Consider the following 144179-nt stretch of genomic DNA (forward strand, 5'->3'; position numbering starts at 1 on the left):
CTGACACCTTTATACAAGGCATCATCTCGGGTGTGGACCAATCAACTTCAAGGACAATGCATATCATCATCATCATTAGAGTTGTTTCTTTTTGTTTGCATTTTGACTGCTTGTGTTGTGGTTATTGCAAACATGATGCCTTGTATAAAGGTGTCAGTTTTTGTACCAGTTGAAAGGGTAAAAACCTATTACTATATTTTGCCACTGGTAAAGGTCTCATAGTGATTTAACACTTCTCAGTATATCAGGTAAATGGTACTGACTAGCTATACAACAAGAGAATAAGCGACTGTGTTAAATTAGGTCACTTTATGTAATCACCATACTGCAGCCTAAATGTACAGTGCTGCATATAACACGGAACTGTGGATGAGATACTTCTTCATCCTTGCTCTCAAGAACGTATTAAAGTTGCATGCGCATAAGTCTGGCTCGACTTATCCAACTACAAATAACATTCGCAATAATGCAAGTGGCAGGCTTCGTTGTTAACTAGGCACCATATTCAACAGCATTATAAAGGCATTTACAGCATTATAACGGCTATCCCAGCATAACAGCATTCCCAGTATTATAAGAACATAAACTAACTTACAGACAATGCTTCTTAAAGTCCCGCAATGAACAGATGCACCCGTTTCCACTGAGACGCTAATTGTGCCTCCATTTTGTACTGTAATGGCTGACACCCCCTCCTGGCCTCGTGGCTTAGAGACCCTTAACCTGGAACTTCCTGGTTATGTGACCAAACTTCGCACCATCATATCAAGAAGTCCCTGTATAAACACCCCCATATCTGGTGTGGGGCAGAACAAACTAGATGAACGTCAGTAGGTTTGTTGTGCTCAAATGAATAGTAGTTACCCTGCACGTTTACTTGCCAATATTAGGAGTTATGGACCAGGACTCGACAAAAACAATAACGGGTTCAATTCCACGCTCAACCCAATCCTCCAACCCACAGCAGCTCGACTCCGTGCTGTGACCCATGTTCAAGCACATACTGTACCGCAGAATCCCGTGCTCTTATACGTAATCAAAGCAAAGATGCGCCGCTATTTAGATTCATGTGAAATCTATTACAGTACTATGGAATCATTTTGATTGGATTTGAATCGTTTATAACCTTATTCGCCTGCAGCAATTACGGAATTGATGCTGCCCATTTGTTGTTTATTGTGTGCCATTGTTTTCCACTGGCTCCATTTATGGCTGATGCACGCATCGTTGCCTCCACGCTTTTGTGTTGCACCACAGCGCCAGTGACACTTTGGCAATGATTTCTCTCCACCTGCCGCGTGGTCTTTTGCGATCTGGCCGTCTCCGACTGATCTCCCTGTCCGAGACCCTGCACACCCATCATCCACCAAGTGCTTGGCCGAACCCCTGTGTTTTTTACCGGGCGCTGTAGGATGGTGTTAGACAGCCCCTGTAGTGTTTGAGTAGCATGAGCAAATCACAGCAGCTCTTTGTTTTGGACATCAATTGCACAATCCGATTGTACGTGCATTAACCACCAGAGGTGGGACAAAGTCATTGTTATGCAAGTCCAAGTCGAGTCGCAAGTCATCAAATTCATGACTCGAGTCTGACTCGAGTCCAAGTCACATGACTCGAGTCCACATCTCATAGGTGGGACAAAGTCATTGTTATGCAAGTCCAAGTCGAGTCGCAAGTCATCAAATTCATGACTCGAGTCTGACTCGAGTCCAAGTCACATGACTCGAGTCCACACCTCTGTTAACCACACCTACTCTTGTACTGCATTCTTTTCATATAAACATAGAAATGGACGTGAGAAATTGTTGTCTGTTAAAAAAAAAACAGGATCGTGTTTGTATGTTTTCATTTCCAGTGCCTGGAACGTATCTCGAACAACAATGGTGTCATTACTCTTGATTGTATTGGGTGCAGGCTATTTGGCTGGCAACACTTATTTCTTAAATAAGTTTCAACTCCAGTGAGGGATTGACTAAGTAAATCTAGATTGAAAACTCACTTCTTTAGAACTGTTTTTGTTTAGTTTGTCCTTTCCCCCACACCTTCGATTATCGCGGTTGGCTACGTACTGTTTGCCACTTTGAAGAGAGTCAAACAGGGTGTTCTTTCGAGTGGTCTGGTTGAAGTGTGGAGCAGTTAGTGCGCTACCAACCTGAAGGCTCATGGCCAACACCAGTGACGATCATCTGAACCGTACCTGGGCCTCTCCTAGGTCAACTTGGCCTCAAATGGTGTGCCGTGTCTACATCGCCACTAGGGAGACAAAGGCTGCCGGGCGTGGTGCTGGCCACCCACCCCCTCATGTGCCGTGCCGGCCTTCATACGTGCTACTTTCTAACAGCACTTGCTCCTCCAGTCTGTTAAGGGTAAACGGGGGATCTTTGTCTGGCCTCCACCATAGGTAGAAGGAATGTTCACCACGGGTTCGGGACTCTTAATAGTAGATAAATATCTTCCCTAAATTCGTTTGATAACATCTTCTCTACAAGGGAGTGGTGAGGCAGAACGATAAATTATGTATGCAGTCACCTGTGACACGCCATGGCATTACACAAAACAGGTTTATGCTATCTTTACAATGTGCCGTTTTCTGCATACGTTGTACAGGAAAACAAGGGTAACGTTGTAGATTTACAACTTCACCTGTTATGAATTCAATGTATTCAAAATTATTAGCTGTATATATGAAGTGACGCAGATAGGAGACCGTAATAACTGGAGGCACTTTTATACTGGTAGGAACGAAGTGAACCAGCCTACAATAGATTATATCGTCCGTCCGTCCATGTAGCAACATCGCCCCCTACTGCTAACACTTGGCAGGACCCTACAAAAACCTTTAGACTCAGTGACGCTTTCCTGGCTAAACAAGTGTAACATTCCCTTATAATTCCCTGAGATAGCTTTTAATTAAAACTTTTAAATTAAAATTTAACTCACAGCGGCCTAAAGCCTACAGCTAGGCCTAAAGCCTAGAACTAAAGCCTAGAACTAGGCCTCAAACTCTCCCTTTGTATCGTACCCCCGCGTGTGTGCAAGGGAGTTAATGTTTAACAATGTTAGATTCCCTGATGTTTTTAAATAGAAACATTTAAATTTAAAGCTTTTACATAAATAATAAAAACATTTAAATTAAAAATTAACTCACAGCGGCCTAAAGCCTACAGCTAGGCCTAAAGCCTAGAACTAGGCCTCAAACTCTCCCTTCGTATCGTACCCCCGCGTGTGTGAAAGGGAGTTAATGTTTAACAATGTTACATTCCCTGATGTTTTTAAATAGAAACACTTACATTTAAAGCTTTTACATAAATAATTAAAACATTTAAATTAAAAATTAACTCACAGCGGCCTAAAGCCTACAGCTAGGCCTAAAGCCTAGAACTAGGCCTCAAACTCTCCCTTCGTATCGTACCCCCGCGTGTGTGAAAGGGAGTTAATGTTTAACAATGTTACATTCCCTGATGTTTTTAAATAGAAACTCTTACATTTAAAGCTTTTACGTAAATAATTAAAACATTTAAATTAAAAATTAACTCACAGCGGCCTAAAGCCTACAGCTAGGCCTAAAGCCTAGAACTAGGCCTCAAACTCCCCCTTCGTATCGTCCGATTAGGTGTAGCAACATCGCCCCCTACTGCAAACACTTGGCAGGACCCTACAAAAACCTTTAGACTCAGCGGGGCTTTCCTGGCTAAACAAGTGTAAGAATACATTATGTTTATATTCTTTGGTTATTCGTTCCTACCAGCCCACCCTGCAGGGTGCTGTTTTAACAAGCACCATCGGGATAATATACACCCTATGTGGGTGCACACTATAATTAAGACCATCTATTGTCGGCGGCACTACTTAGAGCAGTTGGTAGGCTGTCTGACTAACGGCGCCTAGGGCTTCCCGATGGGCCCCTTCTGTGACCTGTCCCCGAGATGTCCCCCTCTCGTATATATCGTGACCTGCTGACGCGAGTACTGCCGTACACCGCAGTTAGCCTTTACCGCCAGCAGCCAGCGCTATACCACTACATATAGATGCACACCATAGCGTCGAGGGATAATTATCCAGTTATAAATATACATACATTACTTAAAGTATTGGAGATGCTGCCATGGTGTTATGGTTAGCTTATTGGACTTGCATTCCTGAGGTCGTCCATTCGATTCAATCTTCTGATATGGCAGTTGAAACAATGGGCACATTGCCTCTGTCCACTGATCAATATGCATCAGTACACTACAGTTGATCGGCAGGTCACGTGCGACGGGGAAAGTGTGGGTACTCCCACGTCTTCAGCAATGTTTGGCCCAGTGTGGAAGAGTTGGCCAAACAAACCCACTTGACAGGCTCTCGAGTGAAGGACCTTCTGCTGGCAACAGCAACACTAACACCTTTACCTTAAGAATTATCCACATCAGCTTGTGTCTCAAGAGTTCTGCGTGAGACTTCGAGCATTGCACGTATCACTCTCCCAACGTGAGAGGTTTGTTATACAGTGAACATAGCGGCTCTCCTCCAGCTTTCTCCACTTCTGTTCTCACACCACCATTAATCAATCTCACGCCACCCATTGGCTAAACTCCTCCCTTGACTTGAGAAGTCTCGATTGTAATGTAATAACTCTCATGTGTTCTGTACTACCAGGTGCTTATTTAATACGGAGTGCCCTAGAAATTGTCCAGTATCATCTCAGGTTATTCTGAGTAAAGTATCATGATAGTGTATTTGCAACCCCAAGTAATTTTAATTCCAGAATATCCAAGCAACACACACCGAGGTGTTCCCTGTTGCGTTGCTATACATTGTCTTCATCAGCAGCAGTCATGTCCATTCGGCTGCTGTATTTAAACCTCCCCAAGCCACCCCTAATATCTGAAAACGGATTTCATCACTCTATCTCCACGGTGGATGCCCTCTTGGTCACAGTCCGTTCCTTGGCTGCCACTTCATTATTATTGTTGACCATCGGCCATCATCAATTCTAGCGATACGTCCTGCCCAAGTGATGTCATTGACCTACGTATGCTCTCTAATCCGAGTGCTCCTGAATCTCAATGCAATTCCAAGAACTCTTTTTTTCTTTAGTTTTGTTAATATCATTGCTTCTGAACTACATGGTATTGAAATAATTTATTTTTTAAATGACTTCCAGGAGCATTGTGCTAATTTGTACACTATAATGCGGTCCCTGGGATATTTTCATCGCCTTCCTTTGGAGTGTACTGTACTTCGAGGTCAAGGCTCATTTCCTGGGATGATCGGGCTTTTGCCAGTGGAGTTCCCAGACTTTTGAACGCTTAGCCTTTGGTCATAAGACAATCAGAATCGTTCAAGCTATTTAAGTCTCTCTTTAAAAACTCACCTCTTTAAACTGGCCTTCGCCCCCTAGTTATGGCCGCTTACCCTGTTTATTTTTTTTTGCTTTCAAACACAGTGGTGCATTGGGAATCTACGGATGAAATGCGCCACAGTAAAAATGTAAATTATAATTATGGGAGTTCACACAAGGTGACCTTCGGGTCAGGGAATGTTTTCTTCACACAGGGCCAAGACACCCTGTCCTCACACCAGGCCTCCCCCTGTCGTCATCCTTCCCCTCTGTTCCTTCTCGAATCTCTCGAAGGTTGTCCAAGTTCTCCTGCTCCTTACCAATCCTGCCTCCCTCCTCCTGACGCACCCCCCTTAACCCGTGCTTCACTTTCCCAGTTGCTTTCCCCGTGCCCATCTCCCCCGTTGAGTCCCCACCCGCCCGGGTCATTGCCATGCCCCTCCACTCACAGCTACCCAGCCGGCAACACGGGCTTATTTATTCATGGCGTCCTTCGGCGACCCTCGCAATAGGTATGCTAAATAAATTAACGTTTGAGCAACAATTGAAATGTTGCAAAATAATAAAAAAACATATAACTGCCTGCTATATTCGTAATTACGTAAAATGTAATGTCATACCAGTTTTGTAAATGGATTTTCATTACAAAAACGGCCATTCTCTTTCCCTAACTTAAATGAGAATTGCCCAGGTTATGGCCAGGTATATTTCAATTTACATCTCCATGGTTGACTCCCAACACTGTATTATAGGTACTGTAGTTTGAGGGGAAATAGTGGCATAGTGGTTAGCGCACCGCACTATGAACCTAGTTCCCTAAATAGATTTCCGGCCGTGACTATCATCTAAACCAGTTCTGGTCCATTCTTCAGCCAGTATGGTGAAGTACCACCGCATTTTGAAAGGTGTGGGGAGACTTGTCTTGGATTGACATAGGACTAGACGCATAAACACGATTAACTTATTACTTCTAGGACAATGTATACGTTTGAATCTCTCATTTCATTTCCACAATATAAAAAGGCGCCGTGTCCAGTGCTCCTCTGCAGCAGAGAAGACATTCAATATTCACGGGCTCCCATCCAGTTAGCATGAAGGCGTTCACGTTATCAACCGTGCCTATCCGTGCGCGTGCGTTTGTGCACAATGCATCAATGAGTACACAGGAGTGAGCTACACGATTCCCCACGACTGCTCAACGCCCTGAGCAATCGGATACAGCCATTGTACAGTACTGTATCCATGAATGTATCAGCATTAAAAGGCGTATATGTTAACGGTCATGCAAGCCTGACTCCGGATGAGAGATTGCGTGTCGAAACCGGCCCGGAGTTATGTTTGTATTTAACAAATGTTGCAGAAATGATTATGCATTCCCAGAAGTCCTTATCAACCGCAGTAATGCTCTCTCAGCAATGATGTGTGATTGAATTAGTCACCGTGGTTTGGGAAATGTGCGTATAATTCAAGGACACTGTACAACAACACCACCACCACAGCGGTGTCCCCTTACCAATTTTTTCCTTGGCTGTGTCATAGCCACACCTGCGCTGCAGGTTGGTTTTACGATGGTAGCAACCACGTGGATGACTGGCTTTCCACCCCCCTCCTGCCCGCCCTTCTCTGCACGGAGGGCACACGCGGTCAGGAAGGGAAAAACTAGCCCTCGTCACACTCGCTGTGTGACACGGGAGGCGGGGGTGCAATTTAAGCTGCTCATGCCGAAGTGTTCCTCACTCAAGACGTCGTTGTTAGCCGGCGAGGTAAGCGGTCATTCGTTTCGGCTGTCTGTTGTTCTCTTTTTAACGGGACGCGTATTGCCCGACTACATTCGTCTGAAGTTACTGCATGGAAGTAATATTTTTTGGGGTACAACTTTTTCCAGCAGATGTGTATGGAACCCGTAAAATGTACTCGTGAATGACACTCTAGACGCCGTTTTAAGCACGAATGAAAGCAGAGAGGGCTAACACCCGTTGGTGGTGTATGTAGCAGTTATATTGTGTACAGCAGGGGTCCCCAACCCCCGGGCCGCGGACAGTTACCTGTCCGTGGCCTGTTAGGAACCGGGCCGATCAGCAGCAGGTGAGAGCGGTGAGTCCGCGCGTGTCCCACCCCAATGATTGTATTGACTACTTCCTTCCGCGCCTCTTTCCCGTACTGCGGCACTTGTCTCAGTCACAGTTTTGGTGAGCCCACAAGCTTTAACCCCTAGCCAAAATTAGTAAGAAACAAACGTCGCTGGAGAGCTTATTTGAAAAGGGGGAAAGACCCAATGATGACCCCCCCCCGTCCGTGAAAAAAATGTCTTCCACGAAACCGGTCCCTGGTGCCAAAAAGGTTGGGAACCTGTTTACAGTATTCGATTATTATACTGCCTTGGTATTATACATTACATAATTGTGCTGGTTTTTTTTTCAGCAAAGTGTGAATCTTCGAGTTGTGGATGCTATCTTTAAATGCTCCCAGTCTGCAATTGTGGTTTCTCGAACTATATTTCAAGGCAAAATAATGGGAGGACTAATATATGTAACTTATGCTTGGTTAGCCGGGAAAGTCTCACGTTATACATCATGATGCCGACTTGTAGCGCACGCAACAGATGCTCACGAATGCGCATTCGTGATGGATTTGACTCATAAGAGTTGCGCAGTATCAAATGCTCTTGTACAAGACAGAGAACGACTGAGTGTGCGAGGAGCATCAGGCAAGCGGGGAAATAAGTAGTCGTGTGGCGAGCCAACGGCAGCAATTGCCCAAGCTCTGCGGCTCTCTATATATATTTAGGTGTTATCGGCCAATTAATGAGTTTATTACACGTGGGAGGAAACCGGAACACCCGGAAAAAATCCATGCCTATTGAGGGGAAAACACTCTATCCCATACAGGTGGAACAGGTGGAGTCCACATTTTTCTGGACTGTCTTCTAATAGCATACCAGGGTTATTGCACCTCGACGCTCACGGGAAGAGAGTTTTGCATCATCGTTTGATCCACCAGCCCCTCGAATTCAAAGCGGGATTACTGGCATGCCCAATACCGCCCGGCAATTGGGAGCGATGTTGCAATGTGTGAACCAAATACTGTCGAGAAATATGCAAGGGCCGTGCAGTATTTTTTCTGCATTGGAAGTAAACTGCAGAACCCACAGGAAAACCATTGCATAACAGGGAGAAAAAATACAATCTCCATACAGAAAGGCATCCGAGTCGGGAATCGAACCCAGGCCCTTGTTTCTGTGTTTTCCCCAGTGCTGATGTTTGTCACTGCCAGATTGCCACCCTAATATATATCCCAATACTGTAAATGTGTCCTTACACTGTACTGTAATTATTAGGTTCCCATGGAAACGAATAAGACAATTAAATGTGGGTTATAAATAGTGGTGGCTCAGGGAGATTATGGCCATACATGTTATCAGCACTGAGCTCGCACCGCTAAGGTCCTGTGTTCAAATCTGGACAGTTACTTGTGATCAAACCACATCTCCAGTTGTAGGAAAATTCTAATTGCCGCTCATATCACGAGTGATCACACGCAATTTACAAACGCAGTAGTGTCAAAAATGCTCATTACGATGTGGTGACCCAAAGAAAGAATGAGCGGATCTTATTATTCCATCTCCATAGTGGTCATCCCCGTGTGGGTTCTTTCATTTGGCTGTTATTCAGTCACCAGTCTTGTCCATTGGCTATCATCCCCGCTCGTGAAGTGCCCTTAACCCGCATTCTTATTTTCAAAAGTTCAATGTCTAGAATAAGCATGTGTTATCTGATCCAAATGGTCCCCTATCTCAGTGTAATCACGATGATGCATTATCCCATGCTTCTGTTCAGATTTTGTTCCATTTGTTTTGTTTCCGTGTTTTTCTTTTCCATGTCACAGCAGGTAATATGCACTTTTATAATTTGACGTTACTCTTCAAAAACAAATATTTTTTCCCCCAAATGTACTCCATCCTGCTTTGCTTGATCTTCATATTTTTGATCCTACAATAATTGCCATATGGATGCATTCTCTTTTGTATTTTCCAGTTGTCTCCCACAAACAATTATTCTCTTTTTCAGCAAGCTTGTTGGATGAGACTTATTTTGGTGATGCGGTACTTTATTAATATTTAGCTCAGCTTGTAAGCCTTTTATTTTTACAAATTTCCTGTACTTCATTCCCGTCCGAGGTGACGAAACTGTCAGTGATCTGAAATGGTTAATACTCTCTCCAAGTATGCGTTCATGTCTCCAATACATTTTTTGGGAATATGTCTTCGAATGTCACTGTGAATATCCTTGCATGGTCCTTGTTACAATTTGTACACGGCTGTCAACTGCAATGCCTTATGTGTGACGGACACAATGAGGACTGTTCGTTCACATGTGATACACCAGATGATTTTATCGCGTCTCTTAACCAACGACATGCATATGCAAAGCACAACTCAGATACGGGTATTCGTATCTGCCATGGTTTAGGCCAGGGGTCGGCAACCTGCGGCTCCGGAGCCGCATGCGGCTCTTTTGAACCTTGACCGCGGCTCCGGGGCGGATGCTAGCGAGGGGAGGAGGCGCACTGTGACACCTGCTCTGGCGTTGCCGCTGCTGACAGGTCGCCGCTCCGCTCCACACTGCCCGCCCGGTGACAGGCAATAACGTTGCCGTTGCTTTGTCACATGTTTGGAAGAAGTAAAAACCTTCCTGGGCAGCAAAGAGCTCACCTTTGCTGAGCTGGAACAGCCAGAGTGGCTGGAAAAATTACATTTTATGGTAGACATGACAGCACATCTAAACACGCTAAATACAACCCTTCAGGGGAAAGGAGGCACAGCCCTGCACATGCTGGAGGAGGTTTTGGCATTCGAGCGCAAGTTGACAGTGTTTGTCAAAGATTTACAGAGAGGTACACTGTCTCACTTTCCCTCTTTGAGAGAGTTCAAACAAAGTCATGATACGATAAATTTGGAATATTTCAAGTCTGCAATCACCACAATGCAAAGTTCGTTTGGGAAACGATTCTGTGAGTTCAGAGAGGAAAAAACGACATTATCCTTCCCTGTCACTCCCCTGGCGATCGATCCATCCCTATTGAATATGACTGCATTTGCAGGTGTAAGTCAACCTGATCTTGAGATGGAACTGGCCGATATAGCTGACAAAGATATATGGGTGTCCAAGTTCAAATGCTTGACCGCTACTCTTGAGGATGTTGCCCGTCAGAAGGCCATTCTGGCTCAGAATCATAAATGGAGTGATATTGAAAACCTTCCCAAACAGGACAAACTTGTATTCGAAACATGGAATGCCATCCCCAACACTTATATAAACATGAAAAAGTATGCATTTGGAGTCCTGTCGATCTTCGGCTCCACATATGTATGTGAGCAGGTCTTCTCCAACATGAACTATATTAAAAACAAACATCGATCACGCCTCACAGATGACAGCTTGCAAGCCTGTGTGAAAATGAAGGTGACGTCTTACAGCCCTGATGTGCAGACACTGTGCACTGAGGTTCAGGAGCAAAAATCCCATTAACCAGGTAATTTAGCTATTAATTTGCAAAAATATATTTTACATTGTTAAGTGAAAAAGTCCTTTTTTTATTCAGATTGACAGCTGACTGCACGATCCTGTATATAGCAATAAGGTAAGAAACAATATATGCAGTGTTATATTTGTTTTAATAGTTGCAATGGTTTTGCGGCTCCCAGTTTATTTTTTCCTTCGGAAACGGGTCCAAGTGGCTCTTTATGTCTTAAAGGTTGCAGACCCCTGGTTTAGGCGGATGCGGTTTAGAAGGGACAATGCGCGTTCGTGGAAGCTCGAACCCAGCAATTGTTTACGTTCGGTCTTTCACAAGGTGTGTGTTTGCGAGTTCTTTTGAACTCCATTCAGCTCTCTTGTATTTCTGTACAGGAACTATCCATCTCTTTTTGTGACACGGGACACCACAATGCTATAGAAGCCAGCTGCACTTACAAATATGCAAAGCACACCTCACACACATGCAGTCAAATATAATGTACCCTCTTTCACCTCACCTTTCTCAACCCTGCTAGTGCTCACATTTTTGCGTGAAATTTACCAATTTGTATCCCTAGGAGCTACTAATTGAGCCAATTTGTCAATCTTTAAGCAACGGCATTCACCAGAATGGACGATCCTGGGATATTTCCAGTAAGCTATTCAATAACGTTCAAAACAACTCTGTCACAATGACACTGGCACACAATTGTTCCCTGTTGTTAACATCACAGTTCTATATATCTGCACTGTATCAATCAATAAGTTATATTTTATTGGCACCGCAACTATTTGTGCTTCTCCGCAACATTTCTCTCCACTGCCCGCTCTTCTCAAACAACTTCTACGTTATTCGTCTTTCATATGGCTGATATAGATGCAGAGCAACAACCACAATCTCAAATTCAGGTGGTCAAGCCAGATGTATGGATGTATGTTGAATTTCTTTCGCACCATATGTAGCCAACCGTGTTAATCCGAGGTGCGGGGGAAGGACAAACTAAACATAAAAAGCAGGTTCAAAGAAATCAGTTATAATAAGTAATATAACTGCGTCAATAGCGGAGTGTATCGCTGTAATGTCGCCTTCGTATTCGTGGATCGAGCATTGTATCGTTTATGTTGTATGGTCTGTTCTGGATGACCACAGTTGCACACTACTTGAAAGTTTTGAAATTTCCGTTTGTGCATCGGTTATCCTTATCTGCCATTGTTTATGCGGATGCGGTATTAGGGTGCACCTTCGTGGAAGATGGAACCCAGAAATTGTCTGTGATGGGTCTTTCACAAGGTGTTTGTTTGCGAGTTTTTTTTTTACTCCATTCAGGTATCTTGGATTTCTGTACAGAAACTATCTGCCTCTGTTTGTGTCACGGGGCACTACAATGTGATAGAAGCCAGCTGCACTTACAAAACATTTCCATCAAAAATTTCCATCAAGGTGTCTCACGAAATGTTTGGAGGAATCGGCTGATATACTGTAATCTGTAAATTTTAACGCGGAATATTATTTATCGCTCAAAAAATGTAAAATTTAATATGCAAAAACTCGCAGCTTCTAGGATTATTAGTGACAATAAACTGTCAACTTTGAACGTTTATTGTAATCTACCATAGTCTCTGTCTGACAGGCGCTGAATTAATGACTATAAAGTTACCATACATTGACTCCCTATGCTTTGGTCTTTCAGATTTCTACTATATTAAAGCTATTTAAAATTGGATCTATGTGATTGGTTGCATGACTCAGGAGGAAAATGTTAAAAAGAATGAACAATGATTCTGAGTTTTAATCCTGGTGGCGACTCATGATTAGGCTTTGAAATCTATTGAAAGCTAGTTGTCGGGGTCCAATTTTGTGAAATAAGAATGCTACCTTGGTGTAATGGTTAGCACTCAGATTTTCAAATTCAGAGGTGAAAGTGTATCTATAATACAAACCTTTATAAAGCTTGGTTAAACAGCAGAACTCTTACTAAGTACTTAATGTGGGCTGTATAGAAACAATTACAAAATGTGTAATGTGACCAGCACCTCGCCTGGCTTCTTTGTCTATGGAGAAGTAGTGTATAAACTGCACAGCGGATCCATTTCACGTTTGATCTGCCAAAATAGGCTCGTGCCAAGAGTAGATATCAATTGCATTTGATGTTCGCAATTGAACCAGGGTCAGTAATAATGCACCAATGGGCTCCTCCACGCGCAGAAACGATGATAAAGATCTCCCGTTGAGTATTAAGTAAGTGCTGTTTAGTACATACTCACTACTCTATTGCCAGCAAAAGACACCAGCAGGTGTTGTGATGAGCATCACAACTTGCTGTCTGTTGTCTCTATCCCCAATGCTGAAGTTCGCACACTGCACTTGATTGGATGTGAATCATAGACACTGAATGAAACCGACGAAACTAGGAATAAGTAATGGTGGATGCTGTGCTGAATGCCAAGTGCTTCATATTTCCTCGAAAGAGAAAAATACCGATTCTGTGTTCGTGGAGTTGGAAACGTTAGGCTGATTTTGAGAGGAAAAAAAATAAACAGAGCTACTTTCCTAGCAAGAATGGGGTTGCAACAATCCCACAAAGGAGGATTACAAAACAGTGTTGACAACAGCATACATGTCAACCTTATTGGTCACCGCATGCCCCTCATAAATTTCGACGTTCATCCTACAAAGTTCCATCACAAGGGAGAAACACAAACAAGAGGCGAAACATTTTTTGTTGCCCGTATTGAAACGGCTGTACGTCGTACGGACCTGAAAACTCAATTTCCCTGTACAATAATACGGGTAAACCGCATGGGTTGAGAGGTATGCAAAAGACACAAGACGGCTAGATTGTAGAATCGAGTTATCCCTGTGCTGTAAAGGTGATGCAATTGCTCTGATGCCGGATTTAAGTTAACCTTGCAGCTATTGAAGAGATGCTACATGCGGTATGACAACCCTTGGCCTCCTACAACACCGACACAAAAGGACTTGCAGTCTGCGCAGAGCACTGCAGACAAATGACATGCAACCATGGGAGATGTATTTATTGGCTTTGACGAACCCTTCATGTACGTCAATCCCAAAGGGTTCACATCGGTGAGACCCCGACAGCAAATGTTGGGAGAGAACCCCCCCCCCACTCCCAAGAAACTGCGGCACAGGAATATTTTACAGTCACGCTGGCAAGTTGTGATTGTACTTTTGGAAAAAAAGAGGTGGGGGGGGGGATTTACTAAATTAGTGCACGTAGCTCAGATGTCTGCAACCTGCGGCTCCGGAGCCACATGCTGGCTCTTTGACTTCACGCCTTGTGGCTCTTTGGCTGCCCCTTTGCGGGCAGCCGTTTATTTTAAAACACATTCCTACGGAGGGAGCTGGTAGGAACGTTGGGTTGCTCGGTCAATGGCCAGGGTCAACGGCGGCGTGGTGTATTCCGCAAATATGCCCGACTGTGAGGGTGGGCACACGCCGGCGTGGGTAGGTTAAACGTTGAGTTTTATAAGGGCACCACGGGGTGACCAGCCCCTCCCCACCCAGCCCCTCCCTCCCCTCCCCACCCAGCCCCAACCTTCCCACCCAGCCCCTCCCCACCCAACCCCTCCCTCCCCACCCAGCCCCTCCCTGCACGACAGACGGACGGACACAATAATCTCCTGTGGGCTGGTGTAACCAGGAGGTTCCTACCAGTAAAAGGGAATGTTAAACATAATTTAAGGTAAACATAACACTATGTAACACAATTTTTGTTCCTGGGTAGTAAGTGTTATTTTGTAATTTCTTGTGCCTAAAAAGTATAGAAAATGGCTATTATTCCCCACAAACCTTGCTTTTCTGACCAGGACAGTGATCATTTCAAATGTACCTATTTTCAATGAGAAAACGGGCAAATTTGTATCTTTTCGTTCACATAAAGTCAGAAAAACAACATTAATCAAAATTAACATCTATTTATACTAAAGTAATACAAAAATGACTACAAAATATTTAGAAGCGAGTAGTTTTTAGCGATTTACGATTATTCTGTAAATCACTTTTACGAATCAGCCCCCAAATGCAGTCTCCCATCATGTTCTCGTTATACTGTCCTTGGTAGCGGCGTTCAAAGTCTAGTATATCCTGGTGGAAGCGCTCGCCTTGCTCCTCCGAGTACGCTCTCATGTTCTCCATGAATGTATCAAGATGAGCATCAAGGATATGGACTTTGAGGGACATCCTACAGCCCATTGTGCCGTAGTTCTTCACCAGAGTCTCAACCAGCTCAACATAGTTTTCGGTCCGCTGTGGCCAGTCCCGCCTGTGGTAGTGCGCCTTGGTGTCCCTGCTGCCCAAAAGGCAAAGATAGCTGGGTAACTTGGTAAAACCGCCTTGGAGACCCATCAGGAATGCCACCATTTAGAAGTCTCCGATGGCCTCCCAGACGTACTCATACTTCAAGGTGTCCAGCAAGGTCTTGATGCTGTTGTAATCCTTTTTTGAGGTGCACCGAGTAAGCCAGGGGAAGAGACGGGTACTTGTTTTCATTATGCAGCACGGCTTTGAGGCTCCTGGATGATTTGTCAATGAAGAGGCGCCACTCATTCTGGTTACAGGCGATCCCGATTGCCTCGAACAAACTGGTCACATTGTGGCAGAAGCAGAGCCCATCTTGACGGGTGAAGAAGCTGCAAAGAGGTTGGTGACACTTCCTCTGATCTGCGACTTGCACACTTTCATCCAACAAGTTCCTGCTTAAGTCTAGATATCAAAAGCTCAGCATTGGACTTGGTGAGACCAAGATTTCTGATCAAGTCGTTGAGGTCGTTTTGGTTGGGGTAGTATGGGTTTCTCTCCTCAGCTCCACGTCTGAAATTGTCATATGGATCAACATCTTCCGCGCTCTCTGACTTACTGCTCTCTTCTAAAGACGGCTGCTCTCTCTCCAGAGGAGTGGTACGGGGAGCTCATGGCAGTGTGGCACCGGGGCGATGGATGTAGGAAGATCCAGATACGTGATAGCAGGTGCATTATTGCCAGTCCGACGTTTGGAAGGGTCCACCATGCAGATGTAGCAGTTGCTTGACTGGTCAGTGGGTTCCCGCCAAATTCTTGGGATAGCGAACCTCATAGCCCTCTTGTTCCCTCTGTACCATCCTTCAAAAAATATTTATTTCACCCATGACTAATGTGTAAGAGATTCTCGCTAAAAAAATTCATAACGAGTTAATTAAATTACTCGACACTCTGGTAATGAACAACGGTTTAGCCAAATATATGCCAAGACTAGCTGAACGCTGTTTAAAGAACACCTAGTTCTTGTGGCAAAGTGATAAACAAAAGGATGGAGCAGCAATTGGCTCTCCTTTGTCTCCTGTGATAGCGAATTTGTACATGGAAGATTTTGAAACAAAAGCAATAGCTTCAAGCACACTAAAACCATCTGCTTGGTTTAGATATGTGGATGACACGTTGGTGGTCTGGCCACACGGCAAAGATACACTGAACGCATTTCGAAATAATCTCAACTCGCAAAACCCATCCATCCAGTTCACCATTGAAGTGGAAGCTGACAGAACTCTACCATTTCTGGATATTCTGCTCGGACGGGGTAGAAATGGTAAAATAACACAGTGTATGCCGAAAGAAAACGCATACTTACGCCTATCTGAATGCAGTCACACCATCACCCCGCACAGAAATCTGCTCTTATCAAGACATTCATTAATCGAGCTAAGAAAGTGTCAGATGGTGACAGTCTAAGTGAAATTCAACATGTCAAAGAAGCGCTGCAAATGAACGGTTACAATGATGCACAAATCAACAGGGCATTGAATACCAAATCAAATAACAAAGAGCATTGAAACTGCCCAAGTAATTAAAACGATCAAAATACCGTACATTGCGGGAGTAACTGATAAACTAGCCAGATGTTTGGAAAAACAAAATATCCGAGTCAGATTTGGCACGGTACATAAAATACAGAATTTAATATCTGGTACAAAAGATGTCTTACCGAAGCTATCATCAGAAGGTGTGTATAGGATTAACTGCACTTGTGGCAAATGTTATGTTGGGCAAACAGGACGAATGATCAGCACGAGACTAAAAGAACATTAGATAAATATTAAATTATCCCAAATGCAACTGTCAGCAGTAGCAGAACACACGTGCCAACAAGGACACTCAATTGATTTTGATAATGTTGAAGTTTTGTGCAAAACTAGCTACTACTGTTTGGTTCTTTCGGTAAAGTCACGTAGAAAGAAAATCTATTAAATAATAATAGAATACCACGTTTCGATTGCAACACAAGCAACCATCATCAGGTACGAATGAATGAGAAAACGAACAGAGCAAACTTAGAAATATAATGCAATACAATCCAGAGAGTCGGCTAACACAACAGTCAACATCCTACCTGGTTGATTAACGTTCTTCCAAAGAATGCTACATTTTAGAGAGAGACAAAACACAGACACAGAGACACACATCGCCACACTGTGTGTCTCTATGTGTGTTCTCTCTCTACTTGTGTGTCTGCAATCGAAACGTCGTATTCTATTATTTAATTCATTTTCTTTCTACGTGACTTTACCGAAAGAACCAAAGAGTAATTCCTGCAGTCACGAAAGCTTCGAATCTAGTTTTAGCTACTTTGGTCAAGACTAATTAGAGAATCTATCGAAATTGAAAGAAATAAAAATAACTTTCACCGTTCGGATAGCTACCGTCTTAGTGCTTCGTGGAAGAAATTATCAAATAATACATGATTTAAATGCATGCCTACAAAGGGCAGCGTACTTCAATAGGGATTACCGTTGGTAGGGCTATTTTAATAAACTATAGGAAGGACAAGTTCAAAGGGCTCGCATAATGCACACGCATAATGTACGTTGCTTCAGTAATCCCGCCCCCCTCCATCATTGTGCAAGAGCACAAAAGGGTGGTCAACACATCTACGCCTCTATATAAGGAACGAAACAGTAAGACTTCTCCACAAATCTGGCTGTTGCCTGATGAAGCTAGTTGTAATTACTGGAAAAAGTCGTACTCGGTTGGTAAATGTTGTGGCTTGGCTCTCCAACACACCGAATTGTTATGTTCTGTTTACGTGACAACCCTGTGTCGAGTGGTGACAGGTTTTAATGACACATTTATATATTTACGCGATCTAACCCAAAAACCTATTATGGATGATGTTGGTCGCGAAAGCCTACGTGTTTTTCAATAACATTGAAAATTGTAAAACATTTTAAAATGAAAAACTTTTACAATTTAAAATGTTTTAACAAATTTTGTAACTTAAAGCTCCGAGAAACAATTGTCCATCTTACCTTCCAGAGTTGTTTTGTATTGCTCGCAGGAGAAATGAGGTGCCCAGGGTTTGTCTTGATCTCCGCCAGGCATGCCGAATGCCTTGTAGGCCTCTCACATCTTAGCAGATGTTTCCACAGAGTACTTTTTCGCTCTTGTCTTCATAAATTGGCCGCAGACATACCAAAATGCGTCTGCCGGATGCTTGCAGCCTCTTGATGCCATCTCTGAAAAATGCAGATACAGTATGTATCCACTTAGGCAGCTGGAACTAAACTGAACTGATGGGCTTAAGGCACCTGTATTTATACTACTATTTATATTACTGGAAAGTTCTAGAATGTTCTGGAAGTTACTCCAAGTTTACTCAGCACTGAATCTATCTGGAATGTTCTGGAAAATAGGTAAATTTCAAAACATCACTGTCCTGGTCAAAAAAGCAAAGTTTGGGGAATAATAACCATTTTCTGTACTTTTGAGGCATAAGCAATTAGGAAATAACACTTACTACCCAGGAACAAAAAACATTGCTACACAGTGTAATTTATGAAATATGGCAGGGAATTAGTCACTATGGAATGTCTTGGTAACAACAAAATGTACAAACTGTAGTGTTAAAGAATAAGGAAGGGGATGGGGGAACTAAATAGACGAAGTTTATTCCATCACCTATTTTGTCTATTTGTAATAAAGGACTCTTTCACTGTGTCTGTCTCCGTTGTCCTTTATTTGGGTTCTTACAACTTGTCCCACACGGCCCTCGCTCAGAGCCTTCCCGCTTGGCAGCTTGACAGCTGCCGTCGCTCCCGTAGCCTTTCCCCACTCCCGATGCAGCTCCGCTGCAGGCTTCCCTCTCAGTCTCTCCGCCCGTGTGCAGTCCTTCAGCTGCTCTCGCTGCAGCTCCACCCGTGCCCGGACACCGCTGGCCGACGGTGCCGAGTCTCACCGCGTGGCGATCTCGCCACTTTCCCCCTCTGCCCTGCGTGGCCTCCTCCTGTCTTTATTCCCACACTCTCCTCCCATCTCTTCCGGTTACCGCCCTTAAGAGCTTACCCCTCTCCCCCACGTGACTTAACCCCTCCCCCCGTGACGTCATATCCGCGAGGCCGTTTACGCCCGCATTACATATTTAAGTCAGAATTTCTAATCTGCTGTATACCTGCTGCTGCGTTTGTGTCCAAGTAGCTCTGCGTGTGATGTGGCTCTCAAACTATTTTGGTCAAAGTAGAAAAACAAAAACAAATGTATCTTCTTCTTTGAAAGGTTGCCGACCCGTGGCATTGCAGCATTAGGCTATTATACACCACTTCGTGAACATCCCCATTGTAAATGAAGTAAGAACCATTGATAGTTACGTTTCCTGCTTTTTTTCCCTCACACGCTGTGAGTAAATAGAAAGCTGCTGAAGCTCAACCCTTTCATGAGACCTGAACCATTAACAGCAGCTTGCCAGTGCAGTACTGAAAGAAAATAGGGATGAGTATGCTGTCAGGTAAAAACACATTCCATTGCACGGTCTTGAGAGACTCAACATTGTGAGAAAACGTGAGTCTCACGGGGAATCGTTGAGACTTGACATGTGCAGTGGTGAGATGTTAACTGCCTCGCCTGCTGTATATTTGACATTTGCATGTTCTCCCCGTGGTCGCATGTATTTTTATCCGGGTCCTCCGGTTTTTGCTTTCAAATTGCACGTGAAAAGCCACTTCGTTGAGCTATCACTTGTGGCCAGGTTGCTTCTGAAAAATATCTGTACATCTCAGTGGGCCTTACATTGTAAAATAAAAAAAACTAGCCTTTTGCCCATCCAAGGACGGGTGTATTGCAGTAAATCTGAAACTTGCAAGCGAAAAGCAAACCGCGACGTGATATTCATTGCATCCTTTCGTGTGCAATTTGTAAGGCCGCGGTGACACAGACTTATTTCATATGAAGGTTATAATCTCTTGTTCATCATGACGTCCTTTTTACTTTGATGTCTCAATAGCGTTACAGAGATCGTGTGACGTGAGGGTTGTAAGTTGACGCCGAGGAGGGGGGAGGAGGCGCCTCCCTTCCCCCCCATGTGTAGTGACGTCACCCGCTAATTATTATTAATGGAGGGGCGTGGCCATTTGGAGGATGCCACCTTTGATTTCAAACTTTTGTGAATATTATTTGGTTCTTTGGGTAAAGTCAGGTAGATAAAAAAAAATAATCACTTTATTTATTTTTATTATATAGTTTTCTATCTACGTGACTTTACCGAAAGAACCAAAGAATAGGACGTCACCTGTTCATGATTATTAATGAGGTGGGTTCTCAATGCGGAGTGATGTCACCAACTCATGATTATTAATGAGGGGCGGGTCCATGTGGAGGACGTAACCTGTTCATGATTATTAATTAGCGGGGCTGGTCGACGTGGAGGGACGTCACAAGCGTTAAGGACATTCCTGGGTGATTTTCAGTATCGTATTACCCTGCATTCGGCTCTCTCTACATTGTCTATTAGCACTTCTCACAGAAGTTACAACGTGTGCATGACATAATTTTAAACGATTGATTTGTACATAATCGGTTCACATTCTGGGATAAAAATGACAACATTGTCTGTCCCCCCCCCCCGTACTTGAATACAGTTCCTCCCTTGAGCATGATTAGAAGTTGTCAGACTGGTTTCTTTCGAACTCCACCTCGCCACGTGCGGTGCAAGGTGCGGTGGGATCCGCCCACTCGCATGAATAGTTATTGGCCACGCACTCGGACAGCAAACGGATCGTAGACATGAGCAGGGACTCCACACGTCGTAAGGCGACTGAAGTAACGAGAATCGCCGGATGTTTTTGGCCCAGTGGTGATCTTTCAGATTCCTTATACAGTTGATAAGGTAAGCGTGCGATATATTTTAAGTGTATTTAGAACTACATCGAGTTATTGCAAAGGGAGCAGTGTGCTTGCAAATACCTGTTAATGATATTCTTCCATTAATTTGGTCATGTAGCTTTTGCCGTCGCGTTTTCTGAATATATGTGGTACTTTGCTTACTTACATTCGGTATTTTGCATAATGTTGCGGTTAATTTACATTCATATTTGTTATCAGTTTAACAAAGTGCTTTATTACATTTATGATGGATCTCGAATGTAGATGATATCAGAATACAGGCGATTGCAAGGGGCACTATAAATGGTTACATCTTCTAATGTCTGGGCAGCGTGGAAGCGTTCGTCTAAATACCCGACTGGAGGCTCTTCCGCCAGCAGTGGCGAGAGCAAAAGCTTGCAGGGATGCACCTTAAATGAGAACGTTTTATATAAAATGTATTAAATGTATCTAGAATTTAAGCTTTCGTGACTGCAGGAATTATTATGCTCATTGGTTCTTTCGGTAAAGTCACGTATGTAGAAATAAAATGTAAATAAATCACACGAAATAAAATTTAATGTAATTCACACATGCGAGTAAAGCAGCATTATTTGAATTAGTCAAGTTCAGTACAATTATATTTCATATTTAAACATGGCTGCTTTGCAACATCATTACGGTATAATGTGTAATTGCGTTCATGAATAATATCTGCACGTTTACACGAATATATTAAATGTGGTTCCAATGGTATCATAGCGACTGGAGGATTGTGATGGAAAAATCAATTAGTTATTTTATTTTGAGGCATAACACCCTTCGGTGGTTATATATGTATTTAACGTAAGATATTCAACAAAGCTCTTTCTGATGCCTCCCATCAGAATATTCACTTTGAGGCTTATTACTTTAAGCATCTTACTTTCCATTGCAGTTTACCTTTCCCATCCGAGAACATTTATTGCTAGCACCATCAACGTTTGCATAATGATCTTGAACTTACAATTTGCAAATTATTACAAGAAGTATAAAGTGGTAGTGATATTCATGACTGTTGATGGCAATCTTCGAGCATACGTGCACATCTGGAGGACGAATGAGATGAAAGGAGTTTGGCTTTCTGGTTAGTGACCTGTGGAATTATTCTTACAAGTCACACGTGTAGGATATTGTGCGATATAAGTGGAGTTACGGTCTTCTAAATTAAGTTATGATGGTCATTATCCGAAGCTATTTATCATTCATACAATAACGATCATGCCGTTTTTTTAAATCCAGGAAAGCCTCACAGAGTCCTCCACACATTTCAATTTGTATTTAAAGTATGTGTCATTTAAATGCAACCACATGTATGTTGAACTTCCTTCGCACAGTACACAGTCAAGCGTGCTAATCGGAGATGTGGGGGGAGGACAACAAAACTGACATCAAGAAGCAGTTGTAAAGAATGTAGTTTTCGTTCTAGACTTAAAAGTGCATGGCTTAAGTGGCTTCCTCATATTAGCGTTACAGACGGCCGCTGAAGCGCATCTGAAAGTGCGCGATGCAGTGAGCGTCTTTAAGACTCAAAACATATTTCAATATGTTTGAGAAGAGATGTTTCACCAATGCCAGTAATTGGTGTGTTGGCACAAGGGAGGAAACTGGAGTAACCAGAGCAATCCCATACATGAGGGTAAAACCTAAAGTTGGACTTAGATGTATACACGAGCTGCACTGCCATGCCTGAGCCACCTCGTAGGCCAGCTGATCTGGGAGTTTCATAAATTTGTGTGATCAATTCAATCTTTCCTCCACATTTCTGCATTAAAGTTGTGCTTTCAGGCACTATATAATATAATGAAGGAACACGTGACTTGAAGTTAATATCATACATCTGATAATATATGTTGATGAATTGGTGCATGCCGTGTAATATTGGCATGTTGATGGTGAACGCAAGTCAACAAATATAATCTCCATACAATAAACTCGATCAATACACGACATGCCTATGTGAATTGCGAAACAACTTCAACATACCTACATACATGATGGACCTATCTTTGGCTTGCGCAAACTCTGCGTGTACGCACGTCAGCTGTGTGTCACTGCTGATATCGTTACTTGTTTTATACCTAAAAATACTCTTTAAACATGTTTAAACTGAGGGGGGCAGGGAGTTGTTATTTTTAGTGCTGAATAACACACAATGTGCCTCAGGTGCACAATATTTGCATATTGCAAGAGCACTCGCTGCACATTCCATTGGAGGGCAGGCACATGGCCTAGCAGTCGTGGGTTTTCAACGCTCGTTACAGGGGTTCACGGGTTGAAACCGGTTGCCACTAAGAATATTAATACTACGGGTGTATTTACTATAACAAAAAATGCTTTGTCTGTTTGACGCTGGACGTTACAGATCACGTTATGTCATTCACAACAGTAGGCCATTGTTTTCCCATCGTTTATCTTCAAATATGTCACATTTGAAGAAATAAATACCCGAAAATTACTCAATTGCAATCTACATAGCAGTTCACGTCCCCATTTGCTAAACTTAGCAGGGCTGCTCCAGAAAACGGAAATCTTCTTCTTCTCCGTCATATCTTCTGTCCAACCTATATGGTCTTTCCCAATATTCTGCACAGGCCACTGCTTCGGGTGTTGGCATTGTCAAATCTTGAGGAGTGCATTGTGGTGCTGCAGAGCATCTCAGGGAGATGATTCATTTGGTTTGCTTCTCCTGACAAGCACATCGGTCGGTTGTGTAGAAGCACCCCCCCCCCCCCCGATGATTTCATGAGGGAGTTGCATCTGCCGAAACCCACTCACTCTCTTCAGTCTGTTTAGGCTTCGTGAAGAATATGATAATTGGTTTTTTACCCTTTTATCTGGCAACAAAACTGACACCTTTTTTTACCAGATGACGCCAAAAGGCGCACTGGTCCAACACCATGTGAGACTAGGCTCTAAGGAAAGCTGTCTCGGGTGTGGACCAATCAACTTCAAGGACAGTGCATACATTATGTTTTTTGTTTTGCATTATGACTGCAGGTATTGTGGTCTATGCAAACATGACTCCTCGTAAAAAAAGGTGTCAGTTTTGTTGCCAGATAAAAGGGAAAAAAAACAATTATCATATTTTTCTACTGGCAAATGCAGTTCCAGTGGTGCTCCGTGAAGAAGTTATGAAGACCCATCGAAATGTTTCTCTAGTCAACAAGGGGCCATCCATTTAGTAGGTACGCAAAAATCTGTCAAACGTTTAACGTGTTTAAGCAAACAGATAGTCCACCGCCGGCTGCATTAAATAATGAAGTTGCGTACCTTTACAAAGTTGGTCTCGTGTCCGCTAGGTTCAAACGCCGACTGAACCCAGTCGAACAGGTGACATGTTATAGGGATTTCGTCAACACGCGCAATGTCAGGCTGAAGCACAGCAGCGTGATAGCTGCAGTCAGGGGCACGGTGGCACACAAGTGACACCTCTCCCACAGTCCAACTTCTCCCGCTAGGACTTGTTGTCTGACAGCTGAATAAACTGAACTGTGGCTCATTTGAAGGCCAATGTAGACAAGTTATTATCGAGGCTTCACCCCCCCCCCCCCGTTTCCTATGCATACGCACATTGTCAGTAGACCCCCCATATGCAAGTGTACGCATTTGGGTTAACCCCCCCCCCCCCCCATATGTACGTACTAAATGGATGGCCCCCAAGTGCAATGAATGAATATCCCCGCAGTAATACCTACCAATGCGTACTCATGTAATGTATATTTGATAACCTGATTACTCTGTACACCGCAGGGTAGGGTGTAAAGTATAGGTACCCGTGTTGAGGTTTGCACATATTGCACTTCTGGCAGTTTGCAGGTCTACAAGGAGCATGAGGCTGCAGTGGAAATGCGGCCGCGTGGTGCTTCTCTTCACCATCGTCGTCAGCCTCCTGGTCGTAGTGGCGTTCTTGCTGCCCTGGGAGCGCCCATACAATACACTGTTGGTAGGTCCCGTACAATGGTGACAACCGTGTAGACTGTGGTGTGCTGGGGTCTAACAGTGCAGTTCACTCGTTTATTCTGGCACGGAAACGTTTCTTGACCGCATAACCAGGTGGTGGTGAGGTTGACATCGCACTTGACTCACAATCGGAAGGTTTTAATTTTGATCCCTCATTAGAGACCAACTCATCATGCAGATGCGATAGATCAGATGGGATAGATAAAATGAGTAGTTTTCCCTTGTTATTCACGAACTTGCTATCCGCGATTTTGGCTATGCACGAATTGCATCTGGAGCTCCCCCAGACTATCGAGAGAGAGAGAAAGAAAGTGTGATAAAGTGATGAGAGAAAATGTGACGCGAAAGAGTGATGAAATAAAATGATAAGGGAGAAAGTGATGAGATAAAGTGATGAAAGAGAGATAACGTCTCGAAGTTTTAGAAGCATCTGTTGACATCGGCCAATATCATCATCCGCAAAATTTGTTGTTCACGAGCATCTCTGGAACGTATTCCTCGCGAATAACAAGGGAATATTGTCCTACTATGTGGGAAGTCAACGGTGGTCATAAAGAGACGGAATCGCCGCTCTTAAGGGAAAATTTACTTTGCACAATTGGCGCATGGCTGCTAAAATAAATGTGCCACCCCAGTGTGCTTTAAGCAGGGAGGCCCTTTTGCTTGAGATTTCTGTATGTTGCACAACATAATTAGTGTCATTGTGGAGAATATAAGTAACAAAAATCAGAAGTCAAATATGCCTCCTTGCATTATTTGTTTCTCCACGTAAGAAAAGTTAAAGTACATCAATTAGCACGGTTGGCTACTTAAAGTGAGAAATAAGTTATCAACCTACGTACGTACGTACATACATACATATCTCATGGCCTTCTGCGAAATGTTTTTTTTACCAATTCCATTCCAGGGTTTTCTGTCTTGCCACATTGCACAATGTTCCAAATCCAGGTGAAAGCCACACATTGTATCAATTGATACAAACATTATTTGACAAATGTGATTTTTTTAAAGATGTTCTAAAATTAGATATTGACAGCCATGGTAACTTAATAGTACTCGTTCCTTATGCTTATGTTTATTGTATCATGGTAAGTTATTGATGTACAGTGTTGATTTCCAGATCTAGGTTAATTCATAGTTAATTTCCCAAAATACCAGTGGAAAATATATTGTGTGGCTCAATCAAATTCAACCATGTGTAGTTGCTAATACGTGATCCGAGGTGAGAAATACTCACGTGATCCCAGGTTACCAGTGGTAGAATGGCGTCACGAGGGAAAGGAGGGAGAGAAAGCGAGGCGATGGAGAGAGGGACCTGACTTCACAGAGTGAGGCGGGGTGATGGGGTGCTTTTTGATCGCGTGCGGCATGAGCTCGTGAAAAAGAAAAAGACAACTATGGCCTCTCAGACTTTGTCTGGTGGACTCATTTTTATTGGTAATGGCTTCTGTGGAGAGTCATTACAATTCAGGGTGCTATTCAATCCAATAATACATTTTGACGCGTTTTTCTCATGCTAGGAATGTGAACTGCATTATGACGGTATTCGATGGTCTTGTGAACCTCAAAAGGGAGCGTGGTTGAGGGTGTGTCAGGAATTCACCCCCCCCCTCCCCAGGGGTTCTGGGACAAAACAGGTAAATGTCAGTCCGTGTCATAAAAGTGAAGTAGGAATCCAGAAATGTTCTGACAATAATGTCGTGTAGATCGGTATTACAAATATAGTACATACTCTTTGGTTCTTTCGGAAAAGTCACGTAGGTATAAAATAAAATAAATCACGACGTCTTGGATATAGTACAGTTCTAGCAATGTGTTTTCTTTAATGCCAAAGTGTAGAACTCCAAAGAGCTAACACAGCATAATAAACTACAACCACAACACGAGTGTAAAAAGTAGCAATAAATACATTTCCTTGGTTAATAGAAATAAAACTGTGGGTAACAAGATTGACACGTAGGCGATTTAATTACGAATATATAATAAAAGCACCCCCCAATCGACCAACGAACGCAGTTAGAAATGCACAGCAAAAGGTGTAATCTTGATGCACGCGACGTTATCTAATGCATGTGAGTTTGTGTGTTTGACGTCGATTGTTCAATTGTAAAGTTTTTGTGTATGGTTTAAACCATACAGGACGACGCTTTATTCAGCTGATGAAAAAATAGTATTTAGAACAAATGGTTTGCTCATGGATTCACCACCACTGGTTGACTGATGGCAAAACCATAGCAGCAAAGCAGGCCCCCACATATTCTTTCAACATCTAATCATGCTTGCGCAACTCTGTATTCTACTCCAGAGGACAAAGGGTATACATACCACGCCTGTGGATGATCCTGTTTGCCTGCATATATTGTCAGTGATGGACATTTAAACCACATTTTACTGGTAGGAACCTCTGGTTACACCAGCCCACAGGGGATTATTCTGTCCGTCGTGCATTCCAAATATGGCAGGGGTGGGTGGGGCTGGGTGGAGAGGGGAGGGTGGGGAGGGGCTGGGTAGGGAGGGAGGGGCTGGGTGGGGAGGGTGGGGAGGGGCTGGGTGGGGAGGGTGGGGAGGGGCTAGGTGGGGAGGGTGGGGATGGGCTGGGTGGGGATAGTGGGGCTGGGTGTAGGGTGGGAGGGGTGGGGCTGGGTGGGGAGGGGCTGGTCACCCTGTGGTGCCCTTATAACACGTTTCTTCGGAGTGGGCAGGTAGGAACTTTGTTGGACAGCGCAGCGTTCGGGGGGGGGGGGCAGTTGGATGAGTTGGCATGTTTACCCTTCCCCCCCCACCCTCCCCGACATCGTCAATCAATCGCGGCGTTGCTCGGTGTTCGGTGGGGAGGGGATTGCATGAGTGGCCGTGTTTACACCCCACCTCTACCAATGGCTGCCCCGCTCGGCGTTTGGGGGGGGGGGAGTTGGATGATTGGGCATGTTTACCTTCCCCCCCACCCTCCCCGACATCCTCAACCAATCGTGGTCTTGCTCGGCGGTCGGTGGGGGGGCATGGGTGGGCTGCATTCCGATGCACGACAGACAAATAATCCCTGGTGGGCAGTGTGGAACCTGTTGTTCCTACATGTAAAACTCAACGTTTAACCTACTCACGCCGACTTGTGCCCGCCCTCACAGTCGCCCATATTTGCGGAATACACCACGCCCCGTTGACCCTGGCCATTGACCGAGCAACCCAACGTTCCTACCAGCTCCCTCCGCAGGAATGTGTTCAGTCGTTTGCCAAAGCCACTCCGGTGAGTTTGTGTGATGGTTTATTCTCCTTGTTGAGCATAAACCATCACACAAACTCAGCAACAACGTCAAGAACAAGTGCTTCTGAGGATGTTGCAGTACAGAACCTCTCTTATTTATGGTAATGTGGGGGAAGTATATCACAGATCTGATTATCTTGGGGTCGAAGGGGGGGCCTCCATGGCCGACTTCGGTATAAAGGAGCTTCCTTCCCAGAGGATTCGTTAACCGATATATTACTGTATACGGTTTTCAGCAGTAATAAGTGGTAGCCGCTGCATAATACGGTAACTATAATTCAATTACTCATTCAACTGGTCTAAAGGCATGGAGGTCTTATTATTATCCAATTTTAATAAAAAAAATATACATCGCCATTTATAACACTGTTACAGTAATGTTTGGTTGGCTAGTAGGGTTATGATTAGGGTCTGGTCTCATGATTTGGTGTGCACTTGTACCGAAGTGTGCCGATGGTTAATTTTGGCATTTTAAAACGAAGGTGAAACGCATTTTATGCATTAGCTCTTTCCATCCGTCTGTTACACGGAGCCACGATAATTCCACTAAAGATGATCACATCTGAACAACATTTGTAAAAAGTTATAGAAAACTGGACAAATTGATCAAAGGGTTAACCATAACTTGGAAACGCGATCCAGTGCTTGCTGGTGTGCTGGTCTGTGGGTCTCATTACTGGCTACAGATGCACTGCTGCTAACTGAGCCTGGCACGAGCGCTACCGTTATTGTCATGAATTAAATATTTTTGAGGACAAACGCATGTTGAAAAGGGTTACATAATCCATGCTTATTCATGCGATTTTTCCTTTGTTTCTTTGGTATTTTCGAAAGCTTCATTAGTTTAGACTGGTATAGAGAAAACAGGCATTCAGAATAACTGGTAATGTGTGTCATCTTGCATATTTTTTAATGATTTTATTCCCCTCATTTTGGTATTCTCATTTAACGATTCGCTTTGTTGATTTTAAATATAAATAACAATGACACCTTTAGATTTAAAGCTTTCGTGATTGCAGGGATTCATACTCTTGGTTCTTCCGGTACATTTTTTTTTATTGTTTTTCCCTTCTACGTGACTTTACCGAAAGAACCAAAGCGTAATGCCACCTTTGTTTACGTAAACGATGCAGTCCGCTGCTGCCAATGTTGTACACAATAAATGTTAATGCAGTACTTTCTGAGCATACACAAACACCTGTCCTTGTATCCAGGTGTTTTGAGATTTGGCGCCTCTAGAAGAATGTCAAATAGGTGTGTAATTGTGCATTGATTTAATCGATTATTACACTTACGAGGTACAAAATCTTGTGTGTAAGAGTCAGTTATACATGGTTAATGTTAGTTAGAAACCAACTTCATATTTTGAGCAATGAAGTGGATTAAACGGTATAAAAAAAATTATGTTTAGTAAATACTATTTTCAAACTATGAATAATTTATATATTTACCAGGTAAGGCCTACTGAGCTATGTAGCTCTTTTTCAGAAGCGACCTGGCCTAAAATAATAGCTCAACGAAGTGGGTTTATCATGTGAAAATGTATAACAGCCAAATACTCTACACATAAATGTTCTAAACACTAAATGCAATAGATTTGATGATAATGAAACAAATACGAATCAATTATTTAATCTTACTGCAACTACAAATCGTGAAAGGTCATCGAAACACTGGGAAGGCAAATTGTTACAAATCTGTTGCGAGGAAGAATCCCCTGCAGCTCACAGGCACCTTCTACTGGAGTACCTGGGCATGGCATCACTTTCACATCTCATATGCGACCTGGCACCAGAATTTGCTGCCAATCAGGGCATGTGTGTGTATGCGCATGCGGATGGTGGAGTATCGGTTAAACAATCGAGCGTTGTCTTTCAATGCAAATGCTTCTGCACTCTGTCAGAAGGAATCACCGTTATTTCTGCCAGATGTGATGGGGTGTATGGATCTTTGGTTGTTTCCTGTTTATTTTTGTATTAATTCCTTATGATAATTAACTGTGTATTGTGTTCGTCACTCAGAGGCAAGTAAACTCCCCGGCAAAGAAGCAACAACTGCTGGACGTCATCTCTGAGTCATCACAGTCAAAACAAGACAAGGCTGCTTCCCCAATACTACTGTTTAATTACACAAGTTTATTCTTCACCAACATCACGAAAAATATCGTCTTAACAGAAAAGAGTTGAGTATACATTTTGGTTCGATTTGTTTCGGTAAAAAAGCTGATGTGTTGTGTTCGCAAGACATTGACATCCGTAAGGTGGCTTCAAAGCTTGAGATGATGAAATGTAAAGTCAAGATACTGACCTAAACCGTTGCGATGTGTAATTCGCATCACTGACACTGGGAACACCAAGAAAAGTGTGTGGCTGAAAGTCGAGCTAGGTGTGTGATGAGAGGTAAGAGGTAAGCAGGGATGGGTCCATGGAGAATCTAGCAGACTGTGAATGTTTTTTTTTAAATTGATCCAGGATTGGATTGAAAGACAGTGGAGGGACGGCAGTATTGGGGTGATGTGCCCTCATTTACGGGTGCGGAGACTGGTAGCAGTATTTTGGAGCGTCTGTAATTTGAAGACGAGGGATTTGGAGAAGGTGTAGAGGAGAGAGTTACGGATGTGATGAAGGTCAACTGATCTGATTTGATCTGTGATAATATGGATCTGAGTTGGATTGATTTTTGTATCTGATCCTGAGAAATTGTAAGCATATTTCAATAACTAGATAATACTAATGTGTACACTCAATGTTATGCATCACATGCAAACACATTAAAATATACTCCCTATACCTGCAACCACTATCAATTCCATTTGCTTCCAAAATGAAATAAATAATTCGTGAATGAAGTAATTACACCTTCAATCACGATTAAGTATTTGTGTATAACGATTAATTCCACAATGGAGATTGTGATTCTTTTCAGATAATTTGTCATCTTTTGACTATATTTTCACCATCTTGGTTGTCCTATTTATAATGTGTTGTTTTCCATAGATATAGCACTGACCAGAGTTTGCATATTCTCCCTGTGGTCGCATAGCTTTTTCTCCAGGACCTCCGGTTTTTCCCTCCACATTTATAAACATGGCTTTAGAGTATATGGCTGCCATACATTTCCACATGATAAGCCACTTCATTGAGCTATCATTTATAGCCAGGTCACTTCTGAAAAAGAGCCATATAACTATACATTTTCCACAAAAACGATTGTATACCCCGAGTACTTGCCCAATGTGACTGTATGCTTTTTGTGTCTTTCAGAGTTTCTTGCGATTGGCCTTTGTTCCGTAAAGCGGAAACATGAGCCATACTTGATAGACACCCTGAGGTCCATATTTGAGCAGTCAAGCTCAACGGAACTTCAGCAGATGGTAGTAGTGGTGCACTTGTGCGACTTTAACATGGCGTGGTGCGAGATGACGGCACGTCTAATTACGAAAATGTTCCCCAGCCATGTGCTAGCCAAGCGACTTCTATTGATCCACGCACCAGAGGAGATCTACCCCTCTCTTGAGGGCCTCAAGGCCAACTACAATGACCCTCCAGATCGAGTGCGTTTCCGCTCCAAGCAGAACGCCGACTACTCCTTCTTACTTAGCTTCTGTGCCAGCCTTGCTGACTACTACCTCATGCTGGAAGATGATCTGAAATGTGCAAAGAATTTTTTTACCACAATCCAAAAGGCCATTGCTTCACGACAAAATACATACTGGGTCATTTTGGAATTCTCCCGACTGGGCTACATTGGCAAGCTCTACCATAGTCATGACCTCCCCACCCTTGCTCAATTCCTTCTCTTGTTCTACCAGGAGATGCCATGCGATTGGCTTCTGACACACTTTCGTGTTATTCTAACACAAAACAATCCCATAAATTTCAAGCCAGCGTTATTTCAGCACATGGGCCTCTACTCATCCTTCAAAGGCGGTCGGAATGAATTGAAGGACGGCGATTTCCAGGAGAGTACCGCAAATGTGGCCGATAACCCTGCCGCCACCTTTCACACAAACATCAAGGTATTCGAAGACTACCGGCCGGAGAAAGCCTACAGCACTGAAAGTGGCTACTTCTGGGGAAAGACGCCCGTTGCAGGAGATTACTTCACGTTGAAATTCGTGAAGCCTCAGAAAGTGGATGCAATTGAGGTTCTAACGAGCTCCGTTGATAGAAAAAATGACGGTCTTAAAGCCGGCTATTTGGAAGTTGGCAGTCATACCAAAGAACAATCATGCTCATCTTTTAAGATGTTGGGACATTTTGTACATGGAGAATTCAGAGCACAAACTTTAAGTGAGACTATACCATTTAAAATTGACTGTATTCGTATAAATGTGATTAGGAACCAAACAGAATGGCTTATTATTCGGAGTATCAGCATTTTCCTTGTTCCAAAGTAATATTTCCTTTTCTTTCGCGTGCAACATTCCATGTTTTTTTACTTTAACGTTAAGCCCTGGCCATGTAATTGTTCGGTAAAGTCCCACCCAAAAATGTAATTTCCCCAATTATTTTGCCATTTCCGAGTGACCAGGGCAGCTCCTTCATGCAGGCGAGACCGCCTAGTGCGCCAAGTTACACGAGGCGCAAATTCGAGGAAAAAAATATTCCTATAAAAAAAATATAAATAAAATAACGAAGATGTCATTATTTCAATGCCCATGCACGTTCAGAGGGAATATGAACGTTAATTCATTTTCTCAACATTTCTAAGAATGTATTTACGTAAAGTATTGGATTTACTTGCAAAAATAAACACCGCACATCGCGGCGTAGTTGGCCTAATTTTTTTCTGCTAAAAATTAATGTCAACAGGTGCAAAATATTCAGTTAATAAAGGAATTTCACAGTATAAACATGGATACTATGTTTATAATATACCGAATATCATGGGCGTCCACAGGAATTTAAGTAGGATAGCTTTAAACCTGTTGTAATATTTATCTACAATATAATCCAGTGTCAGGTCACCTGTATTTTGAGTCATGCTCTGTGGTCAACAATGTGTGTTTTCACACTGGATTATACTTAATATGATTATTACAACACAGGTTATACAATGTCAATCCTTAACATTAATATAAAAATTCGTAAGTCGGTCGAACGATTGGGTAGGTGGATGGGAGGGTGCGTGAGCGGGTGTGAAATGTGTGGTCGGGCTGGTGGATGGTTGGGTAGGTGGTCAGGGGCATGTCACTGAGCACTTGGGCAGGTGGGTGGGCAGGCGGTCTGTAATTCAGTGCAGTAATATTAGTAGCGTACATTAAAATAGAGTGTGTGTGGGCGACACGTCCCAGCCCCTAAATGTTGATAACTTGTTTATCTATTAAATAATTGAGATCTCCGATCGCATACAAATGCAGCCTAAAGACACACAAACAGTCGGACAGGCACAAACAGAAAGGCAATCAGACAGTCACAACTATATTTTCCCGACCCCTTGTATACCGAACATCATGGGCGTCCACGGGAATTTAAGTAGGATACTGCAGCTTGAAACCTGTTGTAATATTCATCTACATTCTAATCCAGCGTCATGTCACCTGTAGTTCGAGTCACGTCAACTCCCTTGGTCAACAACAGATGGTCCAATGCTGCATTATGCTCATAGTGATTATTACAACACAGGCTAGACAATAATGACACACCTTAACGTTTGTTGTAAAAAGTTATCAGTCCCGGTTTGATTTCCGCTCACGGCCAACACCGGTGACGGTTATCCGAACAGGTCCCGGCCTCCTCTAGGTTGACTCTGCCTCAAATGAGTACTTGGTGCGGTGTGTAAACATCACCACTGGGGAGACGAAGGCGGTCACCCACCCCCTCGTGTACTGTTCCGGATTCGTGTATTGTATCGTCTAGCTGTCGTGTACAAATCTATTCTGAAAATGTCGTGTCTCTATTTTATCTGATCTCAAAAACATTGCTTAGACGGACGGACGGATAACGCCAATAATGCATCTGTTTAACAAAAAAATACGCTAAAAAAACATTAAACGGGTAATATGGCCAAAATGTTTCCCAGTTTACCAAAAACCTCAGCCTCGGTCTGCCCTTGGGGGTCAGGGCGCCGATTGCATGGGGGGCCTCGGCGGCAGTTGCTGGCAGCTTGTTTCGGGCCACCCCTGAGTATGACAACACCTCTCCACATTTCTTGCCTTCTCCCAATCACCCCTTCGCTTCCTTGACCTCAATAAAAATACGCAGCGAGAGCACCATGATGAATATAATTCTTATTCCTGACTTTTAATATAAAAATGTACACTTTTTAATCACCAAAAGGTTTTATTTTTTACAACGCATATTTTCAGAAGTACCGAAATAAAACTTGGGCTGAAACTGGATCAGTGTCACACAATGCGGTTGTTGGCACGAGTGTGGGGATTTGGGACCGCGTTCCGCCTGCGCTGAGTCACGATGAGCGGATGATGAACAAGGCAGCACTGCTACGAGTTTCAATGGGCATTCAATGTCGCCATGCGTGGGATCGGGGTACCAACCCTCTGCACCTGGATGATAACACCTTGCTGTGTGCTGGGCGACCCAAAGCAAAGGGTTTACTCAGTAATGTACACTAAGACGTGCCTATGCGCTTTGGTGGCCAATGCGCCATCCGCGCACAAAGAAACCTGTAAACTCACAGCCAAGACAATAACCTGGGTATTTACGCACACAAAGCGCAATTTTGAGCGTCGTTCACGAGCCGTCTCCACTTAGCAGAGGCCGATATTGACATCTCAACTCGTTGCGCCGTGCCCGTTTAGCCCCCCTATTCAGCTAAACAGAAGCTAACTTGGGCATGATGTGGATGGGAATGGGTGCTACATGACACAGCCAACACGGTCTCAACTGCTGGGGGAGCTCACTGATGGGACTGTGTCCAGATCTTTCAAGGATCTATGAGCTCATAAAATCCTGCCTGGTTAAAACCAGGATCGGGAGGTGGATACGCCTGCCTGAATTTTTCAAACTGGTGTGGATGTTCCTTTAAAGGGCCTCACGTTTTTCAAGCATAGAGAAGGGAGGGCATAACTGTGGCTGAGCAGACCCGGAGCTTCATATTTATGTATGTATGTTGAACTTCTTTCGCACCGTACGTAGCCAATATGGATGCAACAGGCTAGGTTGTTTCCACACAGTGTTATGCAGTCGATGAAAAGATAATGCTGCTCGACTGATTTGGAGTGAAACCTCTGATGTAAAACCGGAACTGGCCATAGCCACACTGCCTTGATATGGGAACCCCTCTCTCTACAGATGTCCCGTCACTCAATTAGGGGTTGAGAAGGTGGAGTATTTTATGACATAAAATATGCAAGCATGTGCTTTGTCTTATTGAGGCGCATGGTAAGTAAGGCCCCATCTCATATGGGGCATGTTCTAGGTTCAGTAGGACCGTTTCCAACGCCTCAGCAGAAATGATCAGGTGCAAACAAAAAACACAACTGATAATGTGCACTGTCCTTGAAATTGATTGGTCCACACCCGAGACAGCTTTTCTTAGCGCCTCGTCTCACATGGTGTTGGACCAGATGATGCCAAAAGGCGCACAACTCAAAGACAATTCACCATCAGAGTATGAGAGCTCGGGGTAAGCATTTACACCATTGGAACCTCCTTTGCCAGTATCAAAATATGATAAAACATTATTCGAGTTAAATTTGCTTGACAAATTTAACTCGCCATCCAGACTGCCACTCTACGCCCGACCTTATGGAAGAGGTACGTAGATGACACTTTTGTCATCTGGCCACATGGCCGGCCTGCTCTAGACCAATTTCTCGACCACATCAATTCCATACACCCAGCCATCAGATTCACCATGGAAATCGAAAAAGATGGCAAGCTACCCTTTTTGGATGTCCTAATTAAAAGGAGACCTGATGGTTCAATGAGCCACTCTGTCTACAGGAAAGCCACCCATACGGATGCTTACCTAAAACCGGATTCCCACCACCATCCATCCCAGAAGAATTCCCTCATCAAGACTCTATACCATAGAGCCCAATGCATCTCCGACCAGGAACACATTGCCAGTGAACTCAAGCACATACGCCAAGTTCTTAAGGCTAATGGTTACTCCGACTACACAATCCGCAAAGCCATCACTCCAACCATCAAGAAGGATCCTGTTGAGGAGCCTTTCAAGACCATCACCTTACCCTACATTGCTGGGGTCACAAACACGATCTCCAAAATCCTGATTAAACACAAGATCCAGGTCCGATTCAACACAGTACATAAAATCCGTGATCTGGTCCCGTCTGTAAAAGATGTGGTTCCAGACATACAGTACCCTGGCGTCTACAAACTAAGTTGCCTCTGTGGTAGCAGTTACATTGGAGAAACCAAACGACATGTCTCGGACCACATCCGTGAACATAAAGCAGACTTGAAACACGGTAGGACAAACACCTCAGCCGTGGCAGATCACTGTTACAACTCAGTGGGCTCACATGACATTGACTTCTCCAAGACAGAGGTTCTCTGCAAGCCATCTGGCTATCATGAGAGATTCGTTCATGGGGCGATCCACATATACAAACACAGAGACAATTTCAACTATGGATTCTGGCTTAGCAATCATTGGAAGGACGTAATAAACCATTTCGGATCTTAACTGATTGTGTTCACGTTTACGGTGACTTTCAGACAGCGTTCCACTCACTGGCATTGTATTCTCCGCAGGGAATGGATTCTTTGCTCCGCTGCAAGTTTTTTCCCCCCACGACTCACCCATTGACACGACGGTCAATGGTACAGTGTATAATAACAAATAGTATAACATTTATATGCTTAATACAATGTACAAAGTAATATATAGTATCGTAATTGTATAGTAAACATATAGCAGTGTAATACACATTAGGGTGGGTAGAATAATACATAGTGTTATATTAAAATGTATAAGGTGGTTTATAGCAAGACAGTATATAATTTAATGTTGGGTTTATCTATGGCAGTACGGTGTATGCTCGTGTGATGTAAGAGAATAAAGTTTAGATGGAAGCATATTATATAATTTTTACGACGTAGAATTGTAATGTAATACTTGCTGTTAGTAACTCAGCTTATTGTAGAGTATAGTAAATATACTGATGGTGTTATGCAGTTTATACTTTAGTTTTTTATGTAGTTTATACTTTAGTTTTCTACGTGGTTGTTTAGTAACTGCAGCTACATACTATTAACATTCCTTGCCTTTGTTAATGCTACTCCCTGCACCCTCCCTTGGTGCTGCTGATCCTACATAATGCATGGGCATAATATGACTTTTGAAACCCCCCCACCCACCTCCTACGCATTTCCCATGAATATGCTAAATTCCTCTTGATATGCATATTCTTTTTTTAAGGCTCTCTTCTTCTTCCACCTCCAACTCAGCTTATATATAAGCTCCTAGCTTGGCAGTGTCTCATTCTTCACCTGAAGACGGCTGCTTGCGTTGTAGCCGAAACGTCGTGATAATTATTTTATTTTATTATGTTTTATTTTTATTATTTTATTACTTCCCTTCTACGTGACTTTACCGAAAGAACCAAGAAGATTATTCGAGTTGTGTATTTTTTTTGCATTCCGATCACAGGTATTGTGGTCAATGCAAACATGACTCCTTGTAAAAAAAAGGTGTCAGTTTTGTTGCCAGATAAAAGGGTAAAAAAACTATTATCATATTTTGCTACTGGCAAAGGAGGTTCCAATGGTGTAAATGCTTATTTTGAGCTCTCATACTCTGATGGTGCATTGTCTTTGAGTTGTGCGCCTTTTGGCATCATCTGGTCCAACGCCATGTGAGACTAGGCTCTAAGAAAAGCTGTCTCGGGTGTGGACAAATACATTTCAAACCACTGTGCATACATTATCAGAGCTGTGTTTTTTGTTTGCATTCCGACCACAAGTATTGTGGTCAATGCAAACATGACTCCTTGTAAAAGAAGGTGTCAGTTTTGTTGCCAGATAAAAGGGTAAAAAAACAATTATCATATTTTGCTACTGGCAAAGGAGGTTCCAATGGTGTAAACACGTCCCTTCGGAGTGGGCAGGTAGGAACTTGGTTGGACAGCGCTTTCGTGCGATCCGTGTCACGCGGCGTAAGCTGCGTGGGGCGGCGCGTCACGTGGTGCTGAGCCCGCCCGAAGTGCTCTATGAAATCAAATCGAGGGCGTGGCTATGCACGACAGACAGACAAATAATCCCTGGTGGGCAGTGTGGAGCTGTTGTTCCCACCTGTAATAAAGCGTCTGTGCAGGACCGCATCGTTCAGAAACCAGATTGGGGCTCCACAAGCATTTCCTCAACGTGCCTGGCAAGGCGATGTTGAATAATTTTTGGGAGGACATTTTCTGGCACGTTGAGAAGGGAGATGTCATGGTAGTTGTTGCTGCAATCAGTGTGGTACCTGTCCTATGGTCCAGACAGTTGTAATTGTGTCATGTAGGGCAGCCGTATCGGGCAGCATGAAAAACACACACACACGGAGACATACACTCAAAGACACAGACACACGAATACACTCACACAAGGAACAGCAGCAGCATCACTACCACGCACGAGTGAGGTGACGTCTACTTGGAGCATGTGGGGGGGCTGCAGAAAGCCAAACTCCCACTATCACTACCCAGACCTTCTGACAACATTTCTATACATAGATGCTACATCTTCTCGGGGGGGGGGGGGGGGGAACAAAATACATTGAGCTACATTGTTGTTTCTACAGTTTATTATGGACAATGAAACATGTCAAGCTTTAGTTTTAAAATAGGTACATTTAGCATTACAGTTGTAGGAAACCAATGTTGGCCTCTATGTCCAGGTCACTTCTTGTATGGATGACTTACCATTTGTAATGTACGTAAACCATGATTAAAACAGCAATGTTCGACATACAAGACGGCAATAGTGGTAAGCAATTGACATTAAATAAAGAATGACGCTGAAGAACATATGATCAAGAAGTGCAATCATTCTCTAAGCATTTGACCAAACACAATGAAAAGCAATAGTTAAACCACTTGACAAGTGCCCATTTACAGATGATTCCATTTATCTGATGGCCTCGGGACCAGGTTGACGTCATGTGCTCTCGAGCAGGATATCCAGCTCTACGTTATGTAATGCCAGGCTTGTCAGCTGCCCTGGTTTTTCCAGGATCATACCCTTTTTCGGGACGGTTTCTTCACCTGAGGACGGCTGCTTGTGTTGTGGCCGAAACGTCGTGAGAATTTTATTGTTTTATTTTTATTATTTTATTATTTCCCTTCTACGTGACTACCGAAAGATCCAAGAATATGAATCCCTGCAGTTACGAAAGCTTTAAATCGAAATTTAAGTCCAAGTCTTCCTAGGAAATTAAAGTGCCTCAATTTTTATCAGTTGCCTAAGTTGGTACGCTAATCAAGACAATACATTTACGTGTAATTCTCAATTCATATGTTAATGTAAGAACATATTTCTTCTCATGATATGTCCTGGTTTTTTGTAACTCAGAAGTGACAAACCGATGACAATACAATACCGTACCCAACAAGTTCAACGACTATTCATTAGTGGCTGTACTGGAATTGAAAGTGAAATATGCATTGTACATTTATTCCGCATGTCCAAGCTTCTACACGGCATTACTCTACAGCACAACTCCAATAATCCACGGTGATACGGGAGAGAACATATCGCACAGATCCTGTAATCTGCTGCGCACTGCAACAGTCCTGCAATCTTCTCCGACGTTGTGTCCCGCAGATTATAGGAGAAATTAGCCGATTGCCGGAAGAGATGTGGATGTCGATTTTCACGGGCGGTCCCACGGATCACGGCGAGAGTAGAGCAAGCACATCGCTGGCAATCCATTAATTACAGGGATTCTTTGATTTTCTTTTTTTAGTTCTGCTGTATATTAACAGTGTTCACGGTCGCGTATGTTCCTGTGACGGCCGGCTTTTGCAGTGCAATCGTCGATGCCAAAAAATGCTTTTATTGTGCAACAAAGTGCATTGTAATATGCTGTAGTGGGGATGGGCACGCACTTACAGTATCTGTAAGGTTTATAACGGTGTCAATTTTGGACTCTTGCTCGTGTCCGCAACGTAGTTATTCTTTTGGACAACACAATTTAACGGTGGTGAGTTACAAATACGGTTTGCACATTCTCTTCCACGGACCAAACCCAGCCATATTTCTTAAGTCGCCCTAGGTCTGTCAAGACTGTGCAGGTCTCGGGTTCAAATCAATTCCTGTCACCCGAACACAGCTTGCCAGTTCCTCGACTGTGTGGGTAAAAACATCGGACAGGTGGCAACACAAGTGCCAATCGAATGGGGTCGCCGAAATGTGCTCATCCCCATTTTGGTGGCCCTGAGCCAGCTGTGTAAATTCCACATTCCTATGGTGGAGGCGAGTCTATCCAGAATTCAATCGCTCTGAACAGCGGGAAAATGGTGCTAACAGTACACGAGCACAGCACTGCACTGAGACGAACTACTGTATTGTATGCAGTTAAGCAGTATGCACTAGCGTGGAGTTAAATGCCTATGGTGTGCATAAAGTATGATGTATATAAACAACATAATATAGCTATACACTTTATTCACAAGATCAAATATATATTCTATATTACTAGCTTTCAGGAATTTATTTCTGATCAGAAGATATGTCACTCTATATTTCCACTTTGAGAAAACCACATATGCACTGTACTGTATGATATGAAATAAAATGAATATATTCATATTTGCAGTAGTACCTCATAAAAAAAAGTATGGGACAGGGGTCTTGGTGGTTTGAATTCAAGTTTGGTGGATCAGGTAAAGATGGAGATAATTTGCATGGCAATAAGGTGGATGTAGAAGGGAGGAAAGAACGTAGGTTTGACTCTCCTCTCATGCATGTGGGTTTTCTCTGGCCACTTTGTGTTTTTCCTGCTTTAAAAAAATACCCAAGAAGTTGGCTCCAAATCCCTAGCAGGACCTTCTTGAGACTCAGGTCATCCTAATGATTAAAATATACGTGACACATACAAATCACGATGCAATGAAATACCGTGCTGTATACTAGGGATATGTTCCTTGTTGGTGATTAATTTGAAAAATAAAAAAATTGGGCTTCGATACAAAATTCCGAATTCCAAAACGTGATATCAGAGGAAGTGACGTCACTTCAATGGCATCTTTTCCGTTCCGCCAATATGTTCTTCACATGGCATCACTTTTGCTTAAATTATACATAAAAACATATAAACTCAAATTTAAATCAGATTAAATGTATTATTTTACAGCTCGAAATGTACGATTCAACATTTTATTCACCGATGAACATGTATTAAAATAAACAAATGTAGTTCATAAATGATGGAAGTTATTATGAAGGCATGAAACGAAATCTGAAATTGATATCCAAAAGAATGTAACCTTAAACTGATCCCTTCTGCTTGCGCCTCTGATTAGCACGGTTGGTTACGTACGTTCCGAAAGAAATTCAACATACATACATAAACCAGTTTTAAAAGCAATGTTTAACTACAGGTCAGAAACTGGGAGATTGTTGGAGAGGATGTAAGGCCATGAGATAACTGTGTGAGAGAGGCCAAGAGACAGGCATGATAACTCGATGTGAGCAGGTGGGTAGTGGAGGCTGACGACACCATAGGTGACCACGTGCAGGGATTAAAGGCTCTGTGAGACGCAAACAGGAAGATAAAGCCAAACCCGGTTTCCGCTACACAGAGGAAGTCAACAAATGAATGCACGACTTTTGCTAATTATAACCAGCCGTCATACTTGAGGTACCACTGCATGTGCCAAACAAATTAAGCAATACATTTGGAATGACTTTTTGTAATGTTATTTTTCTTTCTTCATGCGGCATAACAAAACTCACTATGAAACAAATGTGGTGGATAATTTCAGCTGTTCAAGAGCGCTAAGAAAACCTAACACCTGGATTCTCAGGGAGGCAAGGTTACAGATTGGCTTGATTTGCATTTGCTTCGGAGAAATTTAGTTTCGATTCGTGAACACAATGCCGGGGAAGTTGGTTGCGTTTACATGGGCGCAATTACCTTCAAGTGTGTTTTTTTTAATTAAGAATCGCAAACTACCAACGTTAACACTTTACAAAGGTAAGTACACAAGGACATGGTAGGGTTTAGAGGTAATCGCTGCTGATGCCTTTGACGTCACCACACATCACCTTCACTTCTTTCCTTCTGCTTGATTCCCTCCACTCTTGCACAGTTGACCACTTGAATTTGAATGCCTCCTCTTACACTGTCACTCACACCATCTGTCTGTTTGCAGACTTTCTACTTTTTTTGCCAGCCTTTGAAAGGCCGCTTCAAATCTCATGGTAACCTATCCTACTTCACCATGTACATCTACCCCATTCCATTGTAACCTCCTCTTGTTTCTTAGCCTATCATCCAATGAAATCCACAGCAGTGTATCAAATGCAGGCACCTATTTTAAAGGCCAGATTTATTTTCTCGTAAAAAAATACTGATCCACATATGAACCTTATCGCAGGACCCCGGGGTCCAATAAGCCACCGGCTCTCGCATAAACTGCATTGCGACATAATTGTATGTCTGTTGAAGGCGAACGATACGGGAATCTATTACTCTCGACGAGCTCTGCACGATGCGCTAATCAAAATTTTGTATCTTCTGCGCATTCATCCTCGCTGTGCTTGGACGACACGACAACAGAATGATCCGTGCCAGGTGGGTCGCAGCGTTTATGTGTACGGTGGGACGGAGTTGCCAAAAATAAATTAATTAAGATTTTGACTTCCGTGTATTCGGGACCCCAGGGTCCCGCCATAAGGTTCATTTGTAGATACAGCATAACGCATATATTTGTTTTTTAAAATCATCAACTATACCGAAGTTATGTTTGTCAAACCAGAGACCAAGTTACTTTAGCTACATTCCAGGATACTCGGTGGTCAGTTTTGGTGAGACCAGGGATTTCAGCAATGCTCGCTCAGTGCTTGGGTTGCAGGCATTGCTTTCCTTGACCACCTAACTACCTTGCTAATCAATAAATAAGGAAAACATAAAAAGTAACTCCTCTTGATGCTGCCCAACACAGTGAAATCTCGTTATAATGCCACACAAAGATGAACATACTCTTTACATTGACGTATACTATATAAAAAAACATCCCCAGCATATTTACGATATATAACGTTAATTTTTTTTTTATCAAACTAAAGTAATTTACATGAACGTGCGTTTCAGATTAATGTAATTTTGAAGCTATGATCATTAGTGTAACTGATTGCTGCAAATTATGGCCTATTCATTATAAATCTTACACGATCCTATTTTTACTTTACCAGGTAAGTCCCACTGAGCTATATCGCTTTTTTCAGAAGCCACCTGGCCACAAACGATATCTCAATGAAGTAGCTTATTGCCTGGAAATGTATTGCAGCCAAATACTAGAAACGCATGTTTCTAAATATGGAAGGAAACACTGGAGGACCTGGAGAAAAAATCCACACGACCACGGGGAGAACATGCAAACTCCAAATATATAGGCGTCAGGTTCGTGATCGAACCCACAACCTCCTACATACCAGGTGAGGGAGTCAACATCTCGCCACTATTCTAGCATGGCCCTGCTGCCAAGTCGTCTGGTGTTGCTCTGTGATCCCCGTGTCCATGCTATTTGTGACGACCCATCATGCAACACTCTGCCACATATTTTTTTTGGTGTTTAGGTTGTTGTCCTTCCCCGGCACCTCCGATTAGCACGGTTGCCTATGTACGGTGCGAAAGAAGTTCAACATACATCATAGCACAAGTAGCGCTTTGGACCAATTTACTTTCTCTTGAGTGTATTAGTCAATCCAAGGCAAACAAACATACGAATTAGTCAGGTTGAGAAGTTTAAAACAGATAGCAATTACTAAAGTATTTGCATCGTAAAGTTGTACAATATAGGGTCCCTATACATGCGTCATAACGACATTTCACTGCACAGTGATCGCTTGCTTCTGAGAATCCAGTGTCCTGGTTTCCAAGCCTTAAAGTATAATCCGTGACAAACATCATAGTGAGGAACGCGTTACGGACAGCAGTACACCACGGACGGACAGGACGGTGGTTTGAATTCGTGCGAGTTGTTATTTTAGAAACCCCTCCATTTGCACAGCGTCTTCATGAGGTCGTATCCCTTCTGGTGCCACTCCTGGCACTCCTGGCTGCCTCGCGCCTCGGGGCCCTCCTCGTCGCTGGTGCCGACGCCGCCGGCGTCTCGGCGCAGGATGTACGGCCGCTTGGGGTTCCACGTGCCGTAGTCTCGCTTGAGGATGTACGGCGGCCTCCGCCTCTTCGGTATCTCCAGCAGCCGCCGCTTCTGGAGGAAGCTCCAAATCTGATCCATGAAGGTCAGCAGCTGAGACGACTGCTCGGACGGCGTGGCGCGCGGGGGGAGGAGGGAGCGGGAGCAGCAGGTTTTAAGAAAGATGCAACGTCCCCCACACCTTTTCTCTCCCCCTTCACTTTTGTTCCTTTTCCTTTCCCTTCCACTTAAACGAATGTCGTGCTCCCGCTCGCAGTCGCTATGTTAATTGGGGTGGGCGCACCCATTTCTCTCCCTTTCAACCAACCCGTGAGTACTGCGTTTGGGGCTTCTGTCTGCGGAATTTCTGTGCCCCCTTATTTGGCAAAATAAAATAAAAATATGCAACGTGAGCAGCTGTTATCTGATTGCTGAATGCTGAGGCTTCGTAGCTCTCTGATGTGTTTTTGGGTTGTACCACTTTTTGTTTGAAATTATGTCCAAGAGTTTTGCTCCGTGTGCTGGGAGTTTCTTAAATTCACTTCCTGAAGAAGCTACCAGGACCTGGAATAAAACGTTGGACATAGTGTCTTGCAACGAAAAACACATGGGGAGAGCTACGCAGTACAACTGCGAAAACTCATGCAGTAGGATTGACTTGGCTGACTGTTTTGGGCTGTATGAGAATAGTTACAAGCTTTCTTAATGATACAAAAAACTAGAAGCTACCATGGGACATGCTGTTGGGACGTCACAACGTATTTTTTTCACATTAAAAAGTTTAGAATGCACAACCCACTGCCGTCACGTGAACGCTCATTAAAGTCACTTTCAATATATTTTTGCCTAATTCCAAAGCGGCAAACTCAAGTCGGTCTGAGCGAGTATTGGTAAGTTTCTGCAAAGTATGAGCTGTCTACTTTTTGGTTGCACCTTGATGTTTTAAAATAAAGAGCCCCTGACAATGTCAACAGTATTCTTATCTAGATTGTAATTGTCAATGAAGGCCCTACATCTATTTTATCCCACATCCTAATGGTAACAGATTTCCAAGTGAGGCTGCTGTATATAGGGCCAATGTTATATGTATGTAGGGCCCATGCTATATGCAGCCGGGGTACAAGCTGGTTACAGTGCGTGGCTGCATTCGGAAAGTTGCGACAATTGGAAGGTTACAAGTTCGAATTACAGTCAATGCTCGACTCAGCCTATTATTTGTCTGCTGTCAGCCAACTAAATACTGATGTGTCACACTAAATCTATATATATAAAATCGCAAATCTGTCTGTCTGTCTGTGTGTCTGTGTGTGTGTCTGTCTGTCTGTGTGTCGCCGGACCATATGCAGTTTCATTGGACGAAATGTGAGGGATTTGCGAGACACGATTGGTCCGTTTGGTTTTCCACGGCGGTTGCCCCTGGCAACGGCTAGCGACGCATTCGCTGCGGGGTGGACGCCATTTTTAATTCCCGTAAAAAATATGCGCACACATTAACACGCGACTCGGAGGTAAATTCATCAAAGTTTGAAGTCCTCTTCACTCCCCTCCCACCCCAATGTGTGCAATTACTATTATAGGGTCGGTAGATAATAAAATTATAGCGATTAGACAGTATAATTGTAGCGCGGGGGGGGGGGAACGGCACCCGTACCCAGCCTCAGCCGAGTGGCCAATTTAGGCGAGGCCGGAGGCTCTGCACGGTACTAGGCCTCGACACCCACCACGCGACTCTGAGGTAAATTCATCAAAGTTTCACGTCCTCTTCACTCCCCCCCCACCACAATGTGTGCAATTACTATTATAGGGTCGGTAGATAATAAAATTATAGTGATTAGACAGTATTATTGTAGCGCGGGGGGGGGGGGGGGGTAACGGCCCCGGTACCCAGCCTCACCCGAGTGGGCAATCTAGGCGAGGCCGGAGGCTCTGCACGGTACTAGGCCTCGACACCCCACCACACTATAGGCCGTACATATTACTGCACAGCGGCCGAGGAGATCGTGGCTGGGGGGGGGGGGGGCAGGGGTAGCAGCCCATCTGTGTATATATGTAAGGTTATTAAGAAATATATTTTTCACCCGGGCAAAGCCGGGTACTTATGCTAGTTCATGGATACAGAATTGGAAGAGTGAACGCAAATGAAACGAAGCGAGCCTTGGCAGGACACACTACGAGAAGGAATTATTTGCCGACGGACAAAACGAGTGATAGAATGGCAGCCGAAGTAGAGAATTTGCTCAAGAGGATGAGTATCACGGAAATGTATCAAGGAGATGTATGTATGTTTGTTAAAATTATTTCGCACCGTACGTAGCCAAACGTGCTAATCGGATGTGTGGGAGAAGGACAACAAACTAAACACAAAAAGCAGTTTTCAGGAAATTATTTTTCAACCTAGATTTAAAAGTGCATAGCCCTCGTCGCTTTCTAACATCGGTAGGCAGAGCGATCCAGACGGCCGCACAAGCGCATCTGAAAGTGCGCGATGCAGTGGCCATCTTTGTTCGATGGTTAGCCAAAAGCCGCTGGGAGGATGAGAGATGAGTTCATACGCACGAGTGCGATGGACTGTGGCATCCTAGGACCATGAGGGATGACGACAACATAGGGAGACTTTCATCCAGTCGTGAATAGACAATGGCTTATGGTAATGATAATAAATACTGGCAGGTGTAAAAGGTACCTGTTTATTTCCCTGCGTCTCCAACTGATTGTGACCCATGTCTCTGAGTTCAAACACTGTGGAGGTAACGAAAGAAAGAACAACACAGATACAACACGTCAATAATGGCATATTAACATATATGAGTTGTCAATGTAGTTTTTTTAATTCATATTTTTAAATATGATAATTTTTCAGTCATGTGTTTAATAGCAGACTTGTCAAAATCAGAGATGTACAGTATTATAATATTATCCAACCACGAATTAAAAACAATGTTTTTTTTACCCTTGATTAAGATAAGTTTTATTACAATTCCATGTTATAGTGAATGCACAATAGGTTTGTATGCAGTGGTGAATGTAAATTGGTGAATACATGTGCAATTAAGCTGTGTCCCTTGCAGAAATAGAAGCACACGTGATATTCACAACCGGCTTAATATCACCATTATGCAAAAACAGTTAATATTACTTCCATATTTGTCATTTGCACATAGACAAAAGGTATGTGTGCAGCCCTTCAATTGCTTGTTAATGTCACTGCTGGCAGGTGGCGAGATGTTGACTACCTCGCTTTGTATACAGGAGGTCGTGGGTTCGATCCTGACCCAGACGTCTGTATATTTGGAGTTCGCACATTCTCCCCGTGGTCACGTGGATTTTTCTCCGGGTCCTCCGAGTTTTCCCTCCACATTCAGAAACATGAGTTCAAGTATTTGGCTGCTATAGATTTCCACGTGATAAGCCACTTGGTTGAGCTATTATTTGTGGCCAGGTCGCTTCTGAAAAACAGCTATTTGGCTCAGTGGGTTACCTGGTAAAATAAAAAATATATATTGTTTAGTTTACTTTTGAAGAGCCTTCGCTTGAGGGAGCTCGGAATAGCCCCTCTAGAATGTATTTGGCATCCTCTTTCATGCTGGACAGACATCTTGGAAGATGGTGAGAGTACCCATATTTTACCCCACCACACGTGACCCACTGATATACTGCGATGGCGGGAGTTAAGAAACTTGCACAATTATTTAAACTGCCGTGCCTGGAGATCGTGCCATTGACCTCTACATTGCATGTCCAATGTGCTAGCAATTACCTGTGCGTGTGTATATGTTGAACTTCTTTAGCACCGTATGTAGCCAACCTTGCTAGTCGGAGGTGCACCATGGAATCATCATCTTTCAAATATATACATTTTAGACGAGTTAGAATCTTGTTTATCAGATGACTCAGCCAATCATCCCTCCAGGGTCAATAAATGATTCACTATTATGTGGTCAGTCTGCAGTCGTTCTATTAGTGACAGCTGGCTCCTCTCATAGGAATGTTGAATTTTTACCGACGTCTCAGAGCTGCCAAAGGAGGTGAGCACCATTCTATGCTTGTTGGAGCAGAGAATTATGGTTCATGGCACAATTAAAGAGTTGCTTATTCTTGCAAACGCTGTAATGACACAATGTGATTGATATTCCATGGGAGATTACGTAACGTTTCCACGTTGTGTTTTGCGGCTTTCGCGGTCGTCCCTGTTTTCGTGTGAAGACACAAGTGTCATAAAATTGGCAACCGAACAACACTAAAGCGCTCCCACCGGTCACAAAAGCAACAAGCGAAATTACTTTACTTTACCCTTTGGCAATTGCGCCGTTTTATACAAATTGATTTCGTAATGAGTCTTCTAAATAGATACCGCACTGAGCAGCTCTCTGGATAAATGCAATGACCACACGGGACCCGTGGTAAACATTCGATAATTGCATGTAATGCATTTAAGCCTCGGCATTTCGTCAAGGGATTGTTATATTTGTGCCAAGAAAACCATTTTACAGCTGCGCCGCTCACTGTGCACGTGGTACGTGATTGTTGCTGCTTTCGACAAAATGACCCGGAGGTGCGGTCAAGCCTCTTGCTGCCTGCAGTCAGCAGCGCAGACAAGGTGTTTCTAGCCTGTACGTGAGGAGTGTGCACGAGTTTTTGTATTTTTGTCGTCGTGCGAATGGGTTCTCTCGGGGCAGCCTGGCTCCTCTTATCGCGGGAATTAAAAATTCCAAACTAAGTAATGATAATAATAACAAAACTTCCGGGTCAGATTTGGCACGGTACATAAAATACAGAAATTTAATATCTGGTACCAAAAGATGTCTTACCGAAGCTATCAACAGAAGGTGTGTAGAGGATTAACTGCACGTGTGGTAAATCTTATGTTGGGCAAACAGGACGAATGATCAGCACGAGACTAAGAAAACATCAAAGAAATATTACATTCTCCCAAATGCAACTGTCAGCAGTAGCAGAACATGCGTGCCGACAAGGACACTCAATTGATTTTGATAATGTTGAAGTTCTGTGCAAAACTAGCTACTACTGAAATCTTAATTTAGGAGCTTTCGTGACTGCAGGAATTATTCTTTGGTTCTTTTCGGTTAAGTCACGTCTAAAAATAAAATAATAAATTAAAATAACATATTACGACGTTTCGATTGCAACACAAGCAATCATCATCAGGTATAAAAGAAATAGCAACAAAAAATCTAACTAGAAAACTATAGACAGACATACAAGCAGACAGACATCACAACGGCACACAGAGAGAGGACACACATCGGCACAAAGAGAGGGGTTGTCTCTATGACGGTCCCTCGCCCCCCCTCTCTATATTTAAGGGACCGTCATAGAGACAACCCCTCTCTTTGTGCCGATGTGTGTCCTCTCTCTGTGTGCCGTTGTGATGTCTGTCTGCTTGTATGTCTGTCTATAGTTTTCTAGTTAGATTTTTTGTTGCTATTTCTTTTATACCTGATGATGATTGCTTGTGTTGCAATCGAAACGTCGTAATATGTTATTTTAATTTATTATTTTATTTTTAGACGTGACTTAACCGAAAAGAACCAAAGAATAGCTACTACTGGCCAAGCCTAATTAGATAATCTATCGAAATTGAAAGAACTAAAACAAACTTTAACTGTTCGGATAGCTACCGCCTTAGTGCTGCGTGGAAGCGAATCATTAAATAATACATGATTTAAATGCATGCATATGTAGTGGTGGTATTAACGTGCGCCGACTGTGACAGTGATGGATCACGGGGCGGCGCGGGGTGCGGGGTTGGGCACGCGTTGTGGGCGTGGTGTGGACGCGCGCGCCGGGAGTGACAGATGACGGGGCGGCGCGGAGTGAGTGGTGAGGCACGATGAGATGTGGGAAAAGAGGATCGTAGCCAGCGCCCGGCGATTGGTCGAATAAGTGGGTGCTCGCAGCGACGTCCGCAGGTGGGGTATAAAGGGGGACGCGCGAGAGCACTCGGGGAGAGTTACCCAGTTGAAGACCCGAAGACGGAGCTGAAGACCTAGTGCTCCGAGTAGCTAAGTGGATGTTGGTCATCCGAGTAGCTCAGTGGCGTTAGTCGCCGAGTAGCTAAGTGGATGTTGGTCATCCGAGTAGCTCAGTGGCGTTAGTCGCCGAGTAGCTAAGTGGATGTTGGTCATCCGAGTAGCTCAGTGGGCGTTAGTCGCCAAGTAGCTAAGTGGGTGGTTGTCACCCGAGTACTAAGTGGATGTTGGTCATCCGAGTAGCCCAGTGGCGTTAGTCGCCGAGTAGCTAAGTGGATGTTGGTCATCCGAGTAGCTCAGTGGGCGTTAGTCGCCAAGTAGCTAAGTGGGTGTTTGTCACCCGAGTACTAAGTGGATGTTGGTCGTCCGAGTAGCTCAGTGGGCGTTAGTCGCCAAGTAGCTAAGTGGGTGTTCGTCACCCGAGATACAAAGTAGGTGTTAGTCACCTGTAACCAAGTTTGATAAAATAAAGAGTGTGTTACCCGTGAAGTCGTCTCCCGCCGAGTTACTACACTACAACTGGCGTCAGAAGTAAACCTGTCTTCAAGAAGTATGGACACAAGGAAGACTACCCGTACCCACGAGCGAGGTCGGGATGACGACGGCGTACCGGGGACACCGACCTCGGGAGTAGAGGACGAGGAGTTGCCGCCGATGCAGCACTTCGCGGTGATGGCCGACGCTCCGCTTGCCTCCGACACCAGCCTCCAGGACGCGCACTCCCGGTTGGCGGAGTTGCTACTCGCCGCCGCCGCTGTCTTGGCCGACATCTCCGTTCCGGCGAGCGGAAAAACGGCTGCGGGGGTCGTGGAGGAAGCGACGTTGGAGGATTCCCGCCAAAAGGCGCTTCGCGCCAAAAGTCTGGAAGTTGCCGCCGTTTTTGGGGGGCCGCCACCGATTGGCGGGAAAGACGGACGCCACGTGGCCGGACACCTCCGCGCAGCGCAGCCCACGTCATCAGCGCGCGCCGGAGCCCTCCATTTTGCGCCTGACAACCGAGCCGACATTTTACACAACTCCAGCGGAGCGCGGGAAAATCTCTCCGACGTCGACGACGATCGGGTCCTCCAGCAAAGATTGCCCGCGCTGTCGGCGTTCAAGGCGGATGGGGGCGACTGGGGAGCCTTCCAACGAAGGTTCCTCGCTCATCAGGAGATGTCGGGGTGGTCCGACACCACTGCCCTGCGTGCGTTGCCAGCGATGCTTGACGACGACGCGCTTGCAGCCTTCACATCTGCTGCAAGGTCGTCCCGCTCTACGCTCCAGGCCGCACTACACCTGATGGCGAAGGTGTTCGGGCCGCCCTCCACGTGTCGCCACCAGTTCTACGATCGGCGGAAGGTGGCTGGGGAAACGACGCTAGCCTACCGCACGGCACTGCTCGCCTTGGCGGACGCAGCTTTTCCCCGCATGGATAAGGAGGGGAAGGACGCCATGGTGACGGAGCAGCTGCTGGTGTTGGCCCACGAGTTGGGGGTCCCCATCAACGTGGCAGACGAGATGGAGATCTGCTCCCTGGCGATCGCCACGAGCATTCACGCGTACGAGGTCCTCAAACGCAAGCCGGGGGTCGTCTGCAAATGGCCGGGGAACGCGGCACTGGCCGCCACGATCGCCGAACCTCAGCCAGCTGGGGTGCAGGAGCAGGCCTTCGCTGCATCGCGTCCGGGGGAGTGGAGAACGGGAGGTCGTTCGCCCACACGTTCGCCCCGCAAGCTGGAGCAACCGAAACCTACGACGTCCGTCGTCTGCTACAACTGCGGCCTTCGGGGTCACGTCGCAGCCGGGTGCCGGGCCCCGCGTCAGCGCGCCGCAGGACCACGTCGGGACGACGACCAGGGCCACAAGTCATCCCAACAAAACCCGGTGCCTCGGGCTTGACGGCTGCTGACCGTCGAGAGCCTGAACCCCGGGGCACGCACGAGTCCTCGTTGCCTGGCCGATGTCTTCCTGAACCGCCGGCACCACCGGACGTTCAACCGCGTCTGGTGCCGTACGACGGACCGGCAAGGCGGACTCGGGCTAGGTCTCAACAATTTTCATGAAGACGTTTTTTGCTCTACACCGAGCTCGCCCGGTGTTCCCCTCTGCCGGGGTAATGTCCCGTTGTAGGGACGCTCGGAAGAAAAGGGGACACTGCACGAGTCGAAAGAAAAAAAAAAATTTCCATTTTTTTTTTATTTTTTTTTTTTGCATACACATTGCTATTGTCACTCGCCGGTTTGTATATATTGTTCTATTGTCGCGGTGGCATTGGTTGAGGGTTGCGGATGGTAGTGTTCGCGTCGTGTTGTGTTGTTAGCTTAGTCGTTGTTCTTGTTGTTGTGTTACGGGGCACACAGGGGGGGTTTGTATATTGTTATAGCAGCCGGGGCGGCTGCGAGCTATGTGGTAGGGGGTGATGTAGTGGTGGTATTGACGTGCGCCGACTGTGACAGTGATGGATCACGGGGCGGCGCGGGGTGCGGGGTTGGGCACGCGTTGTGGGCGTGGTGTGGACGCGCGCGCCGGGAGTGACAGATGACGGGGCGGCGCGGAGTGAGTGGTGAGGCACGATGAGATGTGGGAAAAGAGGGTCGTAGCCAGCGCCCGGCGATTGGTCGAATAAGTGGGTGCTCGCAGCGACGTCCGCAGGTGGGGTATAAAGGGGGACGCGCGAGAGCACTCGGGGAGAGTTACCCAGTTGAAGACCCGAAGACGGAGCTGAAGACCTAGTGCTCCGAGTAGCTAAGTGGATGTTGGTCATCCGAGTAGCTCAGTGGCGTTAGTCGCCGAGTAGCTAAGTGGATGTTGGTCATCCGAGTAGCTCAGTGGCGTTAGTCGCCGAGTAGCTAAGTGGATGTTGGTCATCCGAGTAGCTCAGTGGGCGTTAGTCGCCAAGTAGCTAAGTGGGTGGTTGTCACCCGAGTACTAAGTGGATGTTGGTCATCCGAGTAGCCCAGTGGCGTTAGTCGCCGAGTAGCTAAGTGGATGTTGGTCATCCGAGTAGCTCAGTGGGCGTTAGTCGCCAAGTAGCTAAGTGGGTGTTTGTCACCCGAGTACTAAGTGGATGTTGGTCGTCCGAGTAGCTCAGTGGGCGTTAGTCGCCAAGTAGCTAAGTGGGTGTTCGTCACCCGAGATACAAAGTAGGTGTTAGTCACCTGTAACCAAGTTTGATAAAATAAAGAGTGTGTTACCCATGAAGTCGTCTCCCGCCGAGTTACTACATTACACATACAAAGGACAGCTTACTTCAATAGGGATTACACAATAGGCAGGAAGGACAAGTTCAAAGGGCTCGCATAATGCATAATGTACGTTGCCTCAGTAACGCCCCACCCCCCACATGGCACAAGAGCACAGAAGCGTGGTCACCACATCTACACCTCTATTTGTGGAACGAAACATTAAGACTTCTCCACAAATCTGTCTGTCGCCTGATGAAGCTAGTTGAAATTACTGGCGAAACGTCGTACTCAGATTGTAAATGTTGTGGCTTGGCTCTCCAACACACCGGTGTGCTGTACTAGTGACTAATTGGCATGTTCTGTTTACGTGACAGCCCTTACCAGTCGGCTGTGTCGGATGGTGGCGGGTTTTAACGACACGTTTTATATTTACGCGATCAAACCCAAAAATCTTTATTATGTTAAACTGAGTAATGGGTACAACAACTAAAAATATTGAGCAAGCTGTCCCGACAGCTAGCGAGCTTTCCAGAGCGTGGAAACTCAAATGATTATACATTAAATTACTGGTAACGCCGTTTGAAGGCCCATTATGTGACTCCTGGAATTACATATGCTTGGATTTATATAATACATAATAATTTGGCTGGGTGGCACTGTGGTTGAGGGTGCTTGCATTGCAGCTGGAAGGCTGCGAGCACGAGCCGGGCTCTCCAATTGTTTAATCGCCTTGTGTTGGTTGGATTATTGAAGTAATCGGACAACAGACGAATAGCTGGGGGGAGAAGTCTCATCTCCGTTGTCACATGTTCCGCTGAACGGGATGTGATGGAGGAGGATTTATGACGTTATCATCATCAACATCATCTTTGATGATACATTAGCACTCCTGTTGTCATTGTGTACTGTTTGTTTTGTTGTAACTTTCTGACCCGCCCGACTGGCCATCTGTGAACAAAGAGCTTTATAGCTCATAGGATTCCCCCAGCCATGTCACACTGGCTGCTGTTTGTACGGGCCAGCCGCCATTTTAAAAAAGAAGGGACCTCAGTAATCGACCACAAACAAGAAGAGGCTGAGTGTTACATTTCGTCGATTAAATCAGCGAAATAAACCAATCTTCTTAACAAGCTCGTTCAAGCTACGAGTTCATATTCTAGTCGGGTGTCGACTCGGCTTCATCATTCCTCTGAGGTCGATGAAATGTATCGAGTAGTGCCACTTTGTAGGAGGTCAGTCTCGGTTGTTCGGTGGGAAAAAAGTTCCCCTGTCCTGAAAAGTGTTTTTTAATTTAAAAGTGGATAGATAAACCAGCGAAGCGTATTGATTGTTTAAGTTCTCATTAAATGTTGCATTATAAACAGCATTATGTATTCGGTTTGTTAGGATTAAGGAGTCAAACGGCAAGAAGTCAAATGTCGTGTATCGATTAAAATGACGTTCAGGGAGCATCGGTCTTATTCACACGGACATTTTCAAAGGCATTAGACATACGCACGTGCATTGAAAGATGGTCATATAATTTGAAGGTCATTACTCACGTATTCTACCTTATTGGATAAAAATGCATCGTTTAACTTGTCATGCTCAAGATATCAAGTCTCGTTTACAAAAAAAAAGCAATCTTGTAATTTCCATTAGCTCGCGTGGTTATGAGTGTAATGGGTTTTAAAGCGAAAAGCAATGCTCATTTTGTGCCATGGTTTACGTTAAATGGCTGCACTAGTTTTTGGGCTGATTTGTGAATCTACCTTGTTAACGATGATGGACTCACCAAGAAACCCTATCACCTGTAGAATGCTTTCTCACGTGTATAACAGTGGTGTTTTATTGCTGAGTTGTTATGCCACTTTAAATGTATGTATTATGTGTGCCGTGCCGGCCTTCGTCGGTGCTCGCTAACAGCACTTGCCCCAACAGTCTATTAAGCCTATATGGGGGATCTTTGTCTTTGTATGTTCGGGAGCGGGAGTCCAGCGGTTAGCACGCTATGTTACGAACCCGGCGACCCGGGTTCGATTTCCGCTCACGACCAACACCGGTGACGAATATCTGAACCTGTCCTCGGTCGCTCCTAGGTCGACTCGGCCTTAAATTAGTACCTGGTGCGGTGTGTGAAAACGTCGCCGCCGGGGAGACAAAGGCGGTCGGGCGTGGTGCTAGTCACCCATCCCCTCGTGTGCCGTGCCGGCCTTCAGAGGCGCCCGCTAACAGCACTTGCCCCAACAGTCTGTGAAGGCTATACGGCGGATCTTTGTCTTTTGTATGTTGCTAATCGGAGGTGCGGGGGAAGGACAACAAATTAAACACAAAAAGCGGTTCGCAAGAAATGAGTTTCCAATCTAGATTTAAAAGTGCACATAGTTCCAGACCAATACTTCTGCCGTAGCTGATCATTACTTTAATGCGGCTGGCTCACGTGAAATTGATTTGTCTAAGACGATGGTACTTTGCAAGCCGACTGGCTATCAACAAAGATTCGTTCACGAAGCCATCCATTATATAGAGACACAATTTCAACCGAGACGAATCATTGGAAAGATGTCATCAACCACTTTGGGTCATGACTTGAATGTGTTTTCTTGTCAAACTCTACCGTCAGCAGTGTGGATGGGTGTAGCGAGGTGCAATGCCCCCTCTCCCATATCTACCCCCCCCCCATCTCTGCCCCACCCCCTCTCTCTCCCCCTGTCTCTGCCCCATTCCTCCCCCCCATTGTCTGCTACTGGCTGCCCCGCCCATGCTGTTTGCGCTTCACAAGCTCACCTCCGCCAACTCCCCCTTTGTGTTGCTCCTGCATGAGCGCGCTGCTGCCGCAGCTCGTGCTGCTTGCGCAGCTCTTACCGCCGCCAACTCACTCTGGAGCCCTTATCAGCAGCTACATTTGGAGGCTTGTCCCCTCTTTTCTCTTCGCTTGATGATGACCGCTTGTGTTGCGATCGAAACGTCGTGTTTTTTTTTGCTTTTATTATTTAAAATTTATTATTTGTATTTTTATTTTATCTTATTATTTTTATTTTAGTTTCATTATTGATTTTTTTGTTTTCTATTTACGTGCCTTTACCGAAATAACCAAGCATATGAATTCCTGCAGTCACGAAAGTTTTAAGCCCAAATGTATGTTTCCTCAGTGCTGATGTTTCCACACAAGGTACTCATTTAGGGTTGCATCGACAAAGGTGACGTGCATGGTAGGTTAACGTACCACTCTTCATTGCATGGCCAGGAATTGAAGCGACATTGTTGGGTTGAGTTTAAAAAACATCTAAAAAAATATTCTAACCACTTAAAGTTTCCATTAAAATTGGACCTCAAAAGTGGCTGATTGCGAAGTTATTCTCTGCATTGATGGATTTTAGCTAGCGGTGAACTCCACATGCCTTTAAGGTATCTCGATGGATGCTCAGAACGACATTGCAAGCCAGAAAGAGGAACACATTGAATAGAGGATGCACGCTTGAGTAAAGACGCAATTCATACTGTTCAGAATATGACGTGGGATTATCCAGGACACCTCGCGATATGGCACGATGGCCGACGGTCAAGAATTACGACGGAGTGGCAGCCAATGGATTGAACGCTTCCGAGAGCGCGTTCACCGCAGAGATGGAGAGATGCAATCAGCGACTGTTGCAACGCAGGATCGCGAGAGGTGTCAACGGCTTGCGGAGACTTTCATCCAGCAGTGGTTTGAGCATGTCTGATAATGATATGATATAATTTATTTCGATATATTTTTCTTAATATAACATTGCAATATCATCATCATCTATACAACTGCTATATGACATAAGTGTCTGGCTCAATGAAAATCCATCGCAATACCTTTCAGAGCAGCACAAAGTGAGGCATTCACAATCCACTGTGACATCCACATGTGTAGCCTCATGTCTAAAATATTGCCGCATTATACCAGCGCAGCTTTTTTCGGTTGTGCTGTGCAGACCTCCGATGTGTTTTCGGGTTGTACCGCGCGTTTTTATTGTTCAGCACGATGTCCGACGTTTCGTTCCAAGTGCTGTCACCGTCTTTAGTAACTGAATTAAATTTGACGACGCAATCGGAGAGCTTTACAACATTGCATCGAAACTTTAAGATGAATTTGCTTTCATTTCAAGTTATATTTGAGGGTGTCATCGAATTTCGAGGCTTCTTTGTACTTTGTATTTACGTTGAACTCCTTTCGCACCGTACACAGTCAAGCGTGCTGATCGGAGAAAGGATGATGAAGATGATGTTGGTAAATGTTTCCAAATGTCACTGGGGGGAAGGCTGTATATCACTGTTAGCATCGTCTCCATAACGCTTTGACGTTCATGTATACAAGATAGGAAATTAGTTGCTCTATCACCCCTAACCTGAGTTGTATTCCTGGTCACTGCATGTATGTTGAACTCCTTTCGCACCGTACGTAGCCAACCGTGCCAATCGGATGTGCGGGGGAAGGACAGCAAACTCAAAACGAAAAGCAGTTCCAAAAAAATAAGTTATCAATGTAAATTTTAAAATGCACAGCTCCAGTGGCTTCCTGATATCGGAAGGAAGAGCATTCCAGACGGCCGCAGAAGCGCATCAGAAAGCGCGCGATGCAGTGAGTGATATAATTTCCGGTGATATTAGAACGGGCACTGCTCTCCCTTCCTTAACCAACCCGCAATGATGAGCGTGGTGTAGTCTGTATGGTAATAAAACAACGGACCCATAACCGCCGACATGGCGTGGGGAGGCCTTCATCCGGCAGTGGATAAACGAAAGGGCTGAATATTAGTTTGGTGTGCTCAGCGTGATTACAAGGAACTGTGTGCGAACTACACGCCGACAGTTCTATTGAGTTGTATCCCGTATTCTCCATATTACAAGACGCCCCGGGAAGTAAGACGCACCCAAACTTGTGCCCGGTGTCAGTAAAGGTATAGATGTCTGATAATGTATATATGATATGCAGTATATACTGTAAACATGCACCTACCGGATTATAAGACGCAGCCTTGGCTTTTTGCATTCAAATGCAAGGGGGCAGGGGACGGTGCGTCTTATATTTCAGAGCAAAAAACGTTCAGATGGTATCGCAATGAGTGTAGAGGTGTCGCCATAACGTCGCAGAGGTTCAATGACTTGCATATTGCGGAGAGCAATGTGCAGTGGCGCAGTCCGTGTCCGCAGGAATTAGCGCCAGGCGACCCTGACGGCGTACTCACAGAAGACGTACCGTGTGAGAGTACTCACACACACGACCGTGTCTGAATACACACACACGCGATGTCACGGCGCGAGTACACAGCCCGTAACATAGCTCTGGATCCAGGGGTCGGCATCCGTTGAAAGAAGACGAAGAAGAGACGTTTTTTTTGTTGTCTTTGACCAAAATAGTTGGAGAGCCGCATCGCACGCAGAACTGCTTGTACACGAACACAGCAGCAGATGACAACACACATTCTGACTTAATGGAGCAAAATAGGTGATGGAACAAACCGCGTATATTTATGTCCTCCCGAAGTTATTCTTTGACACTACAGTGTGTACATGTTGTGGTCACCAAGACATTCCATAGTGACCCGTTCCCTGTCATATTTAATGGATTATCTTTACGTAAATTAACGTTTAAGATTTAATTGTTTCATTAATAAAACAATTAAACGGCTTCCCGCTCAGAGCCGCAAGAGGGGAAGCCAAAGAGCTGCACGTGCCTGACCTGGGTAACACGGACGCACGAGCAACATCAAACAGCTGGGTTCAATAATATCCGACAGCAGTGAGATAACAAAAGCCCTGTTCGGATATCAAATTCTGATTAGAGCCAGCTTTAAAAAGTTTTCTCAGTTCAGTTCACGGCACACAGGAAGTCAGGAGCCGCTTTTCCTTTGGGCATACTGGTCCTTGCCATAGAAACGGAGACATTCCAACACTGGCTAGGGACGTGATCCGACGTTTTTTTTGTTAACGCACGTGAGACGTCAGTGTGTTTTTTATTTTATGGGATAATCTTGGGGTTGAGCGGTGGCACATTGGTTAGCGCACTGCGCTGAGACGTTGATGATGGTGACAAGTGTGGGTGCCCCACCTTCACAATCCCCCCCCCCCTCCACAATCCAGAATGGTGAAGTATGGTCAAACAACCGTCACGACGGTACGGTTTAAGGAAAAGCCTTCATCCAGAAATGCATAAACAAAGAGGGTGTGCATTATTATTATTATCATTGTGAATACTCGTTAAGTAATGGGTGTGAGAATATACAAGAGTGCTGGATTAGATTGTTAAAATAAGAGGGTTTGCACATTTCGTGCCATGTGGTACTGAATTAAAGAACTGTATTCGCAGGGTTTGATTTTTCCGGAACGCTGGCAGGCCGTCCTAGAGTGGGGATGATCAACATAAGACACTACTACTAACGCGGGGTGTATTTGAAGAATTGCAGTTGAAAATTACGATCAGTTTTGTTATTTCGACATACTTTTTAACATTATACAACATTGCCATTTGTGAACACGTCTGAAAATGTGTTATATTTGGTGAATTATACAACGTGACATTATCTGGGCACATTACACACATATATGTGTAAATGTTAGCGGAAAACTCTTTAAGTTACCTCGCCAAACACCCCAACGCGGGATCGTCTTGAAAAGGGGATCTTGAGACTCGCTGATACTTTCCCGAATGAATGCACGAATGATTGTAATCCAGCAACAAGCTTCTGTTACGTGACAATCATTCCTGCAATTCACCATTCAGTCAACGGGGCATCACCGCGAGCCTCTGCCAGTGCACGCATGTTGAACTTCTTTTGCACCGTACGTAGCCAACCGTGCTAATCGGAGGTGCCACAATCAGCGATGACACTCGCGATGCGTTAAAAGCCAGTATTCTCAGTAGAGTAGGGCACATTTAGTACTCAATATTTGCTTCTGGATCTCGCAATCCCTCACCTGGTTATAAATAATTCACCTACACGTGCCTGCGTGAAAGTGCTCGCAATATGGACTTAATATTAAGGGGAGCCGCGGTGCAGTGGTTAATGCACTGCGCTACGAACCCGGCGCCCCACGTTTGATTCCCGCACAGCCAAACATTTGAACCTATCTTGGCCCTTCTCCTGGTCAACTCAGCCGTGAGTGAGTACCTGCTGCGGTGTCTAAACAACAGCACTGGGGAAGACAAAGGCAGCCGGGTCTGGTGTTGACCACCCACAATCCCCTCCTGCGCCGCGTTGACTTTCATGGGTGCTCGCGAACGACACTTTGCTCAACAGCGTGTTAAAGGCCACACGGGGGATCGTTGTCTTTGTTCTAATTGACCTCAGTGAAACTGTCGCGTACTATAGCTGCAACTCGATCGGTGGGCTTGGGCTGGGCACGTTGCGAGCATCGAAGATGGTCAAGAATAATAGCGGAGTGGCTGGCAGCCAAGGAATTAAATACGCACAAGAAGACTTCCATTGAGGAGGGCACTGGGCATGGAGTGATTGGTGAAATCGGGTCGCATGAATCTGCAACGTGGATGTAAGTACCATGTTGAACTTATTTCGCACCGTACGTAGCCAACCGTGCTAATCGGAGGTGCGGGGGAAGGACAACAAACTTAACACAAAATGCGGTTCTCTTTAAAAGTGCGTAGACCCCAGCGGCTTTTTAATATCGGAAGCAAGAGCATTCCAGACGGCCACAGAAGCGCGCATCTGAGAGTGTGCGCTGCGGTGACCGTCTTTGTCCGATGGCTAGCCAAAAGCCGCTGCGAGGATGACCTGACTTTCGCGAGATGGTTTATGCTCCTTGACGATATGTGCAAGGTAGGATATTTACATCGCCAGATGCCTATTCTTGAGAGAGTTGGCGATGGCTTTGGGGGTCAGCTTTCATCCAGCAGTGGATGGGTCGTGGCTGCTGCTGCCGATGATGAAAGTCTGATGTCAACCCTCCCACATCCCTTTTACCATCGCGGCTGAGACGATATCAGGCATAAACCCCGGGAGTGACGTCGCTCAAGTCACACACACTCACACACAGTCACACACACTCACACACAGTCACACACATACACACACAAGTCACACACACACACAGTCATACACACACAGTCATACACTCACACACACAGTCACACACACTCACACACAAGTCACACACACACACAGTCACACACACAGTCACACACACAGTCACACACACTCACACACAAGTCACACACACACTCACACACAGTCACACACACACAGTCACGCACAAAGATAAAAAGATCCCCCGTATAGCCTTAACAGACTGTAGGGGCAAGTGCTGTTAGCGAGCACCTATGAAGGCCGGAACGGCACACGAGGGGGTGGGTGGGTGGCCAGCACCACGCCCGACCGCCTTTGTCTCCCCAGTGGCGATTACTACACACCGCACCAGATACTCATTTAAGGCTGAGTCGACCTAGGGGAGGCCCAGGACCGGTTCAGATAATCGTCACTGGTGTTAGCCGTGAGCGGGAACCGAACCCGAGTCGCCAGGTTCATAGCGCAGCGCGCTAACCGCTACACACAGTCACACACACTCACACACAGTCACACACTCACACAGTCACACACTCACACACAGTCGCACACACACAGTCACGCGCACACACAGTCACACACACACAGACACACACACACACACAGTCACACACAGTCACACAAACTCACACAGTCACACACACAGTCACACACACACAGTCACACACACACAGTCACACACACACACACACAGTCACATAAACTCACGCAGTCACACAAACTCACACAGTCACACACACACACAGTCACACACACACACAGTCCCACACACACACACACAGTCACACACACAGTCACACAGTCACACACACACAAGTCACACACAAGTCACACACACACAGTCACACACACACACACAAGTCACACACACAGTCACACACACACACACACAGTCACACACACACAGTCACACACACACAGTCACACACACACAGTCACACACACACAGTCACACACACACACAGTCACACACACAGTCACACAGTCACACACACACAAGTCACACACAAGTCACACACACACAGTCACACACACACACACACACAAGTCACACACACAAGTCACACACACACAGTCACACACACACACACAGTCACACACACACAGTCACACACACACACAGTCACACACACACAGTCACACACACACACAGTCACACACACACACAGTCACACACACAGTCACACACACAGTCACACAGTCACACAGTCACACAGTCACACACACACAAGTCAAACACAAGTCACACACACACACACACACAAGTCACACACACACAGTCACACACACAGTCACACACACACACAAGTCACACACACACAAGCGCGCGAGTCGTGTCGTTTATGTTTCGCGTTGTCGCGGACCGGGCCTTTCGCTAGGTGGCAGCAATTGTAAAACGAAAGATTAAAACCCAAACGTGTTTTTCCGTGCCGCGGTTCTGAATTGAAGTTTGTATTGTGTTCATTTTCATGTTAATTTTGTTTAGAGCCGCATTAGCTGCTCATGCGTTTAATATGCGCGGTGAATTGGCGACGCATAGGAGCGTGAATATCACGCGAGCACGCGGGCCCTGTGTCGCATCCGCGCTTTCACACGTCCTGGTATCAGCCAGTCCACCTTTGTACCAACTGTGCGTAGATAATGAACGTATTCACATTTACACTTAAACCGCCTTCATTGAATCCCTCGTGACGTGCGGCGGACATCGCAGCTGAGAGATTGGCAGTAGACGAGCGTGAGCTAACGAGTAAACACGAATAGAAGTTTAAATGACCAATTCGCAGTAAGCGACATGCGACAGAGCGATTGTGCTAAGGGCATGGACCGCAATTTGTCTTTAACCTGCTATGTAATTATAGGTCTACTTGTAAACACAACATTCAGCTTTTGTTTTAAACAAAGCTTTCCCTAAGTAATAATGTTTGCTTCGTTTTTATTTAATTTTAGTATCTGCTCCCAAGAAATCATACCTGATGTCTTGGTGGAAAGGGAATTTCCTGCAAAATATGTTTTTTCTCTCAAAATTACAATTTTTTTTCCTTTTTTCATCTGATTTTCACATTTCGCCGTGGCTATATTTGGAGTAAAATTTGGTTCGACCAACCAATAAATGAATGGGCTCTCACTTTTGGGTAAAGAGAAACTGTAAACTACTAGACACATTAGCGAACAACACTGCCTTAAAATGAAAAAAAACATATATAATTGCCGACCGTTCTGCTAATGGCACATATGAAGCAGAGCCATGTGTACTATTTTATACAACGCACGCAAACAACAAATTACAGTCGATGTGCTCGTTTAAATCAACACAAAATGATACAGCACAACGCCGTGTCCCCGTTCAAACAGGCGATGGAATCCACACATCTCCAGCGAGAGCCGTGGACTAATGGTGAAAACTCCACGTTACCGTGGCCGGACAAAGTGTATCAAACGGCTGAACACCATGGGCTTCTCATCGAGTTGTATTTATTCATTGTATCTACCCCAATCACAAGAAGGGGTAGATAGACTACCCCCAGGGGGTAAACAAACTGATTACAGAGACATTGGCGATAGTGAGCAATACCCTACGAAACCCCCCCTAACATACAAGCGACGAACATCACGTCAACTTACCAGACACCGCCTCTCCTAAAGAAGCTAGAAGAAGGAGCGAACTTATCACCGCCAGTCGCATCTTCACACGCAGACGTCGTCGCCTCGGACGAGCGAAGAGCTTCTGGAGGTGTTCGAGACAAGTTGAGACGGTCAGCGGTTATCAGCAGTTGCGTCAGCGGGTGCCCCCCCCACTGAATGCGCCTTCAAACTCGACCACGTTTTGCTCATCCACTGGCGCTTCCTGGCTCTCTCGGTGCTCTTTTATAGCCACTCCTGACGTCCATGGCTTCTGGTGAAGAAGCGAAAAAAAAGAATCCCATTAAAAATAAAAAAGCGGCTCCCTCCAACCAACCAACCACCCCCACCCACCAATCCTTGCTTGTCCCCCAGACGCATCTATCTGCACGCACGTGTGTGACGCTGTTCAACAAACTAGTAATTGTGCATCAATGCGATCGCCGCAATATTTCTTATGTGCCACCTCTCGCGCAGCCAGATGCCCGCCGATGAGGAGGGGGGTGGGGACGGTAACGCGTTTCACGGTTGCCGTATTGAGAATGTGATTCCGCAGAGGGGATACATGACGCTTAGGCTATATGGCACGCATGTCGAGTGAGCGTTTGAAATTCTTATTGTTAATGCCACAACGTGGGTTTGTGAAAAGGTGAACACGTTTGCAGGATATATACCATGTATACTTATTTTACACGTTACGATGTAAACCAGATTTATCGATTTAAATCAGCTCGTGTGTGCAGGTGCGAGGTTGATTATGGACACTTCAGGATCGTGATGGCGATGAAATTCATTCAGCAGTGGAATGATGGATGATTAAGAAGGGCAAATGCCCGAAACGTCGCCTATTATACTCGTTGGTTCTTTCGGCAATCGACGATTGCTTGTGTGGCGATCGAAACGTCGCAATCTATTATTTTTTCTACATATGTGACTTTACCGAAAGAACCAAAGTGTATGTGGATTCCTGCAGTCACGAAAGCTTCAAATCAAGGTCGCCTATGATGTTTTCATTTTAGGGTAGTGTTATTGACGAATGTGTGGAATGGTGATTATATAGAATGTAGATTATGTTAGTTGGTGCAAGAGACGCATACACACCATATCACCGCACACACTTGAATATAAAGTACATCTTCACAAATACGCCGCCATGCAAATACAACAAGTACATCATCACAGCCAGGGCAACATTCACATATGTACATTGACGGTGTCTTTGTGGTAGACGGGACTCGACGTAGGATCTTAACACGGCGACAGCTTTAACACACGTGTTCGACGAGATGTAATCGTGAGGCCCACGCGGTCCTTAATTTTGGACAACGCATTCAAACAAGATACCTTCCCGATGGCAATGTCATCTTTTCACGAGCAACAATGCAACCCCACGGTTAATCTACAGCAGCAGGGCACCGTGGGTGCGGCCGTATTCCAATGTAAGATGTTTAACATATGAAAGCATTGCGAAACGGTGACGCAGTTGGAAAAACCGAGCAATGGGACGCGTCAGGGAGGCACTTTCGCCGGGGAGATGGAGTGATGAAATCAGCTCTCGCGTCGACGCTGATTGTTGCCTTTGCAGAAGCGATGAGCGACTGCCGGGCGACTTGAGGGAGCCTTCATCCAGCAGTGGATTGACCATGGCTGCTGACGTTGCTGATAGGGTCAGTCGCTCCTGAAACGCGGGCACGCGTGCAGTTGCAAATGTTTAAACTGTGTATCCATTATTCTGTATATTAAGATCCAGTGTAGGGCTGAACTATTTGCGGAAAATATCTAATTGCGATTTTTCTGACAGATATTGCGATTTGATTTGCGATTAAAATGTTATAAGTCTAGCTTCAATTCAATGTTCACTGTGTAATAGATTAAAAACATGTGATGGAGCATTACCACATGATTCCATCAAAATATAAACTGCTCTATATATTCTAATGCAAGGATGAGAACTTAGAATATATGAATTGCTTCCAACATGTATTTATTAAAATGCTTTAATTGAAATAGAACAATAAAACATAGAACAATTTTTTAGTTATTTAACTTTACATATATTTTTCCTGCCTCATCACCTGATGACGATTGCTTGTGTCGCGATCGAAACGTCGTGATATTGTTATTATTTTATAAATGTATTATTTGAATAAATAAATAAAGAATGCTCTAATAATAATAAATGAAACAATTCCAATAAGAAAGTAATAGGACTTTTCAAATCGCAAAAAATCGCATCCTTTGCAAATTGCTAATCGCATTGTTTCAAATTGCGATTTCGATTTGAAATTGATTAATTGTTCAGCCCTAATCCAGTGGCTGGTGTTGCAGTACACACCCCGTATGAGAATTAGCGTCAGCGCACGATGTCCTCATAGTAAGGAATTGGCCGTTATGGGACGCGTGTGAAACATTAGAGAATCAACTAAAATTATAAGCTGTGCTTACTCGTGCGAATGTTTATATACCACCACTTGTGGATTCTAACTGCATGACATTAATACAAATGCATGAGTGTATGTGTATTAGTATTTGACAAAACTCCTCTGAGTAAATCAGGATATCGTTTTTATTTTTTGTGGTCATGAACATGTCATTTCAACCGAATATCAAAATAACGCGACTGTACACATTTGTGCAGCGTTTAAGTGCAAACACCAAATGTCTCTCTTTTAAAAGCAATCTTTAAAATACGAAATGTCTGAGAATACAGCCTATATACACATCCACAGAGGAGATGGAGCGATTAAATCAATGCGTGTTCGACGGTGCTAGGTGGATTGCTGCTCTGCGGGGTCGTGAGAGCTGGTGACGGCTTTGACGATGCCTTCATCAAAGGACGATGCCGATCTGACGTTCCGTAGCTTACCAGTTCGGGCGACGACCACTTTTTCGCATCATGAATAACATCAGAACGCGTTCTTCGGTGGCATCGTCTCTGAAAGGTAGGCATATAATTTGCAACAACATCATACTTCAAAGATATTTTAAAGTGCCGCAAAGCCGTATCGCGATTGAACTGACACTTGCAATATCCGGCTGGGTGGCATTCTCGCATAATATGCGTGGTGGGGATGCTAAGCGAGAAAAGTACAATTTAAGAAATACTATGAAATAACGACAAGGACGCTCAGAGTTGTATTGCATCGTTATACATATAACTAAATAGGACGTTAGAAAATTCTTGAGGAGGACTCAACGCAGTTTGATTGTTAATATATATATTTAGCAGGGCACTCTAAAAGTTAGGCAGAATTAATTATTGTTTTAACTGTTCTGCGTTTGAGGCGAAACTTTTGTAACACGTTGACATTGCCACGGGAAACCGGGGGATGAAGAGAAGTTCGTTTTTAATGTTCTTTTGCTACCGCCAAAGTGTCAGTGTTCTGTAAGAAATACATAAATATATTAATTACATGCCATAATTCACAACATGTGTTGGTATACTGCAACAATATCAACAACATTATAGCCCCCGAGCATCTAGGAGACGAGAAATAAAACGTAAATATGAATACATGCAATGCTCGCTAAATTATAAATAATCACGCTATACACTATAGACTACAGATTTAGTCATTCGAACGCTGTTTAAAATTATAACAATAATTGTGTAGACAATAATCAACGCTATGAGGCCTGATAAAAAATATTTTATTACGAAATGTTGAAACGAATCCGAATGCTTGGATGTGCCTAATTACATAATTATCAATACAGTGCAGTCTTTTCAATTAGATTGTAATATATCTCAAAATATGTAGTTTGTGATTTTACAGAACCATAGTGTAGTGGCATAAAATTAGTCACTGGAGCGCGTAGCACTGGGAACTGGTAGAAAGGGATTATGGGGAGCAGCTCGGTCTAACCAGTGGGACACGTGGGCGAGGCCCGGAGCCTTCTGGGAGATGTAGAAGGGTGAGTGGCCGAGGGCGGAGCCTGGCCACGCTGGGGAGGATAAAAGGCGAGCTCCGACTCACAGTCAGGGCTGCTGCCATCTAGAGTACAACTTGTTGTGCTGCCGTCGTCATGGTCTTTGTCTCTTTGAGCTGTGGGTCTGGCAGCATGTTGGCTGTTCTGACCCGGTATGTAGTTATCCCCTATGGCTGTGAAGGTCGGAATAAACAAGAGAGAGAGTGCCTCCTACTAGTGTCTCTGAATTAGTACACTACAATAGTGCTGTAAAATCTGCCTGCCTCTGTCCACTCGGTAGTACAGCGGTATACCAATGTATAGCTCCCTATTTTTACGTCGCTTCGCAAATACGTCGCCACCTTATTATTACCACGACCCGATTTGCGGTGCCTCAAGCCCACATTTACGTCGCACACAGCATCGTATCCGTCGCCTCAGCCTTCGCCTCCAGCTACCCTGTAGATTGCTTTGATTTACATCGTTGCGTCCTCCCACCTGTCAGGAACGCATCCCCGGGGTATTACCGCACTATATATTTGGGTATGGCATAGTCGCTCGGCAACTCGCGTATGGTGGGGAAAAGTGTGGGTACTCTCACCTATTCCCGTCTGGCCAGCGTGTAAAAGTAGATGGAACATCCTCTCTAGAGTTTCTTCTAGTGGAGGCTCTTGTGCCAGCAGTGTCGTAGACGAGCAATTTCACGACTGCACCTTTACCGTTGACATATGCCATTCCTCTACGGAATGAAAACCCTCTCCCCGGAGCCCAGGCTTCAGTGGTTGATCTGAAGACATTCTCAAAGGGACATCACTCGACTCCACGGAATCCTCATGTCCGAGGAATCTTAAACGAACAACCCTGAACTGAAGGTGACTTATCTTCTGAATTGCCAAGCAAACTATTCACATTGTTCCTACATATTAAAACTATATAACTAAACTATTTAAAAAAGTGTTTTCGAGGTAAGGCCCACTGAGCTATAAAAAAAATTCAGAAGCGACCTAGTCACACATGATAGCTCAGCGAAGTGGCTTATCATGTGGACATTTATAGCAACCAAACACTCTAAACGTACGTTTATACATGTGGAGGGAAACCCCTGTGAGATCCGGAGAAAAATACACGCGACCACGGGGAGAGAGACATGCACACTGCAAATATTCAGGCATCAGCGTCGGAATCGGACCCACGAACATCTGTATACCTGGCGAGGTAGTTAACATCTCGCCACCGTGGCGCACTCTAACTTGATCTCTTACTGGATGTATTATTCTCCTTTAGCCATTGACAAGTGTGGACTATGGGACTCTACTATACACTTCGACAAAGAGGCACGTTTTGGTGTAAATTCATAATTTATGTTGAGCGCATACGGTGCGTAGAGGTCACAGTGACAAATATAAAACGCAGTAACATTGAGCTATAATGCATGGGGTAACCAGATTTGGATGATAGGGATGCTATGTTAAGATACGATGCTGTAATAGCTATATACATAATAATAAGTTATTACAATTGTGTACTGTATAATTTTATAAAGTAACGACGTAATATTTTTTTTCAATATTTACCCAGAAAATCACGAGTTTCGACACTCTTTTTTTGCAGGAGGGTTCTTGCTTGGCATGTTCATTTGTTGCGTGTGTTTGGCGTGTGAGTGTAAACCTGAGGACCCGTACGAGGGGATAACACACAGAGGTCGCACAAGCGGGCCTGATGCCTACTTGTTGTACTGCACGATTTCAGGCACATCCCACTAACATCCAAGACAATGGATTTTGCATAATCCACCACACGATGGCCGAACATTCCTTTAACACACGATGCCTATTATCGTGTTGGTAATATTTCTGTGCGTTATTCCTTTCTATTTATTAGTATGTGGGTGGTAAGAAGCCATTGTAGCAAAACACATTGTTGGACTCCACTTATATGCTGTCACCTATATGCTCACCGCATTCACCAACCCGCGCTGACATTCGTGGTGAAGTATGGTCCAAACAACCACCACGAGACGCACGGCGCTGATAGGCATTCATCCAGCGGTGGATTGACTAAAAGGGCTGTGCATGTCCGCGAATATATTTCATAAAGCATGGCAATACTGAAAAAATGCAACAGGGGGCGCATCTTCATCAAACACTGTCGCTTGCCCATGGAACTCGTGGAAAACTTTAGACTTGTTCCTCGATGTAAATGTTGCCAACGTTTGATTATGGATGTTCAAAAACAGCTGTGCTAATGCACGGTGTTATTCTGACGTTAAAGCGTGGAACGTTGAATGGTTTTCTACACGCAGCCATTCTCTAGAGTATCCGTGGGATTTAGACCAAAACACGATGGACATTCAACGGACAACTTGGAATAATAGATAATTTAATTATTGTGTAATGATACACATGTTTGCATTCATTGGACATTTAAATTACCCAGAATCTCAAAGTGCATGGCATCACAACATCATGTCAATCATTCCAATGCACAGATGTAGCTTTGTAGTTTTCATATTTTCCCTAGAGGACCTACTGATGGCAGCAATGGCCTGCAAGTGGGCATTGGTCTGTCAGTAGGGGGCGTGGTTGTGTTTGCTATTCCGTTTGCTGTAATAAACTTGCGAGTCATTGTTAAAACGTGGCAAATTTGGACTGTGGCGGAGGCACACAATGCCCTCTTTTTCAAATGTCACGGGATCTTTTGAGTCCACTGTGATGCAGACGGCGTATAGTGTGAAGGATAGCTAAGACCGTGTTATTTATTTTGCGATTTTAAAGTCTTAAACTTACTGATTGCTTGAGATGCAATGTTCGATAAATCCACGTTTTTGCTTATTATGTATTAATGTGTTGTATAAAAAATACTAATAGTTTACAGCTCTCTCAGTCCACTCTTCGATGGTCTCCCCACACCCACTTCGTATCAGTCATTGGGGTTGGCTGACCATACTTCACCAACACTGAAATTGTATAACAACTAGCAGCTTGTTACGTCCTTTGGGACGTGAGCGTCTGCCCATCCCTTCAGCCAGCCAGCCAGCAAAACTTTTTTCTCACATAGTATGAAACTTCGTAAAATAGTCGATATTTACAACAAATCTTTTGGTGACGATGCATAAGCAGTAATGTACAATGACAATTGGCAAGAAAATAAGTTGCCATTTCTCGAAACGCCGCCTATTATTTATTTTTATTCCTCTTTAAGGCGACAGTGTTATTGACAAATGTGTTGAGCTTTTAACATTTCGAACTGTTAACAGGAACACTGAATCGTCAGTGTGGAGTGGTGAAGGGAGGGGTGGAGGATGCCCAGGAGCGGTTTGGAAAACCCTCGCCACTGGTGTTAGCCGTGGTCTGAAATCGAACAGATTTATTGCTGGTGCGCTAAGCGCTGTGCCACACCTCCCTGAGATGTACGGCGAGCACATCAATATATGAGGATAACCTCTCCCATGCAAGTACAATGCACTTTTTTTCGTTGGGATAGATTCAATTAAATAATGTGTAGAGTATATCATATGCACGCTGCTACACATACTGAACTAATACTCAGGAGGTAATTACATTACACTTTTATGAAAAGTAAATTAGGGTCTACTCGAAATATATTAACAAAATATTCATGTTTCCTACCTATACCCAGGGCCGGACTGAGGCACGGGGCTTTAGGGGTTGCAGCCCAGGGGCCTCTGCCAGCTAGAGGGCCTCCAGAGATTAAGTGAAAAGTTATTTCACTTGTGAATGCTGAATTGTATTTGTTGTTAGCCTCGTAAACATACATTCTATTTTTCTTTAACTTTGTTTTCCTTTTGAAAATATTATTGGGGGCCTCAGAGTACCTGTAGCCCAGGGGCCTACAACATCTTAATCCGGCCCTGCCTATATAATAGACATCCACACATCACGCACGATTATTCATATATAGGTAAGTATTTATATTTAACATCGGATATGAATACCAACAAAGACAAATATCGTTTGTCTTTGTTGGTACACACACACACACGTTATGCGTTATGTTAAATGACGTGGCATTGTAAAGTTGTGAACAGATAATTTAGACATTCTTGAAAATAGCCACAGAAAACAGTCCGTGACATGACCCTCGTGCAGGGGTGGGCAACCTGAGGCTCTTTAACGGTCGCCGCTTCGTGACGTTCTTTATTAAGGACCACCATCTCGTACTCATCACGCGCATCGCGGCTCTTGAAATGTTGAGTTTTTTTTACCTAATTCGAAAGCAATGCATCTTATTCTTTGGGTCTGTCGGTAAAGTCACGTAGATATGTTCAAAGAAAATAACAGAAATGAAGTTATCGATGTGACTTTACCGAAAGACCCAAAGAATATGAATTCCTGTAGTCAAGATTTAACAATGCATCTTCTTGTTGTTGTGGTTGCCGACCCGTGACCCAACGGTTTTTGCAGAGGTTCACGGTTTGAATCCAACGGACGCCCCGGTTAACACTGAGAGTGCATATTGACCGTGCACAATTCGCGCCATTTGCCTCACAGCGATGGACGTTCAAGATCCCGTGAAGTCATTCGCAAGAGTCGCCTGTCATGTGCCAGCATCATGGTCTAAATTTTCCGAATTTGATACGATTGGAAAAATACACATTACGTCCAGAAACATCGCCACCTCATGACAGAGCTTGGCAGGACCCTCCTAAAACAGTCACGAGACTCAATGATACTTTCCTGGGACCAAGTGTAATAACAATCATAAAACAAGTGTAAGCTAAAAGTGGCCCTCACATTTTTCTTCCAATATGTGTGTCTTTTTTAAAATCCTTTATATTAAGTTCGCTTGCTTGCTTAGGACCGTGCAAATCTTTCAGTCGTTTTTTAACCCACTTCCCGTGATCCAATCGAGCTGACATTTTCCACACAGACTCGTTGTGCGTGACAATTAATGTTCGTGAAAAATTTTTTCCAAAATGTTACACTTTTTAGGACAAAAATATTATATTTAATTACCAATTGCTTAATGGTGCAATGCAATCATCTGACCCATAGGTGGCAGCCATCTCAAGCCAGAGGACGAGAGGACTCTAGCCGCCACGCATATAAAGGATTTATAGTGAAAAACTTTGTTTTTACGGGTTATACTTATTTCTCCAGCTGAGTTGGCTATCACTCGCGTTTAGTAGAGGATCTGATTGTGTAATTGATTCACGTCATCCCGTGTTTTCTTTCATATGTTATCTTACACTCACACAGGCTGTGGTCAATTTCCTCATTGTGGTGCGTCGAACATCTTGACAATGTAGATCACTGTCATTACAGAGGCTGAATATACAGGTCACTGTCAGTTTCACCAGGTGAAAGCCCTCTAAGATAACATTTAGTATTTTGAAAATAAGACCTGGTGAAAAAGAAAAAAACCTGAAATAAAGGTGTAGGCGCAGCCCTGCAATAGCTTGCTCACCACCACTGCGTGCAGAAGGGCCTCTACTAAAGGGAGCTCAAGAAAGACCCTCTAAAGTGTATTTAGCCAACTGTTCCATGCTGTCCGGATAGGTGGGAGTGCCCACACTTGATCCCAAACGTGCGCGAGCTGCCCAGCGACTATGGTGTACCCAGAGGCACAGCGAGCATTTAGGAAACGTTCTCACTGCGGTGCTGAGAAATCGAACCGACGACCTCTGAAGTCCACTGTGCAGACCATCCCTTCACGGCAGCGTCCCTTGTGGAGGCACTTACTAAACGACACAACTTAGGCACTAGAAATGTTTAGATTGGGACTTGGGCCATCACACCTGCGTAAATTGCCTCCACTTAGGAAGGGTGATGTCACAGACTCTTGGACGTCTCCATTTATTGCACGTGACGCTCTCTGGTACGGTAATAACCCGTGGTTTGTGTGCGTGTCGCTCAAGAATGTCTGTGTCTCCTGCCAGAATGGTCGTACAGAACCCAGCTCATCGTTCCTACCTGTGCCAATGACGCAAGTAGCACGTTCCAGGGAAGGAATCATTGGTAGTCTGTCGAATGGACAGACTCGCCCTGCCACGAGAACGTGTCATTTTCACCAACGACCGTGAGCAGCCGACGGAGATAAGGGCCACGAATACTCATTTGAGCAAAAGGGAAACTTTGAATATTTGACTTGAGATTGCCCTACAGAATTGTACATAGACCGTTAGCGAGGGCATGCGAAGGCACGCACGATGGGGTGGTGAGGCCAGGACAACGCCCGACCGCATTTGTCTCCTCCAGCGCCGACGTTGGCACCCTCATTGAAGCCGCTGTCGACTAAAGAGGAAGTCCCGGGACCGGTTCGGATGTTCGCCACTGATCTTGGCCATCTTCAGGGATCGGCCGGAACTTGGGTCAGTTTCAGTTTTCAGTTTATTTGGTATCTCCCGGGTTCGGATCACAGCGTGCTAACGACTAACACCCCCCCCCCCCCTTTGAGTGCTCGGTGTCGTGACTTGAGTGTAACGCGCCGACACACGCACGGCGTGGCAAAGGTGCGCACAGAGGGGCACTTACAGCCGTCTAATAAAATCTGGGTCTCGTTCGTTGGCACTGTTGGTGCTCCCGGTTCGCTTTAACATTTGCTCTTGGGATGCGTGCGCGCGCGCAAACGCACCTCTGGGTAAAGTCACTCACTTTGCAGACCCCATTCACCAACCTAAGCTGCTGAGAAAACAGAACAAAAGGGGAGAAATGTACAGAGAGAGAGAGGCCAGTGGCGTGTGCGATGTGGTGCCTGTCTGCGTGCGTGTGTGGGTGGGGTTTTGCTGGGGGGTGTTAGCACACTGCGGTGGCAGGGGAGGGACCCTTTTGGAAGTATTTCGAAGAAAGAAAAAAAGAGGACAGAGAGGGTGGGGGGGATAGAAACAAATCTTTTTACGACTTTCAAAAAAAAAACCCACAGCTCCCCCTGCTCATTTGTAGGAGTGCTGGAGAGGGCGCCCCATGCAGTTTGCCGTGAGTGACAAACAACACGGACGCGTTTTTTGCCCCCTTTGAGAGGAGCGAGCGAGAAGCGCTCACTTTTTTGTTTTGGTGCCGTAGTGGAGTGCACTTGTTGATGAATGAACGCGCGTGTGTGTGGGGGGGGTGGGTGTGTTAAGGGTAGTCACGTTTATTAACCGAACGGCTCAGCGTGACCGGGGTGCGTGGAGGTTTCACATCTCCGTGACTTGAACTACGTCCAAAGTCAGCCTCGAGCAGCGGCAAATTGCAGAAGCGGCGGCGGCGGCTGCGTCGGCACCTGGGACTCTCACGTGGAGGCCGGTAAGGGATTCCTGCCACTCTTCGCTCACAGGCGGCGTTATTCTCATTAAGCCCCGCGGCGGCACGGGAGACTCCGGTCCGTACGAGGCGAGGTGGTCGCTTTGATGAAGTGAAAAATCATTGAACAGTGCCCGTGGACATTTTTCAAGACGAAGTGGAGATGAAACCCTCGGCATTTTAAAAGAGTTTATCGCTGTTCAGCGAGGTTTTTTTTTATTGTTGGTATGAGTGACGCACGAGAGAACGGCATTGTTGTGCCTTGTTCGTGTTTAATATGCGTCTTCATCAGTGAATTAATTTACGCGGCAATGTTACGTGGCAGGGAGACAAATATGAAGGAAACGTATCGTCCGCTTGTCGATATTGTTGTTGTAGGTTTATTAAGACATTGACGAGGTCGGCTTCGTGTCCCCAGAGGCGTCCTGAGCAGAGTTTGCGTGGCTGGGTCCCTTTCTGGGTAAAGACGCGGGGTGATGCTGTGGACAGTTCTAGGAAGTTCTCACATTCGCTTCGCTGAGCGATGACGGGGGGAAAAATGACGAGTTTGCGGTACTTTCAAAAAGTTGTGTTGGTCTCACCAAAGTTTGGTGTTATGATTAATAACACATGCCATGTATGCACTCAAAACTAATGTGCCGTTTTTTACCGAACACGCGAACGCTATTTGTACCATTCAGTGATTGTGGTCAAGTCAGCTATCACTGTATGTTGTTGACTGTAGCCTTTAACTTATTGTTCGGGGAAGTGCTGTCATTGGGCACCTATGAAGGCCAGCACAGCACACGAGGGTGCGGTGTGTCCGGCCGCCGTTGTCTCCCCAGTTCTTATGCGTACACATCGCATCACGTATTTATTTAAGTCTGAGTCGACCCAGGGGAGGCCCGGGACTCTTAAAAATGTTCGCCACTCATTGGCCGTGAGCAGGAATCGAACTCGGGATTGCCGGGGTCCGTAGCGTGGGTGCTACACCTATCGATACTCGAGACCAACCTGCGGCTCCGTGAGCCAGTCGCGCTATCATTACAAACCCTCTTTAAACACGTCACAGATTAGTTTTACTGCGCAAGGGCAAGTTTCATTCAGCTGTATCACGCGTGCCGAGGCTTCCATCGCACCTTTTCTTTTTTTTCTTGATAAAACCTTCCATGAGAAAACTTTTCCGGTGATGTGGCGCGCACGGACTTGTCGCAAGTGCAACTAAAACACTTAATAACTGGCACGTAGCACGTGACGGTTGAAGACAAGCTTTTGATTATTTCATAACAAACAAGCAAAAAGTTAATAAATACCGGAAGACAATATTGGCATAGTAACAGAAGATAGCTTTTCTATTCCTACATCTCAACCGAGTCAAAGGCAAGGCTACTGTTGATTCAACTCATTTTGCTTCATCAATGCACACGTATTGTTGAGTAAATGATCGGCATACCGAATGCTATACACAATTAAACTGCGTACAAGAATGCGCCTTGAAACTATTAACATTGTACGCGGTTATGTGCAATGAATACAAGAGTCGTCATTCGTGCGGTGTGGCCTGCCTGCTCGTGACAGTCGACTCTAACAGGAAAGCGTGGCTATATGACCATCATTGCCAGCCGGCATGACAACTTATTTCTTTTGACTGTTTGGCCCAGAAGTGAAGTCTACGCCCAGCGTACTTCTGAAAAAAGAAACTCAACGCATTCGTCAATAACACTGTGGACTTAAAAGATAAAAAAGCAACCATAAATTGGTGACAGTTTGGGCCATGCCCCCCCCTTCTTTAAATCTCTTGAGAAAAGAGAGTTGGATACAAATATCCATTAAGGAAATTGGCCAAGCGATGTCCAACTTAAAAATGGTCTTGAGATTCGTTGGGCCAATGAGCATGTAGTGGAAATTACACTTTTCTATGGTAAGTCCAGTCTCTCCACAGAACAACCAGTGTCGACTTGTCACTAAGTGAGCTTTATTTTATCAACCCTTAAAGGAGTGTGTGTTGAGTCAACCGGCGATTGGGATTTGAACTCGTTCATTGCCTCTTGTGAATGGAATGCTCTGACCACGTTGCCAACGAGGTGGATATAATTTGGTTTAATTTACAGCCCTTTGTCAAGCCACAGTGGGATGAAGGCCTTCTCATGGTGTGTTCTTTGGGGTTGTTTGACCGTACTTCACCGTACTGGTCAGTGCGGGTTGGTGAGGGGTGGAAACGGTGCAGGATCAGTTCAGATATCACTCGCCGCTGTTGTTGGCCGCTGCACCCATATTTAGCAGTCATATATTCCGTAACCATGGATAAATACGTAATTGTGTTTGCGTCTTTGTCACGGATCCTGCTATGTTCGCAGCCACCGAGGAGTTGGATGGAGCAGAGCAAGGTCAAAATCACCGTCGTGGTGGGTCACGAGGAGAAGCTGGTCTCCGGCCTCACCAAGCGCACCACCTGTGAGGATGTGACCAGGGCCCTGCTCCAGGAGAGCGCGCGCTCTCCCCAGCGCCCCGCCAAGCCGTCGGCGGGCCCCCACGGCGCCTACTGCATCGTGGAGCGATGGCGCGGCATGGACCGAGTCCTCCCGCCCAAGACCAAGCTGCTGCGCCTCTGGGCGGCATGGGCCAGCGAGCAGGAGAACGTCCACTTCTCGCTGCACAGAGCCGGCCGCCACCAGGGTGTGGGGTCGTCCGCGCCCCGGACCGCCGAGGCCAAGGTGGTGAAGAGCAAGGAGGGACAGCAGCAGCAGCAGCAGCAGCGGCAGCAGTGGTCAGGGCATGCGGAGGACGGCGAGGCCGACGGCGGCCTGCAGGAGAAGCAGAGGCGCATGGTGCGCAAGGCATTCCGCAAGCTCGCCAGGATGAACCGCAAGCGCACGCAGGCGGCCGCCATCGACCGGGAACCGTCGCCCGTGCAGAGGCTAGAGACGTTGGTGAGGGTGGTGCTGTCGCAGGACCAGACGATCCGCGAGCAGGAGGAGCGCATCCGAGCCATGGACGAGGAGATCGAGAGGCACGAGGCGAAGATCCACATGGACCGGTGCGAGCGCGAGGGAGCCAACTACGTGCAGGACGCGTACCTGCGGGGCGTCGAGACGGAGCAGGCGGGGAGGCTGGCACAGGGCGGCTCAGAGGGCGTCGGCGAGGCGTCCCCCTGCGAGCGTGCCGTGAAATTCGAGGCGATTGCGCATCTGCAAGATCAGCTGCTCTATTATGAGGAGCTCGCCGCGAGGCTGCACTTGGAAATCCTGGAGGAGCAGGGCGGCGGGGCCCAGATTAAGGATTGTGACAATGTGGCGGGCGCCGAACCTGCTTGGCCCCACGAGACCTCTGCTCTCACGAGCGACGAGCAAAGGACCACCACCCACAGCGCCGCAGACCGTTGCCGGGCCAAAGCCGACCTGCTCGCGGGAGCGGAACTAACGGATTCTCTGTTGGAGGAAAGCGTGAAGAAAAGTGGGGTTATTCAAGCGGAGATGAGCTCCGTGGAACGCGATTTGTACAGATGTCAGGCCACGTTACAGTGCCGGGCGAGAGAATGCGATTACCTCTCGAGCCTGCTGTCCACAATGCACGTACAAGAGAAAGAGGAGCTCTCAATTATCGACGCCAGCGAGGAGCATAGCGCAGCTCAGGCGCACGTTGCCACGCAGAGCTTTGCCGGGGAGCTTTTCACCGCCTCGCCATGCCTATCGATAGAGACGAAGGGCGAGGTGAATGATAATGACTCGGACACGGGGCTGAGCTCCATGCACAGTCAGGACTCTGACACTGTCCTCTACATGGAGTCTCTTGTGTAGGGATTCCTGCGTTATGTATTTAATAATAATAATGATGTCCATGTGAAAGAAAACAAAAAATTCGTTTTTTTGTATCGTTTTTGTACAACTTTTTCGAAAATGATGGCACTTTATTGTCGCGTCAAACAAGGCACACTTTGGGGGTCTGTTGTACGGTATTTAAAGAAGACGCAACACGGCTTTTCGCTACGTATAAACGAGACGCTAAACGTTACATTGCAACAGGCTCTAGCAGCACAAGTAGTGTGACGAGTGAGTGACAATTATAGTACTTAAATGCTGGATTGAATGGATCACCGAATATCACTTGAGAATAAGGACAGCATGGTTTGTATGCTGTCTCTAGCATGCATTTGCCAATCGACAATACGTACCTAATAAAAAAACAAACCCTGTAGATTCAAATATATAATATAGTATTGCTATAACAAAGACAAAATAGTAAGCTGAACAGAAAGTGACTGCTGAATCTGTTTCACGTTATTATTGCTAATGCTTAAGACAGAGGCCATGTATTGTTACTTCTGGCTGAATAAACTAGAACTCTGAGCACATTTCACAGCGGTAGCTATCGCGAATAAGCCAACCTGGTTCACTCGGTGCTGCCAATGTAAATTGAGACTTTTCCTGCATGCAGTTGGGCACAATACCTAGAGCATGCTAAACTTGGGTTTCATAACAAACAGGAACGTGATTGTGTAACGTTTTAATTTCCTCCCAGCTATATTTAACAAAAAATAACTGACAATGATAATAAAAAAAATATTCAATGCAACAAACATGTAGATTTTATTGTGGATTTTATTCACAAACTCACAGTCATTCCTTGTACACAATAAGGGGCCGCGGGGGCAAGATGTTAACTACCTCGCCTGGTATACAGGAGGTCGTGGGTGCCATCCCAACCCTGACGCCTGTATAGTTGGATTTTGCTTGTTCTGTGGTTGTGTGGATTTCCATATGGGTCCTCCGGTTTTTCCCTCCACATTTCGACACGTGCGTTTCGAGTATTTGGCTGCTATAAATGTCCACTTGATAAGCCACTTCGTTGAGCTATCATTTGTGGCTAGGTTGCTTCTGAAAAAAGAGCTATACAGCTCAGTGGGTTTTACCTGGTAAAATATAAAGTTTAGTTTTATTGTTATAGTTTTATATTCAACTGTACAATGTTCAACGAGCTCTAAAACTAAAATGGCCTGGTGCCATCTCTCTATATATTGTAACACAGTAAGTGCAAGCAAACAATACTTTGCTCTGCAGTGAACGAAGCATGCGTTTTCTCCAGTCTCTAATTTATTTCCAAATGCAAAACATTTTTACACCCCAATCCTACCCTTCCTGTAACAAAAGGAGAGCATTTAAACACAGTGAAGCTTTTCTGGGGGTAAATATTTCAAACGTTTAAATGTTTTTTTTAATGAGCACTGGACAGGGATAGTCAAACGTTATTTTGTCCCAGCTCAAATTAGCAATGCAAGTGGTGAAAGTGCATTTCCAGTTGTACACAAGTGCAGGTGATTTGGCCGACAGACTCTGTTTTATTCAAATTATGGCACTGAGCCGCTGTGTTTCAAATGCTCATTCGCGTTGACAAGCCGAAGCGTAAAGTGATTTGGGGGGGGGGGGCGGAGGGTTAGCCGGGCGTCGTTCTCCAACTCGTGCCTGTGCAGTGCCACACTTGCGATCCAAACACCAGCTGGCATCGAAACGCAGAATAAGTCACCGCTTGCAAACTCCTCACCTCTACAATATCAGCCGATGAGAAATCCAACGCGCGGATCAGAGCCACACTTGCACAGCGCAACAAAAACCAACCTCAATATCACGTGGAAAGATAAATATTTCAACAAGAAACACGACAATTTCACTTTATTGGGTGCATTTGTCAAGCCCACCTTTATAGCTCCAAGTCATGAACAAAATGACAATATACTGTGTTTGAAAGATAGCACTGTAGGCGGCTGCCCTGCGTCCACCACACCACCCACAAAACCAATGATTTTGTCCACGATAAAGAGACGCAAACAGGATCATATGAAAGCAAATTCATCGCAAAGTAATTTTTAGTGCCTCGGTTATGTCAACAGTGGCGGTCAATGAATACAACGCGGTTCGAGAGGTTTTAAATAATTAAGCAGATTACTTCACAGCATTTCAGGATCGTGAGATATGACGGCAGCTTGGGGAGGCATTCATCCAGCAGTGGATTGACCATGTCCGATGATGAGGGTTATGGCAACAGGTAATCGATCTGGTTTAGCCGACACAAATCTTGCAATGAACAGTTTGTGGTTAATGAAAGGCAGATGTATAATATGTTGGGTAGAGAACATCACCACGTGGATTATGTGAAACCACAACTATTTATAGTCGCTCAAAAACTGGAGGAAGATGGTTGGAGAGATAACAAATAATGTCCCTAAGACCTGCTGCTTACATCATGCATACTTTTATGTGTTATTTGAAAGATAATACAGTACATGTAATTGACTAAATATTCAAAGATATTACATTCATCAGCATGCTACTTTGAATGAAGACAAAATATAAAAAAATAATGAATACTTGGGAAATGATCACAACTTATATTTCAACAATGCGGAGCATTTGCTGTATTATTGGACACTTCGCATTCACATGGCTGCTTAATAAACAACGATGAAGTAAATTATTGAACATAGATTGACAACATCGACGGACTTGGCAGAAAGCCATGCGGTGTTAACCAGAGGGAAGTAATTAAAACACTGCTGTGAATAGTTAACATGGCTCAGACATTAACCAGGGTGGGTGTGACAGGTGGGACATTCCGATCTATCGATCAAATTCACTCATTAAGGCACATTTTACTTTGAGTAAATGAAAGACACATTGTTGAGTGCTCACGAACACTAAAAGCAATGGTTGACGGGTCACATAAATGTTGCAGATGTTTAGAGCAAATTAATGCATTTGGATGGCAGTAGAGAAAGTATTTTTATGATCTTTAAGTGTGAAGGGTGAGTGTTATCTCCTCTTTCATATGTTTGGGTTTGCTTCAGGAAATCCAGTTTCTTGCGCACATGGGAATCCGTCAAACATTTAAAGACTTTCATGAAATTCATTTCTAAAAAATATTCATGCCTTCCTGGAAAAGCAGGTTATTATTAATACGATTATGACGTTGAACGATATGAAATGTGACGTATTTTAAATAACTTTTTGTTCTAAATTAAGTAAAATAAATCCCTGTATGGTATATTTAGTGGTGATATCCATGTTATAATTATGTTATGTAAATTTACTCCACCAAAAATGTGATGTAAATTATTATGCTTTTCCTTGTAATTATCTTTGCCCTCTATTTCAATATGCTGAAGTGCAACTCTTCCGCAATTATTGTGAATTCTCCCTATGAGATAGAAAATGTTGCGTCTTTTCATCTCACCTCAATGAGACCAACTAATGTCCCAATATACAACGATCTCAATTATTATCTCAGCAAGTTCGCAGGGTTGTATGTAGCCATGGTCAAACCAAGAAAATTACCTGATGTTTATTTTACCCAGTGATTCTTAACATCCCTTTCTCCTTTAGGGTGCCATGGTGGCGAGATGTTGTTGACTGTGTCGCCTGGTACACAGGAGGTCCTGAGATCAATCCTCACCCTGACGCCTGTATATTTGGAGTGTGCATGTTCTCCCCGTGGTTGCTTGGATTTTTCTCCGGGTCCTTCTGCTTTTCCCTCCACATTTAGAAACATGCATTGAGAGTATTTGTCTGCTATAAATGTCCGCATGCTAAGCCACTTCGTTGCACTATCATTTGTGGCCAGGTCGCTTCTAAAAAAACAGCTTTATAGCTCAGTGGGCTTTACCTGGTAACATAAAAATAGTTGAGTTTTAGTGCCTTTAACAACCTTGCCGAAGCCATGTTTCTTGAACCCACAGTTGCAGGTGGCTGAGGACTGGAGTTTCAGTTTGCACGACCAGCTGAGGGAATGACACGTGGCCATGCTTCACTTGCCCAGTGTGGGTCGGTGAATATACCACGCCCGGGCGTGGGGAGAGCACCGCTCACATACAGGCGACCCCTGACCTCTCGGTGGTTTAGCCGAGCTCACATTCACACGGTCGCAATGGAAAGGCTCCCTCTGCCACTTGGCACATGGAGTACACATGCTGTGGTAAAAGCGAAGTTAATATCAAATATCATTACACACGGCCTCTGTGTGCTATAAAAACGTCAAGATCTCAGAACAACTGCAATGGGGTGTTTTCTTTCTGTCGCGAGTAAAACAGATACATGAGTCGGACAAGGTGACACGATTTTGCCACAGTTATTCACAGTGACATTAGAAGATTTTTTTTTTTGTAATGACATGACCACTCAAACGTCGCACGTAAAGATCGTGACATTAAAATAAGAAAAAACAAAGCCAAAAACACAAGAGGAGAAAATATTCAACATCTAATATTTGCTGACGACACAGTCCTGACACCAGCCAATGAAATGAATAACAGGAAATTATTTAATGAATATGAAATAAAAAGAAAGTTAAGTGCAACAATTTCACTATCAGAGGGATACAACTGCTAAACAGAGCAGTGTATCTATAATTGTGAAGTGGGATCAAAATGAAGGAATAAAGAATAATGTATAAGAGAAGATTGGAGTGCTTTTGGGAAACTGAACTTCATGACGAAAAATAGTGCACGGCTTTCCCTCGCTTTAGTCGGTAAATGTGTTCCAAAAAAGAGTCCGCACAAAAAGCGAAATCACGTGGCATGGACCACACAGTCACCCTGACCCACAATGCATCGTACGAGGAGAAAAGCTGCATGCCGAGTAGCATGCACAGTACACGCGACACAATGTTGCCCCATGTCCGATCACGTAGCAACATGTAGAGTGAATTCAAATTGCAGAGAGCGAATTTTTGGTAGCCAAAGGCTAGTTGCGTATGCGGTGCGAAGTCATACAAACCGGACCCGCATAAAGCGAGGGAAACCTCGACCATTATTTTTCCAAAGAAATAATGATTTAATAAGTACATGCCACCTGCTATGACATGGCTCATCAACATGGACATTGATTTACAAATTAAACGAATGCTAAATAGTGTGCAGAGATGCATTGAGAGGTTCACGCTTGGAATGACACTGAGACGGACAGAAAAAGCAACACGTGGATCAGAGTAAATATTTAGTTAAATCACACTCAGAATCAGAATCTTTATTTATCCTGGAAAAATTGGATAAACTATGAAGCTCTTTTCACAGATCAGAAGGTTGCAGCAACACGCGATAGGAGAGTAAACTATAGTAAAGGTAAATAACAAATGCGTGTGGGCTTGAGAAGAATACATATCTAGGAGGCACGATGGCTGGTGTTTGAGGCTGACGGTGGAGTGGCAGTCAAAGGAAGCAACACGACCTAGAGGACGTGGTGCACCATGGAGATGGAGTGACGAAATAAGCTCTTGTAGCAGGGCCTCGATAGATTGTCCTTTAGCGAGAATGTGATAGATGGCAATGGTGTGGAACCATAGTCCAGCAGTGGATCGACCACGACTTCTGCTGTTGACAATGATGATATGCTGGATATATGATATGATGCCCTAACTACAATTGTGGCATTTAGAAATTATTTAGTTAATTAAATTTGCTACCGTTAATATGCGTCAAAACAATACGAACCATCATGCATATATATATCATTTTAATAGGCGTTCGTGACCCCACCCAATAATACTGAGAAGTTCTTTGACAGCATTGAGAATAGCGTGAGGAAATTTACGTAAAATATATATGAGGGTTCACAATGAATTGCATTCCTATGTAATGACGAATATGAACAGGCATCATTGTCATATTTGTCAACCTGTGAATACACAGGTAAGTTGACCTCCACATACAGTATATGTTAACGGGCCACGTGCCTTAAACATACCGGTTAATTCAGTCCCTTTACAGAGCGTCCACTTCATATAGAAATGCATTAAATTAAGGTGGGATTTGCATTACTCTGCAGATGAGTGAAAATAATGGAACAGTCAAATTGAAATGAAATGCAGAACTCAACAAAAGTATTTCATGAAATACATGATATGTACTTGTCTAAAGTCAACCTTCCATTGCCTGAAGAATTATTACACTATGTAACACAATTTTTGTTCCTGGGTAGTAAGTGTTATTTTGTAATTGCTTATGCCTAAAAAGTGTAGAAAATGGCTATTATTCCCCACAAACTTTGCTTTTGTGACTAGGACAGTGATATTTTGACATGTACCTATTTTCAATGAGAAAACGGGCTAATTTGTGTCTTGTCGTTCACATAAAGTCATAAAAAACAACATATGAATCAAAATTTACATGTATTTATACTAACGTAATACAAAAATGATTAAACAAAGAAAGCAAAGTTTTTTGGGGAATAATATCCATTTTTTGTACTTTTGAGGCATAAGCAATTATTAAATAACACTTACCCAGGAAAGAAAAACAAATGTGTTACACAGTGTTATGAGTAAGGTTGGTGCTTACAGCCAATAGCGAACATGCCACATTCCCACAGCACGTTAGGTATTTTATCGACCCCAAAGGGATTATAGGCTGAGTTGATTCTTGACCGTGATTTGCATTGGCAACCTTCCGGCATCACGTAAGCCAAGTGCTCCTACAATATAGCAGCACGTGACCGGATTAGAGAAAGAACGTGTGAGCGAGCGATGTTACGTGAAAGCGTCCATTCATTCATTCATTTGAACAGTTTTCAGTTTAAACATTGAAATAGCAGACATGCTCCTGTTAGATGTGAATCAGGCTCCTTGATTTTCAAAGTTCTTCTTTCACAGTGATATGCCTTTCACATCCAGCTGTAAAACAACAAGAATAAGACGCACATGTAAGAGATTAAAATCATGCACGTGATAATATTATTGCAATAGAACGTTTACGAAAATAATAAGTTTCAACATTTAAACTGTAATGACCTTCCGACATTTCACAGGGTATGCTTGCTCAAGCGGCGTTTATTTTTCTATGTGTTTATTAAATATGTGATTCAGCTACTTTACATTAATTCCTGACAAAACCCTTATTAGATGCATTAATGTTGACTCCAAGACGTTATGACACACGTGCATCCAAGGCAGGTAAAATCTAAAGTTTCACCGTGAACAAACGAGCAGTTGGGTAGTTCGTTAGTGGCCTTGAGCAAAAGGTGAAAATTCAACATTCACATACATAAAACAACCCTGGTTGGCTGCAAAAAAAGTGGCACTTATTTTATTGAACATAGATGGATGAATGGCTTAGTCGAATCATGACTGATATTTGAACGGCAATCTTCAAAACGCGTTTCTAGACTGTTGTTAATGGCTATAAAATGGCCAATAACTACCCATTGGCAGTGACGTTTCTATGACATATAAGCACATTATGGTCTTATTAATTAGCAATGTCATTGTTTTGGTCGTGGTGTGTCAAGCAATGGCTGAAGATATATTTTTTACCATCAGTATCAACGGCAAACACGTTTCCTTACAGCGGAGAAACACGTACATTTCGATAAGATCACGTTTGGGGAAATTATCTTTTAGCCCCAAAATTTGGTCATCAAGCTATCGTTTATACGGACTCCTTCAGGTATCTCACTATCCCTCCGGGGTTGCGTGTCTCACACAGGATCAAAGGGTGATCCACCAACCCTGGCTTAGAGACGTACGCCGTTACACCTAGCAACAAAACACGCAAGAAAACAATTCGGAGAATACAAAGACTGCACAATCTGAACGTGAACCGATGGAAAAGAACAAACCGTCCAATAATGAAGCCACTCAGCTGAACATTTGCCGGAAGGTGAGGCGGTGACTTGTAGTTATGAGGAAATGAGTCAAAGCGGTGAAAAAACAATCTCTCCCCACCACGGGGCCCTTCCTCCACAACTGCCCCCATTCATCAGCACTTCCCATAGCCCGGGCTTCACCTTGGATCGCTGCACACAGCTTAGCACAGAGGCAGCAACATGGGCTGGCAAACAGCCACTCAACCTTCCCATCTCTGTGCCGCGTGTACAGCCGGTGGAATGTCTTTGAAGTGACCGTCAACGTGGCGGCTCTTTCTCATGACTAACAGAACAATAATAATGATAATAAAAGGACCGTTGGGGACCCTATAATCGAGAGCTTTTATAACAAGTTCCTCGTTGTATACACATATATTTCTTTTTTTGTACTTTCTAAACAAATAAGCATTGTTTGTGGCTAAATTGTAACATAAAAACTGGATTTTATATGAGAGTTAAATTATTTTTTTAATTGTGTTTTTTGTTTCTTCGTGTATTATTGTCCAGGGATAATTGATATCATCCCCCGGCACGGCACTTGACACAATTGGGGCAAGTTTCTTAAATTTCCCTCTGCCTCTGTGCACTCTGCAATATAAATTGGTCACACCACAGCTTGTTGATCGACAGGTCGCGTGCATTGGGGTAAATTGTGGGTCCTCGCGCCTCTTAAAAAGCGTTTAGTCATACTTTAATGTTCTATAGCGTCATTCATGCCGACAGCATCCCACAACGCTGTACATTGATTATAAATGAGGACCAAATCCCATATACGTGGTTCGCTACAAACAGCGCGAAAGAAGACCAACACGCACACACGCAACGAGGAAATGAAAACCCCACTGCCGAGCAAAGTCTAAAATGAAGAAACTAAATAGGAAAGGGCACCAAAAAAAGCACAAACAACAACAAAAATTGTTCACAACAAAGAAATTAGTCCATGAGGTATCAGCATCCCAGACCACACACCCAGCTTCCCAACTAAGCCAGGAAACCTTCTCAGCAGGTGGAGTGCCAAAAAGTTACGCCCAAATTTCTATCAATCGGTCCAATGTCCAAAAAAGTGATTACCTAAAATTCAGTCTCTGCCTGGATGAATGAAAAAGATATTTAGTTCAGATTGGAACAATATGATAGAGTTTATTTGTCGGACGTAGGAGTCGGAGGGTATTCCAGACTGCATACGTTCCTACTCCAAATCCTACTAATCAACTCGATTATAAATTCAGCAATGGAAGAGTAGGCCAAAACACCTTCTGGAGGCGCGCATCCAAGTGGAGGCCCTTCCACTGGCAGTGGCGCGAGTAAGGAATTGCAGGGCTGCACCTTTACTCGACAGTGAGTTTATAAAAAGTCAAATGGACAATGGGGAAACACTTATCTCTGTTGGTGGCTTTGTGCCAGAAGATATCACTCCACGTTCCCATGGCTGGGAGCTACTGTCTGGGTTTGAAAATCACTGATAACTTACCACAAAGTGGTATTAATTTATACAACCATAAGAGATTATGGGCTGAGTCTTACCCGACGCGAACTCAGAGACGTCCAGTTATCAGTATAATCGCAGATACGTCAAAAATGTGCATTGTAACATGCTTACAAGAGATGGTTAGGTTATACAATGCACTATTATGGTGTATGAATGAACTGGTCTCGGGCAATGAAGGCTGATAAAATCAAAATAACTTCACCCATTTCCATGGGTTTATATGTACACCAAACGTGCCATGGCATTGTAAGGTTTATCTTTCAACTCTCCCACAAAATCCCGAGCAAGTAGATTTGCGGCATATTTTATTTATTTCAACAGGAAGGGCCCAATAAGCTGTCAGGCTCTATTTAATCGGCGCCCTAGGATGGTACACATCTCAGTTACAATCATGGTTAAGTATGTGGTTATGCAAACAACAAAATTAGGTACGTACGTTGCATGTTAAAGGAATAGGGAACTAGTAAAAAAACGAACAAAAATATACAACAACACACGTGCAATATATTACTTCTTAAGCCGTGAATATAACTAAACGTCGAAATTGACAAAATCCGGGGTAAATGTTTACAGCGGGGAGTCCTTGGTAATCGCTGCTGTCTTAAGGCAGAGTGCAAGAGAAAAAAAAGTCTCTCCCATTAGATGGCCACTTGCTTTCTAAACTCACTGTCAGGAATGCACTTAGAGCCCTTTTCAAACACAACTATCTCTGTTGTATACACCTCTCCTAGATAGATGCCCTTTATTCTGCGTGAAAGAGTGACTGAGAAAAGTTTTTTTGCCCAACCTTTTTCTCGCGAGTGTGATCGGTGGTCAGAACAGGGATACGGAATGAGGTGCACTGAAAACGCTGAACTCAAACGGCCTTATTGCTATGGGGTTTTTACAGCCGGCAACATATCCCAGGTGAGTTTAACGCGTAGGCTATCGCGACCAATATTATTATTATTCATAATAAAGCTTTTTTGGGTTAGATCGAGTGAGCATAAATGCGTCGTGCCACTACTCTGGCAAATCGCCCGATGATGCTGGATGTAATTACCAGCGAAACGTCGTTAACTCAAATTGTAAATGTTGTGGATTTACTCTCCAACACACCTGTGGACAGAAGTAGTAAATAATTGGCACGTTTTGCTTACGTTACAAACCGCACTGTCTTAGTCCGGTGTTGGAGGCTTACGACACATTTATACGTACGCGATCTAACCCAAAATACGTCATTATGAATATCCCAGGTGTACTACTGGACAGTCCTTGTGTCCATCCACTGCTGGATGAGGGCCTCCACTTAGACCGTGCGGGTCATGGGGGTTATTTTGACCGTACTTTACCACGGCTGATTAAGTGCGGGTTTGGTGAAGGCGGGTGAGAACGAACCTTAGGGGGATAGTAGAGTACAACATGTAATGTGACCGCCTCTGCCACTCTGCTGCTCACAATGTAGCTCCTGCAGCAGCCGAGAACACCTGTTTTATGCATGGCATCTTCAGGCTCAATCTTGCTTGGCCCACCGAATATCTTGCGAGATCGGGCGCGTTCCAGGTGATATGATCATATGCTGGGCTTTTAGATAGGCACGGAAAGTGTGCATCTCCCCGAGAGTCGGGGTCACGATTCAATTTGAAGATTTATTTATTGTTTAACACGTAGACTTTTGCGACCAATATTTCTCATTGGCTGTGTCGAGCAGTGGTGGGTTAACGACATATTTATATTCTTGGTTCTTTTTCAAATTTTCTTGCTGTGGATTTCACACCTGATGATGATTGCTTGTGTTGCAGTCGAAACGTTGTGAGCATTTTTATTGTTTTGTAATAAAAGACTTGACCACGATCTCTGGCTCAGTGTCCTTTATTCGGTCCGTACTGCGTTCCCACACGGCTGTCTCTCTTATTCTCTCTGTGCTGGTTCCGATGTCACTCCAGTCCACATCAGCAGCCCCGCTGCTGTTCTTGTCGCTCTTGCAGCCCCCACAGCAGCTCCGCTGCTGTACTCTCACACAGCTCCCTTGGCTGTTCCTGCTGCAGCTCTGACAGCCTCGTGCTGTCTCGCCTTCTCGTCGCTCCTGCGACTCTTGGCAGCCACCCCGCTGCTCCTCACACACAGCCTTACTGCCTATCTCTATCTGCAGCTTTACACCTCCCAGTAGCTCCCTACTGTTCCCAGGGTTGGCTCCCGCTTCTGACGGTGCCCCCTCGGCTCGTACGCCCGCGTGGCCCCACACCTTTCCATTCACACCCCGACTGACTTCTCCTTCCGGTTTCCCGCTTAAGGACCCCCTACCTTTCACCCACGTCACCTGGCTCCGCCTCCTCGTGACGTCACATCCGGAAGGTCGCTTTCGCCCGCATTACACCACCCTCCCCCATAGAAAAAACCCAGCCGACCTCGGCTGAACAACACCAAAGCGTAATGCGGTGAACCGACCTTCCCCCTTAAAGGACACTAAGCATGCAATATAATAACAACAAGAACAAGACACAAGTAACATCGACGAACGTACGAAAGCATGCGATAAATACGACGGCAAGAACAAGAACAATAACAACATACAATCAACGAAACGTAAGCGATTTGGAACGAGTGCGGGTCGCCGGCCCGTCCCGGACAGTCGGCGGCCCACTTGTAGAACGGGGACGCGATGGAACACGAGAAATGACAGGGGGTAATTCCCCTGCTGCGATTGGAAGTCCACCGACATCTCGTGTCCCTGACGAATCAGTCTTGGTCGTATTCCGCGAATGCGCCTGCAGCGGGGTCGGAAGGGTCGCCGAGCTTGAAGGTACCGCAGCCCTGGCAGGCGCCCTCCGAACAGGCCCACTCCTCCCCCGCGGTGTCACGGTCGGCCTGTCTGGAACAGGTACGACAGGCGCTCCAGCAAGATCAATGGACGCAGGCGGGGAAGAGTCAGAGTCAGCAGCAACAGACCCCGGCAAGGCAACATTGGGAGATGACGCATCACGTAGGGGAGCAACATATGGTTTCAACCGCGACGTATGAACAAACCAACGGCGAGAACCAAACTGAACGCGCGCCGACTGTGGATTGGGAACCTCAATGAGGCGCACAGGACCATGCCAAGGTTTGTGCAATTTAGGAGAGGTCCCCGGCCGCACCTGCGGGCAATGGAGCCAGGCCAGGTCTCCCACCTTCCAGGGGCACTCCCCCTCAGACCGCCGAGCATACCGCTCGTTCCGGGCCTGGGCTTTGGCCGTAGCCACGCGGGCGTTTTCCCGCGCCTCCGTAACCCGGCGAACCGTGTCCCGAATGTATTCAGGGAGTGGTTTACGAGGTCCCTTCACCCCAGTACCCAATTGCACATCCACCGGAGGCACGTTTTCCCGACCATACATAAGGTAAAACGGCGAATACCCTGTAGCCGCATGGGGCGTCATCCTGTACGCCGAAAGCACTCCGGGGATGTGCAGATCCCAATCCGATTGCTGTTCACTCACAGTATGGCAAAGCATGGCAGACAATGTCCTGTTCAGCCGCTCAACCATACCATCCGTCTGCGGATGGTATGGAGATGTCCGTATCTTCTTAGTCCCAAGGCCTGCGCACACTTCAGCCAATAATTTAGAAGAGAAATTTCGGCCCTGGTCCGTGAGGAGTCTCTCCGGCGCCCCCTTGTCCATAATGTACCCAAACAAAAAGGCGTCGGTGATGGCCGCGGCCGACTGATCGGGCAACGGCCAGGCCATCGGCCAACGGGAGAGATACTCAACCCCTACCAGCAAATATTTATTCCCCCTCGCCGATGGTGGGAAGGGTCCCAATATGTCCAGTGCCACCAATTCATTGACTCGAGACACCTGAATCGACTGGAGAGGCGGCACGTAAGGATGTTTAGGCGGCTTACGCCGGGCGCATTCAGGGCACGCGCGCACGTGCCCTACGACATCTGTCGCCATGCCGTGCCAAAAATAATGACGTTGTAACGTCAACAAGGTCTTCTGCACCCCTAAATGCAATAGTGTGTCACAATGGAGAGTTCTAATCAACTCAAATCGCAAGGACGTTGGTACCACCACACGCCAGCTTTCCTGGAACCTTTCTTGCCACATAAGCAGACCATCTCGGAGAGCGGTTCGCGGCCCCACAGCCGAACTCGGACTCCCATTGTCCCTCATAGACCGCTTCCGCATGGACAACAACGACTCGTCCATCATCTGTTCCCGAATCCAGACAGACCGCGGCAGATTCAAAACCCCATCAGTCGGTCCCGGTTCCATCGGAGTATCCGACTTCCCGACGGCCAACGTAAGCGGCTGAGGGGGGTTCAGAATCGGCGAACACCTATGCGTCCCCGACGCACATTTACAAGGGGCGCGCCCTGGTAATCTGGAAAGTGCGTCAGCGTTCGCATGGCGCACTCCCTTCCGATGTTGAATTTGGAAGGAAAATTCCTGCAGCGTGTCCAACCAACGTGCCCACTGTCCCGATGGCTGGTCCATTTTAAGTGCATATTGCAAGGCCACATGATCCGTACGCACAATAAAAGAACGACCGTAAAGGTACGGTCGAAATTGCCGTAGGAAAAAAACAACCGCCAAAAGTTCTCTACGAGTGACACAGTAGCGTGTTTCCGCAGGCGACAAGACTCGGCTACCATACGCCACGACGCGCTCTACGCCCCCTTTAGACTGTGATAATACCGCCCCAATACCTGTGTCACTCGCGTCCGTATCAAGAATGAAAGGGCGATCAAAATCGGGATAATCCAATGTCGGGGCCGTAGCCAATAGATCACGCAGACTCCGAAAGGCCGCCTCTTCCGGCTCTCCCCAAACAAATTTCCGTCCTTTACCCGTAAGGAGATGCAAGGGCCTCGCAATCGTCGCAAACCCCGGCACAAATCTTCGGTAATACGAGGCAAATCCCAAAAACCGCCGAACATCCCCCACAGAGGCCGGAGTCGGCCAATCCCGGACACACGCCGTCTTTTCCGGATCCGTGGACACCCCCTCTGCACTCACAATGTGCCCCAAATAACGGACGGACCGTTGCAGTAGGTGGCATTTCTTTGGTTTGAATTTCAAATTGGCAGAGCGCATCCTCGTGAACACTGTCTCCAGCCGCGTTAAATGTTCCTCAAATGTGCGGCTGAACACAATAATATCGTCCAAATATATAAGACACGTCTCCCACTGCAACCCCGTCAAAACGAGCTCCATCAATCTTTGAAATGTAGCAGGGGCCGCATTCAATCCCATCGGGAGGCAGTTGAATTGAAATAACCCCTGCGGCGTACGGAATGCGGTTTTCTCCCGTGAGGACTCGTCAAGGGGAAGCTGCCAAAATCCCGAAGAGAGGTCCAGTGTGGAAAAGAACTTAGCCCCCGACAATGCGTCAAGGGAGTCGTCCATACGCGGCAGGGGGTACGCATCTGCCACCGATATCTTATTCAATTTCCGGAAATCGACACAAAATCGCAAGTTGCCATCCTTTTTCTTAACCAAGACCACAGGAGCGCCCCATGGGCTGTTAGATGGCGATATAATGTCCGCAGCCAACATGTCTTCCACCGCCCCCCGAACGTGTTCTCGCTCCGCTGGACTCATCCGATGCGAATTTAACCGAATAGGGGCAGCGTCGCCCGTCTCAATGTGATGGGAAAGCAACGATGTGCGTCCCAAATCCAAATCGTCGGAGCTGAACACATCCGAATACGTCAGCAACAATTTACGCAGCGCATCACGTTGCCCCACGGACAGGGAAGAATTTTCGTCACATAAGGTAGCGATCCAACGATTATCCGAACCCCTTGGCTCGGAAACACCAGCGACCACTCCCCGGCGATGCGGACAATCGTGCGTCGCAAACGCCGTAGTGGCATGTGCCACAACCGTACCGGCCGGAACACGGATGTTTTCCACCCCCGCATTAAGCACCTGTAAAACCGGTAATTGATCCGGCCGGACGATGGTCTGTGCCCCAACTAACGCCAATCCCGTTGTTATCGTGGCGGATGGTGACAACAAGACCCCTAATGCTCCTAGCCGATTGGGCAGGGGCTTCCGATACCGCAAGGGTATAAGCATCTGTGAACCAGGTGGGATGTCCACAGATGCGACGGACAGCGCCTGCACCTGTACGGCCGAAGCAGGTCGCCCCCAGGGCGACGGCAGAAACGAGATTCGACGGCCCCCCGGCAATTCAATACAATTCTCATTGATTTTAATCAAAATGGGCATCTTAGCCAAAAAATCCGTGCCTAGTAAGCAAGGAACCGCCAAAGATCTCGATATTAACACAACGCCCGAAGCCGACACATCCCCTATAGATATCTTAGCATCCACCTGGCCCACGATACCCATATTACCCCCGTTCGCAGCGACGCACGACCCATAAACCGGACGCACAGCCCCCGGCGGAATGCCCAACAGATGGAAAATGACATCCGATATAATAGTCGCAGACGCTCCCGAGTCGACCAAAATGCGCACGTCCACACCTTGTATGGACCCCGGTACAGTGGACGAACCCGTAGCGGCCGCGACAACTCTCCGTGCCAATTTGCGCCACTGCGTAACTGAATGACAAGGCCCCGTCGATGGCCTTTCTTTAACAACAACAATAGGATCGCGCAACAAAGGTGGTGGGTGAGGTGAAAAGCCTTGCCGAGTGTCTGGTGCGTGCCGACATGCCTGTTTCGGAGGTTCCTTGGTCGGCTTGTCCGGTGTTGTGGGCTCCTGCTGCGGCGGACCCGGGAAGCGGGCCCAGCAATCTTTGGCGTAATGGCCCCTACGGCCGCAGCGGAAGCAATCGGCCTCGTTGCGCCGAAGCGCAGGTCTTGCATCGCGGCGGCCCCGTCCCGATGGCGTAGCGCGCGGCCCCGGCCTTCCGCGTCCCGACCATGGAGAGGAGGCAGCCGTCAGCTCCTGTGGACCCCGCTCATCCGGCACATAGATCGCCCTTGTGGGGTCCCACCCCATCGCGCCTCCTTCCTTGACGGGCCCACCCGTCCATGCCGCCACTTGCTTCCAGCGACGGAGATTAAACTGCGCATCCAGACACTTTGCTGCCGCCCGGGACGTGAGCTTCTCATGCCCACACACAGGCATGGGGATCCCCAGATCCCGAGACAGCTCCAGCATTTTTCCCAATATGAGAGGCTCGAGCAGATCCTGTGGCGTGTCAGGATATGCTGCCATGGCCAGCTCCAACACCGCACCCCTGAACGCCACGGGCGATTCTTCGGGTGCTCGTTGTCGTTGAGCGAATCGCCGATGCGCGTCGTCAGGTGGCTCATAGGCGTCGGCCATTTCCTCAAAAACTCCACATAAAGTCTTCTTCTTATCGGCCGTTATGGAACGGAAAAATCGAACAGATTCGTCGTCCAGTAGAGTCGGCAACACTTCCAAGGCCTCCGCATCGGTCCATCTTGCTGAACGAACCGCCGCCAAAAATCGGCAGGCGAAAGCGCTCCAATCGCCCCCGATAGAGAATTCCTTAACTGTAGTAAGGTGGCGACTCCGACTCCTCTTTACGCCGTCTTCCAATGATGGTTGTTCTGGAGGCAAATTCAAAATGGCGTCGGCCCGCGGCGTGGCCAAGATGGCGGTTTGGCGCCGCGGAGCGCGCAAGATGGCGTCTTCTTGCCGCCTGGCCAATGGCGGCGGCAGGGCAGGCAACGTGGCGGCCCGTGGAGCACCTTCTCGTTCCATCGTCGTCCTTGGCGTAACGAGGTGACATAGATGCGCCAGGACGTCCTTGAGTGTCTCCAGTTGTTCTGCCACCTGTTGCCATCTTTGGTCAGCGTCCGATGTTGTTGACGGACCCGCCATCGCGCCGACATCTTCCACGCCCGTCCCCGTGCTCGCCTCAGCAGGGCTCTCCTCCACCACCCCAGCAGAATCCGTGGTCGGAGGGAATTCGTCGTCGTCGGACGAAGAAGCCGATGCTGGCGCCGGGGGAATTTTCTTCCTTACTTGCTTAGACATGCCGTTTCACTTCTGACCCCAGTGTAATAAAAGACTTGACCACGATCTCTGGCTCAGTGTCCTTTATTCGGTCCGTACTGCGTTCCCACACGGCTGTCTCTCTTATTCTCTCTGTGCTGGTTCCGATGTCACTCCAGTCCACATCAGCAGCCCCGCTGCTGTTCTTGTCGCTCTTGCAACCCCCACAGCAGCTCCGCTGCTGTACTCTCACACAGCTCCCTTGGCTGTTCCTGCTGCAGCTCTGACAGCCTCGTGCTGTCTCGCCTTCTCGTCGCTCCTGCGACTCTTGGCAGCCACCCCGCTGCTCCTCACACACAGCCTTACTGCCTATCTCTATCTGCAGCTTTACACCTCCCAGTAGCTCCCTACTGTTCCCAGGGTTGGCTCCCGCTTCTGACGGTGCCCCCTCGGCTCGTACGCCCGCGTGGCCCCACACCTTTCCATTCACACCCCGACTGACTTCTCCTTCCGGTTTCCCGCTTAAGGACCCCCTACCTTTCACCCACGTCACCTGGCTCCGCCTCCTCGTGACGTCACATCCGGAAGGTCGCTTTCGCCCGCATTACAGTTTTATATTTATATTATTTTATTATTTCCCTTCTACGTGACTTTACCGAAAGAACCAAGAATATGAATCCCTGCAGTCACGAAAGCTTAAAATTTAAAGACACATTTATACTTGCATGATCTAACCTAACAAACCATCATTATGAATTATTATTCTTTGTGTCCGTTTTTGCTCTCTCATTTGTCCTGCATCCGCTCGGATGTGCCAATAGAAAAGTGGTATCAAGAATTGTCACAATTCAGGGTTGCGATTTGAGTCAATAATCTATTTATTTTTGTAAATTGTGTTGAACCGTTGGCCATTCTGGTGGCTTCAGTCAGTTGATGATTATGTTATTGTGACTTTAAGAAAATAAATATTGTTAATTTAATTCACGTTTCAATTAACCGCTCGTACAAAAAAAAGCCTCGCGTGATGTCAGAGAATGTCCCTGGTAGATGACGACAGGAACATTCTTCTCCAATAACTTTTTGTATGTTTAACTTCTTTCACACCGTACGTAGTCAACCGTGCTAATCAGAGGTAGGGGGGAGGACAACATACTAAACACAAAAAGAAGCTTCAAAGAAATGTGTTCTTGCCCAACAATTGGCATTGCTCCTTCATGCTCCACAGCGAATGACACAAGCTCAATACGTAACGAATATATTACGTGACGTTGTTTTGGCAAATGGGCCTTCGTGACGGCAGAGATCACTGCTATGAAACATCTTCTGCGTTCGCTCTGCTCTCATGATGGAATCATTGCCCACAACGCCACCCATTACTGTGTGTATTTATTAAATTTTTAGTTATGGTATTAGTGACCAATGTGTTGAGTTGTTGCTATTTGTGCTTGTGCATCACTGCCAATGCCATGCCATTTTTTTTTCCTATCAATCATCCCACATGTTTCAAATTTGCATGCTTTCGAGGAAAACGAGGTTGAATTAAGTGAAAACTATACATTTTACTCTGCATTATTATGCATGGCAAACTCTGCCGAGACCATCTTCTCGTGTCCTGCCACCAGAGTTGGACATTTATCCAGCATTAGGAACGTGATGATGATGATGACGATGTGACTTGGGTTATAGGTCTGGCTAGGCCCTCCATGGTGCACGGCTGAGACCAAGCACGCCCGCCTCTTGAGAGCGCTGCGGGTGGCTGCCCGGATTTGAACCCAGGGTCTCGAAGGTACTGGCTCAATGTTCTGGCTTGTGCATTAACCCCCTGAGCCACGCAAGCCACCCTGTGTTCAGCTTGTTTTGAATTGAGGCTTTAGGCACTAATCGTGCAAGGTGATACCGAGAAGAAGTGCATCCGTGTCATGGGCTAACACAGTGCAAATACAACAACCGTGAGTCTGTGTGTTGGTTAGTTTTACCATTCTCAAATGGTTTGACTGCTCATAATATGCATTTACACTGATACCAAGGAGCATGGTAATTGCCGAAAGAGTAATACATATATAACATGATATAGCATAACATCAGGGTCATAGTTTGATTCAGAAATCGATTAGTTATGCACTGCAGTGAATCGTCGCTTCTCGAGTGGCTGCATGAGTCATACGAACCAATTACGATTTGCATACACAAAATGTATTCTTACACATGTGATCCTATGCATGTACAGTATTGTGTGCTTAATAATAATTAAAACCAATTGATCAATGCACGTTTACTGTTAACTCGTGTTTTGATTAACATGTGAGCTGTAGTGCAGCCGAGGGTGAGCTCATTAATGCAGAGTTTTACCTTCAGCTCGTTTTCAGAAATGTAGCCGAATTGAGGGGTGGAGTGGTGGCACGGTGGTTAGCGCATTGTGTGATAAAAATAAAAATAAAAAACTATCAACGTAAGTTTGATTCACATCCACAGCCAACGTGAGTTTGATTCACAACCACAGCCAACGTGAGTTTGATTCACAACTACAGCCAACGTGAGTTTAATTCACAACCGCAGCCAACGTGAGTTTGATTCACAACCACATCCAACGTGAGTTTGATTCACAACTGAGTCAACGTGAGTTTGATTCACAACCGCAGCCAACGTGAGTTTGATTCACAACCACATCCAACGTGAGTTTGATTCACAACCACATCCAGCGTGAGTTTGATTCACAACCACATCCAACGTGAGTTTGATTCACAACCACATCCAACGTGAGTTTGATTCACAACCGCAGCCAACGTGAGTTTGATTCACAACCGCATCCAACGTGAGTTTGATTCACAACCACAGCCAACGTGAGTTTGATTCACAACCACAGCCAACGTGAGTTTGATTCACAACCAGAGCCAACGTGAGTTTGATTCACAACTACATCCAACGTGAGTTTGATTCACAACCAGGGCCAACGTGAGTTTGATTCACAACCACATCCAACGTGAGTTTGATTCACAACCACATCCAACGTGAGTTTGATTCACAACCACATCCAACGTGAGTTTGATTCACAACCACAGCCAACATGAGTTTGATTCACAACCGCAGCCAACATGAGTTTGATTCACAACCGCAGCCAACGTGAGTTTGATTCACAACCATAGCCAACGTGATTTTGATTCACAACCGCAGCTAACGTGAGTGGCGACTGGTATCTTGGGGCCCCCATTTACCAACTCGCAGTCGTCATGTACGGGGATAACAACCCCCAGAACCGACACGGCTATGGGGAGGCATTCATCGAGCAGTGAACTGATAAATGTTTGTAAATTGTAATGTCTTGATACTTGACGTTTCATTTGGTTGAATGTGGATACGCTTACCAAATTGAATTGAAGACATCAACGCACGCCGGCGAATGTCATCTCTCAGCATGTGTGCACACGCCGATCTTTTTTATTGGCAATTATTCTACAGCAGAAAATAAAGTACAATTCGGAACTATGCTGGCACGCCTTGCATACATCGAATCAATGCCACTCGATTATTACGAAAACACTGTCACAGGAACGTGCACGCTCACAAATATGTTTAGGCTCTGTTTGCCTTGCGTTAATCATTGCCTCACTGCAATTAACACCTATTCCCGTTCAGGCTGAGAGGAATGTCATGGCTGGAATGGAAGGGAGAAAAAAAACTGATGGAGATGTGAAGAGGAAGAGGACGTTGCGATGGGTGTGACGTGTGCATGACGGAGTCGGGCAGGCAACTGAAACATGCATTGATGCGCTACCCACATGTTGTCAAAAAAAGGAAAGACCTCAGATCGGACCTCACAACTGCACAGCAGTTGCACGATCTAGAAGAGGACATTTTTTGATAGGACGGTTGGCATCAATGCCACTGGCTGTAATGACCTGTTGATCGTGAGTAGGTTATCATCATCATCAGCCATGATCAACCCACTGCTGGATGAAGACCTCCCCAAGTCGTTGCCATTCCTCACAGTTCTCGGATGCAAAAATCTACCGAGCATCTGCGCACAAGCCGATTTTACAGCTATGAATTACAGTGGAATTATAGGTGCAATTCCCTGTTAAGTAAAACACAAAGCCCCCTCCCCCTTAACAATAGACCCATTTTAACAGCAACTCGCATTCGGAAGATTGTGAGTTCTAATCATGGTTATTTGTTGATTAAACCCATTACCATTGTGAGGTCGATACAATAAGTACCACTTTGTGAGAAGGTCCTATGGACAGACCCATCCCAATAATAATAGGAACGTGGAATTTTCACCACTCGCTCAGGGCTGCAAACAGAAGATGAGCATTGCGGTAATGCTCATTTGAACACAACATTACTTTGGCTATTTGACCGGACTAAAAAAACACACGCAATTTTAACAAAACGGAACCTTGTTTCTTGCCAGTCCATAATACTTTGGAATTATCAAGAATAATCCAAAAATGTAATATATAACTCCAAAAAACATTGACATTGATGGCTTAATTATAAACATTCCATAATCGTTATTGTGTATGCCACCATTAAAAAAATTGTAACGATTGTATCTTTACAATCTCTCAGTCGGCTTAATGAAAATAAGTCATTCATCAAGTCATCAATTATTTTAATTCACTTCGGTATTTTTCGTCCCCTTAAAAAATGCATGACAATTGGGACTTTGAAGACTGGTATGTAAGCAATAAAACCGACCTGTATTATATACTAAAGCAATAAAACACAACTTTGATAATTTCTAGGAATACGATAGAGCACACATTTCTAAAATTTCACCGCTTATTACTACAGTTACATCACATGTCGTATGAATGCAGGACACATTCATGATCAAAACAAGCATTTTACAAAATTTGTTTTTCCTCCTTTAACTTATATCACGGCTCATGGTTATTATTATGTTCCTGTCACGGTAATATATTTCCTTCTGTAAAAAAAATCACTGTTGAAATTCACGAATGTCAGGCTGCCAACGATGGTGCAAACTTCAAAACCAAGCAAAACACATTAACTAACCTCACCAATAGGCCGCTAACGATCATGTGATGCATCACAGATCAAGTGATCACTTTTCTCATGTTTTGTATGGTGGGGAGTTGATCAGCAATATTAGTCTTGATGCGTTCATATCGAGATTGGTGAGAGAGCCAGTCGATGGCTTCAGTAGCCTGGTGAACGGCTGAAAAGCTGCCAGCGAATTTGACACTATAACACATTTTTTTTTGTTCCTGGGAAGTAAGTGTTATTTCCTAATTGCTTATGCCTCAAAAGTATAGAAAATGGCTATTATTCGCAACAAACTTTGCTTTTGTGACCAGGACATTGATATCTTGAAATGTACCGATTTTCATTGCAAATACGTGTGTATTTGTGTCTTTCGTTTACGTAAAGTCCTGGTCACAAAAGCAAAGTTTGTGGGGAATAAAAGCCATTTTCTATACTTTTTAGGCATAAGCAATACAAAAAATAACACTTAGTACCCAGGAACAAAAATTGTGTTACATCGTGTTATCAAAGCGGGCAGTACTAACATTGATTACATTCCCAGTTTTGAAAACTATTGGACAACACATAGCAAATGTCTTTCCATATTCAACCTAGCAAGTCGCTGCTCATCTCCATCGGCAATTCTGAGCCACACATGATAATTCCACAGTACCATGGCAGCCAAAATTATGTCCAAAGAACACTGCTGTTTAAAATGTCAAAGTCACAAAGAGTCTTCGTGCTCAAATCAATGTCGGGCTTGTGTTCATCTCTTGGCTCACCACAGACCAGAACTCATCTCTGTTTGTCGGTCGTGAGCCGAACCATGGAAGTAGACCTGTTGCTTGTTCAAACCAATCCTGTGGGATAATGTGTCTGCTGAAAATAGGGTTTCCCCTTTTTTTAGGCAACAAAACCGGTGTTAAGATGTTAAAACACCAAACTGAAACCTTCTACAAGGAATCATGTCTGCATTAACCACAGTACTTGTGGTCAGAATGCAAACGAATGTGTCTGCTTTTACCCATAATGCTCCGCCGCAGTGCATAATGCGTTCCTAAATGTGCGGTACTCATTTCCCTCAAACCCCAGAGGGATGATGGGTCCGAGTTGTCCTGCAAGTCAGCGTTCGCTCTTTGTAACCGTCCACTCGTGAGCCGGAGCGCTGCTCTGAGCTCAGCTATAAAACATCATCAGTGTGGACAACCGCCCGCTCTACCCAAGTGCTCATGTGTTATTTCTCAGAGCGCGAACCAGTGGATGGGGCAAGTGGCGAGCATCATTCGTCTTCTGCGACTCCGTCACGGTGTCATGCCTGGTTGGCCCGTGTTTTGCTCCACTAAAGCCCGTCCCAATCAAAGGGGCGCGCACAGGAATGCGGGAATGCCTGCTCGCTGGTGGGCTGTGTGGGTTAGCGGCGGAACTTTGTGTGTGCGCGCCCCACGGAATCCCAGGTCAATCATTACACGGGGCGACGGTGGCCGGGCCTTGGGGTAGAACCGTGCGTGCTGCCCATGTGCCCGAGACGGGCAAGCGTGGAATGCGGGGCATTGGCATGTGCAGGTTGCTCCAATCCCACCCTCTGCAAACACCACGCCAAACGCATGTGGGTGCGTGGTGTGTGTGGGTGGGTGTTTGCACACACCCACCCACACACGGTAAGTGTAGTTGTGGTTAGTGTAGTTAGTGGTGGTTAGTGTAGTTAGTGGTGTAGTTAGTGGTGGTTAGTGTAGTTAGTTGTGGTTAGTGTAGTTAGTCGTGTAGTTAGTGGTGGTTAGTGTAGTTAGACGTGTAGTTAGTGGTGTGATTAGTGTAGTTAGTGGTGTAGTTAGACGTGTAGTTAGTGGTGTGATTAGTGTAGTTAGTGGTATAGTTAGTGGTGTAGTTAGTGTTGTAGTTAGTGTGCTGCACTACGAACCCGGCGGCGACTCGGTTGAGATTCCCGCCCCCCACGGCCGCCAGTGACGATTATCTCAACCGGTACTGGGTGGGTCTCCCCTAGGTGGACTCGGCCTCAATACGAGTATCTGGTGCGGAGTTGTGAACATCGCCTCGTGGGAGACAAAGGCGGCCGGGCGTGGTGTTGACCACCCACCCGCCTCGTATGCTTTGCCGGCCTTCATAGGCGCTCGCTCATAGCACTTGCCCCAACAGTCTGTTGAGGCTAGTGTCCTTGTTTGTACAGGAAAAGGGTTTGCAAAGTATGGGGATGAATTCGGGAAAACCAGCAGTGCTGTTTGGGGGAGGTTTCTGTCTCTCAAAGCATTGGAAAGCATCGGGTGGAGCTGTCATTGTCCATTGCTGTGATATGTCTACGACTGTTGTCCTTATTATGTACGAGTGCATCATTCAAATAATAAAGTGGCGAGATGTTAACTACCTTTCCTGGTATGCAGGAAGTCGTGGGTTCGATCCCAACTCTGCCACCTGAATATTTGGGGTTTGCATTTTCTCCCCGTGGTCGCGTGGATTTGACTCCGGGTCCTCCGGGTTTTCCGTCCACATTTAGAATCAACATTCGTTGAGAATATTTGGTTGCTATGAGTTTCCACGTCATAAGCCACTTGGTTGAGTTATCATGTGTGGCCAGGTCGCTTGTGAAAAAGAGCTTAATAGCTGAGTGGGCCGTACCTAGTCAAATAAAACATTGTAGAAGCAGACTTGCTGTGCTTGCTTCCACATGCTATGTCACAGCCCAACATGTGGAGTGCGGACATCCACTCCCACGACGTACGCACGGTATCTCTGGTTTGCCTTGCAAAAAGGGATCAAGTATTTAAACTTCCTCCCACGTGGTGAACCGAATTCATTCGTGTGTCGGGAAACAGTGGCCTGGTGGGTGGTTAGAGGTTCAGATGACCCAGGTTTAGTATCCGGCACGTGCGAGTCAATTTCAATATGCCTCCCTTAGGGTCACGCAGGTAGTGAATTACAATCATCAATGGAGGCGCCTCATGTGAATGGCCCGTCTTGCTCAATGTAGGGGAATGGTTATATGAGATGGTATGTTTGTGTGCACGTGTTTTGTTTTCATCTGGCCAGGCAGGACTGTAGTCTAACAGTGCTAGACTCACAATTGGGCGTTTGCAGGTGTAATTGCTTGTCAGCTATCGACTTGGCCTATCGCCCCTCGAGAGTTTTCAGAACGAGTTCCCAATTTGTCGGGAGTCAACAACGGTCATCATGTTGAGCGACTAGACCCCTACCATGGGAATGTAGAATTTCCACCACTGGGTTCAAGGCTACCGTGAGAGATGTGCACCAACCTCGTCCTCATTTACACAGATACGAGTAAATGCTGTATTTATCGATATGACGGTAAACGTGCCGCCCGGAAATTGCTGACTTACAGCCTCCAGTCCTCCTCTGCAAGGAGGGGGGGGGGTTGGCCTGCTCTTCCACGTTGGCCAGACGTCTTGGTAGAGGTGGGGGTACCCACGCTTTACCCCACCCCGCGCAACTTGCGGAAAGACGAACTCGCGCTGTGCCCATTTATACAGCTGGGTGGGCAAATGCGCGGGGTGGCTTTAAGAAAAACAAAAATTTTGCTTTCGTTGTTTCAACTGCCACGCCAGCAGCAAGATCGAACCGGCGATATCTGGATTGCAAGTCCGGTGCGCTAACCATTACAGCGGGGCAACATTCCCTCCGTATGAAGATATCCTTTTAAGCAAAGGTAATTAAGCATTCAGAGGCTGTAGTAATGTGTTCTGTAAAATAAATAAACGAAAATATTGGCTCTTGTGTGTAAATTGCCAACATTATCAACAGTTATGTCATCAGTCACGATGCAGGATAAAAAAGCCTATTAAAGTAATGATAAACATAATCCTTAGTGCCATTATTGCCATAAGCAAGAGTAGAATGCCATTATCAGCTGTGCGTGAACTGAAATCGCTCCTGCTTATCGCTCCTAACATTGCACACAAACATTGGAATGTTCAGAAGGGCAATATACCACTTGTACTTACTTATAGGAGGTTTCTATCTATACTGCAGGTCGTATATATTTCGCAATGGCACCGGTGTACCTTTAACCTGCTCTTATAAACAGGCAAGGTTGAGTTATTTATTTGTTATCGCCTACCCTCCTAAACGTTGCCTTTTTTTTCACTGTGAGAATGACAAAGATTAAGCAACAGCAGCGATGTCTTCACGTTTTGTTCTGTGGGTTTACACATTCCAGGTAATGACCGCTGTGCTTATGATTTAATTAATTCCACTCTGACAAGTGACTGCACGAATCCGAAGTTCGCAATCGCATCCAGGGTATACTTTGCGCTACTTTGGTGGGGGGAGTGCTTTAAACCGACGATGGTTTCATTGTTTGAGGGTAACTTGAAAAGTAATCCGTCTCTACTGACTACTGATTACATGCCATTTCATAAGTAACAAAGCAATCCCATACAGAAGTTCTAATTTTCAAAGTGGTTAATGCGATCACCTGATTATGCGTAAGATACAGTTATTTACATTAATATACTCTATACAAGGCAAATTTAATCTCAGGAATAACAGAACCACACTACGATTGTACGCTTTAGGTGATTTTGACAATATGAGTATGTATCACTTTTAATTGGTTTGAGACTCATTACATGAAATCGAATATGCATGTAGGTATGTTGAACTACTTTCACACTCTGCGTAACCAAACGTTGCTCATCCTTATCAGTCTTCTATTGTAGGGCGAGTTGCAGAGACGAGCATGCAACGGTATATCAACCAGTATATGCTAAGTGATGATTACACATTAACATGGGGGGGAAGTCATGATTTGCAGTACGTGTCTTTGATGTTCTGCTTAGAGCCACGCGTTACATGTAGCGGGTGATTAATTCCTTGTTTCTGGCGACTTTTATTGGAAAATGGGGAGCAACGAAGGAAAATACTTTTAAAAAATCTTTCTGCTTTTCAGGAATTAAAGAGGTGAAATGAGGTGTGTGTGTGTGTTTTTTTTACGCCTGGGCTATAAAACACGAATGCAGGTAGGAAGCTAGGACTGAGACATCGTCGGGCTGATTTGTTCAATTCCAAAGAATCTCCTGTTCCCAAAGGCAGCTGTTCTACACGGCATCGATGCATGTGCTACAAATGCCGGGCGACTTTGCTGTTGTTGCTGCTGCTGCAAAGGGAAATCAAAGGGGAGGTGGATTGCCAAGTTTATGCGCCCCGGCAGATGGGGCTTTATATGTTGGGCAGAAGCATTGCATGGCTTGGGGGTCCACGCACGGCACAATACAGCCATATGGCCGAAGGGCAGGCAGCACAAAAGCTCTCCGGCACTACATCAGATCACTTCTAGCTCGTCTCCCCCGTCCCCCCAATAAACTGCGCGCGCGCGGCGATAATGCCGGGTGCGTATTCAGATTGCAATTGTGCAGCTTCCACGGAATCGGCAAACGACATTACGATAGTGCCCGGCTCGGGGAAAAAACAAAAAGTTTTCGCTCTCAAACGTCGCGCGCACTGCCCCCGAGTCGACGATCGGCGTTGTTTTTTAGCGAGCAGAACAAAAAAGGGGATTGGTTCAACGAGCCCGGACCGGCTGCGCTTTTCGCCGCAAGAATTCAGAAGGAAATCCCCAATAAATGAAAATACGGGTGCTTAGCGAATCACGTACAATTTGGCCGTAACGCTTGACGGCTGCGACGTAATTGTCGGATGGAATCTTTTTCGTTTTTTGCACGTGTGCGCGCTAATTCCGAAACGATTAGGGAAAGGATGCCTCGCCAGATTGAACTTGCAACGATGAGCGTCTCCACCAAGTTTAATCCGGGGGGGCGGGGCGGCTGTGAAAGTCCTGTACGGTATTCCAGTAATCACCGTGCTTTGCGATTAACACTGAATTCCTCGTTGAAGTACATAAGCGGTGCACTACCCAGATTTGTGTGTGGTCTGAACTTTTTTTTGAGAGACCGTTCACTTTCATCGCTACGTCAATTCACAATTCAACGCTGATTGGGCTTGTGTAATGTATCAGAATCAGAAGCTTTGGCGAATGTGATTTGTAACTCAGATGCTCACCCCCCGTGTATCGATAGTTACATTTTGGTGTGAAATTGTATTGAGCGACTGTGTGTTGTCTTGCTGTGGTCTAGGACTGTTGTTGTTATTGCTGTTGTTTTGCTGCCTTGCCCAAGCTTGCTTTTATCGTTGAAAAATCGGCAGGAATTGCACTTCTATACTTTCTTATTTTATTTGTTTATTTTAGTGCCTTGCTTACCTTTCCTATACGTTGCACTCCTATCGGTTTTGTATTCATATTTTTGCAATCGAAACGTCGTGAGAATTTTATTGTTTTATATTTGTATTATTTTATTGTGTCCCTTCTACAAGACTTTACCGAAAGAACCAAGAATATGAATCCCTGCAGTCACGAAAGCTTTAAATCTAAGGTTTTTGTATTGTTTGTTGTAACTTTCTGACTCCGTGTCCCCAACTGGACGTCTGCGAAAAAGAGCTTCACAGCCCATGGGATTTCTCCTGCACTCTAAATCAATATTGTGATTCTGATGTAAAAAAAAAGCCGAGCACAACATTTAATACCCTTAGTCAACGTTTTGGTGGAACATTTTTTTCTGTCTCCCAATCTAAAAAATAATAATTTATTGAGCAATTTTAGAGTTTACTAATGCCAATGCGTTTGATGATCGCACATATCTGTAAGGGAGGGACGCCACTGGAACACACAGCTGGATGCGTGAACCTAGGGCAGTCGTCGAAGGCGGATCAAGAACAAAAGGACGAGATTAAAGAGGCAGACGAGAGTCGGTTGGGACGTTTTTGGAAAGTTGAACTGTTCAATGAGAACCAACGTGCCAATATGTCTAAATAATCCATCAATCGAATATTTGTAACGTGCCATATTCAGCAAAAGGCTGAGTTGGAAGCGTGGATGACACTGAGAAAATGAAATTTAACTAAACAAAAGAGAAAATCAAGGTGTTCAGTCCAGCCTTGAAAGCACCGATCGCCACAACATTCTTTGCCAGAGGCTGTTCCAAACCACGGGGGCCTGCAGATGAACAGCTCCGTCCTGCTGGCCTAAGCCGAGTGGATTTCACGCAGCAGGGGCAGTTGCAGCAGCTCCACAGCAGATGAGCGTAGGTTTCGGTGACGGTACCTATGGGCGGATGCCATTGCTCATGTAGGTTGGTTTACTGGTTGTCTTTGCCAGTGCAGCTCCTTCAGAAGGGTTTGAAGAGTCTCGCTCGAGGTGAGGCCAGGCAAACGACTCCAGCTAGGGAGGTTTCTTTTGGAGACGTTCATCTGAGGCCATCGTTGACTCCCGTGCACGGCAGAGGGGCTGCAACAGTCACGGCGCGGGGCATGCTCGACACGCACGCGATGGCATTTATGACATCTTTATCTGTGAATTTTCTGATGTGACGTAGGGCTTCGTGTGTGGCGAGTGCATGGACGGATTAAGGCACTGATATACGACTCAAAGGTGAGGTGTCTGCCCAGTGTAACGCCCAAGGAACTCGAGATTGCCGCGTGTTTTTTTTTTTACGGAACTGCCCGCCACGACGACGTTGGAAACTCTCACGTTGAGACGTCGTGGACGGAACAAGAAACGTAAGAAGTATGCAAACAAGAATGGAGGGATACATGCTTGAGACGGAAAATGGGAACACACACAGGTCAATGGGTCAATTGTGACCGTTGCAAAAAGCGGCCTGGCTTCAGAAGACAGTTCCTCGAAGGGATGACGTCCGGTGCGCGACGATGACTCCGGTTCTGATAGGCAGCAAAAGCAGGGGAACACCTTCTTGGTTCTTTCGGTAAAGTCACGTAGAAGGAAAATAATAAAATAATAAAAATAAAACAGGGGAACACCCCCAAGAGGACGCCTCCCGTGGAGGTTGAGCAATGAGATGGGTCCGCGTGCAGGGGGCTGGTTGATTTCCCGGGGTCGTGGGACCACAAGAGATGCGGCAATAGTGTGGGGAGGAAGCCTTCGTCCAACAGTGGATTGATCACGGATGTCGATGGTGATTTTCTCCTTTAAGGCTGTAAGTGTTTAAGGCATACAGTGAGGAAAAAAAGTATTTGATCCCCTGCTGATTTTGTACGTTTGCCCACTGACAAAGAAATGATCAGTCTATAATTTTAATGGTAGGTTTATTTGAACAGTGAGAGACAGAATAACAAACAAAAAATCCAGAAAAACGCATGTCAAAAATGTTATGAATTGATTTGCATTTTAATGAGGGAAATAAGTATTTGACCTCTCTGCAAAACATGACTTAATACTTGGTGGCAAAACCCTTGTTGGCAATCACAGAGGTCAGACGTTTCTTGTAGTTGGCCACCAGGTTTGCACACATCTCAGGAGGGATTTTGTCCTACTCCTCTTTGCAGATCTTCTCCAAGTCATTAAGGTTTCGAGGCTGACATTTGGCAACTCGAACCTTCAGCTCCCTCCACAGATCTTCTATGGGATTAAGGTCTGGAGACTGGCTAGGCCACTCCAGGACCTTAATGTGCTTCTTCTTGAGCCACTCCTTTGTTGCCTTGGCCATGTGTTTTGGGTCATTGTCATGCTGGAATACCCATCCACGACCCATTTTCAATGCCCTGGCTGAGGGAAGGAGATTCTCACCCAAGATTTGACGGTACATGGCCCCGTCCATCGTCCCTTTGATGCGGTGAAGTTGTCCTGTCCCCTTAGCAGAAAAACACCCCCAAAGCATAATGTTTCCAACCCCATGTTTGACGGCGGGGATGGTGTTCTTGGGGTCATAGGCAGCATTCCTCCTCCTCCAAACACGGCGAGTTGAGTTGATGCCAAAGAGCTCCATTTTGGTCTCATCTGACCACAACACTTTCACCCAGTTGTCCTCTGAATCATTCAGATGTTCATTGGCAAACTTCAGACGGGCATGTATATGTGCTTTCTTGAGCAGGGGGACCTTGCGGGCACTGCAGGATTTCAGTCCTTCACGGCGTAGTGTGTTACCAACTGTTTTCTTGGTGACTATGGTCCCAGCTGCGTCGAGATCATTGACAAGATCCTCCCGTGTAGTTCTGGGCTGATTCCTCACTGTTCTCATGATCATTGCAACTCCACGAGGTGAGATCTTGCATGGAGCCCCAGGCCGAGGGAGATTGACAGTTATTTTGTGTTTCTTCCATTTGCGAATAATCGCACCAACTGTTGTCACCTTCTCACCAAGCTGCTTGGCGATGGTCTTGTAGCCCATTCCAGCCTTGTGTAGGTCTACAATCTTGTCCCTGACATCCTTGGAGAGCTCTTTGGTCTTGGCCATGGTGGAGAGTTTGGAATCTGATTGATTGATTGCTTCTGTGAACAGGTGTCTTTTATACAGGTAACAAGTTGAGATTAGGAGCACTCCCTTTAAGAGTGTGCTCCTAATCTCAGCTCGTTACCTGTATAAAAGACACCTGGGAGCCACAAATATTTATGATTGAGAGGGGGTCAAATACTTATTTCCCTCATTAAAATGCAAATCAATTTTATAACATTTTTGACATGCGTTTTTCTGGATTTTGTAGTTTTTATTCTGTCTCTCACTGTTCAAATAAACCTACCATTAAAATTATAGACTGATCATTTCTTCGTCAGTGGGCAAACGTACAAAATCAGCAGGGGATCAAATACTTTTTCCCTCACTGTATATTGAAACTATAAACTCAACTATTTTTTTTCCAGGTAAGGCCCACTGGAGCTATACAGCTAGTTTTTTTTCCCAGAAGCGACGTGGCCACAAATGATAGCTCAACAAAATGGCGTATCACGTGGAAATTTATAGCAGCCTAATTCAGAAAAATCATGTGTTTTATTTATGTTTGAATGCAACTTCTGGACAATTTGCACTTAGCCTTACTTATTTCTCATGAAATAAATTAATCTAATTACGTCATTGACATATAACCTCCACCATCCGAAAGGGTCAAATATATCAATATGTCAGGTGGTAAAATCACAAGCCTACCACTGACCAGCTACAAAGTAAAGATGTTTTTACGTGAGCTTGCTCACCACGATGTCGACTGTCGGCAGCTGCTTAAGGGGTTCTATCTCCAACATCAACGTCTTTGAGTGTCACCTCTTGAAAGATGAAATAATCTGCGATATTGCTACGGCGGTGTTTGAGGTTGTGCCGTATATGACTTTGTGAAGAGAAAAAACAAACACGCGGAGCAAGATGAAAACGTATAGAGAGAATCAGTTGGCATTACCACGCCAGCAATCACGGGCCGACATTTCCTACGCCCCCACATCTGCGCAAAGAATTGAGTTCCAGGAACGCTCGGGGGCTTGATTGCATTTTTTGTCGTGGAAATGGATGGAAGTGAACCCGCGTCGCATTAAACAAATGCAACACTTTATTCTAGAATGCGTAAAATACAACACCTGCGCGTAGGGGCCAGACTAACGCCACACCAGTTGTGTATGTTAATCCCCCTGACATGTTCAATTTACACGTAGTCTGTGTACTGTGCAGTTTCGCTTTCCAATTATCTTTGAGGAGATGGAACCGGGACCCAAAAAATGCCCTGTAATTTGAATAACTACCGCAGCAACACCACCAATGTGATAACTTTACTCCCCAGGCTAGAATGTGATCGACACTGTTGCAATATGCACCAGCTGTGCTGGTCTTCAGTGATGATGACACAGAACTCCTTTTCTGTGCAGCAAGTCTCCGCGAGGTGAATGAGCTCACAAGAAACAATTACAGCATGTAGGCCCAACTGTTTATGTGTGCCCATGTGCGCTGAACAGTGCTTGAAAGGTCAGAGCTGATGAGAACGTTATGCTGGACTTTGGGAACACCTAAGGAAACGGTAGCAAGATCCTTAGTCGGGGTGACGAATATTGGCGAGGAGATAATGGAGGTGAGAGTTCGATCGTTTGGTGTTAAGAGAAAACGAAAAGGGGATTTGACTTGAGAAGAGGCATAGAATCGACGCACATGGAGATAAAAAATAGCAGTCGACGCCATGCAGTACCGGCAATGGGAATTTAGGCTAAGTAGCAAAATAATATCCTCTAAATAATATGATGACCATTGTTACTTAGTGTTGGTTATCATTGAGGACATTGTGCCACCAAAGTTACGAAATGATAATTATAATTTGCACTGCACGGTTTTAAAGGAATATCTTTTAAAATATGATTGATAGGCCACGGCACTCGTATACAATACAATTGGCTCAACTTGCAAAGGAGGCTCCAAGTCAAAAGTCAAGGCATCTCCCAGCTCAAGTAAGTATGGGTCATTTGGAAATTCAACATTCCGATGGTGCTGGTTTTCTCCAAAATGGTACAAATTTCCATGGCGATGGAAGAATGATGGCTAAATAATTTGACAAAATTAGTACCTTCTTGGTTCTTTCAGTAAAGTCACGTAGAAGGGAAGTAATAAAATAATAAAAATAAAACATAATAAAATAATTCTCACGACGTTTCGGCCACAACGCAAGCAGCCGTCCTCAAATCGAAAAATTAGTACCGTTCATTTAATAGAGCATGTCTTGTTTTTTATTGCAAGGCCACTGCTAGGAATATATTATTAAACCAATGCTAAATTCCCTGGCAGTTGTTCAATGAGCTCGCTTTGTGACCATAATAATAAAGGAGTCACCACTGTGGCACTTAAATTCACAAGTACGTTTTAATTTCCATTTTTGCATGAAATGACAACTTCGTTTAATAGGCACACGTTTCATTACCGTGGAACCCGTCTCATGGTTTAGTACTATAATTATCTTACAATGGTAAATTAACTTTATATGACACCGCAATTGTCAATATTTGGCCAATTATGTTTGGAGCTTGTATATAGACGTACATTTTCTGAAATTAGTAATTTTTCAAATGTAATTTTTCTGCTTTTCATCTTGCAACATCGCTGCTTATTATAGCAACATCGAGCTACAGTTATCCAACGCAAAGGCTGCTCCTCACCATAGGAATGTGGAATTTTGCTCTCAGACACCCTCGCGCGCATTATATAAAAAAACAAATCATAATTTCATCCCCGTTTAATATTCTTGCCGCTTTTATAAAACAATAAACTATGGATGACGAACTTGTATGATGGTGTCAATGGCTTGATAATAATGATACCATACAGCATCCAATTCCTATGAAATTAAAATGAATAAAATATCCCCAACATCTAAAACAAGTTTGTTTATATATCAGAGTTATATCAACCAAATAATATTTACAAACTGCAACTTCTGGTTGTTTAATTCTCCTGCTGAGAGCATTACCACCGAGCAATAATGCACTTCACTGATTTACTTGCATGCAAGGCATGGGCTGCATCTGAACACAGTGACCGGCAGAAAACACCCCCAATTCATTTGAATGCATTGCCCACTCAGCTGTGGTTTTCATATAACATTTCAAATTCCATATTGGGCTCCATGATATTCATCGGATCTAGCAGTGCCAGCAACACAGGATAGCAAACCAAGCCAGTCCAAGCACAAATAATATACAATACATTTGCATCACACTAGATTCATGCCAGTTACACCCTCATTTCTGAAACGATCCATGTCTATCATATGCGCTAAAATAATTATTAGTCAACGTCAAGAGGTCGTATCAGTTAATACCAGAGGTGGGACAAAGTCATTGTTATGCAAGTCCAAGTCGAGTCGCAAGTCATCAAATTCATGACTCGAGTCTGACTCGAGTCCAAGTCACATGACTCGAGTCCACATCTCATAGGTGGGACAAAGTCATTGTTATGCAAGTCCAAGTCGAGTCGCAAGTCATCAAATTCATGACTCGAGTCTGACTCGAGTCCAAGTCACATGACTCGAGTCCACACCTCTGGTTAATACCGTGAATACGACCACACCTCGCCATCGCTTGCTGCCTTCTGAGATATCCCGCAGCTGCTGCAGGTCGTCATTTGACCTTCCACCTCCACGGACTGCTCATAAAGTATCTCACCATCTGGATCGAGGTCTTTAACTTTGCCACTGACCTCAGCAATCTGATTTCCTCCATCCTGCTCAAGTGCCGCACCCAACACAACCTCCCCTTCCTGATTACCTCTGCGGGACGCTTTCTGGCCGCGTACTGTAATGGACATCCAATGTGCCAACCCTCTCCTGCCATAACATCCACAGCACCCTAGCATGATTGGCTACGGACAGTGCGAAAGAAGTTCAACATGCATACACATGCATCGACGTATATTCAAAGGCCAAGATATTATTTCGAATTGCTTTGTTATTAAAATCCCCTTCATTGACTCATATAATAGCATCAACAAGATTCCGAATATTTATCCTGGAAAATCCGATGATCTAAGAAGCTCTTTTTTCACACATGTCCAGTCAGGGCGGGTCAGAAAGTTCCAACAACAAACATGACAAAAAAAACGATGGGAGTGCAAAGTATAATAACGGTAAGCAAATAACTAAAAAGAAAGCAAATAAAAGAGAAAACTTTTTAAGTTCAAATTGCATAAGTACACCAATTCTCAAGCGTGGGCAAGACAGCAAAACAACAGCAAGAACCGTCCCAGAGCACACCAAGACAACATGCAGTCCCTCAATAAATTTGCACATTAAGTGACACTTATCTGAGCCATCGTGTGATTTCCACATTTCCGCTACCCATGGCATGTGACTATCACTGACGTTCTACTAAGAACTTCCAGAGGGATGATAGACTCAGACGACCCACTGACCAAAATATTAATTCACAACCTTTTGCTTGTGAGTCAGGTTCACTCTTCACGGGTAGATTTTGATAAATATTCACATTCTGCAACGTATTTAGGTCTTGGTAAATAATATCGTATCCAAGATATGGTTATAATGTTTCATTTTTTAAAGAGTCAATTTACAATGGGCTAATAATGCCAGGGAATTATTTCATGGTTTTGTAAGGTGCTTTTATTTCACAAGCACATTCACACACCGAATACCATTTGCTGCAACGTCTCCCTCTTGCTTTGGTCAATATCCGAATGAGTCCTATTTCTGTCAGCTCAAAAGCCTCACTGGGAACTAACTTAACTGCAACAATTATGTGTGAAGTGGCTGTAACAAGTCGGTAACCAACAAACTGCAGACTATACGAAATTAATATATCTGGCTCATTCTACCAAACGCAAACATCGTCAACAAAATATCCACTTTAAGCTCTTTACAGAGCCAATCCATGCACCAGCAGAACGTCCAACGCATCAGCTGTTATTTGTTTGCAAAAAAAAAAACCTGCGTGACCGGTGGAACCCTTTGTATTCTGCTGAACTAATTTCCTATTTTTCTGGTAAGGGTGCAGTCCTGTAATTGCATGCTCATGCCACTTCTGGCAGAAGGACCACCGCGAGATGAAGCTCTGGAGAGTTCCTCTCGAGGGTATAATTAATTTTGAGCCCCTTTCAAATAATACAATGCTAATGAGATGACAGAAGAGATGGAGATAAGACATATCTTGTAAACGTAGTGAGATAAGAAAAGTATAGACAATTATAGAGCTATGGCGAGATGAGAGAAGAGAGATGAGAGAGATTAATTGTCGTTTCATGCGAATCACCTCGCGATGTTTATTATACAGTAGAACCTCGAGATCGAACGCACCAGAACTCGAACAAATCGGTGTTCGAGAGATATTTCCGAACATTTGTTGCCCCGGAAAACGACCGAAATTCGGAGGTCGAACGGGCAATTGCGACTTGAAAGAACCTGGACGGCTCAGACGCGTATGGCCATCGTGCATGACGCTTGCCCAGACAAAGGTTTTACCGTATGAGAGGCTCAGTTAAAAATATCACCCAGATAAGGCAGTAGCCAACCCAATGAGCAATCTTTTTAATGATAATGCAATGTGTCATTTTCGAAACATCCTAAAACGGAGGCAGAAACAAACCTCTTTAGATAACTTTTTAGTCAGAAAGAGCTCAAGTGACTGACAGTTAGTGGCAGAAAAGAGGCACAAACGAGAAAGAACCCCAGAAGGGCAGTCACGTTATTATGGAAGGGGACTCCCCTTCCAAACAATAACACCACGACCTCCTCACCACCTTCCACTCAAGCCATCAACTCTCCTTACTACAGGTAAAGTGAAGTTCAATGTTCATTTATTTCATTTATTCCATATATTTATTCATTTATTCAATTTATTTATTGTTTCTTGTTTTTTTGTATAATTTTATGCATGTAATTACTGTAAACTTCGTGTAAAAATGCTTTATACAGAGAGATTTCTTGTGTCTGGAACCAATTAATGTCATTTACATTAATTCTTATGGGGAAAATTAATTCGGTGTTTGAACAAATCGGTGTTCGAATGGCGTTCTGGAACGAATTAAATTCGATCTCCTGGGTACCACTGTAATTTGAGCTGATATTTCACGCACCCTTATTTTATCACGAATTGAGGGGCACCTTGGTCGTTTGGGTCCATGCGCTTTTACTTGATATCCATACACCGAGTGCCACCACTGATTTGTGCGCTGTTTAAATGCAACAGTGAAGGAGAATACCCCCGAACACAGCTGTCGGCAGTGGCAGAACGCACGTGCCAACAATGTAATTCAATTGATTCTGATAATGTTGAAATTCTGTGCAAAAGCAATTACTACTGGCCAACACTAATTAGAGAATATATTGAAATTGAGAGGCGTAACATTTATTGAAACCGTGCGGATAGCTGCAGGCTTAGTGCTGCTTGGAAGCTAATCATCAAGTCACACACTGTTTAACTGCATGCCTATACAGGTCACCTATACGTCGATGGGGATTACATGTGAGCAGACAATATCAAGTACTGCTATTGTCGTGCACAAAAACGACAGGATATACAAGAACATTGTGCATGCATCATGTGCATGCATAATGTACGATGACTACCATATGAGTAACCCGACCGGTAACGGATACCCATTGTAATTTCTCTGCATTCATTAACCCACCCCCCTTCACACGTGAAGGGCTCACAATTGACGTCATCATACATACCCCTCTATTTAAGGAACGAAACAGGAGGATTTCTCCACAAATCTGGCTGCCGCCTGATGAAGCTAGTTGTAATTGCTGGCGAAACGTCGTACTCAGATTGTAAAATGTTGTGGATTTGCTCTCCAACACACCGGTGTGCTGTACTAGTAACGAATTGGCACGTTATGTTTACGTGACAACCCTTACTTATTGGCTGTGTCGGGTGGTGGAGGTTTAACGACGCATTTACATACTTACGCGATCTAATAAAAAAATACGTATTATGGATGATATTGGTCGCGAAAGTCTCCTACTACGTGTTAAACTGAAGAAGAGATTTATACTGTTTGGTTTTTTCGGTAAAGTCACGTAGGTAAAACAATTAATAAAATAAATGAAAACAACTAAATTAAATCACGATGTTTCGGAGGCAACACAAGCCTCCTTCATCAGGTGTAAAAAAGGCACAGCGAAATAACTGTAGCGTGCCTTTTAACACCTGATGAGGGAGGCTTGTGTTGCCTCCAAAACGTCGTGATTTAATTTAGTTGTTTCATTTATTTTATTTTATTAATTGTTTTACCTACGTGACTTTACCGAAAAAACCAAAGAGTATGAATCCTTGCAATCACGAAAGTTTCAAATCTAGAATGAAGAGAAAATATTTGTTTTTTTCTGACGAATCTATAGCCTATACGATTTGGTTTTACCCTTTCTGGCAATAAAACAGGTGTTAACATGTTAAAACACCAAACAGAAACCTTTTGCAAGGAATCATCTCTGCATTATCCACACGTACTTGTGGTAGAACATGCAAGCAACAACATGATCTGGTAATATATACATTGTCCTTGAAACTGAAAGGGTAAAACCACGTTTTATATTTTGATACTGCCAAGAAAGATCCCATGATGTAGCTGCTCACCCCGAGCCTTTTGGCCTTTTCTGGTCTGACACTGGTGAGACGAGACTCTACAGGAAGCTGTCTCTGGTGTAGGCCAATCAGTTTCAAGGACAATGCATATATCGCCGGAGCATGTAGTTGTTATTTGTATGTTCTACCACAAGTACGTGTGGTTAATGCAGACGTGATTCCTTGCAAAAGGTTTCTGTTTGGTGTTATAACATCTTAACACAACTGTTTTATTTCCAGGAATAGTAAAACCAATTATTATACTCGTTGGTTCTTTCGGTAAAGTCACGTAGAAAATCAAATCAAATAGTAGTAGAATACGACGTTTCGGTTGCAACACAAGCAACCGCCATCAGGTAAGAATGAATGATAAAACACAGACACGGGAACAGCATAGGCAGACACACATGCAGTGAGAGACACACACTAAGACACACAGCGCGAGACACACACAAAGACAAACAGAAGGACAAGGACTCTGTGCCGAGGCCTTAAATAGAGAGAGGGGGGAGGGGCCGGGGCAGAGAGAGGACTGGGGAGGCAGACACACGAGGGGACCAGCTGACAGACGAGGGGACAAGGAGGGAGCAGTGTGGAATTTCGGACCACAGCGGCCGGAGGAGAGACAATGGTTTAGAGCAAAAAACTCGAAAGCTTGAGAAAGAAAATTTTATAAAATTTAGAAGTGTAATTCAATGCAACACAGAGGGTAGGTTAACACACAGTTAACGCATAGCCTAGTTGATAACGTTCTTCCAAAGATTGCTATATTAGAAGTAAAGTGTGATAAAACACAGACACGGAAACAGCATCGGCAGACCCACAAGCAGAAAGGGACACAAAACAAAGTCACACCGAAACAGCATAGGCAGACCCACATGCAGAAAGAGACACACAACACAAAGACACACCGAGCGAGAAATAGGAAGTTTGCAACAAATTTAGCAAAATTAGAGAGTGTAATGTAATTCGACACAGAGAGTCGGTTAACACACAGTTAACGCATAGCCTGGTTGATTAACGTTCTCCCAAAGATTGCTAAATTAGGAGTAAAGTGTGAGTTGTGAGTAAACCCTCCCCGTAGAGGTGGTTCAAACTAGATTCGAAGCTTTCGTGACTGCAGGAATTACTCTTTGGTTATTTCGGTAAAGTCACGTAGAAAATCAAATCAAATAATAATAGAATACTTTGGTACTGGCAAGAAAGGTCCCATGATGTCCTCTCTAGTCTGACAGAATTTGTTTGAGGAGATAAAACTACAGCGAGTGTTTTTTTTTTACATTGACCTCAACTGTATTTAGGGAAGAAAAAAACCTATTCTATTGTTTTGCTTCAACGCGTTGGAACTTATATTTCCTACATTTTGTTTGTAAAGCACGCTGCTTCGTTAGAGTATTTACTTTCATTATCTTATTTCCAGCTCCCACAAAAGAGTGAATTATTTAACAAAAAATAATTTGTGATGAAGTGGGACACTTGTGCATAATGTGTTGTTTCAAGTTTGAAATGTGTTGCACACATACAGTGCTTGTTTAACAACGGGCACAGCACAGTTGCTGTGGCATGCTTAGAGCAAACACATCCATATACAACATGACGCTCACCTGTTCATAAAGCAAACACATCTGACAACACCTTTAAGAAATTATACGGCCATGGAAATATCTGCCACGTTATGCCAAAGATGTTCGTGCATTGTTTTATGAGCGCACCTAAAGACAACTTCCTGAATTAAATGGGAACATATTTTTTCACAGCCTTCCTACTACTTAAAATAAATAATAATCCAGAAAATGTTTGTATATTTAAACAAGATTTGGCTCTCAGCTATTTCAGGGGTTCTCCATGGCTGATAAAAAAACGGGTCAATTTGATGAATTCCCGGTTAACATTGATCGAAGATGTTATTGAACTTACAACTAGGATGGGTGGGGTTGTTTAGAGGCTTACGGGAAGGAAGGAAAAGCCTGGATGGCCCAGGAGAGGGAAGAGAAGGCATGGAGACCGGCTGGAGGAAGAGGAGCAAGGGGAATTGTCAGCCAAGGGACCGGTTGAGTGTCCCATGGTGACCTGCAGGATTGGAGAAAAGTTTGAGTGTGACTCCCCAATATACTGCACTGAATTCAGGTTCCAATGGGAGCTATGTGTGTGTGTCTCAATGAAGCAATGCTACAATAAGTCTGATATTCTGCAGCAACCCACGTCAGAAGAATAAGAATGCGAGGGAATGCAGTTGTAACCCTCCCCATGACAACATCGCTCACACAGAGCAGCCGATGCCGTGATATGTCTAAGGGATTAGCAATGGACTTTGCCTTTACTTATGCCGACTCCATGTCACATTTGCATGTATGTATGCTGAACTTCTTTTGCACCGTACTGTCCTAATCGGAGGTGCAGGGGAAGGACAAGAAACTAAACACAAAAAGCTGTTATAAAGAAATGCATTTTTAATCTAGATGATATAAAAGTGCATAGCTCCAGTGGCTTCCTAATATCGGAAGGAAGAGCATTCCAGTCGGCCACAGATGTGCATTTGAAAGCGCGCGATGCAGTCACAGTATTTGTTCGATGGTTAGCCAAAAGCCTCTGCGACGATGGCCGGAGTTTGCGTGATGGTTAATGCTCCTTGACGAGATCAAAAAGGTCTTGTGGTAACAGAGAATGATTGAGAACCACGTGCAATTGTTTTCCTCCGTAGAGTGCTCTTTATGACTGTGGGGCTTCTAAGATTGTGAGGGTTTTGGTCATAAGCAAACACTGTGAACTGGTAAGCGACTGGGTTATGTGTGTATGCATTAAATATGAACTTGGCACAATGACTCTCCCTCCGAGTTGAAAGAAAATGATACTCTTGGAATAATGATCACAGCGATGACAGTGGCTAGTTTATAGGATAAATCGTAAGGCAGAATTAATGATAGGATTCAGCAAATCCCAAGTGGTTTTAGAGGTTGATTATCAGACGATGTAAATTGCAGTTGCGTTATATGTCTAACTTTTGGGGTTGATCAAATGAGTACCATTTTGAGATAAATCAATAGTGTTGCTCGTACGCAACGATTTACTCCTTGCCAGGGCCTTGGAAACGTTTCAATACTAGTTCAGGGTCAGCAGTAGGAATGAGCACTGTATCTTGCAATTTGAGAGTATACATAAATATTACTTTGCCTTTAAATATATTTAAGTGGCACATTTACTTGCATAATTTTGATGAGCTATATTCCCCCTTATGCTCCTACTCGGTATCATGTGACCAGATTCAACTCTTCATCGACTGAAATTGAACAAGGCCAGCCTCCAGTAACAACACGCTGTGCACTGATATACTCACAGGCCTATCATTTGTGCTGCTATGGATGTGCGGCACGCTTGTAGGTTGGAAATAGTTTCGCATCATCATTATTTATTCACACACACTGCCCTGCACGTGAAACATGTATAGCAGGTTCATGTTGAAGGCAAACAGATTTTCTTGCAAGCATAAAGAAGATAAGGAGGTTATCGTGGGGTATTTTGCAATGCAGCAACCTCGAGAGAATGTAAACTTTAAAAACAAGCACACAGTATTTTTTAAAATAATAGAATATATTTAGTATCACGTGTTCTTTGGTCATTTTTTGTTTGTTATTTTTTTTGTTATTTTCTTTGAACCTATCTACGTGACTTTACCGAAAGACCAAAAGAATACAAATTCCTGCAGTCACGAAAGCTTTAAGTCAAGATTTAGCATCACATTGTTTAATGTAATGCGACAAAAACGTAAACGTCAATACTTAAACACGACAAACCAAGTTTTCAGCTCAGAAATATAAAGTGCAGTACGTTTCACGCCAACCATATTTACCCTTCACGCCTTCATTAAACCACAGTGACGAGCGCGGTGAAGTATGCTCAAATATTGCCCACGACCGGCACGGTGTTGCGAGGTGCTCATCCAGCAGCGAATTAACAAGGGTCTGCACACAAAAGCAATTCTACAGCTTGAACATTTCATACATGTACGCACGTTGAACTTCTTTCGCACCATACGTAGCCAACCGTGCTCATCGCAGGTGCGGGGGAGGGACAACAAACTACACACAAAACGCAGCTCAAGAAATGAGTCTTCAATCCAGATGATTTAAAAGTGCATAGCTCCAGTTCTTTCCGAATATCGAATGGCTATCGGGAAGCCACGGCCGCAGAAGCGCATCTGATAGCGCGCGTGATGCAGTGGCCGTCTTTGTTCGATCGCTATCCAAAAAAAGCGAGGATGGCCGGAGTTCGCTTGATGGTTTATGCCGAAATCGCCAAGGTATTGTGTTGGTGGCTTGTGGGAAACCTTCATGCAGCGGTGGATTGAGCATGGCTGCTGCTGCTGCTGGTGATGGAGTGCATTATGGAAGGCAGACAAGGGACTCGACTGTGCAAACACTTCCTTTTGGTCATAGCAGCCGCATCACAAGCAACGCAGGCCCTAAACGTGAATGGCTGTTGTTGTGCATCGTTACGCCCGTGTAGCAGCAAACACACACACATACACGTGCACACGTGTGTAACCTCATTGTTCCGAGGTCTTCGACTTTCAAGGTTCAAAGAATTCTCAGGATTCCTTAAGAGGTGAACATTTGCAAAGACATTCAGAAGGCTGCGACTCTGTAACCTGACCTTTATAAATTCCCTAATGAGGTTAAGACAATGGATTTGACCTATCACACCCACAAAGCACATTCTTCCAAGCTGCATGTGCCTGTATGCCACTACCACAAGGCTCTTAACACACACACCCTTTGTTAGACAAATAAATAAATATATACAAAAAGTCACAAATTTAACTTTGGCAACAGATTTGTTTTTGAAACGTATAACTACACTTTCTACAACCCCCCCGCCCCCCCTTGCTCGAAACTAAAAAAAAGATTTTATAATGGTACAAGGACGTCAAGCCATTATTTATTAAATAAAAATATTTGCAGCCTGCAGCTGGCTTGGATCAATGAGGTTTTGCTTATAGGAATGGCATTTAAGACAGCAGGTAATATAGCATGATGCATAAAAAATAAAAGCGTGCTTAGAAAAGCATATAATTTCCTTTAAGGCTTGGAATTGGTTTAGAGCCAAGAAAGTAAAAAGGCGCATTCACAGGGAACTTACAGTGACCCATCTTTGAACCTTATAATTGTTTGAATAATTGGTACCTGGCCAGACACATTATTCAGTTTCAGATGACCGTGGATCTGAGTTTAATGGTCCCAATAAAGTCACCTGGACGCATATCTACAACGCTTAACCCCGTGTCAATTTTTCCTTCCCAAATTGAAAACGAGCACAATTTACATTTGCTTTAAGCAATGGAAATTATTTTTTTACCCTTTTGGAAGCATTAACTGCAGTCTGAACGCTGTGGCATAGAGGCTTAACTCAAAACCCAGAAAGGTTGCAAGTTCAAATACCAGCCCACGGTCATCACAACTCACCATGCCTCTGGGATTGATCAAAAGGGTACATGTTTGTGGAAAAAAGTGGCTGTCCTTTGGAAAGAAAATTGGCTATCATGATTGAATTGTGGTATTCCGATCATTATATCACTAATATAAATATAAACTGCTCGTAGCTTTTTCAAGTTTGGAGATATACTTCACATTGTTTATACTGAAATGTTATAATCTGTCCAAAAATGTGTCTGTAAATGTGTTTAAATATATAGAGAGCATAGCAGAGGCTCCTATATTTTCAAAAGAGTCGAAAGACTCCCAATTATTGTTGGTAGATAACATGTCATTAAACGAATAAGTGATAATATCCATAAATGCCGTGGCTGAGCATCAAAGAAATATGCGTTCCCCGTTTATACCTTCATCATTTTCACTTTCACCACTTACATTAAAATGGTGCAACTGGAATTTAAGGACCTCCAAATCCAGTGCTTATCCACTTCAAAGGCCCAATAGACAGTGGAGCCATACATGTCAGTGTGAACTAACCAGGAAATTAGATTGCATGCCTGAGAACCTTCATAAGTCTCCCTTAAGTTAACGGTAGAGCTGCATTCTCTTACTTTATGCAGATGAGTGGTTTTGAAAAAAAAAGTTTCTGGGCAAGTTTTTTTTTTCTCTCACCGTGAGAGCAACGGAATTTATTACACAGGAGAATTTGATTCGATGTTGCAGAGGAGCCCAGAGATTATACCCAGGATCTCAGATATGCCCAGCACTCTAACGTGATCATACCATTTTACCATTGAGCGATACAGCCACCTCAGCATATTAACATTGTCAGCAACGCTTGTATGGATGCATGTGGAACTTCTTTCGCACAGTATGTAGCCAACCATGCTAATCGGAGGTGCGGGCAAAGTAAAACAGACTAAACACAAAAAGCAGTTCGAAAGAAATGAGTTTTCAATCTAGATTTAAAAGTGCATCTGAAAGCGCACGGTGCAGTGACAGTATTTGTTCGATGGTTAGCCAAAAGCCTCTGCGAAAATGACCGGAGTTCACATGATGGTTTATTGCTCCTTGACGAGATCAGCAAGGTATTGTGGTTCATTTGTGGCAAGCACTTTGTGTGATGAGTGTGACTTTATAAAAATACACATCTCTGTCCCTCTGTTAGATGTCCTCAGGCAGCACCACTCAATGACATATCTCTGCAGTAAGGTTAAGTATCTTCATCGGAATAAGCGATAGCTGTTTAATTAACCCCACAGTGATGATGGGCTAAGTTAACCGAGACCTCAGTGAAAATATTCTGAAATTTCCGATTCGGCAGTAGACCATTTTAGTTGATACAGACTTGCCAAATTAGCGAACGTGTGTTTCATTCGGTTGTATTTATCGGGCACAAGTCAGATCTCTCATTGCTCGATATCTGTGATTCTCTTTGCTAAGTCATTGTTTTTGGAGGTATGTTGAACTTTCGATTTAAAGCTTTCGTGACTGCAGGGATTCATCTTCTTGGTTCTTTCGGTAAAGTCACGTAGAATGGAAATAATAAAATAATAAAAATAAAACATAATAAAATAATTCTCACGACGTTTCGGCCACAACGCAAGCAGCCGTCCTCAGGTGAAGAACCGTCTGTCAGAAAGACAGCGTCTGAATGAACTTTATTATTTTCATTCTACGTGACTTTACCGAAAGAACCAAGAAGATGTTGAACTTTGTTTGCGCCGTACGTAGCCAACCATGCGAATCGGAGGTTCGTGACCAAACCACTGCAATGATATGAAATAAGTAACATGCTAAAAGTATCGAAGTCCAAATGATAAAGAAATTGGAATGTCCCAAGCTTTTTGAGTAGGTGATGTCATGGCGGATATTTAAGCAGAGTGAAGTCTTCTTTCTTTCTTTCATATGGCTGATGTAGATGCAGAGCAACAATTTCACATTCAGGTGGTCAAGCTAGATAACCGAGTCAGGAACAGCGGAGTGCATCGCTGCGATGTCTCCTTCGTATTTGTCGATCGGGCATTGCGTTGTATGGTCTGTTCTGGATGATCACAGCTGCACACTGGAGACTTTTTAATTTCCCATTTGTACCTCAGATATCCGCATCTGCCATGGTTTTTGCGGTGGATGCGATTTGGGGTGGACCATGAGGTCCGTTGAAGGTCAAGAGTCAAGTGAGGTGGCTGCACTCGATTTCCGAGCTCACGTCGATGTTGAATTCGGTCGCGAGACGTCGCAGGCCACTGGTGAGGAGGAGGATCTTCATCGGTGAGAATGTGATGTGATCAATACATCGGCCACGTGTAAATGTTCAAATATCTGTGTCAACTTGACAATCTGTGTCGGGTGGTGGATGGTTAATGACAAGGATTTTGGCATAACACTACCTCCACGAGGCCTAACCCACAGGCAAAATATGGCTCAATGGTGTCACGCTTCTCTATACCCAATTACTTTTGCGAAACTCCTTGTACACCAGACTTGAATTCACTTCATATGAATTATAAAAGGATAGTTCACAAGAATATATCAACTACCAGAAAAAAAAAACATGGGCGATTGACATTATACGGCTACATCTAAAGGGAAATAGGAAGGAAACAATACAGAGCCCACGGCCATCTGGATCCATTTGCAGGCTGAAGCTGCATTCACATTTTGCTAGGTAGAGACACTTAGCACTGGGGGATGGCATAGCTTCCATTGCTATGAAAAATTGGACCGGTTGAGATGAGATGTGATGTTAAGACGCTGTGAGATGCTGATACCCTTAAGTGAACGCCCTATGAATGCAAATCCATATCCTTATGGAAATACAGGGTTAGGCATACACCATCTGAGCCTACAAAATGTAATATGCAATATACCCTGGTGAACGCAGAGTGCGTTCATGAGCTTGCAGTTATTTTGCTGCTTTCAATTTCCACATGATAAGCCACTTTGTTGAGCTATCATTTGTGGCCAGGTTGCTTCTGAAAAAGAAGTTAATACCTCAGTGGACTTTACATGGTAAGAAAAAAAGAGTAACGTTTTATTTATATATTTTTTAATTATTTGTTTTGCACTGTTATCGTGCTTTTGTATTGGTTGTTGTTGTAACGTCCTGACCCACCCTTTCTGGACCTCTGTGAAATAGAGCTTAATAGCTTATCAGATTCCTCCAGTATTAATACATATTCTGATATTCTGATTCTAGTTATGCTAGTAATATTTGGCAACGTAATTATATTTCACCAAGAGTTAACATTGAAAGTGTCTCCCAGCTTAAGTGAGCACAGGGCAATGCTCACCTCCACTGGGTTCCCTGAGAACGTGGTGGGAATTCAACATTCCGAAGTCACGGGTCAACCTATCTCCTCCATAAATAACGACCCGATCACGTTATCACTAAGCTGAGTTGACCGCAACCCTCTGATAGAGAGGTGGGGTGCTCTAGCCACAGCGCCACCCCAGATAATCCCAAACAACGATTACAAACGTGCCGACAACCTGTGCTGCCTCAACCGGACCAAACACACTTTTCTCTCCTCTCCGTCTCTCTGAATCGTCACCAACTCAGGAAATAGAATGGCTTGACAGGGGCCCTTTGTACAAACTGGCAGTAACAGGAAGGCAGTCACGGCAGTGCTTATTTGGTCAAGTTTGGGTTTGTCAGAGATTTCAGCCTTTATTAGCACACAGCGAACGCACAGCAAATGCACTAACTAAATAGAGCAATGCCATTTACACACGCCAAGATTTCCTTGCTCTGATTAAGTTGACCTAAGCAGGATAAAGCAAAGTTTAAGAGTGCGTGCAAATATCACCTTTACTTGGAATGTATCATTTGTTATTTTTATCAGGTTAAAAGGACAAGGTATATTTGCTATTTATTGTTACATAACACCTCTGCTTACAATTTGACCTACAGCGACCTACAAATAATGGACATTGCAGGGATGTGAATTAAAGCAATGGTGACGAAGGTTCATAGAACACGTATTTAATGATCCAGTCATGTGGCGCAGTTTGTTAGCAGGGCATCACTTCTCAGTACCTTCTGGGTCTCCGGTTGACTGGTGTATGTGGTTGACTAGTAGCCACAGCCAGAGCAGAGATACATTTGGATAGTGCATTAACAACTCAAACGGAGTGGACCAAAATAGATTGAGAATACTTAAGCACATTTTAGCGTTGTGATCTCTCATTTGTTGTGCATATTTTTTATACTGCATTTTTTTTTTATTGAACATTGTATTTGATTTGCAGTCACTTCTATGCTGAGTAATTATCTTAAATATCCTTTATTATGGCACCACGAGATGTAAAACAAATATAAACTAAGCATTTATTTTTTATTCTAACAGGTAAGGCGCCCTGGGCTATATAGCTCTTTTTTCAGTAGTGACCTGGCCACAAATGATAGCCCAAGGAAGTGGCTTATCGCGTGGAAATATTAAAGCAGCCAAATAATCGAAACGCACGTTTCTAAATGTCGAGGGAAAAACCGGAGGACCCGGAGAAAAATCTACGTGACCATGGGGAGAACATGTAAACTCCAAATATACAGCAGGCGTCAGGGTTGGGATTGAACCCACGACCTCCTGTATACCAGGCAAGGTAGTTAACATCTCGCCACCACGGTGCCCCAAATGCATGAGAAGTGCAGTTGTACTAATCAATGACGATGAATATACACGGGATGTTGTGTGCTGGGTAGGGAAGTATTTTCCGGGTCGCCGACTCCAACGGACCCAGCTCAGATTAAGCCCCGGTTGGTCAGAGTGCCTGACTCACAAAGGGATAAGATCACATCCCAGTCTAGGGCTCATCATCCCTCTGTTGGTGGCGATTAAACGAGCACCACCCCTTTGTGGGATGTCAACCGTGGCGGTGCTGTTGCTCTGAGAATGGCCTCTACGGTGTGAATGTGTGATTCCTAGCACCGGCTCAGGGCAGTAAACTAAGATAACCACCGGGCACCTTTAAGCAGGGCGATACCTTGTCTTGATTGAACGAGTGCGAAAAACAGCCGCTCGGGCAGTTATGTTGACTTTACATAATCGCCTGATGAAGGAAAAGTAGCTGTGTCTATCTGTATTAAACCAAAATGTCCTTATTGACTCAAACGATTTCATATTTTCCCTTAAAAGAATGATAGTTGAGTTTCACTTTGTAAAAATCAATGATTTGACTTATAAAATAAAGCATGTGCAGCCAGGTGAGACTGCACTAATATTGATCGTAACAACTGTTGTATTACAACGCAATCATTCATTAGCTCTCCTCTCAAATAGCTAACACTCGTGTACTTCGGGATATTCTTGGCGTGTGATACATTATTGCACGTTTCCGCATGAGCCTACTGATGCTCGACGCGCTTTGCAATGTAACTTTTGCGGGGTATTGTTTTGTGCGTGCGAAAGTGGCTGGCTGCAGTCACCCGCCTTCTCGGCCCTCTCCCTCTCTCAACTTCAGTCGCAGTTGGAAACTCGCGAGCGAGACAACAAGTATACGTGCGGTGACCCCAGCGTTTCCCTTGCACTTGCTTCACGAGGTTAATGTATTATTCATTCTCTATGCAGGGGATTCGGCACAACAGCATTGAGCGTTGCATCGCAACGATCAAACATGGAAATACATTGGATGGGGACACATACTATGCCATGTAAAATTCATACGAAAATTTGGCTTAAATTAGATAAATATTTTCCAGGACCATTTGTTTAATTTAGGCAACCACAAATGGGTCTCAATGGTAAGACCCATTTTATTAATGTCACTGGGTAGCCTGAAATTACAGTTAAGGTCCACGTATACCACGGAACCGTGGAGTTTCAAACCAAGCAGCCGTGCAGCCTTACAAATGTCATGCTCACGCTGCTGCTGGCCAAACGGGCCTTCACTTCAGGCAGCTCTCGCAGGCCCCTCGAGGTGGTATTTTGCCCCAGTCTTACACGCTGAACAGACATCTCAGAAGAGGTGAGAATTGTAATACTTTATTTGACCTGCCGGTCAATTCACTGTGGTGTACATATTTATATTGCTCTGCCGATACAGGTGGTGGTATGGGGGAGGTGGGGTTAAAAACCTTGCAAGCTGTGCATAGAAAATAAAATTGTGCAAATTCATAATGTCATGTTTTGGTGTATTGTGGTTATTGAGCATGACTTGCACAACACATATATAATATGCTCTTTGCTCTACCTTACTGTGATGCTATTTTTTTATCCCTCAGTATTTGTGGATGGCTCTTGCCTATGGCATTAGGGAACCCAAAAGCATTAGTTTAACAGGTCACGCATAGACTGATTAACACCGTTGGCTGCATACGGAGCAAAATAAATTAAACATACATGCTGTTGAGGCAAGTGTTGTGAGATGTTTTTACTGTCTGAATGGTGCATGAGGGAGTGGTGTGGTAACTACCATTGCCAGCCACCTTTTTCTCCTCAGTGCTGCTGTTACACACTGCACCAGATATTAATTTAAGGCTGAGTTGACCTCGGGGAGGCCCAGAAAATGTTTAGATGTCACTCCCTACTGATGTTATCCTTGGCCAGAAATCAACCTCAAGTTGCTGTATTCACAGGGGGAATGCCCTGACCACTGCTCAACAGCTTCCACGTGGTAAAGAGTTTAATTAAATATCAATTGTGATATTCCATCACTAAAATATGGCATTTCTGAACATGCATATCTGTGTGCAAAGTTCTACGGCACTAGGTTGGCTGAACACAGACAAATGCGGTCTCATTGTCATCAGGTTGATCACTGCAAAGTCACAGAACAATGTAATTTTATCGTTGAACCCATTTTTTTAAATGAAAATGTTCAAATGCAAATTCACAGTTAATTACCATCTGAGTTCAAAATCAAGGTGTTTCCCCTCCCGAGTCGCTTAATGAGTGTAGTAACTCTTGACTTAAAGCTTTCGTGACTGCAAAAAACTACAATTTTCGATCGCTTGTGTTGCGATCGAAACGTTGTAGTTTTTTTCTTCTTTTTTGTTATTTTCTTTGAACCTATCTACGTGACTTTACCGACAGACCCAAAGAGTGCAGTAACGTGACGTCCACCGGCAGATTGACACGCGCGCTTCATTAACCGCTTCATTCCCATTACATCTGACTTTCTCGATACGACGACGCCGTTTGCCTCTGGTGGGTCATACGGATAAGTGGGAAGGAAGTATTGCTGGATTTGAATCGCAATCGGGTGTCATCCGGTTACCCTCCATCAGGCTAAATCCAGCATCAAAGATGGAGAGAAAAAAAGTGGCTGGGTGTGGCGGCAATCAACTACCCACTTAAACACTCACGGTCATTCCGGCCCTTTGAAACAAGTGCCCACTCGCCGTACTTTTTTCCCCGAAGGTCCTCAAGATGCTATAAATACGGGGCGCCCTTATTTAAACCAACACGGCTATTGCGCTCTGGAAAATGCCGCGCTGTGCACACTAACGACAACACTACAGTGGATGTCATGAAGTTGCAAGTTGACAATTTACTGTTGGACGGCTTGTGGCTTGTTTGTCACCCTGACAAACAACTCAACACATTAATCAATAACACTGTGGCCATGACAGAAAAAACATATACACGACGTTTCGGGCAATGGCCCTTCTCGATAGCCCATACGTGTTTTGTTTGTTTGTCAATTGTGCTTGTGCGCCACTGCCAACGTAGCAAACCAATTCGTAGTTTTATATTTTGTAGAGCAACGGAAATTATGAATACAGTACTCTAAAATTCACCATTTTCACGTGATGGCACGCAAGTATTCCTTACAAAACGATGTAAATATATCCACCGTATTCTCAATATTATAAGCCTCTCTGGAAAGTAAGACCACCCTACATTTGTGCCTGGTGTTTATAAAGTTATGCAAATCTTGTCACACGCACACTCGTACCATATTATAAGCACCCCGATTTTTTTTGCTTTAACATATACAAGTGGAGAAACGTGCGTCTTCTACTTCGGGAGAACTCGGTAATCACCTAAACGTGCGTCATGTCGAATCGACAGACATACAGACAGGTAGAGAGTTAAACCCAGTGTAGGAGACTACCACAATAGGGCGTCTCAAGGCCTCATCACAGCCCGGAGAGCAAACGTCGAATCGCTTAAGATTAACTTACAATTGAGAGCGATGCCCATTGTAAGCCTACCCACATGCGGACAGATCCTGATACTCGAGCTTGTTTTGGGCAACACCTCCCTTTCAAAACACGTCCGATGTTGGTCTCCCCCTCGATACGCAGAGGCTTACCGCAAGCGGATAGCACCTTTGTACACTCCCTTCAGGGAGGGAAGCAGAGAAGCCGCCAGTAACAGGACTCTTGGGGAGTCTTAATGGTTTACGTGATGACAGGTGGACTGAGGGTGGAGAAGCACAGCGTTTAAGAGACAGATAGAGCCCCGGGGCAGCCGTTAGCAAAGTATTTTAATGGTAAAATGACAGCGACTGTCTCAAAGCGATCCGCTCTTTAAAAGCGACAGGGGGTGAATCACCTGGCGTTGCTCCTGAAAGGTTTGACTAAGAGCTACTTCCAGGTAATGCTGTCATGATTGATTAAGCCGCTGTACTGGCCTATGCTGATTCACACAGTCGTGCGGGTTTGTTCTGGGCAGTCTGCGTGATGCATTACGCAGGGTAGAGAGACACATGGCTACTTGTCTGTCTTGAAAGTCATCTGGAAGTTCATTTGTTTGTATTGTAGTTGGGTTTTTTTGCACTGATTTTGCACAAGAAGTCTGTGATTTCAATTAAAAAAAACACGTCTCCAGTTTGCATGCACAATGTGAATTTTAAAGCATTTTTCATTGGCTGATTAAGAAAACAATAAACTTGGTTTCCTCCAAAAGGCTCATAAAACGGAGTTGAAAATGTATGTGCCCAGGAAGAGGGGAAATGAACGTCGTTCCCTTTGTTAAAGCCTCCAGGAAAAAAAAAAGAGACGGAGATTTTCATCTCACAAACATTCAGTTTGCTTGACACGTTGCCAACTTGCAGGTTATATAAATAACACCGTAAGCTCTAAGACTGCCAGGATAACCTCTTTAAAAAAGAAAGTATATTTCTTTACTTGGCCCCTTTGTGGGAGGAGAGGCCGTTTCTGATTTCCGTGCCCTAAAGTAGTGGAAGTTTAGCTACCCCCCAACTCTCCAAACCCAAGATCAGTTCAAATAAACGTCTGATACCATACAAATGTAGTCCTTTATACGTGAAAAGTGCATGGCAAGAAACACAACCCCTTTACTCCGTCTTTGTTGACTGTCAGCCCTTTGAGTCTGAATCCGGTATCTCGTTTGAGAGTTGAAATAAAGCCCAAGAGAAAAAGAATATTCCCCGTTCGGAAAGATAACATCAAAATTCACGGTGTTATGGTCACACATGATGCCATGGGTATTTGTGAGCGCACGGGCTCTGTCTCACACGTGACGTTACTGTTGAGCAGCTGAGCCAGGGTCACGTGCAAGTGAATGGATGCTGCAAGGCTCGACGGGTGAGTAAATCATTCATTATTTCAGTGCTCCACCAACATTGTTACTTAGAGCCAGCGGAACATTTGTGGGATACTGAATTTTTTTTAGAAAAAATTAATGAAAGGAAAAAGATGCAGCGCTCCAATTACTTACTCATAACACTGCGGGAGATCTAGAGCCCCAAGCGTCCTGGAAGAGAGGGGAGTACCCACACGTGACCCCTCCACACGCATCGTGCCGATCGACGGTGTTGTACTCATCCACACCGCTGGCTCGACAGAGGTGGGGGGATTTTGGCGAGATGTTAACTACCTCGCCTGGACTACAGGAGGTCATGGGTTCGATCCCGACACTGACGCATGCATATTTGGAGTTTAGGATGTCTCTTTCCCCGTGGTCACGTGGATTTTTATCCAGGTCCTCCACATTTAGAATCAACATCTGTTTAGAGTATTCGGCTGCTATGAGTTTCCACGTGATACGCCACTTCGTTGAGCATTCATTTGTGGCCAGGTCGTTTCTGACAAAGAGCTACATAGCTCAGTGGGCCTCACTTGTTAAAATTTAAATAGTTTAGTTTAGTTTCACTTTAAGAAAGTTGCCCATTGCTTCAACTGCCGCACCAGGAGATCAAACGGATGACCTCTGTGTGGTAACCATCAGACCATGGCAGCATCACGCACAATATGGTAGTTCTGAGGGGAAAAAAAAACATTATAGTGGCAGCTCTGTTGGTTGTTAAACTCATTTACGTACAATGTAAGATATAAATATCTGTCTGTGACCAAATACCCAGTAAACATGGAAAGTTGGGCCCACGTTGGCCCAAAGGTTCCAACCACGGGCCAACGTTGACGCAAAATTGCATTTTTATTGGGTACAAGTCATCTCCCTATTTGATCAATTATAAAGGGGATATATAATGATATGAACATGATTTATGGACACAGCCACTAATCAATATATACAGATTACGGGCACAACGTTCTACTCACACCAAAAGTTGAAATTGTGTGCATGAAGTAAGCAATCATCCCCGAAAAAGATATATGAGTGGCTCTGCTCTGGCTTTGTGTGCAGGGCTTTCACTAAATTATTAATGTGATGGCACCTTTTTACGATTAGGAATATTGGCATTTTAATAACTCCTTTCACTATATTTTTTTGTGTACTGCAATAACTGCAAAACTGAGGTGACCATATAGCCCACAGGTCAACGTGCTGAGCTTCGTAGCATTGGGAGCTTGAGTTCAAATCCCAGGTTCTCAATTGCAATGAGTTGATGGTTTCAGCATGATCACAAATAAATGCGGTTTTATGTTTAAATCTGATAAGTTACAATTCTTATGATACAACATTTATATCAGTTCTATTACCAGGCAACAATCTCGAAGCTTAGTGTTTTGGAAAAGTGCAACCATTCTATGTAAAGGGTAAAAAAGCCACTTGAAGGAAGCCCTTTAAAACATTTATTCAATGGGCATTGTCTCACACACGGGGCACGCTGCTCTGTAAGATTTCCAAGTGGATTCTTCATCTCATGATGTAATGTGGAAAGCAACTGAATGCGCTGCAGTTAAAAGAGCAAACAAAATTGAGCCGGAAAAAACTGCTTAGGAAGTAACGAGATTACAGTGGTGTAAGCTGTGTGTGGAGGAATTTCAAGCCCCGTACAACTTCAGCTCCCAGACTATAGAAGCTGTATGAAACTATGTTTGCTTAGAATGGCTATTCAAACAATGCCTTTGACTTTGAAAAGGCAAGCCAATGCTCGACCGGGATTAAACACAAAGACTCTCGACTCCACCATTGCCCCTAGATTCCTTAGCATTCTGGTGTACCTGCCGGCAAAGCAGCAGGTGCAAATGTTATGTATACCGAGTATGTATGTATGTTGAACATCTTTCGCAACGTACGTCGCCAACTGTGCCAATCGGAAAGTCTGAAATTTATACTTGCGTTTTTCTTTTTCTTCACAAAGGGTAGCGCGTGCGATTTAAATGCACACATTTTAAGTTTCCGGATACAAACGTTTAATTATATGTTGACAAAGACAAGAACAAGGAGCTGGCACAAACAATCATGTTGATGCAGCCACACCTTCAGCATCACTTCCTTCCTTCTGCCAGATCTTACAGTTGTTGCACAGTCGACACCATCTGGCTTTAGGTTTCCCCTTGGTCATCACATTCTTAGTGCCCATTTCAATGACGCTGTTGGAGTTTCGTCTTCCTCTCTGGCTACTCATCATATGTTGTCTTACGTCTCTGGTAGTTTCCCCTGCAGGGCGAAGCGACTACTGTTGGTGGTGTTTATATAAGTGCCTTCCGATGCAATGCCTTCCATTGTAAATGTGTCATCACACAGCAGTGTATAAAATATAACTGTATATCTCGGAAAATGAAAATTGCTTCTGCAAATTTCTTAAAAACATTTTCAAATTAGAATTGCTTTAAAACAAGTGTAATGGGCAATTTGTACCATATTCTTTGCATTCAAATATGCTACGGAAAATAAGACGCAAGTCAAACTTGTGCCCCGGTATCAATGAAGTTATGCAAATGTAAAAAATACAACGACAAAGATCCCCCCTATAGCCTGAACATATTATTTGGGCAAGTGCTGTTAGCGAGCACCTATGAAGTCCGGCATGGCATCACTCCCGACTGCATTTGTCTCCCCAGTGGCGATGTTTACACACTACACCAAGTACTCATTTGAAGCTGAGTCGACCTAGGGGTGGCCCAGGACTGGTTCAGATATTCATCACTCTTTTTGGCCATGAGCAGGAATTAAACTCGGGTTGCCGGGTTCGTAGCGATACACTAATGCTCCCCACATACAAATGTGGTCACACACTGACACCATCTGGAACATGAGATGCAGCCTCAACTTTAATAAAAAAAATACAGCGGTGGGATGGTGGTGCGAGGAACACATCTTAAAATCTGGAGAATATGGTGACTGAGAAGCGGTGTACACAGTGTAACGGCCAATCCACTGCTGGATGAAGGCCTCCGCACGCTGTGTTGGTCTTGAGATTGTTCGACCATACTTGACCAGTGTTCAGTGTGAGTTGGTGAGAAAGGTTTGGGCAGAGCGCGGGAGGGTTGTTGACAGGACTGGCTCGAATATTGCCGCTCACCGCTAATGTTCGCCTTCGCCAGGACTGAGGTATCAATAATTTTAAAGCTAATACTTAAACAAATAAGTAATGCAGCACCATTGATTGTTTAAGAGTAAGTATGCACGTATGTTGAACTTCTTTCACATCCGTACGTAGCCAGCCATGCTAACCAGGGGTGCGGGGGAAGGACAACAAATTAAACATAAAAATCAGTGATAAAAAAATTAATTTTAAATTTGGATTGAAAAGTGCATAGGTCCAGTGGCTTCCTAATATCAGAAGGAAGAGCGTTCCAGACGGGCGCAGAAGCACATCTGAAAGCGTGCGATGCAGTGACTGTCTTTGTTTGATGGCCAGCCAAAAGCCGCTGTGAGGATGACCGGAGTTTGCGTGATGGTTTGTGCTCCTTGACGAGATCAGCAAGGTATTGTGGTTCATTTGTGGCAAGAACTTAATGTGTTTCAGTTTTTCAGTTTCATTTATTTGGCATAGCCCTGTGAGCCATTCGGCTCTTGAATCGGGTGCAACCGCAACAAACAAAAAACACGAACAAAAAAACATCTTAAAGTGACTAAGCGCAAACCTCATAATGTATTCGTTTGGCAACTGGATATTAATGGTTGGAGTAATACTACCTTCACTGACAATAGTCCTATGGATCAAAACAAATGTGGAGACACACGACGGCAGGATGATTATGTACCCTTTCAGAACAGTTGTATCCCATTATTATGTTGAAGGAATTCAATCGAAAGTTAGCTTTCTCGCAGTTAGTTTTTTTCTATCTGATATTCAAAGCCAATACAGCAAATGCAATTGTTTTTTATGTTTGACAACAAAACATTAAGGGGTGCAGAGTTGTGTCTCTACCGTATAGTGTACATGCCCATACATTTCCTCAGCGTATGAGCAATAGTTGCGTTTGATGTGGGCCTTACAGCTTAAGTGAGATTGATTCCACCCTTGCTGTTTATTTTGCCAAACAGATGTTTGCCTATGCTAAGTCATCTCGGCCAGGTCTGTTTAGTAAAAGAGACTTTGTAACCCACTGACCCTTGCCTGGTGAAGCACATCTTTAATTGATTGCTCTTTGACTTTCACAACAATGAATGGAAAGTCAATAAGTCAAGTTGAATGCCTATCGCGCCGTCGGTAAACTGTTGACTTTGCGAAATGCAATACAATGTACTCATAAGTGCCACTCCGCGAGAAGTTAACAAAAAGGGTGTCATAAGGAGAGACTGGCTCCCGCATCAGGAATGTGGAATTGTCACCCACTGGCTGAGAGTCTGCAATCGGGATGAGCATTGTCCAATGTTTGTATTAGCAGGGAGACACTCGTAACTTTAATGTACCTGTTTGCCAAATGCGTTGCCTTCTGTGCATACATATATATTTTCCCTTTTGAGGCCACAGTATTATGGACGATTTTGTTGAGTTTTTTTTTTTGCTCATTGTGCTTTTGCACCGCTGCCAATGCAGCAGCATCACCGAATAATTTATTGAAATTGTTAAATGGCTAAATAAGCCAGCACTCTGTTCGCAAGTTTGTTTTTCTCTCTCTCCCCCTCCTTCTCATGAAAATGGTAAAAAAAAACACGTATGAAAATTAATTATTGGTTTTAGCCTTTCTGGCAATAAAACAGGTGTTAAGATGTTCGAACACCAAATAGAAACATTTGCAAGGAATAAAGTCTGCACTTAACCACACGTACTTGTGAACAAGGAAACACACATGCTCTGATGATACATGCATTGTCTTTGACACTGATTGGCCTACACAAAGACACTGCATATCTGATCAGAATTTGTGTTTGCACGTTCACCACAAGTACGTGTGGCTAATGCAGACTTGATTCCTTGCAAAAAGGGATCTATTTGGTGTTTCAACATCTTAGCACCTATAGAAACAATAAAAAAAATCTCACGACGTTTTGACTGCAACACAAGCAATCATCATCAGGTGTGAAATCCACAGCAAGAACATTTTCTTGCAATCATCATCAGGTGTGAAATCCACAGCAAGAAAATTTTCTTGCAATCATTTTCTTGCTGTGGATTTCACACCTGATGATGATTGCAGCTGCTGTGGATTTCACACCTGATGATGATTGCAAGAAAAATTTCTTGCTGTGGATTTCACACCTGATGACGATTGCTTGTGTTGCAGTCGAAACGTCGTGAGAATTTTTTATTGTTTTATATTTTTATTATTTTATTATTTCCCTTCTACGTGACTTTACCTAAAGAACCAAGAATATGAATCTTAGCATCTGTTTTATTGACAGAAAGACTGAAACATATTATTATTTTTCATACTGGCAAAAAAGGTCCCATGATATGGTAAAACACATTCACCGAACCCACTTATATAGGTAGGATTTTTATTGATGAGCAAACAACTGAAATCAGTTTTTAATCACGTACAATTGTCCTGGGTCCAATGATTAGTTCATTATACCACGAACGGAGCCACCCGTGTTAGCGTCCCAGCTGCAGTTAACCCGAATGGCGAGCGATATTTGACCTCGTCTTGTCACTTCTCTCCCTTCACACAGCATTGGCTTGACGAAGGGCTGTTAAATATTCAGTACACATTGTTAACAATGATGTTCATCTGAATAAATATGTAATGGTAGGTTCAAGCAGCAATGTAGATGAAGAAAGTGCAGCTCTGTGTATAGGAAGCACACCAAAGCAACGACAGCAGTAACAAACTTAGTTTTGAATCCGTTACTATTTAATATGTATTTATGTATCATTTCAATGGGATGCATAGCTAGGACAAGGAATATAACGCTTGCAGGGTCACGGACGTGGCAAATGTGTAAGGGCAGCAAACATAATGTATACATTATGTACAGGTGAATATATAAGAAATTAGATGTAAATGTAAACATTTTTGTTAGCACATGTACATTTTTTCGGATGTTATGGTGGCAGAATGCACGTGACTCACATACGGACTTGGGCTGTATTGATAACGTGGTGAGAGTCCACTGGGACAAAAGTCTGTTTTACAAGGGAGGCCTGGGATGACACAATCAGAAGGCTGCAAGTCCAAGTGTTGGGCAGGGGTTACAAGTAAGCTCATCAACTCACCATTATAGACAGATTACAGTGCAGTGTCCCTTTGAAGTATGGCAACAGCGATTACCATTTGGAGAGAATGGCCTTCGCCGTTGGAATGTGGCATGTCCCACCAATAGCACAGGGGCACTGGGAGGGATGAGCAGCATTTGTTTGAGCAGGGGAAACATTTGAACATATCGAGGGTATTTTGGCCTACTCTTTCACACTGGCCAGACATCATGGAAGAGGTGGGGGTACCCACACCTTTTTGTCCCGCATCATCGATGACCACGGTCGGCTACGTGCGGTTATAAAGAGGTCCAACATACACACACGCCTTTTAGACACCGCACATGGCCTACTGAACCACGAACTATGGTGCACCCAGTTATACTACTGGGTTGGAAGAAGGGGGAGGGGGGGGGTTAGGAAACTTGCACCATCGTTTCAGTCTCCACGCTGGGGGGAATGATCCCGGCGACATCTGGACACATCTGGGTCGCAAGTCAAGTCGGTTGCCCACTACATCACGGCAACCACGGCAGCTTCCCGGGGTTGTTGTTGTTGTTGTAAGTAGGCGGGAAGAATACATAAACCTAAACAAGCATCAGCCATACCTGCCGTGCAGATCACGGGTTCTCAGGGGCCTCGGCAGGCTCGCTGCCTGTGTAGGGCCCTCCCACGGCCAGGCGGGACATGGCCTTCCTCGCGTGGTACACTCCTGCCGATGGATTCTCGGAGCCGCTTCCTTCCTCGTAGTCCTGGGTTTCGCTGCCCGCGTCTTTGATTCCAACCCCCGGACCAACTGCGCCTTTCAGCTCTGCTACGGATGAGTCTGCCTCTCCACTGGTCGTGCTGCAAAGACAAGATTGACAACTGTTAAGCTCTGTGTATTCAACAGCGATACGTAGGTGCCTTTCATTTGGGCAGTAAAACTAAAAAAGAGAGAGGAGAATGAATCACTTGCATTCGAAGCGAAAGGCTCCTTGAAAAATCGTAAAATGTCTCATGAAGAGAAATGCAACAAACAACAGGGCCGTGGAAGGTAGAAGCATGGACAAAGATTCGGGGGCTCTTAGGTCAGGTACAAGGGATATACCAGACGTGTAAGCAGGTGACCAGCTGCAGAGGGTGGTGAATAAGCGACCACTCCAGGTGCTACAGGACGAGGAGGACCACGATATGACTGGCTGCCCAAACATCTAACACTGGACGGGATGAAAGCTATTAAGGGGTCTCCGAGGCTAAAAACTAAAAAAGTAACTGCACTCTAACAATACAAGTATTATTATAATAATACAAGTATTATGAATTATCTCAGTTGAAATATGCAGAGGTTTGCACAGAAGTGGTCATGCCTCAATGACCAAAAGAATAGGCTATCAGTCAACCAATCCACATTATTAGCGTAATATGGTGAGATACATTATTATTGTTTGTACAACCAAATATTTAGTTTTGTGCAAGCTAACATAGCCTTGCATCGAGGGCATCATGAAAAACAATCACATGTCAGGAGTTTATCGAATCTACTTATACTGTATGTTTGTATTACTTTTTTAAAGTACGTCTTCATATTGTCGAAGCATTGTTGAGTGCAGTACCGTGTAAAATTGTAGTGTTATGTTTGAAGGCCTTTACAAACAGGTCTAAGCCAGCTATTAAGATGGCAGTTTAGTAATTAAAGGATACCATGCCATCTAAGTTAAAGGTCATAGTGTGTATGTGTGGGAGGAGTGGGGAGTTGGGGACGATGGCAGGATATGGGGAGTGTTTATGTTCTGTTATTTATGTGCTTCTGCGGCCGTCTGGAACGCTCTTCCTTCCGATATTAGGAAGCCAATGCCGCTATATGTACTTTTAAAGATAGATTCAAAGCTAATTTCATTACAACTTATTTTTGTGTTGAGTTTATTGTCCTTCCCCCGCACCTCCGATTAGCACGGTTAGCTGTGTATGGTGCGAAAGAAGTTCAACATACAGACGTACATTCTAAATGTTTGTATCTGGTCACCAACTGTTAAGGAAAGCAAGTGGGCTCGGTTGGGCGCAGCACACGGTCATGGCTCGAAACGATGACGAGCGATGGTCAAGCATTATAATGGAGTGGGAGCGTCCACCAAGGACATGTAGCGATCACATCGGTTCACGAGCAGGTGTTAATTAATAATTGTTATTATTATAACGCAGGCCCGTGAGAGGTGGCGCCAGCTATGGGAACCTTTCATCCAAAGGTGTATTGAACCTGGCTGACGATGCTTATTTGGCTCAGTTGAACTCTCAGGAGTCAAGCGATGATCTGACAGATGTGTAGATGCAGACACAAATGTAGTGGTGATACGCGCTGGGTGTATATGTCGTGTGCCAGCGCGTATGTACGGGTGTGTGTGTGGTGACGCGCGCTGACGGGGAGGAGCAGGCGTCAGTGCGCGGGTGGGGGTAGTGCTGCTGATTGGCTGTGTGCCGGTGACGCGCCCAGAGGGAGTGATCGGGTAGCAGCGCGGTGTGATTGGTTGGGGAGTGGAAACACGCGCTGAGCGGAACCGGATCGTGGGGATAGAGCGTGGGGATTGGGTAACTGAGGAGCGGTGCCGACGTTGAGGTCCGCATCCGCTCCGTCTCCCGGGAAGAAGGGGTATATAAGGTGATGCACAGAGGAGCAGGGGGCAGAAGTGGAACCATCTAAGAATGAAGAGGAAGGTGCAGAGATAGAGCCCGGAGAGGAGAGTAATGGAGAGTAGAAGCTGAGTGATGTATAGTGTGTAGCCAGCGAGATAGAACGGTCTACACGAGCTGAGTAATGTATAGTGTGTAGCCAGCGAGATAGAACGGTCTACACGAGCTGAGTAATGTATAGTGTGTAGCCAGCGAGATAGAACGGTCTACACGAGCTGAGTAATGTATAGTGTGTAGCCAGCGAGAGAGAACGGTCTACACGAGCTGAGTAATGTGTAGTGTGTAGCCAGCGAGAGAGAACGGTCTGCACGAGCCGAGTATGCATACGGTGTAGCCAGCGAGAGAGGAAGGTCTGCACGAGCCGAGTATGCATACGGTGTAGCCAGCGAGAGCGGTGCAAGGTCTACACGAGGCGAGTGGAGAGTGTAGCAGAGGCGCAGAGTCTACACGAGGCGAGAGAGGAGTGTAGCCGAGGCGCGGAGTCCACACGAGGCACAGAGAGCCGGCAGCACAGAATCCTGAGTCAAGAGAAGTGCAGTGTGAAGAAGAGAGGCCACGCGTTGTATTGTTACAAGTCAAGATTTAATAAAAGAAGTGTGTTCCCGTCAAGGAGTTTCCTGCCGTCATTTTCCAATACTTCATCTGGCGTCAGAAGTGAAACGGGCTTCCAAGTATGGAGACGAGGAAGACCCGTAGGACCCACGGGATTGACCGCGAGGAAGACCTGGACGACTCGGAGCCGCTGGTGGCGGGGGGTGAGGAAGAGGACTTGCCCACGCTGCAGGGTCCGTCGACGGCGCCGGCCGAGCGACCGGGGACAGACGCCGGGCTTCGTGAGGCGCACTCCCGACTGGCGGAGCTGCTGCTCGCCGCCGCGTCCATCTTGGCGGAGATCAGCTCGTCGGGAGGAGCGGGGACGGTGGGGGACATTTTACAAGGTCGCCCCGCAGATTCCCGCCAAAACGAATGGGGGATTCCCGCCATTGCGCCTGGGCCTACTTTTGGCGGGAACGGCGAGCGCCACGTGGTGGTGGGTTCCCAAGCGCGCGCATCGACGTCATCAGCGCGCGAGGGGGTCCGCCATCTTACGTCTGCGGCTGGAGCCGCCATCTTAGACACCGACGGACAGGCGGAGAGGAACCACGAGGCGGATGACTTCATTTTTCAGCAGCGCCTGCCCACGTTGTCAGCCTTCAAGGCGGAAGGCGGAGACTGGGGCCAATTTCAGCGAAGGTTTTTGGCGCATCAAGAGATGTCAGCGTGGTCCGATGCTACAGCGCTGCGGGCATTGCCCGCCATGCTGGACGACGATGCGCTCGCGGCCTTCAGGGCTGCACGGAAGTCGGACCGCTCCACGCTGAAGGATGCGCTGGGTTTGTTGGCCAGGGTCTACGGGCCTCCCTCTACATGCCGCCATCAGTTCTACGCAAGACGGAAAGCGGCCACGGAGACCGCGCTGGCCTATCGCACGGCGTTGCTGGCTCTTGCTGATGCTGCGTTCCCTCGGATGGACGAGGAGGGCCAAGACGCGATGGTTTTGGAGCAGCTGCTCAAGTTGGCGCAGGACCTGGGGGTCCCTATCAACACAGCTGACGACATTGATATTTCTTCTTTGAGAGTCGCCACGAGTATTCAAGCGCACGAGGCCCTACAACGGAAGCAAGGCGTTGGTTGCAACGCTGCTGTCGTCGCAGCCCCGGGGTTGGTGGTCGCCGAACCCCAAGTCGTCAGCCCACGAGAGGAGGCGTTCGCCACGGGACGAACAGGGGACTGGAGGCCGGGGGCCCGGTCGCCTCTGCGATCGGGCCGAAAGTCGGAGCAACCAAGATCTACTCCGACCCTCGTCACGTGCTATAACTGCGGCCTCCGGGGCCACGTGGCGTCCGGGTGCCGCGCTCCGCGGCAGCGCGCCATGGGAGCTCGGCTGGACGACGACCGAGAGCCCAAGTCATCTCTACAATCCCCGGCAAGTCGCGGCACCTCACACGCTCGGCCTGTTTATTCGGCACACATGGGACGCCGCGTTGCGGCGGAGGAGGGCCGGTTAAGGTTCGGGGATTCGGTTCGGCGAGGGGGGTTCGGCCGGGACCAG

General features: G+C 44.8%; 2 protein-coding genes and 1 long non-coding RNA gene across 4 annotated transcripts; 2 read left to right on the forward strand and 1 right to left on the reverse strand.

The window, feature by feature from the left end:
- Window positions 1–24827: 24827 nt before the first annotated feature.
- On the forward strand, window positions 24828–32628 carry LOC144933714 (alpha-1,3-mannosyl-glycoprotein 4-beta-N-acetylglucosaminyltransferase C-like). Its single transcript, XM_078858781.1, has 3 exons — window positions 24828–24950; window positions 30251–30410; window positions 31493–32628. Exons 1-3 carry the CDS (start codon window positions 24837–24839, stop codon window positions 32626–32628), a joined length of 1410 nt encoding a protein of 469 aa, XP_078714907.1. The 5' UTR covers window positions 24828–24836.
- Window positions 32629–44574: 11946 nt separating this feature from the next.
- LOC144933716 (uncharacterized) lies at window positions 44575–64515 on the reverse strand. Its single transcript, XR_013637084.1, has 3 exons — window positions 64318–64515; window positions 47192–47247; window positions 44575–44631 (listed from the first exon to the last, which is right to left on the reverse strand). It is a non-coding gene; the product is annotated as an uncharacterized LOC144933716 (long non-coding RNA).
- Window positions 64516–75164: 10649 nt separating this feature from the next.
- Window positions 75165–80183, forward strand: RASSF9 (Ras association domain family member 9). Of its 2 annotated transcripts, XM_078858783.1 has the most exons (2): window positions 75165–75467; window positions 77801–80183. In XM_078858783.1, the coding sequence occupies exon 2, from the start codon at window positions 77816–77818 to the stop codon at window positions 79238–79240; it is 1425 nt and encodes a 474-aa protein (XP_078714909.1). In that variant the 5' UTR covers window positions 75165–75467; window positions 77801–77815; the 3' UTR covers window positions 79241–80183. The 2 variants fall into 2 exon arrangements, with proteins under 2 accessions (XP_078714909.1, XP_078714908.1); XM_078858782.1 differs by lacking the exon at window positions 75165–75467 and having other exon boundaries at window positions 77727–80183.
- Window positions 80184–144179: the final 63996 nt, after the last annotated feature.

The sequence above is a fragment of the Lampetra fluviatilis genome, chromosome 8, assembly GCF_964198595.1.
Source record: "Lampetra fluviatilis chromosome 8, kcLamFluv1.1, whole genome shotgun sequence".
In the NCBI taxonomy this organism is placed as follows: Eukaryota; Metazoa; Chordata; class Hyperoartia; order Petromyzontiformes; family Petromyzontidae; genus Lampetra; species Lampetra fluviatilis.

Bases quoted from the DNA above. Each gene is read 5' to 3' on its own strand.
- RASSF9 (XM_078858782.1), top strand. From the start codon at position 77,744: ATGGATAAATACGTAATTGTGTTTGCGTCTTTGTCACGGATCCTGCTA.
- LOC144933714 (XM_078858781.1), top strand. From the start codon at position 24,837: ATGAGGCTGCAGTGGAAATGCGGCCGCGTGGTGCTTCTCTTCACCATC. The intron at 24,951-30,250 runs GTAGGTCCCGTA...TTCGTCACTCAG, and splicing joins GCCCATACAATACACTGTTG to AGGCAAGTAAACTCCCCGGC. The intron at 30,411-31,492 runs GTTGAGTATACA...TGTGTCTTTCAG, and splicing joins TATCGTCTTAACAGAAAAGA to AGTTTCTTGCGATTGGCCTT.